This window comes from Cavia porcellus, unplaced genomic scaffold, assembly GCF_034190915.1.
Source record: "Cavia porcellus strain 051 isolate PalLab524CR breed Dunkin Hartley unplaced genomic scaffold, mCavPor4.1 scaffold_9, whole genome shotgun sequence".
NCBI classification, from domain to species: domain Eukaryota; kingdom Metazoa; phylum Chordata; class Mammalia; order Rodentia; family Caviidae; genus Cavia; species Cavia porcellus.
This window is the reverse complement of record NW_026947492.1, coordinates 18,891,357-19,013,252: the sequence shown is the minus strand read 5'-3', so window position 1 is coordinate 19,013,252 and position 121,896 is coordinate 18,891,357. Positions and strand designations below refer to the sequence as shown.

Genomic DNA, 121,896 nt, shown 5'->3' with positions numbered 1-121,896 from the left:
TTTGCAAGAGTATGTAATTTTATCATGAACAAAGAAGTATTTTTCTCCTTCTATAGTGTATGATAAAAAAATTAATAGAGGGGTATCATTGACTCTCCATATTAACTAGATATTCATTAGGGCATGCAAGAAATGTGCTGCCCAGGTCTCCTTATAAGGAAGGGCTTGTCCTGCCTTTTGGGAACACTATAGTCCCTTCATCTGTCAACTCCTGAAGGAATGCTCTTGATGTCACAGCTGCCTCCCAACCCTCTGAGGCAGTAGCCACATCCAGTGGCTGGTGTAAAAGTTGGTGTAAAAACTGGTCCAGCTGACTCCACTTGAAACAGGTCACTCTTTCAGTCTCAGAGCTCTATGGGGACAAGATTGCCAGAATCTAACTCTACCCTCTGCCCACTCCTGCTTTCTTCCCCTTTCCTTAGCTCTCAGTTCCAAAAAAACAGCCTCTTATAAACATCCTGAACATGAAATTCTGCCTCAGAGTTTGTTGCCTGAAGAAAGCAGCTACGACACCATCTGAGGGTTTGGAGAAGCTCAGTGACCGATGAGCTGGCAGCGTTTAAGCCATGTCATCCCCAGGGTTCAGACCTACAGACTCCCTTATTATCATTTTTTTCTTTCCCACCAAAGGGAGTTGCAACACTTTGAGGAGCTGGTCTAACCCCTTTTAAGTCCCTCTTCATATTCCCCATTGAACCCGTGGAGCCTCAGGATTAAACTAGCTCTCAAGGTTACCTCACCTCTTGACTTTTGGAATGTATGGGTCAATAATATTCTGTATTACAATTCCAGTTTCTACTCATTTTTCTATTATTTGTAGCACAGAGAGCCCCAAGATGAGCAAATTGGAGGAGTTAATTGGTAAACAGAGGAAAATAGAGAAGACAACAGAAAAAAATACCTACAAAAAATTGGCTCCAGAAGCTGCTTCAATGTTTGGGTTCTCCACCTCCAAATGCGAGTCTCACTGTCTATGCAATGTGCCTCTCCTCTGCTGAAAATGTTACTGAGGTACCTGTTATTTGAAGTGTGACATCACTGAACCAAACTCTTCCCATGAGCCATACCCAAAGTTCTTGAATCACACGGTCAGATATAGTCACAGCAATGACCCAGCTTCTCAGGAACCAAATACTGTCTTGGTTACTTTTCTCTCATGGATGGGATGAAATGCTCAACACTCAAATGAAGGAAGGAAAGCTTTATTTAGCTCATTGTTTGTGGAGGTTTCAGCCCATAATCAGCTGGCCCAAGACAGGGTAGCATGGCACCAGGGTGACACTTCAAGGCAGCAGCCAGAGCAAAGGCAGCCACAGCCTCTTTTCCTCCCTTCCGACAGGCCACCCTCCACCCTCTACCTTGGGTCAGGTGTAATAATCACAAAATCTCCTTGCACAGAATACCTATGTTTACAAAGTAAGAACTGTGGCTCCCTACTGAGTGTCTTAGTTAAACTCGTTGATACAATGTATCAACCATAACATTAAGGTACCATAAATTACCATAAAGCTAATTTTAATAGAAGTAGTCTTATGTAGACTTGTAAGTAATATTATTCGTTATAATTTGGCCTTTTAAAAAAATGTAATAAAAATAAAATAAAATAATTTTAAAATGTACTTAAAATGTTAAAACTGCAATCATTAAAAGATACTTAGCTGGGGTGGGGGGAGCAAACCTATGATCCCAGCTGAGAGGATAGCAAGGTGTCCAAGGCCAACCCGAGCTAGATAGCAAGCCCCTGTCTCAAATAAATAAACAAATAAGTATAAAGAAGATACTACAGGCTCTAAAAGCAATATCAGAAGAGGAATTCAAAAAAAATTTATAGAATAAGTAACAAGTGCCTCAAGATAACGATTTTGAGAAATAGGAGCCATTCATATATGTGAATCCTGCTAGATTGTTAAAGCTATTCACTATTGGGCACATTTTCTGTACTTCAGATCTCTATGGACAGCATACTAAAGTAGAGAAAACAGACTTTGAAGACAAGCTTGGATCTACACTCTTGGCTTTCTCTCTGTGGCCAAGGCACATTGTCTGAGTCCACTTATAGATCTGTACCATGTGGTTAACACTGGATATTGAAGAGGTTATTTGAGGGGGAGGGAGTAAGAAGGTACACATGTGTGTTGGTCAGCTTTGCGTTGCTGGAACAAAATACTTGATGAGGGAGAGGTTAACTTTGGTTCATAGTGTCAAGAGGTTTAAATCCTAACTGGGTGACTTTAAGGCATGAACATCATGGCAGAGCAAAGCTGGTCACTTCAAGGTGGCTTGTAAGCAAGACAGCCAGAGGGAAAGATATACTGTACCTTCCTAAACCGTACCCCCAGTCACCCACCTCCATCACCCAGACCCTCACAGCACATGCAGATATGAACCCTCATCAACGAATGAATCCATAGAGTATAGTACTCCACATTCCAATCTCTTTCCTAAAGCCCAATCTCTGAGCATGTGAGACTTTGGGGGTTCACTTTAGATCTAAAGCATAACAATATGTAAAATGATATCCTTAGGAACCGAGACAGAAGTCAAGATGTGAATTTTTTGGCTGGGGATGTAGGCTCAGTAGTAAAGAACTTGCCTAGTATATGTGATGCCCTGAATCAATCCCTAGTGCTTTCAAAGAAAGGAAGGAAGGAAAGGAGAAAGAAAGGAAGGAAGGAAAGGAGAAAGCAAGAAAGAAAGAAAGAAAGAAAGAGAGAGAGAAAGAGAAAAAAGAAAGAAAGAGAAAAAAGAAAGAAAGAAACAAAGAAAGAAAGAAAGATGGGGAAAGTTAGTAGGCAGGTAGGAGAAATTAAAGGGCTTCAGTGAGGTTTCTGGCAAATAAAGAGTAAAAGCCCTGCTGGAGAGAGAAGCTAAGAAAAACCCAGAGAGTTGTTAAGAAGGCGCAGCTCACATTGTGGCTTCCCAGTTCCTCCAATTAAACCCAGAAAGGAAGTGGAAGGGGAGGCGCCTATACTATTGTAAAAAGTCGGCATATACAATGCACACCAACAGGCACCTATATGAAAGTGCATGCCTATCTTGTTATTTTCTCACTGTGTTAATAATACACTGAAATGCACAGCACCCTTTATACTCACACAGAGTGTGATTCCAGCAGAGAGGGTAGCAGGCTCTGTCAAATCTCAAGGTCAGCACCTGGACAGCACAGAGGGACCACAGAAGCACTTTCCAAGGACGTACACATAGCCAAAGAAAGGAGCAGTGGCCAAATCAGGGGTCTCAGAGCCCAAAATAGCAATCAAATGGTAATGACTCTCAAGGGGGCATCTCTTTCTTGCCACATAATAAAAGGGCTGAAAACAAAGACTCCCTGAGTTCCAGCTCTGACCGCCCTCTACCCCAACACCTAGCTCCCTTTTTCCAATAAAGTGATTTTGATTCCCCCATGCTCCATCCATTCTCAATAAAGTGATTTTGTTTCTCCTTCTACATGTATATCTCTAATTCATTTCCTGGTGTAGGTTTTTTGTTATTATTGTGTTTTGTTTTGCTTCACAAACCCTAGATAAAAATCTACCCAGAAGAAAGGAGAAGGGAAGGGAAAGAGGGAGGGGAGGAAACAAATTCCCATCCCTGTGAGAGCCTGCTTTTCTTTGAGCCATCACCTCAATAAACTTTGCTTGTTTTGTAAAAAAGAGTTGGCAGCAGCCGGTGGTGGAGTCAGAGGAAAGAGGGAGGAGGAGGAGGAAGTCGAAGAGGAGGAGCAGGAAGAGGAGGAGGAGGAGCAGGAGGAGGAGGAGAACCATCCCTTCTCCTATTTCTCCTAGTAATGCCCACATCGCATGATTATGAAGCTGTTGGCCCAGCCTGACCCACTGTTTCTCCTGCCCACCGTGATAGATCCGGAGCTTTGCACGACTGAAGGCCTTTACTGAAAGGGTTTTGGCCCACATTGGACACTGTAGCCAGAAAAAGCCTCAGCCGGAACCAGAGAGCTCCTGTCTCCCCCGCCCCTAGAGATTTACCTGTAACTCTATCTCTGCCCACCCTTAGGGATCTACCCCTGGGGCCAAACGTCTGTGCATCTCTAATGGCCCTAGGGCACCACCCTAAGCTTAGGCTACTTATAGACCCCGCCATGCCACGTGGAGATCGCCAAACTGGGGGTGGGGGTGTTGGTCATCTCTCTCCATGTTCTCAGAATAAAGGCCTCTTTTGTTTTATACTTTACATCTTTTGGAAATAATCCTATCATTTGGAATCCTATCACTTACCAAGTTACTTTTTAAACCCAGCTCCATCAAGGATTTTTCTCAAACTGTACTGCCCCATCTCTTAAGTGTTAGCAATGTTTGGCTATTTAAATTTAAATTATATAAAATTAAGTGAAATGTACCATTCATGTCCTCAGCCCCACTAGTCACAGGGAGCTAACAGTTACCACATGTGACAGCACAGATGTGGACTGTTTCCGTGGTCCCGGGAATTACATCAGACAGCACTGATACTGAGGACTATCTATCTACTAACCTCAGCCACATTACAGAAGTATAAAAAGTTTGAAAAATGAGGCTGACACAGGAGCAATAAATGAGTATAACCAGTGTTGTACCCCAAAAACGAGTCCCCAAAATGGTGTCCAAAAAACAGGGCAAAACATATTTTTTAAAGTAAAAGGAGTGCGATTTATTTATCCTGACACCAGGGACACAGTGCAGTTGGAGTTTGCAAGGCTGGGTAACTCGCTTAAAATTTTGACATACTTTTATAGAAAGTACAATTAAGAAGACCTTTGTTTCCCTTTGCTTAAGGACAGAGAGGTTTCACAGGAATTGACAATCTTTTGTCAGCTAATTTTAGCACTTAATTTTAGATAATATCTGTCCTTTGTGGAGGGGACCAATGGTTAACATATCAATCAGGTCAGATTCCCAGAAATTTACAATCTTTTGCAGAGGAGAGCAATGATTAATACATCAACTAGGTCACCCAGGAAGATGGCACATACAGAACAGTATGAGGCACTACAGCTATTTTTTTTTTTTTTTTTTTTTTTTTTTTTTTTTTTTTTTTTTACTCTCATCAGTACTGAACTACAGCTATTTTATAACAATGTGGTCGGTGCCCCGGGTGTCCGGTTGCAGAAAATAGTTGCGTTTGCGAAGGGAATTAACAAGTAATTTGGTCATATAACTTGGGCATTGGCAAACATAACAAAGGGTGACGAAGCTCTTTTTGCTAGTGTACAGCAACCAGGAGGGCCCTTTAGTGTCTAATTTCCAAGGATTCTTCTTCCTCCAAACGTCCATGTTTTTTTAATCATCTTTATTTTTATTTGTATTAGTATATCTTTGCAGTATATAATGATTACACTCATGGGGGAAGTTGGGGGCAGGTACACAGCACATCTTAGTTCCTTTTTTACCCTCTTTCCTCCCTTTCCTCCAAACTTCTTCCTTCTCCAAATTTTTGTTACACAGTGCAAAAAATTCTCCCCTTTTGCTTCATACAGTGCAGTTGAACTTCTCTCACCAATGAAGGATTTTGCCAGATCACATTCCTTAACTGATAGAATTTTCTGCACGGCTAAAAAGATAGAAATATGAGATAAAAGTGGCCTTTATCTTAAGAAGGCGGAGAGAGACTCCATGACCTCGGGGGTCTGGCTTTCTCTCTGCTGGACACGTAGTGTGGAGGCATACATGTAGCTTAGATTTGGGGTGGAGCCAAAGGGGCATTACTGTTGCACAGGTAGCCCATTGGAATTCATTTGTGCCACAGGTAAATTGCTTAGGGGTGGGGAAGCTGACCTTTCCCCTCCCAGCGCCTCCCACTACAGCGGCTCATTTAGGGCAAAATGCTTTCATTAACTTCTTGGGCAGCAAACCAGACCCAGAATCTTAAAAGCATGTCTGTAGCCCGGATCTGTAAACTAAACAAAGTCAAAGCCTGTAAATACTGCAGCAAGCACTGAAATTTCAGGCTGGGTGTGGCGGTTCATGCATATCTGTAGTCCCAGAATGCCAAAGGCTGAGGCAGGAGGATCACTGCAAGTCTGAGGCCAGCCTGGGCAAGATAGTGAGTCCTGGGCCTCTGTGATATACATAGCAAAACCCTGGCTCAAAACACTTGAAACAGAAAAGGAAAGGAAACATAAGAAAAGGAAATTTGGGCCTGTTTTCAAGATTATCTCCCCTACCAACTTAGCTGGGGCATTCTTTTTAAAAAATCTTGTTTTTAACATACATTGTATCACAAATTCAGCCTCTGAGTCTTCCGGCCTCCACACAGGGAATATTCCATCATTCTTTTGCTGATTAGGCTTTGTTTCCTGAGCTCCTACTGGCTGCCTTGTTCCCTTTATCCTTCACATTGTGCTACTTTTTCCTCATCTACTATCTTATTTCTGGGCCTGGCTAAGGCAACTTCTTTTAGCAACACAATATGAGCACTAGATCAGGCAGTGCAGGTGGGGTCTGGATTGGGCCAATTTACAAAATGTGTGACTTTAAGCAGGTTCCTTACGCTTGAGCTTTATGTTCCTTCTCAAAACGAAGGGGGAAAAACCCTACCACAGAGTCAGTAGATTAAAATAATAACGTAAAAAGTAATTTATAAAAGGCAATACTTGCTTGGATTCCGAGGCAGCTTCCCTGACTATCCTGAAGCTCACAATGCTGATGGTTACTTGCTCAGGTTTTGCAGGCTGGGGATGCACCTAGCACCTCACCCAAGCCAAGCACACCTCAACCACTAAGCTGTAGCCCCCCCTCCCCCCCAGCAACTGCTTTTGAGCAATGTCCCGCCTTCTCCCACCCCCACACCCCTCATTCTTAAACTCTGGAACACAGTGTGCTCTTCACACAGTAGTCACTGGATGCCCGCCAGCTAATTTCCATCTCTGTAACTCCCTCTTCAGAAGGAGGATGAGAAGGGAGACCAGCGCGAATCTTCCCCAGGGACACGGTGGATGGGTGGACACTGTCTGAAGACCAAAGAGAAGGGAAGCAACGGAGCCATTCAGACGTCATCGGTCGCTTCACTGAATTAGTGCAGCATGTCATTGGCAGGCGATCGGAATGTCCTCGAGGCGTCTTAAATAGGTCAGCACAAGCTGCATCTTTCCAGCCCTTTAAGGCCAATTAATCTGTTCTCTGTTCCTCTGGAGAAATGCTGAGTAGGGCACGCTTAGCCACCCTGGACTTCTGCCTGAGTTCCTCTCAGTTTCAGAGGGGAGTGGGAACTCTGTTCAGAAATCAAATATTTACTCCTGGCATACCATGCTTTGCTAGTTCTTTTTCCAGTATGGAAATGGGGGCACTTTCTCTCTGCCTCCTAAAAATTCATCCAGAACCCCACAAACACCTGGGATCATAGGTGTCTCCCAACAAGCCCCACATGGTTTAAAGACGAATGTCTCCACCAAGTCTTTCCCTCCGAGTGACTCTGCGTGTTTATTGAAATCTCCAGGCAACACTCATGTTCAGGGTAAAGGCCTGGGAAGGGTAGGAGGCACATTTTGACCCTACTTCACTTTTTATTTGGAGTTTCTCAGAAGCAGTTCAGAGCAGGCTGCCTAGGAGAACTTTAGAAAGAAAAACAAAAGGAATAAATGAGGGGTGGGGGAATGGGGGTGGGAGTGTTCCTTACAGACCAGTCTACAAAAAGCCTGTTTTGTTGCAAAGTGAGCTGCTAATCTGCCTGTCATTTAGAGGCTGCGGGAGGAGCCGGCGGGCCTCCCTGGAGCACAAAGCCTCACACACATTCCTTGTTTCCCAGGCGATGTTCCACACAGCAGTAAATTCTCGGCCTGGCGTTGGCCTCCTGAGCGCTCTTGCTGTTAGGTCAAATTGAACTTAGGGTCAGGAAGCTTGCAGCACTGTTTGAATGTAAGCTTAAGGAACAAAAACAAAAATATCTTCCACAATAGTAGGGTTACCAGAAGTGGGCACAGTGAGTCCGCCTTACATCCTGAGCTTAATCAGAGAGCGCGTGCTAGGGAGAAACTGCACGGGGCGGAGGCTGGAGTGTCTGGGCAGAGGACTTCTACACGGGATGACTTAGTGTGAGGTGGGCAAAGACCCAGACTGTGAACCTGGGCGAACCTGGATTCCTTCGGTTAATCTGCTATAGTAGCCACGCAATGTGGCGACAGTGACAGTAAAACTTTCAGAGGCTGTGTATCCAAAGGGCAAACCCAAACCCATGTATTTATTTATCTATCACAAAGTGCCAACACTCCAATGAAACCTGAATGAAAGAGTTTTGACTCAGACAGGACACTGTAGCTGGCAAAGCCTCAGGCAGAACCAAGGAGCTCCATCTCCCCCACCCCTAGGAATTTACCTATGGCACCAAAAGAATACCAATGGGCTACCTGTGCATCACTAATGCCCCTTAGGTTCCACCCCAAATCTAGGCTACTTATATGCCTCCACTCCACGTGTTCCACGGAGAGATTGCCAACCCCTCGGGGAGATGGTGCGCCCCAGGGGATTGGGGGTGTCTCTCCCCAAATTCTCAAAATAAAGGTCATTTATATTTTATACTTCTTATCTTTTCAGCCGCCACCAGTCCCCCACAGTTCTATCATATGGTTCCCTGACTGGGAATAGCCGAGAGACTCCTGGGCCCTCCCAGTTTGAGTCCCCTGCTGTTCAGGACCAAGACCGGACTGCATCTTGCATTAATTCCTCACTTCTACACTCAGGAGCTGTAAACTTGTCACTGCCAGTTCGCAAACAACACCGACCCAATTTACCACAGGTGAGCAACCCCCCGCTGAGATTGCCACTGGGCCAGACCCCAGGCGGGTTTTCTCCCCTTTTCTGTGGGTTTGCATGACACTATCAAGTCCTTAGATAGCCCAAGGCAGAGTCCTTCTGGGCCAACCTGTGTCCACTCTGGGAGACTCTCACGTCCTTTGGGTTCGGATAGCCCAAGGCAGAGTTTTCCTGGGCCAGCCTGTGTCTACACTGCGAGACTCTCACGTCCTTCAGAGCTTTTTAAGTTCTCATGGGCAGAGCTGTTACTAAACCCACGTGAAATCCACTCATATGTATTGGTGATGGCCAATTATTACAAGCTTTAGAACCATACAATACCGATCAGCCTAGAGTAAAAAGTGACGACTTATACTTACGGTCCGTTGCCTCATCTGACTATAACTCTGTGGGCCAGACCCCACACCAGATTTTACCTTGGAGATCACTTCCTGTCCCCCCAAAAAACTACCTATTTATAGCTTATCACACTGACAACAAGTTTACAAAACTCTCTATCTTTAAGCCTTTGTTTTGAGAATGTATGTCCTTTCCCACTAGCATCCCTTTGCTTCCTCACTGCTTTCCTTCCCCCTGTCGTGCGCCGACCCATTCCCCGCTGAGATGGGAAGTGTGCCCAAACAGTGTTTAGAGATACTGCAGCTTTAAGCTTTCACCCCATGTCCCAACTCCGCATGGTATCTCGGCTGTCATGAGTGCTCTAGGTCCGTGCTCTAATGCCGTGCCCTAATCCGCATGCCCCGAGAGCAGTTCCAGCTCCATGTGGCGGCTCAGCTCCGTGTCAGTCCGTCAGTCTGTCTGTCCGCCAGCATGTAGGGTCCCAGCTTCAAGCTGCCTCCCAACTCTGCCTCCCAGCCCTACCCCCCATGCGCACACCTGCCACTTCTGCCACCACCGTGGCTGCTGCCGCCCTGTGTTCGTTTCCAGGGGCAGTCCCAGCCTGCCCATGCGCTATGTCCCGGCACTCGCCCCGCCTTCACTCTGGGTGCCCTGCCCCCATGCTGGGCATGCTCTGCTGGACCACAAACACAGATGAACAGCAGCTTGGTGGCTCAGCTCAGAGATGCTATTTTTTTTTTTACATTCTCAAACCATTTAATCAAGGTTAAATAACCCAGCAATAGACAAGACTTTGACTGATAAACAGGATAGTGGCCACCTGGTAATTTTACCAGCCTTGTTTATCAATTAAAGCCTTCAATAATCTCCTAAACGTTTAACAACTAAAATTAAGAGGTATTTATGAATTCCTTTTGCTATAAACCACCATGGTGTTCTGTGTTAAGCTTACTGCCTATATTATACTGTATTGTCACTGATCTCCTGTTTAGCAACTGAAATTAAGAGGTACTTATGAATTCCTTTCTCCACAGAGCCATAATTAACTATATTCAACTGATATTAAATAACACCGTAGCTGATTTCTGTCCTAAATAAAAAGGTAAAAGTTAAACAGGCCATCTAAAAATCAGATGCAGATGGCATTAGACATTTTAATAACATAAAGAGATACTCATATATATGACATAAATAACATGTCAGTTCCTAAAATTCTCTGGACCTGTCCTCCTTATGAGAAGCCATTACTAAAATTATAAATACCCTGTTGATTATATTTGAGTCCTGCATACTTACTTAATTCTACAGATACATTATACTGTAGTCCAAATCCCAAACAAAAAGGCAAAACTTGACCTTCAAACTCCACAGAGACCTTCTTAATATGGCTTTTCATGTTTTCAACAACAAAAATAATAATAACACTTGTGACACTTGGAGTTCTGAGACAGGTAAACCGACACAAGATGGAGCTGCCTGAGCCCCCCCCCCCCCCATGGACAATGCCTCAAATGCAACAGAAGACATTGGGCAAGAGAGTGCCCCATCCTGGCATTCTTTGAGACCTTACCCCAGGGCTACTGGACTGTCCTAGTCACCAGAGAGTCGGTAAGCCATCCTAACTTCCAGCCCTCACAGGAAATGCCAACACTGCCAGATTCATCACCGACAGATCTGCTTAGACTTGCTGTTAAAGACTGATGGGGCTCAGGGCCAACAATAGCCCCCTTTATGGGTGTCCGACTCAGAGTCCAAGTCCCACTAAAAGTCTCAGTGGACATAGAGGCCATATATACAGAGTTCTTCCTGAGTTTTCAGGCCGCTATAATAAGTCCTCGACCTCTAGGAGGTATTGAGGGTCAACCTATGCCATTTATAAACAGGCATTATTTCGTGAAGGTTCCAGACTGCTTCTTCCCAATCCACCCAGTGGTGCCAAATCTTTCCTCCACCACTCACTCTTCATTCCTAAATATTAAAAATATTTTTCATTCCCTTGTGTTTATACAGGCTGACTTAGACACACTGAGGCCTCAACAGCTTACACCTGTTATCGCTAGTAAACCTCTCCTCAGTGATATAAAACCACCCCCTTCCTTTCTTATTGACCAATTTCTCAGGTGACCCTGGTCAAGACTGACAGATACATTTTGTTTTCTCACTTTGTTTATACTTTTTCAGGATACATAAAAGCCTTTCACACAACCAGGGAGACTGCTGATATACTTGCTAAAGTTCTGTTACAGCAAATCATTCCAAGGACTACACCAGGTTACAGCGACCCATACCTGATATTCTTGGTAACCTAAACAGTGATCAAAGTTGCTAGACTGCCATCCTGGTTTCATATCACTTAGGCCCTAGATCTAACCATCCTTTTGCCTACTCATCTCTGCCTTACCAAGACCTCAAAGCCACAACTCTCAGGCTGTCATGTTTTGTTATCTAGTCTGGTTTCTATTTCTTATTCTTTTTACAGCAGGATTCTTAACAATATTTTCTAAAGACTCCTACGTCATGCATACCAGAGACAAGCCTTACCTACCTACCGTCTTACCCTTTACCCTTTCAGATGGGGGAGTAATCACCTCTCATAACTTCACTCCTCCTAACCCCACATTTATTTTTCAGAATTCTACCTTACTGTGGAAATGATTCTACCTCAACATGGTCCTGATATAATGACATATCTAAATCAAAGGCACCTTTCTTTCCACCTCACCTGGGTCCTTAAATATGACAGTGCCATGCCTCCTCATTACATCTTGTCTTTGTTTTTCCTGTCTAATATACGCGCATTCACCAGTGAAGTTGTCCTGGCTAAAACGCCTGGCACCAGCTTTTACCTGGGCATCAACCTTCATCCCGTCAACTACCCTAGACCCCAGTACAGCGCCCCTTTATAGCAAGAAGCAGTAAAGAGAGGAATCTTCGCCCCTTTTCATAATAATAATCATAAGGTGGGATATGAAAGAGTTTTGGCCAAGACAGGACACTGTAGCTGGTAAAGCCTCAGGTGGAACCAAGGAGCTCCATCTCTCCCATCCCTAGGAATTTACCTATGGCCCCAAAAGAATACCAATGAGCTACCTGTGCATCACTAATGCCCCTTAGGTTCCACCCCAAACCTAGGCTACTTACATGCCTCCACTCCATGTGTTCCACGGAGAGATTGCCAACCCCACAGGGAGATGCTGTGCTCCAGGGGATCGGGGGTGTCTCTCCCCACAATTTCAAAATAAAGGTCATTTATATTTTATACTTCTTATCTTTTCAGCTGCCACTGGTCCCCCACAATTCTATCACTGAATCCCAAGGTTTTAATTCAGAAAAACCAACTTACATACTTGGCTCCTGGTGGACAGAGAGGCTTCTGCATGCCTGCTGGGGCATCCGTGCTGAGGGGCTGGCCCCCGCTGCCCGAGGAGATTGCTAACATTTTGAAAGTTTAGATTTCCTTGTTTATAAAACATTATAAGAACTTCTTCCTGGAATGGGTACTTGGAGAATCAAATAGATAAATAACATAACGTGCCTGACAGAGTCAACTGAGGAGTAGCTTTTACATACATACATGCATAGACACGTGGATACTCACACACACATACACACACAGAGCCATTAGAGGCTGCATGTGAGGGGTTGGTTGAAAGTCTGGGATACTAACCTTTCTTAACCCTTAGAAGCAGCTCTGCGCCCACAGCTGGAACAGTGGGAAACTTAGGGTAGTCACCCAGCCTCCCTGCCTTGCAGAAGGAGTAACTCTGCAGCGGTGTTTTTCACTGCTTCTGCAAGAGCTCAGAAAGGTGAGGGTCTGACTTCCACAGTGGAAATTTGCTTGATACTTTTATGGCTTCCTTCCCTTTCATGTCTCATTCCCCCATATTCCACAGATTGAGCTCCTGCAACCCAAAAACCCAAGCTCTGAAATTTTTTAAGTACCAACATGACACCACAAGAGGAAAATTCTGCATCTGACCTCACAGGATGGGTTGTAGTCAAATTCAGACACATTAAAAATATTGTGTAGGGTCAGGGATGTAGCTCAGTGGCACAGAGCCTTCCTGGGAAGCATGGTCCCAAGTTCAATTCTCGATACCCCCTCCCAAATTGTATAAAACTACCTTTGGGCTAGATGGGTAAGGTATATGTGAAACATAAATGAATTTTGTGTTTGGACTTAGGTCCCAGGCCCAAGACATCTCATTATGATATGCAAGTATTCCCAAAATTCAAAAGATTAAAATTTTTAAAATCTGAAACGCTTCTGGTCCTAAGCATTTCAAATAAGCAGCACCCACCTGAGTCTGATTCTATGAGAATTGCCTTTCAAATAAACTGCTTTCCTATCTCAGAATCTGCCTCTGAAGGAACCTCCACCAAAGATATCAAGATTTTTTCCAAAGTTTGGGGAACCCGGGTTGTCAGGATCATCTACGTTGCCACACTCCTGCCTCAGCTGAGTACATTGGTTCAAAGATCATTTACTATTCTACAGATACATCCCTTTTCCATCCCACACTGAGCAAGACCTGCACTCAACCTTTCTCTCCATAAACATGCACGCACACTCATGCACACTAATCTACACTGGTTTTCTCTACTGCATAACAAATTGCCGCAAATTTAGCAGTTTAAAAACCATACGTTTATTATCTACAGTTTCAAGGAGTCAGGAGACCAGGGACCACTCAGATCTGGCCCCTGCTCAGTATCTCACCAGACCTCTCTTAAGCTGTAAGCTGGTCCATGTTCCTGTCCAAGTCAGGGTCCTCTTCTAACCTTATATGATTGTTCAGAGAATTCAATTTGTCGGTATAGGATTTGTTGGGAGCCGCGGCCGAGCCCGGTCGCCTTACTTGGCGGACGTGAGGCCTGTAAGAAAGAACAAAGCCTGAGCTAGATTACCCCTCCCATCGAGTGAGCCAAGTTGGCGCCTGCTTCCTGCCCCCTGATTGCCCTGGCGACTTAAACAACCCGCTCTGTAAGATAGTCTGCCTAGCAACAACTGATGTTAGCCAATCAGCCCGCATCACGCGCTTTGAACTGATTGGCCACTGTTACCCTATAAAAGTGAATGCCTCTCCTGCCACGAGAGAGAAGCACAGAGAGAGATAGAGAAAGTCCACCGGCGAGAAAGGGCTGGTGGCAGAGCGGAGGCCTCGCGGGGCCCACGCGGAGACAAATAAAGACAAGGTTGCACACCGTCAGAATCTGTCGTGTGTTTATCCTGCCGGCCGGGAGCGACACCGACAAGGATTGACATCCTAGTGTCTTGCTGGCTGTCAGCTCCAAAGGGCAGCCAGCGGTTCCTTATGGTGCAGTAGTGCGTTTCTTCAATCAATAGGACAAGCTCTCTCTGCGGCTTGTGTCTTCTACAATATAATCGAGGGGGTGGCTGTCCCGTCACTGTGACCGGGTTTCATTGGTCAGAATCATGTACACATATCACTTGACTGTAGCAAAGTTTACTGAAAGTTTTGGGAAAGACAAGGTGAAACAACACAAGTTATTCTCAGATTTCTCTCAGGTCCTTACCCTGTTACATTCTCATTCCCTTTTCCTATCATTTCTTTCCCCTCTGCTCTTCCTCCATCCCCAAATTCATGCTTACTTATAAAGCAAAACAATTTGTCTTTTTATTATTTGACTTTTTAAATTTTTAAAAAAATTTCTAACTTTTTCTGCTGAAGCCCTTACCTTCTACCCCAAGTGGTATATGTAGATATTTTTCTTTCCTTCAGAGCAGGCTTAAATTCATTAAGATTTTTCAGTCTGTTACCAAGGGTAATTTACAAGGTAATGACGGAGATAGATATGACACAAATAATAGCAGGAAATGAAGGGGAGGAAGAAAGAATGCTGACTATAAAAATACCACTGCTGTGATGGTATTATTTAGGATATTTCCAATCCTCTCTAGTAATATTCCAAATCTTTCCAGAGCCAGAAAAGAAAGGAATGGGGCAAATGCTTGAGGGTACCCTTACATAATGGTAGAATTTTTTTTTTTTTGTCTTTTTCTTTTTCATCGGTACCAGGGATGGAAGCATGATCACACACTTGCAAGACAGGCGCTTATGCCGCTGAGCTAAATCCACAGCCCCTAGTGGTAGAATTTTTAAAATGGAGGTGTGTGTGTGTGTGTGTGTGTGTGTGTATGTGTGTGTGTGTATGTTATCTTTTCCTGTCTCCATTGCCCTCCTTTTTCTTTCTTTTGTAATTTCTACTTGTTTGTCTTTAAATAACTTAGGGACCTGGGTTCATAAAAGATAGCTCTGGGCATTTTAACTCTGGGCAGACTACTTATTCTTCTCTGGGAACTAAAGAAATGGGACAAGGTTATTTCTTACTACAGAATAACTGTCTAGTTTGTATAAGACATTGACAGTACTGGCTTTTACAATTCCCACCTAGCTTTTTTTAGTTTGTTTTTTTTCCCGTTCCCACAGTGTTCTGCTTAGGATGTAACTCGGCTCAGACCGCTGGTTTCTGCCTTTCTCCTGTTTCAGGGATGGACACTGAGGGTGTGGAGTGGTCCAAGCTGCTGGCCCTCTGGGACTCTGCACAGAGCTTGGTGTACAGCAGATCCGGCAGGCCTGGGCTACTCTGTGTGCAGGGATGAGGAGCTGGGAGCCCAGAGGTGGTGCCAGAGGAGGAGGAGCCTAGAGCAACTGTGTGCCATGCAGGGGCCAAGAGAACTAGGTTACATGGCTCAGAAGAGCACAATGCTGCAGGAAGCGGATCTGCTGGAGTGCTCTGAGGAAGCAGGGGTCTTAGAGCCATGGATCAGACAGGAAGTCTGCCCCATTGTTGGAGCAGCCACATTATGCAGAGCTCAAAATTGGATCCTAGAACCAGTGAGGAGATTGAGAGGAATGAAGAGTTACAATCCCTGCCCAGATGACTCTTCTAGGCTAGGGAGATGGCCACAGTAACTACAGCACATGGTTCAAGAATGGAGTCCTTCAGCACCGCAAACCTAACCTGGTCAGACTTCGTCCAGTGTATAAAAAGATTAGATAGAGGAAGGCATTTACAAAACTAAGACCAGGGTTAGAGGTGACCAGAAGAAGAGTGGTAAACTTTGTCTCATCAACAAATAGTGATTCCTGTATGCATAAAAAAAGAAAGAAAAGGCAATTTAAAAGAGAGACAGACAGACAGACAGAGAGACCAAGAGAGAGAGCATTTAAGCCTTTTTTGTCATCTTAAACTAAGGAAGGAAGATTGCAAATTTCAGCCCACCCTGGGCAGTTTAGTGACTTAGTAAGATCCTGTCTCAAATAAAAGGGAGGTGAAAGCAGCTCAGTGCAAAGGCCCTGGGTTCAATCCCCAGTACCAGGAACAAAGGTTTAAATGGCACTCTGTAATAAGGAATATGCTAGACATTCTCTTGCACCAAATCATCGTCAGTCTTTCCAACAGTTCCTCCAACGAGGTTATTATTTTCCCCAATTTAGATGTGAAACCAGAGGTTCCAAGAGGTTGTGAGCCTCTTTAAGATCATACAGTCACCGAGCACCTGTCCCAGGGGGATGGGGGATCAGAATAGAGCTAAGTGTGTAGCATGGCACAGCTGGGCTGTTTCACTGGTGACAGAACCCCAGGATGCTAGTTTCTGGGGCATCTTTGCTCTGACACATTCTATAGCACTGGCAGGAGGTGGTGGAGTGTGGAAAGAGCTCCCAGTACTTATGTAGGAGAGGATCGCAAGCTGGGTGGGAAAAAGGCAGAAAGAAACAAATTCAAGCCATTTCCCAATCTTCTTCTTTGGGATAAAGCTGAAGTTTTCCATTTCTTCAGCAATTCTCCAAGTCACTCGCTTCCCAGCTTGTTAAAAGTGCCTCTCCCTCCTTTTTCAGAGCTTATTAGAGGTCTGTCCTGGTTCAGGCCCTCCCTCCTAGGACCAAGGAGTGTGAGGTGTAGACAGGGTAGGTTGGGACACAAGGGCCGGAGGAGTGTATGTCCTAGCCGGTAGCTTCTCTGAGCCCAGATTCTCATTTGCCTCAGGAGTGGGACTGAGCACAGACAAGCACAGAACCGCTGGGCCCCCCGTGCCCCCCAGGAAGGACAATGGAGGTTATCTCCTTAGCAGGAACCCTGTCCAAACTGGGAATGTAGGGCTTGGAAACGAGAAAATGCAAGGTCTGAGAGAGAGGAAAGAACAAGTCCAGCAGTACACAAAGCTCTGTGTATTCAGAGGGAAGTTGGCAGGGTTGTGTTCGGGCAGAGAAACTCCGAGTGGTACAAAGAGACGTGCTCAGAGTGGAGAAATCATGCTAATTGTCTGCACCGGAGCTGGAGAACGCCACCCAAAATGAAGAGAGAAAGGGAAGCCCTGTCCAGAGGCTCCAGAGCCCTGAGTCTCGCTCCCTTGGTCTACCTGCTTCTGATCCAGCCAGGTAGGACACCCTGAAGGGTTAGAAAGGGTCTGGAGAAAGGACCCGGGGCTTTCAAAGGAGAGGGAGGGGAAAGCCCAGGGCCTGAATGCTTTGGGACGGGAGGAGGGGAGAGCGGGCAGCTGTCGTGGGAAGCATCTCAGTGAATCCAGGCATTAGTGTTGAATGTATTTCTTCATTCTGGGAGCCTCTGGCCCCCTCCCCCAAAAGGCTGCATGACTTTGCAGCTCCCACGGCATTCAGAGCGGTAGATGGAGGGCACCATGCCACTTCGTATGGGATGACTTGCTGGCGTGGGCCAGTGCAGCATTCTTTCCAAGGGATTGTGGTGGGGCTTGGAGGGAGGGGCAAAGGAAATCTTGCTTTTTTGCTTCCCCAGACCCTCATTCTGGCTTCTCGAGTATATCATGAGCAATGAAAGAAACTTTGGAAATAACGAGCCTCCTGATTTGGGATGGTAACTCCAGCCTATCCCTGATTCACTCCACGTTAGAGGCACCTCCCTCCTGTTAGCGCCCCCTATCAACTCGTTGGAGAATTCATCTCATTTTAACACTAGATGTATTTATGTGTACACACACGCACAATTATAGAAAGTCTAAGAACCCGCAATTCAATGGGGCAAACAGATGCCGAGTCATTTGTACACTGCATATTGTATGAGTCAGATATGCAGATTAAAACATAGGAATCAGAGAAAGGTCACTTACCCCTACCCAAGAAGCTGTTGCTACCAGTATGACATGAAAGTGGGAGAATACCAAAGGAAATTTCCTGGTAGAGGGAATGTCTGCACTGAATTTTAAAGGGTGAGGGACACAGATAATGGGAGTAGGTATTGTTGTTGGGTGAATGCGTGAAGGTCAACAGCTTGAAATAGCATCATGTGTTAAGGTAGAATCCAGTTATTCATTGCTGCTGGAGAAGGAAGCAGGAATTGAGTTAGACAAGAGCCTTGTAAATGATCTCAAAAGCCTGGAATATAAATATGGAAGGAGAGGGCAACTGAATGGTTTTTAATTTGGGGACAGGCAAGGTTGTATGGGCACAAGTCTGCAGTGAAGCGCTGGAGGGGAAGCTGGAGGCAAATGAGATAGGAAAGGAAGCTTGTATTTTTTTTTAGGCTGTCTGCAGTGCCACAGCTGGGTAGCTGAAACAACAGAAATTCATTGCTTCACAGTTCTGGAAGCCAGACGTTGGAGATCAAGGTGTTGGCAGGGCCATCCATGCTCCCTTTGAAGGCATAAGGAAGGAATTTCCCAGGTCTCTCTTCTAGGTTTGCTTAGTTCTTTGGCTTGCAGAACTTAATCCTTCAGTGGCTTTGCATGTGTATATGCAGATTTCCCAATTTGTAAGGATACTTGCTGAAGTAGGTCCACTTAAGTGATCTCACCTTAACGTTAGATCTGCAATGATCAAATTGCCAAGTTCATATTCTGAGATACTGGGAGTAGGACTTCATCGTATGCATAGCAAATGTACCCACAGCAATATATTACAATATCTCAGAGAAGAAATAACGTGGGTCTGAACTTCAATAAAGATAAGAGGGAATGAGACATACTGAGTTAATATTTCAGAGGTAAAGTCAAGATCTAGTGACTGGCAGGAATTTGGAGGATCCAGAGAGGTAGATAAGGTTTCCAGGGGAAACTCTGAACAAAAAGTGAGATAGGACTGGGGATACAGTGACCAGTATTGCACATCGTTAGGTTGGATGTGTGCTAGCTTTCTGTCTCTAGGACAAAAGACCAGAGGAAAGTGACTCAAAGGAGGAAAGCTATTTTGGCTTACAATTTCAGGGGTAAGCCAGGTGTGGTGGCAAACACCTGTCATCCCAGCTGGGGCAGGAGGATCACTGTCAGTTCGAGACCAGCCTGGTGTCTTACAATGTGACCTCAAGGCCAGCCTGAACTGCATAATGAGACGCAGTGTTAAAAAAGACCACAAAAAAAAATTTTTTTTTCAGAGATTTCAGTAGTGGCTTGTTAGTGCCATTACTGTAGCCAGATATGACATAATAGAAGCTTATGACAGAGTAAAGCTGCTCACCTATGGCACCCAGAAAGTAGAGGAAGTGAGAAGACAGGGCCAGAGTGAAGCTACACTTTGAAAGTGGCATGCCAGTGACATATTGCCTAGAACTGAGCCCCGCCTCATAATAGCCTATTGAACTATAAACTCATCCATGGCTCAAGCCGATTAACTGACGAACTTAGTGGTCTTATCATCCAATCACTTCTCTAGGCTTCATCTATGAGTACTATTACATTGGGGATCAAGCTTTTAAAGCATGAGCTTTTGGGAGGACATAACCAACCAAGCTTGTTGGCATATACGGTAATCCCAGGACACTAGGGAGGCTGAAACAGGAGGACTATCACAAGTTTTAAACCAGCCTGGGGGAACTGGTACATATATAGTTCATATCACTTGTATCTGTTTTTTTTTAAGATAATAAAACAAACAAAAAAAATGGAGGAACATAGAAGGGAGATTTTGCTAAACTATATCTATGGTGCATATCACTTCTAGTTCTATTGGCTAGAACTCAGTCACATGGTCATACTTTACTGCAAAGGAAGCTGGGAAATGTAGTTTTAAGGTTGGCACTAACAGAAGGATTGGACCACATGGACTTGGATTTAAAGATTTATTTTATATCTTGAGTTATGATAGTAATCACCATGCTAGCCTCAAGAAAGTAAGTCTTTATTTTTTATTTTAATTTTTATTTCATTTATGTATTTATTTATTTATTTTGGTACCAGGGATTGAATTCACAACCTTGTGCTTGCCAAGCAGGCACTTAAACCACTGAGCTAAATCCCTGGCCCTAATTTTTATGTTTATTAATGCAAACATGTAATATATAATGGTTACATCCTATTGGAGTGTTGGTACATGTACACAACACATCTTAAATTTTTTAGTCCCTTATCCCTCCAAATGCCAGTTTTTTCATTGTTGTTATTAGTATTCATATTTACAACATCTAAGTAATAGTCTTCAATGTTCTTGTCCTGGTATGGACAAATAATGTTTTCTTAACCTCATCACAATCTATTCATGGAGCATTCAAACAAATGTCGATAAAAAGCTTCCAGCCCTTCCTTTTGGATCCCCAGGGTCTTCTTTACAGTTTTGGTTTCCTAATTTTCTGCTCCACTCTTGAATGCCTGGCCCTTCAAACAATTTCACACTTCTGAGGGGCTGGGGATTTAGCTCAGCAGCATAAGTGCCTGTCTTGCAAGCAAGCAGTCGTGAGTTCGATCCCTGGTACCGATAAAAAAAAAAAAAAGAAAAAGACAAAAAAAAAAAAAAAAGAAAAAACATAAATTTCACACTTCTGTAGTCCTTCATAGGCTTCAACAGGATAACATAAAAACACAACCCAGTAACCCCAGCATTTATACAATAAGCAGTGCACCTGAACAGTGACGGCAAGGAGTATTTCCTTGAATTGTCAATAATTAGAAGAATATTGAAAACCAAAAGCAGAAAACAGCATGCTCTTCCTCTTAGAAGACCAAACCATGTGCTGCCCTCAGACTATTGTGAATAGTTCTGGTCACCACACCCAAAAGGAAATGCTGTATTAGTACAGTCAGAGAAAGATCCAAGTTCTGATGGTTAAAGGGATGGAGGATTTTTCTTATGAAGACACACACAAACAAAATCCTGCAAGTGAAAAAAGGAATAACTGCAGTTCTTGTTGTTAGAGAACAGAAAAAGTGTCGGAAGACCAAATCCTAGAAGACAAATCTGGTATCACCCCTCTGAATCCTACCCACACTCCCGATTGAACCCAGGGCCTTCACGCTGAGCTACAGCCCCAGCCCTTTTAAATTATTTTTTATGTCGGGACAGTCTCACTAAGCTGCCCAGGTGGGTCTTGAACTTGTGGCTTTCCTGCTACAGCCTCTTTCAGTGCTGAGACTACAAGTGTGCACTATTGTACCATCTCTCATGGATGCTGGTGTTTTGTTTTGTTTTTTAGTACCAAGGATGGAACTCCTGACCTCAAACTTGTCAGGCAGGCACTTACACTGCTGAGCTAAATCTCCAGTCCTTCTCATCGATGCTTTTACTTTATTTTATTTTTTGGTACCTGGTATTGAACTTGTGATCTTGCACTTGCCAGGCAGGCACTTATGCCACTGAGCTAAATCCCCAGCTCACTGATGCTTTTAAAAGATAAATATAAAGAAAATTTTTGCCTAGCCAAGGGAGCCCACAAATAAAAGTAGATGATGATTTCTTTCAGGGAAGAAGCTATGAAGGGCACCCAAGGCTTTGTGCGTGTATGTTCTTATACTTTGAATTTGACCCTTCTTAGTTAGTGTCAAGACCCTACTTGTGAGGGGCAAGCGAGCAGCTCAGCGTACATTGTTCAGGTGGTCAGGAACATCTTGTGGAAAAGTTCATTTCCTTTTATTCAGCATCTGGTGAGAACAGAAACTTTGTGCATAATCATGCCTCCCAGACAATGATTAAGTTAATTTCTTCTCCAGGTTGAACAGTCCCAGGCCCATTTATTTATTTTTGTACTGGAATTGTTAGCCATTTCCTCATTTCTGTGTCCAGTTTTGGCTCCTGTCCCAGTTCTGTGTGTCTGTTGTGAAGCTCTGAACTTAACATAGATTCTGATTCCAGTGAGAGCATTTGGGAAACAGTGCCTGCTCAGCAAAATGCTCTTTGTCAGCTGCAGTGAAAGGCTGCTCCATTCCCACACAGATGCGGGCACACCCATGTTCACAGGCGTGAGAAGGACACCCACCTAGTCCAGGGTAAGGCCTGATGCACTCCATAGGCTGCAGCTTCTCCACTGTTTTTGTTCAGAATAAATAAAGTTTAAATGGGCAGAGAGAGCAGAATTAAAAGGGGAAAGACATCACACAATGACCGCTAAGAGCTTGGAATGGAATAGAAGGTCATAGCCAGAAAAGCTCAAGGGAGGCTAGAGACTATTAAAGGAAAAAAGGTATCCCTTCCATTTGCCCTGGGAGCTGGGACTGTCACTGTTTAGCTCCCTGGAAAAAGGAACTGAGAAAACTTTGGATCTCAGTTTTCCATTGCTATAATGAAACACGTTGGGCTGGAAATTTTATCAAGAAGAGAGGTCTATGCAGCTCAGAGATTTGGAGGCAGAAAGTACAAGCAGCAGGGCCCTGGCTCTGAAAAGGATTTTCCACCTATGTCACGTATAATAGAGGAGATGAGCAAGTACATGCCTAAGAGAAGATCAAATGGTGAAACAGGAAGCTAGAAAGTAGGGGTGGGCTGTCTCCTTTAATAGCAATAATTCTTTCTCAAGAATTAACTCAGAGAAACCGGGTGTGGTGGCACACACCTGTAATCTCAGCACTCAGGAGTCTAGGTAGGAGGATGACTGTGAGCTCAAGGTGAGTCTGGCCTACAAAGTGAGCTCAAGGTCAGCCTGAACTGCACAGCAAGAGTTTGGCTCAAAAAAAAAATTATTAACTCAGAGTCCCAGGATAACTGCCTTACTCCCATCCAAGGGCAGCGCCCCCATAATCTAATCAACTCCACCCCTTAAAGGTTTCACCCCCTCTTAATGCTGCTTTGGAGACTAAGCTTCCAGCACAGAAACTCTTGAGGGACAAACTATAAACCACAGCAAGAGCCCTGCGTAGATGTGCTAACCTGCAGGAGGGCCCTGTACCCACAAGCCTCATGTGTGTACCTCACTGTTTTAGACTGGATTTTGAGAGGAAAGTAAACATTCCCCAGTTATCACTCTGCGGTGTTTAGGGAAGCTTCATGATTTCTCCCGGGTCTACCTCACATTGTACATATGGAAGCCTATTTGTCTACTCAGGAAAACCTGAAACTTGGGTTTTAAATTAAGCCAAGCCTGGAGCCTAGCAGTTGCTAGGCAAGGAATCCTATTTAAAGAACTACAGAAATTAAAAATTGGGGGGGGAAACGTATGAATCACGTGGGCAAATGGATTTCACTCTGATATACAGAACCATAGGGATTCCTAGTGGCCTCCAGTTACTGAGGAGAATGGGAATCAATTCCTCACCATCCCTTCTAGCAAAGCAGATAAGTTGGAAACATATTTAGTTTATTTTCATTTTTATGTAAAATTTGTGGGAACAAAAATAGCTTCACTAGACAATGTTAAAAAGATCATTTTGTTTCATTCTACGTCCCCCAGAATAAGGCTTCCCATTAACAGGCATAAGCATTCAGATATTAGCTGAGTGTAGTAGCACATACCTGTCATCCCAGCAGGCTGGGAGGCTGAGGCTGGAGGATCTCAAATTGAAGCTCAGCCTGGGCAACTTAGCAACTCGGCAAGACCCTGTCTCAAAATTTAAAAACTTTAAAAATGGCTGAGAATAAAGCTTAGTGTGTGAAGGCACAGATTAAATTCTCACTACAAAAAACCCATTCATACTTATGGCAGCTTTAATCATTAGCATCATCTTTCTCAATTTTTTATTTGTTTGCTTGTTTTTTGGTCTTTCTAAGATAGGGTCTCGCTGTGCAGTTCAGGCTGGCCTCGAGCTCACTGTGTAGCCTAGGCTGGTCTCAAATTTGCAGTGATCTTCCTGCCTCAGCCTCCAAATGCTGGAATTACAGACATGCTCCACTGCGCCCCATTTATCTTTTCCACTCTTAGGACTTTATGATTCTAGCACATCTGGCTAGTTACGAATAGCAGTGTCAGAGTTAGGAAACACTTGAAACCATTCGGTTCCACTATTTCATTATACAGAGGAAGAGACCGAGGCCAAGAGAGGTGAAATAGCGGTCAACAGGTTCAAGACAAGGCGCTCACTACGTTACAGTGCCGCCATTCCAAAGGTGGACCAGACACATTTGGTGATTGCAGTGGCCTTGCTTGCCACAAGCCATCTTTTGGTTCAGTCATTTCCCGATTTGGCCTGGGCTCTTTAGGCCCAAGGAGGGGGAAAAGGAATGGAAAATACTGCTCAGCTTCCCCAACTCTAACCAGCAGTCCCAGCAGAGTGAGAAGTAAGGAGAGAAAAAGCACCCTAGAGGTAACAACAAAGGACACAGCCGGGCATCTGGAGGGACCCCCTATTTGGTACATGTGCACCTGTTCACCTAAACTTACTCCGTTACCGACTGGCATCTTCCCTAGAGAACCCTCTGTGCGGTGGTTGCCAAGCTCTACCTGGCCGGGTGACACCAATGAACAGCATCTGCTCAGGGCCCTAAACTCCTCTGAGGTCTGGGAATATGAGATGTGTCTCTATCCACTAGGCAAGGTGGTGAAATCCTAGAGTCACAGAGCTGGAAGGAACTGTGCGACCGTGCAGCCTGCTGCTCATATTCCCCATGAGCCGTATAAACCCTGCACCTCCTAAGTCATACAGCCCAGCAAGAGGGCACGTACCTCTGGAGTCCAATCTTGTGTACTTTCTCACTATCCGACAATGAATTGGGTATTGTACTGGTACAATCCTGTGGACATGATAAGCAGTTATAGTTATTATTATTATTGTTAGTTTATAAATGAGAAGAAGGAGGCTTAGAAACATGGCCAAATCTATGCAGCCAGTAAGTCGTAGGGCCCAGGACTGCGAGGCCGCGTGATTTTAAACTCTTTGTTCTACCCAATCAGGTCCCTCCTCTATCAGAAACACAAACTGCACTGGCGTTAAGAGTGAATTCCCAAAATTGCCTACCCAGATGTAGGCCTGTCCTGGGATAAGAACAGGGAAGGCTTTTGGTGGAAGAGGTCACGTCTTCAGGTCCTTAAACTTTCCCTGTATTAGCATTGTCTCATGGCATGTTTTCTTCAGAAACATATGTTCCCACATTTTCTGCATCTCCTGCCACCCCATCCCCTAATCAAGAAGAAAACTGACTAATTCGCCTCGATGTCTAATGGCCTACAAGCTTCAGGAGACGGGGATTTCTGTCTGCTTTGCTCCTGATTTATTTTAAGGCCACAGGAAAATACGTGGGTGTAAAAGGTGCTCCATCAGTATTTCTGTGAATGGAGTAACAGAGTGGCGCCTAGGTGGAATCTTCTTCCTGCAGAAGGCAATGGAATAAGAGCCACAGAGTAGGCAGGAAGGTGGAGGGCTGTGGGATAAATGTGAGGCAAAACTGAAGACTATGGGGGTCACAGATCTACTGGGGGACACAATGGCACCAGAGGGGAGGAAGCAACATGTGGCCAGGAGCAAAAGGCCTGTGGGGCTGAGGCTTTGGGAGATTCAAGGTGCCAAGGGCCTGACCCAGCCCTCTTCCCTATGGGTCTCTGTTCGCAGACCCCCTAGAGGGGGTGAACATCACCAGCCCGGTGCGTCTGATCCATGGCACAGTGGGGAAGTCGGCCCTACTTTCCGTGCAGTACAGCAGCACCAGCAGTGACAAGCCCGTAGTGAAGTGGCAGCTGAAGAGGGACAAGCCGGTGACCGTGGTGCAGTCCCTCGGCACAGAGGTCATTGGCAACCTGCGCCCTGACTACCGAGACCGCATCCGGCTCTTTGAAAATGGTTCCCTGCTTCTCAGCGATCTGCAGCTGACCGATGAAGGCACCTACGAGGTGGAGATCTCTATTACCGACGCCACGTTCACCGGGGAGAAGACCATCAACCTCACCGTGGACGGTAAAGCTCTCTGCAGCAAGGAGGCGGGACAGGCACCTGGGGCGGGGGCAGGAGCTGCCTGACCCAGGGAAAACCAGCCCGAAAGGCATGGGTGCACACCTGTGACCTCAACTGCCCTCAGGGCAGGAGGATCCCAAATTCGAGGCCAGCCTGAGAAACTTAGTGAGACCTTGTTTCAAAATAAAATAATTAAAAAGGTTGGGGATATAGCTAAGCACTTTGATTCCCATTACCAAGGAGAATAGAATGATACTGGGTTAACCTGAGTTAACCAGAGACTGTTAGAAGTTAGCACACAGCACAGCTAACGTGGACAGAGCGCTTATCACATGCCAGGAACTATTCTAATACTTTGTGCACCTTGAGTCATTTAATGCTTGCAATAATTCAGGGAGAGTAACGTCATTCTCCCCATGTTTTAAATGAGGAGAATAAAGTGCAGAAAGGCTCAGGAACTTACCCAATCAACTGCCAAAGCCAAGATCTGAGCACAAACAGTTAGACCTAGGTTCCTCCTAAGTAAAATGTCTTCCACTGGGTCAGTTGAAAACCTTAAAGCCCAGTGGTTGTGGTATTTGGGTATTTGGGAAGAAAGCAAGGAAGTGGCACGCCACGGCTGTCTTACTCCGTATTGTTCCCCCAATGACCAGTAGGGAACTTGCAACTAGGGAATGAGTGTTTGATGGGAAAAGTCTGGACTGAGGACCCCCAAAGGGTCCCTCAGCCCACAGACTGAGCTATGATGCACCAGAAGGTAGGGGATGAAGGTAGGCGGTGAGAAAGGCTCACAGGATCCCCCACCCTTGGGACTCAGTGCCCATTTCAAGGCCACAGGTGTTAGTGGCTTCGACCACAGTGCTGGAGCTCAGCGAGGACTTCACCCTGAACTGCTCCCATGAGAACGGCACCAAGCCCAGCTACACCTGGTTGAAGGATGGCAAGCCCCTGCTCAATGACTCTCGGATGCTCCTGTCCCCCGACCAAAAGGTGCTCACCATCACCCGCGTGCTCATGGAGGACGATGACCTGTACAGCTGTGTCGTGGAGAATCCCATCAGCCAGGTCCGCAGCCTGCCCATCAAGATCACCGTGTACAGTGAGTCTCCCAACCCACTCCAACAGGCAGGTGGCCATGGAGACTGAGGGCATCCTAGAGAATGGTCCTGGCGGGAAAGAGAGGTGGCAGGGATGGGCCAACTGTCCATGGAGGACAGAAACAGGTGGAAAGTGCGCTGTGTACCGGTAATACCATTGGCCGGTCATGCTGCCCAGGGCTCCTTTCCTCTTCCTTCTTCAGTCAGGAGCTTTGCTTGCAAGGCTGCTGCTCCACTACAAAGCCTCTCCCACCTCTCTTCTCCTTGTCTCTCTCCTCTCTAGGAAGAAGCTCCCTCTACATCATCTTGTCTACGGGTGGCATCTTCCTGCTTGTGACATTGGTGACAGTCTGTGCCTGCTGGAAACCCTCCAAAAAGTCTAGGTAACTCAAGTTCCATCCCTTGTGCTCCTTAGTCCTAGGCTCTGTTCTGTGTTTAAGTCTCGTAAAATATCTTTCCTCCCTCAGCTGAGTACCTGGCCCCAGGACACTTGTCTTTCTGTGCCATACAGAGCTGTGTTCTGGGCTCACTGCCTCTGACCACCCACTCACTATTACTAATGGTTCCGCTTGCAGACATCTTTGAGCTCTGTGCTGGGGTTAGCATGGGTGCTACCTTTTAAGACCCACTACTTGCAGTTTACTGAGATTCAGATTGGATAAGGGACTGGTCGACAGTCACAGTGCTGGGGTCAGGCAGCCTCCTGATGCAAACCTAGATCTGACTCCGAAGCTTGTCAACTATCCCCTGTTCCCATCACACACAGCCCTAGTCCTGTCACCCGGTCTCTTTTATGGCCCCCAGAACCACTCCTGTGTCTTCCATCCCAGATCTTCTCCCGCTCATATTCACCAGCTCTGTTCTTGGTGGGGGGCTGGATCGGTTTGCAGGAAGAAGAGGAAGATGGAGAAGCAAAGCTCCCTAGAGTACATGGATCAGGCTGATGACCGTCTGAAAACAGAAGGTAAGCGTCTAGCACCTGCAAAAGCAGCCCATAGGCAGTTGGGAAAAGGCAGGAGAGGGTGCGGAGGAAGTCAGCTCCGCAGGGCCCCTTCCTCCACCGGCTGCTCAAAGACTGCAAAGCGAGGAGAAACGCAGCCATGGTAGGACCCAAGTATTCAGATATGTTAGTAGAGGCTGTGATGGAGACTTTGATGGCCACTTGGAGAGCAGAGCACAGGTGTTGGCTGTTGGCTCCGGCCTGTACTTGAGCCAGCCACCCCATTCCTTTTTCTGTGCAGCAGACACCCTCCCACGAAGCGGGGAGCAGGACCGGAAGAACCCCATGGCCCTCTATGTCCTGAAGGACAAGGTGAGTAGTTGTAGTGGGGTGCCCCCGCCCCAAACCCACAGTGAGCTCTGACGCACCCCTAGGAGTCTGAGATATTCGCGCCCTTCCCATTTTAGAGATTACAAAATAAGCCTGAGAGGAAACGATTTGTACAGCATTAGATACGTAAATGGCAGATCTGGGTTTGAAACGTAGACTCCAGCTCCCGGGTTTTCCTCGCTGTTCCGAGGCCATGCCCGAGGCTGTCCAGTGCAGGTGGAAAGAGGAGGGACGAAGAACCTTTGCTCGTCAGCCTTTACTGAACACTCGTTCCGTGCCAGGGGCCGTGCCGAGTGAGGCTTAACCAGAGCAATGCCACACCGGTGTCGCCACCTTCCGGGAGGCTGCGGTGCGGAACCGGGACTGCGCCCTCTAAGGGGAGTCGCGCCCCCTCGCGGGCCGGCAGGCCGCTGACCCCTGGGGCGTGTGTCTTTGCAGGACTCCCCGGAGTCCGAGGAGAACCCCGCTCCGGAGCCTCGGAGCGCGTCGGAGCCCGGCCCTCCGGGCTACTCTGTGTCGCCGCCCGTGCCCGGCCGCTCTCCGGGGCTGCCCATCCGCTCCGCCCGCCGCTACCCGCGCTCGCCCGTGCGCTCCCCGGCCACCGCCCGGACGCACTCGTCGCCGCCGCGGGCTCCCAGCTCGCCCGGCCGCTCGCGCAGCGCCTCGCGCACACTGCGGACTGCGGGTGTGCACATAATCCGCGAGCAAGACGAGGCCGGCTCGGTAGAGATCAGCGCCTGACACCCCTCCCCGGACACCCCCCTCCGGCACCCGCGTCTGGAGCCGGCCCCCCCGGGGGGGGGGGGTCAGGAAGTCCGGGTGCTGCCGGCGAGGGGCGAGAGGGGTCAGGGCTGGGACGCCGGTGACTGTTGTGCAGACGTGCGTGAGCGCCGGCCGATGGGGCGGGGGCTGGGGGCGTCGCCTCCGCAAAGTAGCAATCGGGTGTGATAGGGGAACCGGGTTACCTTCGCTCTGGGGTTGCGGGCTGTGTTCTCAGCGGGTGTGGGTGCCCTCTTAGGACCGTAGAGATTATTAAATTTCCGGCTCAGTCTCTAAAAGGGTCTTACGGAAACTAACATCAGTAACTAACTCCCCACGCCTATCCTGTGCTCTTCTTGGGGGGCTCTCATGCATCCCGCCCATTTTCCTTTCACCCCAACCAGCGCCCGGTTCCGGCGGCAACCTCACCCCCATCCCATACACCATGTCACCGAGGCCACTCGTGCAAAACCTGCAGCTGCACTTCACTAAGGAAAGGCCAGTTAGGCGCGGGTTACTGGGGTACAGAGGCTCTGCTGAGCACCCAGGAAGCCTTGCGAAGGCAGCTCAGAGCACCCGCTCCGGACGCTGGGTCCCAGGTCTCCCAAGGTGGTGAGGGAGAAGCCTGAGCATATTCCTTTGCGCCCAGAACCTGGGCCCTGGCAATGCAAAACCTTTTCCCCAAGCCTGCTCTGGTAGCGTTGGCGGTGGGTGGCAGTGGCTGCAGCGTGCTATGCCAAGCATTCTTTGTTTGGTGGTTCTTTTTAGAGAGGTGGTGCCCACTGTCTCCCCTCACCCAGAGAGCCTCATGCTTATGCCAGCTGCCCATCCCGGGGACAGCTGCAGAGTGCCCTCCTACCATAAGAGAGTGAGCTTCTGATCTCCAGAAAAGTGGTGTGGGGAGGAGGCTTAGTGTTCCCCAGTGTGTCAGAGCAGCAACCTCCACCCCTGGTTCCCACACCCCGAGATCCCAGGCCATGGGGCAGACGCCTATCATTAGTACCCTAACGACACTAACATCCAATACCCAGAGGCTGGGCCATGCTCAGGCTACTGCCTCTGAACAGTGTGGAGGAGGAAAGGACAGCTAAAAAGCTCAAAGAGTAGGAGGCGCTGGGTGCTCCAGTGCGTCCTCCGGACGTCCCCGGAGGATCCTGCCTGCCCAGTCCTTCCCTAAGTACTGATCTTCAATTTTGACTTTCCCAGGAGCAACCCCCAAGACCCCGGTATCCACCATCTCCACACAGGGGCGCACTGTTTTCCAAGGACACAAAGAGTTCTCATTGGTCCCCCTGCCCTCGTCTCCACAGCACCCCATTACTCTGTCCGTGTGCACTTCAGCAGGCCCAACTGAATAGTGTCTCTGCAGCTCCCCTAGGTGGCCTGAGTCGCCCCCTTAGCCCTCCTGGGTGCCTCGGCCATCCTAGATTAGGCATGTCGGGGAAAGCTGCTCAGGCCACTGGGAGAAATGCAAGGCTCGGAGAAGGAGCTCCTGCCAGTCAGCCTGAGACACAGAAGTGAAAATGGGGAGGGGGTGGGGGCGTGCCGCGCCCTGGTGCTGAATCCATGAGCAGCCGTCTGTCCCCCCAGACTCAAGCCAAATCTGCCTTAAACTGGGGAGGGGGGAAGGACGTGGAATTTTGTTTTTGTTTTGATCTTCATCTTTGTATTACTAGCGTCTAGCAAAGTGCCTAGCACACACTGGATGCTCAATAAAGTTTTGATAAAACGACCACTTTATTCCCCTCAAGCAAGGAGAACAAAATGAAAAACTTAGACACAATAGTTATTTCCTTTCCCTTTATTCTTCTCCTCTTCTTTCATCATCCTATGCCTTCTTTCCTAACCTCAAATTGTCCACTCCAAAACCATCACCCAAACTCAGGGGGTTTTGTTACTATTACTATTCACAAACATTTATTTATCTACCATTAACCAGGTCTTCTACTAGGTGCTGTTATAACTGTGCCGTGAGCTCTACCTAGAAGACAGACTCCTGGAGAAAGACAGATAAGTGGATTATTCCAATATGTGTAAGATGGACCATGCGGGGTAGTCTTCTGACCCACATTAGGGGCTGTCAGTAAAGATGTCTTGGAGAAAAGGCCTGTTCTTCATCTCAGAAAGATTAAGCAGGTTTATTAAAAGAGGAGAGGATAGATTCTTAGCAGAGGAAGAAACATATATAAAAGCTTGGGAGTGTGAAACAAACACATGGAGAATTCAAGGTACCGTGCCATGGGTGTGGACAAGATTATTTTAGGAGCAAGAGCCACAGTGGTGCACGCCTTCAATACCAGACCCTCAGCGGCTGACAGGAGGATCACAAGTCCAGCTCGGCCTGGACAATTTAGTGAGAACTTATCTCAAAACAAAAAGGCTGGGAGTGTAGCTTAGCAGCAGAGAGGCCTTGGGTTTAATGCCTAGCTCTGAAAATTAACAAGGCTTTTAAGAGAGGGAGAAGTCGGGAATAGGGGGGTCACACAGGAAAGTAATGAAGAATATGCATTAGGGCTGGGGTGTGGGTCAGTGATGGAGCCATGTGGGTAACATGTATGAAGCCCTGGGTTCCATCCCCATAGAACAAAAACAAGAAAAAAGGAAGTCTAATTTGGCAACGGGGGATGGTTGATCAACTTGACTAGAAGAGCTTCAGGTGCTCAGTGAGGGATGCAGCCAGATTGCAACAGGTGGGAAGAGATTGAGTGTGGAACTTCCGGCAAGTGGGTGAAATTGGACTCTTTTTTTTTTCTTTTTTATTTTTATCGGTACCAGGTATTGAACTCACGACTGCCTGCCTATAATGAAGGCACTTATCCCTCTGAGCTAAATCCCCAGCCCTGTGAAATTGGATTCTTAAAATAAGGTTCTTGGCAGGTCTTCCTGTTTCAAAACAGCTGAGTCCTGCTTGAACTATGGGAAAATACCAAGGGGCCAAGGAGAATTTAAAAGTACAAGTCTAGGGGATTTAGCATTTGTAACATGTGGGATTACCCTAGGGCATGTATTTATATCGGCATTGTAATGGAAGACCAGATCGGGGTCCATGGCAAGATGAGGTGAGCTAAACTGGGCTCTTGGATTAAGCTGGCACCTTAGAAGGGTCCCCAGTTAGAAGCAGCATCCCAGGCTTCTAATGAATAAAAATACAAATCTTCTATGGAGAGAAACACCTAAAATTTTTGGAGATTAATTTAAAACCAATTAAAGATGAGTTAACAAAAAATCATTGATCACACAGAGATAACACATCCACACATATCAAAGGACTATAATTAGTCTCAAAATAGATGAAGTAAAAGTTGATGGCATTATAAAGAGGAATCTATAAACCTACATTTTTGGGAGGATGTGGTGGGAATCAAACCCAGAACCTCAGGCTCTTCAGGCAGGCACTGTGCCACTGAGCTAAATCCCTGGCCCTAAATCTACTATTGCAGTGGGAAATCCCAGTATACCTCTTTCGATGACCAATTCTTCAGAGTTTAATGATGGTACTTAGAAGATTTTAATGGTTTAATGTACAAGCTTGGTATTTGGAAATATGTACAAATCTACACCAATTAAATAATATGTATTCTTCCACAGAATACAGAAAAAATTTTTTCCAAAACTGATCATTTGCTAGAACATAAAGTAAAATCAATAAATTTTGAAGAAATGAGATCAGACTATATTATCTGAAGACAAATTAAATTAGAAATCAATAACTAGAAAGTTATAAAATTCCACTAATTTGTATATTGAAAAACTTATTTCTTAATTTATATGCCAAGAAAATCACAATAGAAAATTTTCACCTTAAATGATAATAAAATTATGCATCAAAACTCATAGAAAAAAAACCCTGTAAGATGCAACAAAATTGCCACCAACAATAAGTTTTTTTGTTTTGTTTTTATGAGGAGACCGAAAGGCAATGTGATTTTCTTTTATTTTTTATTTTTTACCGAGAGGAAATTTTATGGCCTCCAATGATTACACAAAAAAACAGACTGCAAATTAAAAAGCAAAGTATCCACTTGAAGGTATAAAAGGATAAAAGAACCAAACAAAGCCAAAAGAAATAGAATTAAAGAAAACAACAGACAGAAGCAGAAATTTGTGAAATAGAAAAGGAAAGATACAGTAGAGAAGATCAAAAAACCAAATGTTCTTCGAAAAGATTTTTTTTTAAAGTTAAGCTATGAGAAAGAAGAGTTAAGCTATAGGAAAACCGAGGACAATTACAACATCATGAGTAAAAAAGGAAACTTCTGGCCCAGTGTGCGGGGCCAGAGATAGAGAGGACAATGCAAACAAAATGAAGTTGAAAATTCAGGCAAGCGTGTGGAGACAGGGCTGTCATCCCAGCACTCGGACAGAAGGCTGGCAAGTTTGAGCCAAGTTGAATAATTTGATCCAGACTTTGTCTCAAAATGAAAAATAGCGAGCTGTGGTAGCGCACATATAGAATTCCATCACTCTGGATCTTGAGGCAGGAGGATCACCTTAATTTTGAAGTAATAAATAAATTTTGAAGGACTAAATAAATAAAAACAAAATAAACAAGAACTGGGATGTAGTTTAGTACAAAGGCTCTGGGTTCAATCCTCAGTACTAAGCGAGAGAGACAGATATATAGACACAAAGACAGAAAGGGAGACAGAGAAAGAGAGACAAAGAGAGGTAGGCTTGAGTGGAGTAGAAAACTTTGTGTGAAAATTTAGGAAAAATCCTAAGAAAAGGTATTTCACCAAAACGAACTTAGAAAAAACTTAGGACGCTTGACTAGTCTTTGATTATGAAAGAAATTAAATCAGAAAAAGAAAGAAAACTATTCCTGGTTAAACTAATCATTTTAAATTATTTTGTAAGTAAGTCCTACCAAACATTGTAGGAATGGATTATTTCCATTTTATACAAACGTCTCCAGGAAACATGAAAAGGGTAAATGAATACTCTTGAACACAGCCTATGAGGCCAGCACAACTCTGACAAAAATGAGATAGGGAGAGTATAAGGAACAAAATTATAGGTCTATCTCACGAAGATAGATGAAAATGTTCTCAGCGAAATACAAGGAAATTAATCTAAAATATGTGAAATGGGTTTCTATCACAACCAAACTCTATGCTAGGAATGTGAAAACAATGCACCATTATGAAATTCTTAAATATCATTTGTCACATTAGCAGATTAAAGGAGAGAAAGTATCTCAGTAGGTGTCCATAAAGCATTTGCGTAACTTAATTTTTTTTTTTTTTTTGGTACTGGGAATCGAACTCACGACCTAGCGCTTGCCAGGCAGGTGCTGTGCCGCTGAGCTATATCCCTGGTGTAAAATTTAATTCTTAATCAGAATTAAAAGCTCATAACAAATTAGAATAAAAAGAAACAAAAGGGCAAATTTTTGAGCCTTGTAGCTAGTACTGACAAAAAACAATAGCCAACATCGTTCTTAGTGATCAGACATTAGAAACATGACTTTTTAAGTGAAGAAATGAATAAAGATACAATCATTCCTGTAAAAATAATACCATAAAGACTGGAAACAAAGAACCTGGTGTGGGAGCATGTGCCTATAATCCCAGAACTCTGGAGGCTTTAGTGGAAGGATCACTACAAGTTCAAGGTCAGCCTGAGCTACCCTGTCTCAAAAAATAAGAAAAGAAAAGAAAAAAAAAAAAAAAAACACCAAAACTATCACTATGTTTAAGTTATGATTTTCTACAAAGAAAACTTAAGTGAGAAATTATTAGGATGATTAGTAATATCAGAATCGCTCAGTTCTCCATCTGTAACAAACCACTCCAAAATGGAGTTTTAAACCACTACCAGTTTTATTTGTTGTAGTTCTTAGTATCCGTGACTGGGGCTGGGTCACATAGGCACTGCATTTGCTGGTGACGTGGGACTGACTCATTTAACAGCTGAGACAGCAGTTGGAAGTCTACCTGGCCCTACGCACGTGTCTGTTGACCCGGCTCACTGTGGCAGGTGTTGTTGGGAGTCCCAACCTGTCACGGTTTATCTCTGCTCTCCGCGGCTAACAAGCTTCACACCGAAGTCTCCACACAGTGTGCTTAGCAGAGCAGAGGCTGCCATTAAAGAGCAGAGCAGAGGCTGCCACGCCTCTTGAGACTTGGTCTTGGAAGTTGCACCTCTCCTACCCTACAGTCTATCAAAGTGGTTCACAGCTTCAAAGGGTAGATGAATTGGTTTTCTTCTGGTTGACAAGAGACACAGCATTACAAAGGGACTAGCAGAAAGGATGACGGGATTGTTACAGTTACTCTTGTGAGTAATCTGCCACACAAGGTTGACAAGTTAACTAAGAATATATTTGATGAAGCTGATTAAATAAAATATGTGTGACATCCATAGAGAACAAACAAAACTCTGTGTTTGTGCTGGAAATTGAGCCTGGACCGCACTGCACTGCATCCTCAGTCCTTTCTGTTTTTTAGCTTGAGACACTGTCTCTCTAAGTCATTAAGTTACCTGGCCTTGACTCAAACTCATGGTCTTTCTGCCCAGCCTTCTCGAGGGCTGCAATTACACATGTGTGCCATCATACCCAGCACAAAGTTTTATTCAGAGATATTAAAGAAGAGCTAAAGAAAGAGGTACAGGTACCATAAATGAGAAGACAATGCTATAAATGTTAGTTGTTTCTAATAAAAATTCTGGGGATTGGGGATTTAGCTCAGCGGCATAAACCCTGCCTTGCAGGCAGTCGTGAGTTTGATCCCTGGTACTGATAAAAAGGAAAAAGACAAAAAAAAAAAAAATCCACAAGGTTACTAGGACAAGCATAAGACAGAAATAGCCAAGATACTCCTGAAAAAGAAAGCAAGAAATTATCTATAAATGATGATTCTGAATGCTCTTATCTCAAACAAATCATAAATGAGAAGATGATGGAGAGCCTCAATAGCCTGAGTTGATCACTGCACAATGTGTAAATGTGTAAGGCATCATACTACCCTCAATAAGGATGTACAGTTAGCTGAGTATTGTATTAGCTGGTTACATTCCTGTACCTTCCCCTGGAGGGAGGCAGAGGCAGGAGGGTCACCTCAGTTTGAACCCACAGGATATAAATTTAACACATAAAAATCAATAGCATTTTTGCATGACAATAACAAACCTACCAGAAAAGGAATTAGGAAAACAATAGCATTCACAGTAGCTTTAAGAAAAATTAAATAGGGGAGAACATGGCGGACAGATAGCAGCAGCTATGGAGGCTCTCCGAGAGACCCAGCTTAGAATCCAGGAATGGTGGGGAGTGAGGAATCCTAAGCAAGAGGAGATACACCCTGCTGACCCAAGAACAAATTGGGCTGAGAGAAACCAACTGGGAATGCAATCCTGGTGCTGTAACAGGAACAGATAAAGCCTCAGCGTGGAAGCTGGAGCCCGCGCCATTGGAAGCCGCGATTTGGGTTTCCTGCCGCCACTGCTGCATCTGAATTGGCTCGGCAGGGAGAGAGACGCGTGAAAGCTCTGAGAACAGGAATCAGTGAACGGAGCTGAGAGCAGGACGGGCGGGGAGCCATGCATCGAACTGCAGTGAGTGAGGGAAACTGGGACTCTTTCACGGTCTAGGAGGCTCCAACAGAGGACATTCTGGGACCGGGCAGACTTGCCGGAACAGGGTGCTGTAGTGACTTCAATCACATATTCCCCTCTCAAGCGGGATTGATGAGCAGTGCCTAGTCTACGTGACGCTGCTGGCTGAGACCCAGTAGGCTGGCACAACCCAGGTCCCAGCGCCTGGAGGTGCACCCTAGTGGTTTGGTAGGCTGACTTGGAGGGGCGGCCCCACATAGGCTGCTCGGTCTGTAACTCCCTGGTGCGGTGCGGTGGGCGGGAACACCTAGCTGGCGCAATTCAGTCAGACTGTGGCCGACAGGGAAGGAAGCTGGGCCTCCTATATACACTTGCATATATAAGGAACAAAGAATATGGGAAGAGGGAGCAACAAGAAAGGCTCCGCGGCCCCCAATCCTGAGAAACAGGCAATAGCAGACATGACACCAATAGACATAAAGTGCTATCACCAGAGCCTCATAGACAAGTTCAGGAATGAAGTTATTAATGACCTGAAGCAAGACATAAGCAGAATAGTTAGAGAAATGCTAAGCACCACCCAAGAAAGCACAGATGGTGGAATGGAAGAACAGAAAAAGAGGGGAGAATTGTTTGAAAGAGAAAACATAGAATACGTGAAGCAGGCTCAAAGAGATTACCAAGAAACTAAAAACTCTATTGAAAACTGGCATAACAGCTTGAAAGAAACTAAGGATAGGTTATCTGAACTGGAGGACAGATTTGTAATGTGGGAGCATGAAATGAAAAAATTCTTAAAAATAACAAAGAAACAAACAGCAACAATACAAAAACTAGAAGATGATAAGAGGATCTATAACTTAAGAATTAAGAAGGGGCTGGGGATTTAGCTCAGTGGCATAAGCGCCTGCCTTGCAAGCAGACAGTTGTGAGTTTGATCCCCAGTACTGATAAAAAGGAAACAGACAAAAAAAAAAAAAAAAAGAATTAAGAACACAAAAGAAGAGGTAGGGACACAAACAAATGAACTACAAAAGCTACTCACAGAAATAATCCAGGAGAATTTTCCTAATTTAGCAAAAGGTAAAGATACTCAGATGTATGAAGCATACAGGACCCCAGCCACCTACAACCCAAACAGAGCTACACCCAGGCATATAATAATCAAGATTCCAGAAATCCAATATAACAACAGAATATTAAAAGCTGTCAGAGACAAGAAATAGATCACTTACAAGGGAACACCCATCAGAATTATAGCAGACTTCTTGGCACAAACCATCAAATCACAAAGAGTGTGGGGGGAAATAATTCAAGCTTTGAAAGATAATAACCTCCAGTCAAGATTGATATATCCTGCACAACTGTCCCTAGAAATTGATGGAAAAACAAGATGCTTCCAGGATAAAGAGGAAGTAGGGGAATATGCAACCACCAATTCAACTCTACAGAGAATACTGCAGGATATTCTAAAAAAGAAAAATACGAAGAATCCAGAAATAGTGGCAGAGAGGCCACAACAAATGGAGCAGAAAACAAAATGAAGAAGACAAACTGACAACTAATGACAGAAAAAGAGCTCAACAGAAATGAGACAGAGAGGATTGGATGATAGGAACAGCTATTTTGGAGAAAACAACGTCATAATAGGTAATGCTGATTTAATATCATCTTGTTTTGAAGTCCCATCAAGCTTTTGTTCTTCTGTCTCCATAGGTCTTAACATGTTGTATCTTATTGGATTTTATTATATGTGATAGTATAAACAAAAACTTTTATAGACAAGGAGATTATACAGAAGCCATTGTTCATTTTCTGTCAGTTGATTCTAAATACCCTGTAATACTGTCATTCTCTTGAATGGTTTTACATTGTTTTGATATATTTGATGCTACAGTATACGAAGTTATACTCAAAGATTTCAAGGAAAGAGACAATATGGTAACTACTTTTATATCAGGATTATCTTGTGGTGAAACAGTATTTTGCTTAAATGGTTATGTTTTGATCTGTGCTGTTTTGTTGTTATGCCCTCTTTTATCTCAATCTCCATTTTATTATTTACTTTTTTATTTTTATCCTTTTAATTAAGGGAAAAATAAATAAAAAAAATAGCAGGATATATTATAGTAACCCACTTTGATTTTCTATTAACTTGATTTGAAGCCCTGTATTGCTCTCACCATCTTGTTTTGACTGATGTCCCTCTATTCTGTTTTGCTTGATAGTACCAGGTTCGAAAGTTTAGGCAACAGCTGTGAAGACAGTGGGATTCATTATGACGCCCATTCTGGTTGACTATTATCTACTTTTGAAGACCTGTAATGTCTCCAATGTTTTGGTTTTGTTGGTTTCGTTCTTTACTGTTTTGTTCAATTTTATTATAACTGATGATATAGGCAATTCTATTTGAGATAGCAGGAGGCATTATGGTAACCATTGTTGATCACCTTATATTATGTTTTTACATTATGTATTATGTCCATCCTTTTGATTTGACCGACTCTGTTCTGTTATGTCACATTTGGTTTTACACTCTTCCAAAAAAGTAATAAGAACTGTGGGAGTAATAAAACCCAAAATGTGTAATAGTTATTGTACAAAAGAGAGGAAAAGAAAGTGCTCTAAACGATATAACTGCATGTATATTTAAGTGTGTAAGATAGACAATGATATTACTGAGTTTTGTTGGATCATTGAACAGAACTGTTTGCAGTCTCACAGTTTGAATGTCCACTTTATATGTTTTAATTTTGTAACTTAAACAAATATTTCTAAGATGACAATATGTAATCCATTAACTAGTGATCCTACTGTTTATTTTTTTTTCTGAAATTCTGTATAACTTGTACCCTTTTTCTGCCTTTTTTTCTCCTTAAATAAAATTTTAAAAAAAGAAAAATTAAATAATGTACTTAAGAATTATCCTGTCAAAGGAAGTGAGAGACGTCTCTAATGAAAAGTATAATAAAGAAGACATCATAAAATGGAAAGATATTCCCTATTCCTGGGTATACCAACATTGTCAAAAAGCCCATATTTCTAAAGATGATGTATAGATTAAAGCAATCTCAAACAAAATGCTGATAGCATTCCTCAAAGTACCAGAGAAAATAGCCCTAAAATTTATATGGAACCGAAGCGACCCAGAATAGCAAAAGCAATCTTAGAGCAACAAGAGCAAAGCAGGAGGCATCACAGTCTAAGAGTCTGAGTTAGATTACAAAGCTACAGTAATAAAAAGAAAGCAAGCAAGAAAGAAGGAAAGCCACACAGTTACAGTGGATCAATAGAACAGAAACAAATCATTGTATCTTCCTCCAGGTACAAGGAAACTACACACCATGCAAGTTCCCTGTGTGAGCAACCTAAGTCTAACTCTCTTTTGCTCCTGCACTTTTTTTTTCCCAGTATTTTATTCCGCTCTCTCATTGTTTTTGGAGGAAAGAAATAGCTATTGGTAGCTTAATCTGCTGCTTCCACAGCCACTAGTCCCAGGCTGTCCCTTTTTGTGCTCACCATGATCAAGGTTTCATCTGTGCTTTTCTCCTAGATGGCCTTGCATCCCTAGCTGTCCTCCGTGAGCTGCTTGTTTCAGGGCTTCATTTCCTGAAACCTCAGGGAGCTGTCTCATTTCACTTTGCCCCCTAACTGGCCTTGTGGACATAAGGAAATCTCACATCTACAGGTTGTAGCTACGGTCTCTATTTTCTAGGAAAATATGGGCCTCCTTCCCTCTTCCTGTCTAAGTCTGGTTAGATCCCCTCCCTGTTTCTTCTAACAGAAATTTAGGTAACGTAGAAATGTGTCGGATGACTTGAGTGGAACAAAAGGAACAGACCATGAAAGTCAAACAGCTGCCTGTGAGTAGAGTACATGGAAATAGAGCTGGGATATTTTAATAAGTATATTACAGACCCTATCTTTGTACTAGGAACTTTCCAATGCTTCTTTCTTAAATGTTGCTGAATGGGCTTCCTCAAAAAAAAAAAAAAAAAAGTAATAATTCCAAAGTCTTTTATGAGAACACTTGGGAGGGATATTGTTTCTCAAGTAGTTAGGTGATGCCAGCAGGGGCTTCGCCTTAGTCTTTAAGGAGTTGATGTGTCACACAAGAAAGAAAGAAAAGAAAGCCACTAGTGCTGCTTGCTTCACCAGACACATCTGGTGCTGCAGTTTGAGTCTCATGGGGCGCCTCAGAGTTCAGCAGGTCCCTATTCTTCTGCAGGGAACCCTGCTCAGAAAGACCCCAGATCCAGTCTTCTCTCTCTCCATGGGCACCACGAAGTGCTATAGGAAACATCCTGAAGATCCTAGCCACCTGGCTGTTAGGCTGTATCTTTAAAAATGGAAACAATTTGACCCTGATAATCTGAGGGAAAAAAGCAACAACTTATCTTCTTCTGCAATACCTTTTGGGTCTAGTGTGAACTAGGAGAGATGCATACAGAATGGCCATGTAAAGTGCAATGCTCTTCGTTGCTTAGATCTTTTCTACAAAATGCATGGAAAGTGGTCTGAAAGCCCTGATGCTCAAGCCTTTATAGCTCTTTATCCAAACCCATCCCTCTGCAAAGATCCAAGAACTATGGTCCTTAAAGAAGCCCCACCACCATCACCAAAAGACATTGACTTATTGATGATCCCCTCCTCAGACTCCCACCTGTCTCTCAGGGGGATATGGGTCTCCCAGCTTTTTTAATGAAGGAAAGCATACTGGGAGGTCTCTTCCTTACAGCCCTTGGGCCAGTAAATCAGTCCCACCCTCTCCAAATTATCATAAGCCTCTTAGCCAGTTCCTCAGAGAAGCTCAGTATTCCCCAGCTCTCTTCCTGCTCACATCTCTCAAATGGATTTTAGCTTTACAGGACATAGAGCAGAGTTTCTTCCCCTCCTGGATCATCCTGCCCCTAAGAAAGATCCCAGGATGCTGGGGACCATAAATTCACAATGGTTACTTTTGCATACTTCCCTGAAGGATGAAATGCAAGTTTGGGATTATTGGAACCACTCATCTAAGAGTTCCCATTGACTCTTCTAAGCATAAGATCACCTACCCTGTCTTAAGTCACCCCAAGATTATCTTCCAGGGCAAGATCCCTCTTAGCACTTCACATCTACGCCATCTTGAGTCTGAGTTTTTGGGCAAATTGGAATCTTTCACTAGCCCTGCCCTCCATTGTATACACCATACACCCAATGAACAGTGGGGGGTGTAGTGTGTTGGAGGAAGACCCATCGGGAGACATTCATGTATGACTAAACTTGTCTCTGTTTTTTACTTTTCTCACCATACCCTTAAGACAGACAATTGGGCCTCTCGGCTGGGTTCTTGATACCAGGAGAAGAGGGGACTCTTTGAGTCCAGGTTCTTCTGTGAGTCAGAGAAATTCCAACAATGCAAAGAATGTGTAAACTGATTTTCAGACCATCTTAGTAGCTTGCAAGTAGGTTTCACACTATGACCCTTGCTTTTGCCTCTCATTTGTTTTGGCCACTTCCTGTAACCCAGAAGAAAAACAGAGAATTCTGGAAGGCTAGGAAATAGCAGATGAGCAATGCTTCAGGAACAGAGAGGTTACCATGCCTCCAACAGACCCACACTGGGCTGTAACACTGGGAGTGGACTAAACACAAGGTCTAAAACGACGGCTATTCTCATCTTGGGAATAAAAAGATGGAAATATTCATCTTGGGAATAAAAAGAAATCTGCTGATTATGAAAAGGTGAGAGAGGTCACACCGGGCAAAGAGGAAACTCACCTGTTTTTCACAGATGATTACTAGAAGTTTCTATAAATATACTAACCTGGATCCACCTTCCCAGGGTGAATAGACACTAACAGGACAGAATTTCATTAGTCATTAACTCCAGATTTGATAATTTGACCCAAATTTTTTTTAAAAACTTCAGATGGGCCCCCAAATCCCTGTGATCCTATGGCAGGACACAGCCTTTTCTGTGTTCACACGTTGGGATCTGGAGAGAATGAAAAGGAGAGGAACTGAGGAAAAGTCTGGCCAGAGTTATGATGGTTGCCATTAGCAATGCTTTAAGTTCACCCAGTGCAAGGGAAAACCTAGGGCTGACTAAGTAAAGAGTCCCTGTTGTAACTGCAAGAAAACTGGTTCACGGCCACCACATGAATCCTGCTCTCTGTATCTGGTGGCTGATGTGTCTGGTTCATGACCCTGCAGGGTTGACTGGCCCTGCTCTCGGAGCGGGACTAGGCCAGCTAAAATCCTCATCTCCCACCCTGATGGGCCTGAAGGGGCCCAGGTCAAACTGCAGTGTCCCGTCCATGGACTTCTCCATCTCCTCTGAGGACCCCTGCAGGACTCCAGACATCATGGTGAGCAAATTCAATTCCCTTTGGACACAGGGGCAGCTTACTCTGTTTTAACTTCTTTCCCTGGAAAACCCTCCTCTGGATCTACAACCACAGTTGGGGCTGAGGGAAGCCATCATCAGAGCTTCTTTACTGCAGCTTTGACATGTGGATTTGAAGGTTAAAATGTTCAACCATGAGTTTCTCATTGTCTCACGATGTCATTCTCCCTTACTAAGAAGACATTCACTAGGAACTTTGGGGACAGTTATCCAATGTTAGCAAAGGCCAAGGTGGATTTTACCTGGTGAAACCAGGCCTCCCTGACCGAATTAGCAGATGGATCTGCTGCATGCTACAGTCGAATACCTGGGTAGGGACCAGGAGACAAACACAGCAATGCCTGTAGCTAATAAAACTAAAAGATAGCAGTCAATTTCCCAGTTGAAAACAGTGTCTAGCCAGCCCTCCCAGCATAGCTTTCTGTGGCCTTGCGGTCCCCTGATAAGACTCCCTCCCTCCCCACGTAAACCATCAGGAAAACGGCAGAGGATGCTAAACCTCGGTCTCATCCCAATCCGCCCTCTAGCGGCAGCTTTCTATACAATCCTCTCCTGGTTCCAGCAGACACAAATTTGTTCTGTCTCGGACTTCAGAGATACTTTGTTTTCTATTCCTTTCCGTCCAGACTCCCACTTCCTGTTTGCCTTTGAATGGGAAAATCCCACTTCAAAGGACAAACAACAATACCCTTGGACAGTTCTCCCAGAGGGCTTTAGAAATAGTCCCCACCTTGCGGTTTGGACATGGAGCCAAGATTTAAGGAACTCAGAGTTTAAACAGGGGCCTGTCCTACCATACACATAGATGGTATTCTAATCTGCAGGCCAAGTTGGAAGCTATTGCACTATTCAAACTCTCAATTTTCTAAGTAAAAAGGGATTTAAAAAATCCCAAAGGAAAAAGCTCAAATATTCCTTCAGAGAGATGGATACGTGGGATACATTCTTACACTCAGGGGGTCACAACTGTCCATGGACCGGATCCAGGCTATCTATGACTTGGGACTGCTACCACCAGACAACAGCTTTGTTCCTTCCTGGAAATGGTCAGCTTCTGCTGAACCTGGACACTTAATTTTGGACTAATGGCAAAACCTTTGTATGAGACTGTAGAGATCCTGAGTCTGAGCTTTTAGAATGGGCAAAAGTGATTGAGTAAACTTTGTGCTGTTCAAGCTTTAGCCCTGGGAATAAGTGCTTAAGAAAGCTCTTCTTGCTGGGGATTTAGCTCAGTGGCGTAAGCACTTACCTGGCAAGTATGAAGTCATAAGTTTGATCCCTGGTACTCCCCCCAAAAAAGAAAGCCCTTCTTCCTCTAAGCACCAAAAAACAGAGGACTTGCTTTAGGCTTTGGGGTTAAACCTGGGCAGCAACCTCATTCAGTGCCATACTTTTTCTCTCTTTTGGGGGATACTAAGGATCAAACTCATGACCTGGTGCTTGACAGGCCGGCCCTTGTGCCACTGAGCTAAACCCCCAGCCCCAAGTGGCATACTTTTCTAAATCAGTTAGAGGGAGTGGTTGCTGGATGGCCACCTTGCCTGGCTGAGGGCAACAAATACAACTAGGCTAACGAAAGAAGCCATGCAGCTACCTTTGGGATAAAGACTACAAGTCCGGATCCCATCAGGTCAGCGCTATTCTGGAGCTAAAAGTTGACAGGGAGTGGCTTACCAAATACCAGCCTGTGCTTCCAGATGCCAGTCAGGTTGAACTATGTCTATTCCTGCCTCAGCAACGCCTGCAGCCTCTCTTGTGAACACATGCTTTCCCAGACCTGTACAGTCAGGCAGGATACAGTGCCTTCCCCTCTAAGATCCGGGAGGCATCGGCTCGCTGATGGAAGTAGCTTTTGCCAAGACAGACATTATCAAGGGGCAGGTTATGCAGCTGTGAGTTCACAGCAGGTCACTGAAGCCAAACCCCTGCCCCAGGGACCTCTGTTCACAGCCTTTACTCAAGCATTGATATAAGGAGAAGGTGAGAAACCTAGCATTATACAGATTCCAAACACATTGGTAACCTTGGTTTGCTTGCAAGCAATTTGGTTTGCAAACAGACACATTCAGCCAATTTTTTGTTTGTTTGTTTGCAAACTCCACACAGAGTGACAAACATGACCACAGCCATCTTTCCTGCACAAGCACAAACATGGCCATCTGTTCCAAAATCATAAAACAAATTATATTTGTGAACCCAGGCACCACTGTATGCTTTTCTGGTGCTATGGGGCCATGAAGCAATCTGAAAAAAAAAGAGGCTTGTTAACTAATAAACCATCTATGAAGTACAAGCTAGAAAGTCTGTAACTCCTGGAAGCAGACCTTCCTAGACAGGTTACTGGCATTCATCACACTGTCATTCATGCAAAGGGACATGTTTGAAGTCTCCTGGGAAAACTGAAAGGCTTAGAGAGAGGCAGAAAGGGGAACCTTATATCCCTTTGAGACTCTGGCCTTATTACCAGTTCCACAGGAGATGTTAAAACTGGTCTAGGATCAGGGATGTAGTTCAGCAGCACAGCGCCTGCCTGGCAAGTGCAAGGCCCTGAGTGTGATTCCTGGTACAAAAAAAAAAAAAAAAAAAAAGAAAGAAAGAAAGAAAGAAAGAAAAAGCCCCTTAAAACTAGTCTTTACCCACCAGGAAGATAAATGGACCTTAGGACAAGGAGGACTTAACAAGGGGTTTTGGTGATGTTGGAAGGAGGAGTGTCCTTCTTCAAGAGACACAATGGGAAGGTACAAAAACCCTTCATTATTCTTTCCATATAGAAAGGGGTGGGAAAGGTACTGAGCATGATGGCACATCCTTGTAATCCCAGCACTCAGGAGGCTGAGGCAGGAGGATTGCCACAAGTTTGAGGCCAGCTTAGGCTACATAGTGAGTTCAGGAGTGTCCTGGACTAAACAACAAGACCCTGTCTCAAAAAAACCAAATAGATAGAGGGAATGGTCACTTGAATTTTCACAGGACTAGAAGTAGCAACTCAACACGTCCACAAAGCTTACCCACTCTGTTCTTATAACAATTCTGGAAAACTCAGATCATTTCTTTTGTAGGAGCATGTACCATGGAGAAGGATATAATCCTGGAGAGGGCTAGCAATTAGACCTTGCTTATCTGCCACTGTTTGGGGACTTTAAACAAATATTGGTCCAAATTGACACCTTTGTAGGTTGGATCGAGGTCCTTTCTATCCATCCAGAAAAGACCATGAAAGTAGTCAAGGTGCTTCTCAAAAAAATCATTCCCTGGTGTGGGCTACCCTGGTCCCTTCAGAGTAACAAGAGACCTTTTTTTTTTTTTTTTTTTTTTTTACTTCTCAGGTAACTCAAGAGATGGCAAAGACTTTAGGAATAAAGAACGTTTTCCATTTTGCATAGAGATCTTAGTCATGTGGAGAGGCTGAAAGAGTCAACCAGACCACAAAGAAAGTGCTGGCAAAGCTTTGCCAACAGACTTCTGAGTCTTGGCTCTGATGATTGCCAATAGCCTTCTTAAACATTCAAACTAACCCTAACACTAGGAGAAACATGAGCCTATTTGAGATGCTATTTTAGAGATTTTTCTACCTTTTAATAGGGTGATGGGCCCAGATCCCACAAGACTGTTATGTATCTTATTAACCTGGGCCAAGTACAAGCTATCTAACTGTATGGACAGGAGGTCCTGCTGGCTCCTGACCGTATAGGTCTCCACCCTGGAGACCAAGTACTCATTAAAACTTGGGAAGCAGAGCCTCCCTATGGACCAATGAAAACCAAAATGGAGGGACCCTCCTTCAGTGATCTCTGTCACCCACTGCTGTAAAGGTGACAGAGATGGATAGCTGGTTTCACTTTTCTTGGATAAACAGCTCCACCTGAACTACTTGAGGGAAAGAACCAACCAAAAGAAGAAAGATATTCCTATGAACCTTTGAGAGAGCCAAGACTCTTCAAAAAACAAGACTTCAATATCGCTCTGAGGGCAGATAAATTGTCACTAATGACCTCCAATCCACCACACCTTACGTGGGCACCTGTAGCAGGACCCTTGCTTTTAATTAGACTCAGAATGTGGGTTATCTCACTGGGGCCATGACTCTCAGACTCCTACTAGTTTATCTAATAACCCTGTTCACTATGCTTCCCTCTCCACATGAAGCATGAAAATAAAACTCCTTAGTAAATGTCTCCTGAATAACAGCAAATTGCAGGCTGTCTCCTTCAGTCCACCCTTTAAGACAGACCAGGAAATATTTTGATCTGCTACTTTTCCTATTTGGCCTCTGCCTCCTCAATCTAATAGTAAAATTTGTCCATTCAAGGCTTCGAAAGATCCACCGTCAGAGGACCATCCGGGCTACAGCCCACGATCCTCCTGACAAATGCACTGAGATTTCTCTGTTCAACAGGCAGCCTGGCAGTTCCTGACACATAGGTACTCTTTCCTCATGGTCTTCTGATAGGTTCTGTGCAGCCCAGATGGTGAGCTCCAGCTTCCAAAATAATCCAAGAGCACATAACGCCCTGTAGGCAGGGCCTAGGGCCTCTTTTAACAGAAGGCAGCTGCATGGAAAAAGAGACCTCTACCCCCTTGGCATCCCATAAAAGAGTATGCAAATTATGTCTCTCAGGGAGAGATGGGGTAGGAAATTAAGACTGGCAAGATTGGTCAAAGTACCGGTGTGGGGCAGGGCTCAGCGGCAAAGTGCCTGCCTGGCAAGTGCAAGGTCTTGAGTTTGACTCCTGGTACCAAACAAACAAACAAACAAACAAACAAAAAGAACTGAGTGTAATCTGTCCAAATCCTGGAGACCCAAGGCACATGCATAGAACACAGAACCCAGGATGACTTCCGTTCCTGAGCAGTGTATGCTGGGCCAATCAGAAAAGGGCTATTTTCAATTCATTTACATCTGGCATGAAACCAAGCAAGTCTTTGATAGGACAGTTTCAATCTGGCTCCAAAGTCCTGTGAGGTTTTTGATGGATCAACCATCTGAATGCCTTATTTGCCTGAGAAGTCAATCTAGGAATTGCAGATATGAAAGACACTTTTCTTGGCCTCATGTCACCAGTATGTTCAGCCCGCTCTCATGCTCCCTTGATAAATCTGGACATATCGCACTACCTTTTCTGCGTGTCTTGTTCAAGTCTTTGTTCAGGGCACCAGGAACCCAGAAAGAATTTCCCTGAGATCCAACAACCAGTAACAGGAGCAGTGTCTCCAGCCAGCAAATATAGATCATTATTCTGTCCTCACTTGACTCAGTTTCCTATCAGCTATTGGCCTCTTGGAACAAAGAAGAGACTTTGTAGAGACTGGGACCAACTTGACTCAAACAAAGAAGAAAGAAAAGAAACATGCAGATGTGACTGAATGAGGTGTCAGGGCTCCAGGGAGTGTCTAGGTGTGGTCGTGCTGGTCAGGGAGAGATTGGTGGAGCCAGGTCTCAGTGGAAGTGTAACTGGCTTCTAATCCCACCAGAGTTCGTCCCATTTTTACTCTGCCAGTTTAGCAGCAGGAGATCCAGCTGCATCTTCAGAAAACACCACAGGCAGCCTGAGAAGCCAGGATTATGGTGAAGAGAAATTTCCTTCACGGGGGTCATTTGGAAGAGTTCCTGGTCCTTTTCTTCTTCTGCAAACAACTGAGACAGAGATGCTTGCAACAAATGCAAAGCACTAGAACTGGGGTCCAAAGAAAGGTACCATGTGGTTTGGTGACTGGGTCTGTGTGTCACCAGGGCCCCAGACCAGTCTCCCTAAAATAACAGGAGGTGGCTCCCGACCTTCCACATCATCCTGGTGACTCAGGCTGCCGGCTCTTCCTCAGTTTGTGGAAATGAGACAATCGGACTGCTGGTGGACCTGCTTGCTGGAAATGACACGTGACCCCTGGGAGCCATCCAGACACACCTCCCTTTGGGAAGTCCCATTGGCCACCAGTCCATGTACCTCCAAGTCCCCTGGGTGCTTGGACTGAGTGAGGGGAAAGTGGCAAATGCCCTCTTGGAACTGCTCAGAGGGACTCGCCCCTCCAGTTCCCTTCAGGGCTTTGCTAATGGCTCTTCAGAGTCTGAGAGTTGGGAGATGCTGTGATCCTCAGGCGTGGGGCACTTGGCTGTCACAGCCCCTGGGGCTCCATCCCTATGGTGTGGCACTGACACCTCTCTTCAGGCTCAGGACAGTGCTACTGATGGATCCGAATTCTTTTGAGACTGGCTTTCTCCCCATACCCCACGCCCAGAGAAACTACACCATCCTTCTGGATTGTAGATATTTCAATAAAATCAAATTGGCATTAAAACACTAAGAGAGAATTTAGTCTCCCTAAATGCAATGCAGGATCAAGAAGGAGGACTGTTCGTAGCAACATTCTTGGGGGTCAGAGGTTACCTCAGCCACTGTTGGGGGTTGTGTAACTGGGAAATCTCAAATTAGCCATGAGTACAAGTAAATCCAGTTTCCCCATCACCTCCTTTCCTGTCTCTTCCTTGGCTAACAGCCACTTACCTGTCTGGACCCACAGATCCTTGGCCCCATGAGCCCTGGCTTGTACCATTGACTTGGTCACTATCCTTAGAGCTTCTACCTCTGACAATTCATGGTCTATTCTGTGAGCCCAACTACTATCCCTCCGACTCTGTCACCCCATCACATTTACTCAGGCTATTCTTTGCCTCAGGGAAGCCCTTAGATGGTAGAGACCATCGGGTTCTCTTGTCTCAACTGTTTCTTAACCTTAGATCCTATCTCAGTTTGGGAGGCCAAGAGGAGGAGGAGAGGGAGCCTTCCCTTGGTAGGCTGCTTGGGCTGGGCTGGCCCTGTGACCTGACTGGAGGTGGAGGAAGGTGGAGGAGTAAGCTGGGTTAGGGGCCCTGCTGAGTAGCTGACCACAACAATTGAGAACAAAGGCTGGACACTCTTCCCCTGAGCTCCATAGCCTGGCCTTGGCCTTCCGGGAACAACTCCAGGAAATGGCTGAGATTCCAGATCTGGAAGGAAGAGACCTGTAAACAGGAGCTGGGCTCTGAGAGGGAGTGAAGCCTCTCCAGCCTGTGGGCGGGGCCGGGCTGTCGGGGCAGAGCCTGTCTGCTGCAGACACTAGAAAGATCTTCTACTCCATCCTCCTCTCCAGGCCCTAAAAAAGGGCCCAAGAGAGGGTGCTGAAATGGTGATGGGATGCATGAACCATTAGGGTGGCCTAATCCTTCACTTACAATGTGTCGGCCCTGCAGGGTCTACTACTATATTTTTGTTTTGTTTTGTTTTTGTACTGGGAATTGAACTTAGGATCTTGCATTTCCCAGGCAGGCACGTATGCTGCTGAGCTACATCCCCTGCTGGTATTCCTATTTCTAGGTCAAGACACTAAAAAAGTGACTTGCACGGTTAAAGTATCTGGTCAATTCAAGGTCTCACAGAAGCCTGGTTCGTTACCTCTGAGCTGAAGGTAAGAGAATCTGTCAGATTCTGACAGACCTTAGATTCTGTCAGAAGCTCCCAGCTTGTCCCAGAGGTTCTCCATCCTTTCTCCCCACTTCCTCCCACCAGCCCCCTCTGTCCCTGGGGAAATGGAGCATGACCATTCATCCCAGCTCCCTCCACTTAGCCTCCTTGACCTGCAGTCCCACCACTGCCATGTGTCCTCTGCTCACTGCACCCTCCGAGGACCCCCTGTGGGTCTCCAGCCCACTCTAACAGGTGGCCACTGGGACACAAAGACATAAGCACTGAGATTGGGGATAAGGCTTAAATACAGCCTGGGGGTTGAAGGGTTAAGGGTGTGGATGAACCTACAGTAAGTGATTTCCTTTTCAAAAACCCCAAACTAAACAGGAGGTAAACTTCAGGACTGAAGTTGGGTCAGGGGTTCTGGCTAAAGGGTAGAGGTCAGAAAGTTTCTCGCCTCTGGTCTCCTCCCAGTTCTCCAAGGCACTGAGGGCCAGGCAGGAAGCATCAGTTTCCTCAAAGCTGCTTCCCTACTGGGACAGAGTCACAAACAACTACCAACACCCTGTCCCGCCCCTCTTCGCTCACCGCTGTGAAGTCAGAGCCACAGGACAAAGTGGCTGGGATAAGGAGCCAGGACTGAAGCGGCCATGGGCTCTGGAGGAGTGGGCCTCCTTGGGGGCAGGGGGCCCCTGCTTCTCCTGCTTCTGTGTGCCGGGGGTAAGCGTGGCTGTCCCTTTCCTGGTCCACAATCCCTGACCAGGGCGGAAAAGACTCCCTGGCTCTTTGATTCTCTTTTGTTGTAGGAGTGCCAGAGATCAGAGATGATGATGATGGTGGTAGTACACGTGTGCTCGTGTGTGTGTGTGTGTGTGTGTGTGTGTGTGTGTGTGTGTGTACGCGCGTGCATGTGTGTGTAAGACCCAGAGAAAGAGAAGGAGGAGAGAGAGAGAAAGAGAGAGAGAACTATGCAAGTTCTGGCCTGGACACACGGTATATGCCGGTCCTGTCCTTTCCAGGGACAGGCCTTGTTCCAGGCCTGGTTATTTGGGAATCCACTTTCAGTGGCACGGGGCATTGTGGGAGGCAGGGCCCCTGAGGGTAGTCAGTCCCAGCTCTGTTCTCTTCTCCCTCCCAGGAGGCAAGACTCAGGAGTCCCCACCCCAGATCTTAGTTCACCCCCAGGACCAGCTGCTCCAGGACTCAGGCTCTGCCAAGATGAGCTGCAGAGCATCAGGCCAGCCGCCCCCCACCATCCGCTGGCTGCTCAATGGGCAGCCCCTGAACATCGATGTGGACCTGTACCACCTCTTCTCGGACGGCACCCTCCTCCTGCTGCGGCCCCCCGCGCAGGGACGAGCCCACGATGACCAGGCCCTGGCCATGATCCTGGGCATCTACACATGTGAGGCCAGCAATCAGCTGGGCACGGCAGTCAGCAGAGGCGCTCGGCTGTCTGTGGCTGGTAAGGCCGGGGAGGGGAGATGCAGGCGATGCAGGCGGGGCGAGCTTGGGCTGAGGGATATGGCGGGGGAGTCTATGGGGACACATGGGCTGAGGACTTGCGGGGAGACCTGGCTTGGGCCTACCCTCGGGGGAGGCCTGGAGGAGGCACACAGAAGGCAGTGAGAGTGGCGGGCAGGGGCAAGGCACATCTCTGGGGGAGGAAGCCAGGGCCCTGCTGCCTGCTGACCCACCATCTGTCCCACAGTCCTCCGGGAGGATTTCCAGATCCAGCCCCAAGACACAGTGGCCATGGTGGGTGAGCAGTTGGTTCTGGAGTGTGGACCTCCTTGGGGCTACCCAGAACCCACAGTCTCATGGTGGAAAGACGGGAAACCCCTGGCCCTCCAGCCAGGGCGGCACACGGTGAGTGGCGCCCCTTCCCACACTCCATCCTGCTCTGAGCACAAGTCAGCACAGCATGGAGGAGAAGCCCGCTTGCCAGCCCAGTGTTCCCTGGTGGGCTTTGAGGCAGGGAAGGCGTGGAGGCCTTTGGCTGTCCTCCAACGCCAGAGCCTCTGCTCCTGTGAAGACATCACAATGTATCCGGCCCTCTCAGGTATCCAGGGGTTCCCTGCTGGTGTCAAGAGCAGAGAAGAGTGACACTGGGATCTATATGTGTGCGGCCACCAACAATGCAGGCCAACGGGAGAGCCGAGCAGCCAGGGTGTCTATCCAGGGTAAGAGCAGGCGGCCAGCTAGAGTCCAGGGCAAGGCGGGAGGCTTCGAGAAGGATAGCATAATCGGGTTTGGGCTGGCATTAGGGTGTGTGGGCCTCAGTCTGGGATCAGGGTCAGAGTGATGGGGACCCCACCTATGTCCTAGCAGTGCTCTCGGCCTGGGAACTCTGGGAGGTTAGGGTCAATATGGCTAGGGGATGTGGGCCCCTCCACCCCTGGCCGCCACCTCTGGCCCCAGCCCATTCCTGTGCTCCCCAGAGTCACAAGATCACAGCGAGCCTGTGGAACTGCTGGCTGTCCGTATTCAGCTAGAAAATGTGACCTTGTTGAACCCAGACCCCAAGAAGGGCTCCAAGCCTGGGCCAGCTGTGTGGCTCAGCTGGAAGGTAAGGCCTCGGGGTGACAGCCAGTCCAGAGCTTGAGAGAGGGCTGTCATGGGCCTCTGACCCTCACTCTCCCTCTGGTTCCTTTCCAGGTGAGTGGCCCTGCTGCACCTGCTCAGTCCTACACAGCCTTGTTCAGGGCTCGGACAGCCCAGGGAGGCCAGAGAGCTCCGTGGGCAGAGGCGCTGCTGGACGGCTGGCAGAGCGCAGAACTCGGGGGACTCCGCTGGGGCCAAGCCTACGAGTTCAAAGTGAGACCGTCCTCTGGCCGGGCTCGAGGCCCTGACAGCAATGTGCTGCTCCTGAGTCTGCCGGAACAAGGTCAGGAAAGGATTTGCCCAGGGTCCAACAGTACTCCACCTGCCTGGGGACACTTATTTTTTGTGCTTGTGTGGGAAACTGAACTCAGGACCTTGCACTTGCAGACACTTGCACCATTGAGCTATATCCCCGGCCTTGGAGGCCCTTCTGGACTGGGGAGCCCTGGCCTGCCTCACTAGTCTGGGGGGATGACAGGGCTTCCTTCTACCTTGGATAAGCACGCAGAGCTGAAGAAGGTGCTATGCTTCTAAGTGGGGCTCTGACTCTGTGTCCCCTTCCAGCTCTTTTCCCTAAAAGAGTCCTGAGAGATCAGCACCCCTTATTGTCACTCTTCCTTCCCCCCAGTTCCCAGTGCCCCACCCCAGGAAGTGACCCTAAAACACAACAACAGCAGCATCCTTGTGAGCTGGGTCCCACCACCTGCTGAAAACCACAATGGCGTCATCCGTGGCTACCAGGTATTCCCACAAGTGGACACAGCCTTTCCTGGTGCCACCAGCACACACTGCAGCCCCTGTAGTTCTCTGTACCTCCGTTTGGGTCACTGTGTCACTGGTTCAAGAAACAGAGCAGCAATCAGCCAGGCAGGGTCAGCTGCTAAGCCTTTAAGGTGATGATGCTTAAAGCAGGGCTCCTGCATGGCCAACATCTGCAGCATCCAGGATCCTATTAGGAGTGCAGGTTCTCGCCTTGCCCAAGCCCCGTATCAGAAACTTGTGGATGAGCTTGGCCACTTGTGGTTTAGAAAGGCTCCAGGTGACTCTCAACATGTGGAGATTGAGAATCACCGGTCTGGGGTGTATTTTAACAGATTGCTTTCACCCTTTTCTGGGAAGAGGCCCCTCTTACTTGATACAAAGCAGGGAATAGGAACTGAGGAGCACTGGGGGGAGGGTCCCCTGAATGGCAGGGCACAGGACCAGGTACCAAAACCTGATGTACAGACACAGGGCTCCACTGCTCCCCTTTGTTTGTGTCCCAGGTCTGGAGCCTGGGCAATACCTCACTGCCTCCCATCAACTGCACCGTCGTGGGTGCGCAGACCCAGCTGGAGATGGATGCGCAAATGTCAGGCTCCTACTGTGTGCAAGTGGCTGCCTTCACTGGGGCTGGGGCTGGGGCACCCAGTAGCCCTGTGTGCCTCCTTTTAGGTGAGAGCAGTGCCCATAGGCTTAGCCCTTCAGCACGAAGGCCTCACACTTTAGTCTCCCGCCTTTTCTGCCAGACCCTTTGGCTTACCTGCCTTTCCCCTAAACCCCACCTTCTATACAGAAAAGCCCATGGAACAATCAGCCCAAGAACCCAGCGAGCAAGGTCCGTGGGCCCTAGAGTGGCTGAGGGCCACAGTGAGGAGGCCAGAGGTCATCGCCAGTGGAGGTGTCCTGCTCTGGCTGCTGCTGCTGGGCATCGCTGTGTGCATCTACCGCAGGCACCAAGCCAGGGTGCACATGGGTCCAGGTGAGAGGGGGGTCCCCAGTGTTCAGGTTTCCTCTGGGGCCTGCTAGCGTGCTGCAGTGGGTTAGATCCCTGTTCAGGCGGTGGTGCCTCTGGACTGAGCCTTCTCTCCACCTCTTCCCAGGTCTGTACAGGTATACCAGTGAGGATGCCATCCTAAAACACAGGTGAGAGGTGAAAGGGGCGGGCTCTGTGAGGTGGGGTTCAAGAGGCAGTGCGGTGGCACCAGAAATTTAATGAAGTGCTGGTCTGTCCTACCAAGTTACTGTTAATTTCTCTTTCACTATTGTTCTGCTATATGGCTTGAGCAAACTGAGAGTCACAAAACTTAAATGACTTTGACAAAGGCTTCACAGCTAGTACCTGATCTCCCCAACCCCTCTGGTCCGGTGTTCTTGTCACCCACCTCTCAGCAACGTGCCATTGGGTCTGACTTGAGCATGAGGTATGAATGAGGTGGGTCATAGCAAAGGGGGCACTAGAAGATAGATTATAGAAGGCCGTCAGCCATGCTGGCATCTGAGCTCTGCATCAATAAATAGGCAGTTACTGAAGGTTCAAGGCAGAGAAGCACATCTGGCAGCTCTCTGTTCTGGAAGGATCCCTCAGGCAGCTGGAAGCCAGCAGCCACACAGCAAGCACCTACTCCACCAGCCAAGGGACCACCTACTTCCTTTTTTTTAAATCCACAGCATCAGCTGTACCTGGAAGGTCTTGTGGTTGCCATTTTATAGATGAAGGAACAGGGGCTGAGAAAGGCAAATGGATTTACACACTTGGGGTCGTTCAGTGCCAGCCAAGGCAGACACAGATTTTCAAACCAGGTCTGCCTGCAGTTATTTCTCTTTACTGTATCCTAGTTCTGGGCAACTTGGACTTTCCCTGATCCCGACATAGAAAGGGCTGCTGAGTTTGGGGCACCAGGTGGGAGACCTCCCAGAGTCTGTGAAGGACTAAAAAGCAGTAGTGAGGACCAAGCTAATTCTGCTGTCCAACTCCTCTGCCTCCTTCTGGGCGGAGGTCTCCCCCAGTTAGGCTGCCAGCTCAGGCTGTTCTTCTCCCCCACCCCTGCGCCCGCCCCCTGCCTCAGGATGGACCACAGCGACTCACCCTGGCTGGCAGACACCTGGCGATCCACCTCTGGCTCTCGGGACTTGAGCAGTAGCAGCAGCCTTAACAGCCGGCTGGGGGTGGATCCCCGGGACCCACTAGACTGCCGGCGCTCCTGTGAGCACGCCTTGTGGGGCCAGGAGCCCAGGGCTGGAGAGCTGGGAGGTGCGACTTGCTCCTCATAACTCTTCTTGTTTTGTTTTGTTTGTTTGTTTGTTTGTTTGTTTGTTTTGTTTTGTGGCAGTGATCTCCTGGGATCCCCGAAGTCCCGGCGTGCCCCTGCTTCCAGACACTAGCACCTTTTATGGCTCCCTCATCGCTGAGCTGCCCTCCAGCCCCCCATCCCGGCTGAGTCCCCAGACCCCAGCTGCCAGGCGCCGCCCTCCTCAGCTGATCCGGACCTCCAGCCCCTGGCCCAGCTCAGACAGCCTCTGCAACCACAGGGGCCCCGATTCGCCATGCTCCTTGTCTCTGGCTCCTGCAGAGGCCTGGAAGACCAAGAAGAAGCAAGGTAAGGCGGGGCTGCTGGTGGGAGGGACCAAGGCTGTGCCCCATGGTGCTCACAGCACCCCTTCTCGCCTCTCAGAAGGCACAGGGCCTTGTTTCCCAGCCTGGAGTACTCGGCAGAAGGGAGCCCACCTCGGCTTGTCTTTACAGCAATAGGCTCTGTTTCAGTCCTTTTTTCTTTTTTCTTTTTGTCTTTTCAAGACAGTTCAGGCTGGCCTCAGACTCACTTTGTACCCCAAGCTGGCCTCAAACTCTGAAGTGATCCTTTTGCCTCAGCCTCCCCAAGTGCTGGGCTTACAGGCAGGCACCACCACTCCAGCCAGCCCTGCTTTTGTAGCCAGTTCAGCTCCTCAAACACTGAATAAACACCCCTTCACAGCAGGCATGGGGGTGTAGGAGACACTCAAGCACAGCCTTTGCCCCCTGCGGGCTCCTTGACTGCTGAAAGCATTGCCCAGCACCAAGTAATGTTAAAGCCTGGCACGGCATGGTCAGGGCTGCTGGGAAGGCTGGCGTTCTCATCTCTGCATGCCCACTGGGCACCCACACCTGGCTTCCTCTTCAGAGAGCAATGGACTCAGTCTGCCTTCCATGTCCACGCATGCTCAATCATCTGTGAATTGAAAATATTTAGAAAAATTGCATCTGTACCAAACATGTACAGACTTTTTGTTTGCAGTGATCATTGTCTAAACAATACAGAATCCTAACTATTTACGTTGCTTCAAGTATTTAAAGTATACAGAAGGATGTGCAAAAGTTATTGTGCAAACATGACGCCACTTTATGCAAGAAAGTTGAACTTCATGGGGGCTGGGGATTTAGCTCAGCGGCATAAGTGCCTGCCTTGCAAGCAGGCAGTCGTGGGTTTGATCCCCGGTACCCATAAAAAGGAAAAAGACAAAAAAAAAAAAAAAAAGAAAAGAAAAGAAAGAAAGTTAAACTTTCTTGGGTCTTCCTGTCTACGGGGGACCTGGAATCAATCTCCCATGAATCCACACCCCCACTGCTCCAGGGTGGATCAACCGCTGTGCCTGCTCTTGACTGGGGAACACTTATCTTTCACCCCTGGCTCTGGAACCTCAGCAGCACAGCAAAAGCATACTGTGACCTTGTCCAGAGTTCTGGGGCTGACTTCACTGCTGTCACCTCATCCAAAATGTGGCGTTTCTTTCCACTTCTAAGACTGGTATTTTTTCTTAACTCCTCTGCTCCCTTTGATGTGCTTTTTAAAAAATTATTACTGGACCTTAATTGGGAGTCTTTCCTTCACTATTGATATTCTTAAAACTGCTGTCTTCCATGTCTTGTCCATTATAGCAGGTTCTTGGTCAGGCTCTTTTTGCCAGATGTGTGCACTCAATAGTCTCATTCACGCATTATTTCATTCCAAATATATTTAGAGCAGCCCCGCTATGTCCAATGAGATTCAGCTTTTGACCGGGATAATGTTTTTATGGTCTAGTTCCTTCAAGCAGCATTGGAGTTAAAATGCAAGCATCTCCAGGCAAGGTGGGAGGCCTTTTGCTGCCCGGTCCCTTGCAGGAAATGACATGGGCTGGGATGAGGAGTCCTTCCCAGGCCTGGATTTTCCCCTTTCTTTTCCACTCAAGTCAACCAGTCAACATGTGCCCACAGGGGAGCACTGGACACTGCTAACCTGAAGATAGCAGTGTTAGGTCACCAGCCTTGAAGCTGGTCTCCAGGACTCCCTAAAGTCATATGAGAACTAAAGAATACAAACAAAAACAGCCTAAGAAGAACAGGAAACTTTAATGGATGAAGCCCAGCCTTTCTGTGGGTTTCATTAAGGGGATCAGAGGTTCAGGCTTCTGGTACACGGACTCCCTGGCTGAACCCACGCGTTCACTCATTTATTCAACAAACATTCCTGAATGACTACACAGCTCCCTCCGTGAGGTCAATACATTTTCCTTTTCTGAAGTTCCTCATCCTGTCAGCGACTCCCTCTGCTTTCAACTTGCATGGTCTGAGCCTTCGTACTTTTGCTTTATTCATCCAACTTGACAGTCCAACCTGTTTCCCCAAGTGAAAGACATGCAGGCATTTCAGGGCAGGGCTATCCAGACCTCTGCAATGCGAGAAGTGGAAATTACTGACAGATTCTCCCCATGAAAAGGAGTATGTGCCTGCAGACAGCCAAAATTCAAGAGGAAGGGAGCGCGGTGAAGGAACAGAGATCAGGAAGCCTGGGATGGAACACAGAACAGTGAAGAAAAAGCAAATGGACTTTAAAATAACTACTATTCCCAAAGCACTTGGTGATGTTTTTATCTAATCCTCAAAACCATTGTTTGACTAACGTGGTTGTTTACAAACAAACCTGAAGCTCGGCAAGGTTAATGGATCTCTCTGAGGTTACACAGCAGACGAGCTTTTGACTCCAAGCCTGGTGCTCCTTCCATCTTGTCACAGCTGCTCCGATGAAGATGGGGAGGTGGAGAGGTCACCGGGGAGGTGCTTCTTCTTCTGTTCTGGGTTCAAGGTTCTTCAGGGTGAAATGAATAACAAGCCCCAAGATGGAGTCTGCAGTCGGGGTCTGAAAGGCTCGCTCTGGCTGCCTCCAACCGCCAGCTCTTTGCTTTGCAGAACTGCACCAGGCCAACAGCTCCCCCCTGCTCAGGGGCAGCCACTCCTTGGAGCTCTGGGCCTGGGAGCTGGGACACAGAAGCTCCAAGAATCTTTCCCAGAGCCCAGGTGAGAGGAGACCCAAAGGGGAAGGGAGGGTGGGGAGGCATGTTTCAGGGACGGGAAGCCCAAGCCTCCACCCCGCTTCTCCTGGGTTCTACAGAGGCTGCATGAGCTGGTGGCGGACAGTGGCTGAGGGGCGGGGTAGGTGACTGAAAGAGCTTCTGCATGCTGAGGCCCGGCTCTTGCTTCCCAGCAGCTGTGCCCGGGGCTCTGGTGGCCTGGCGGGCCCTGGGACCACAGCTCCTCCGCAGCTCCAATGAGCTAGCGACTCGCCCTCTCCCTCCAGCACCTCTCTCTCCTGGTGGAGCCCCCACTCAGAATCCACAGACCCAGTAAGGGGGTATGGGGCCGGGAGGGTGTGCTTGGGTTTGGCAGGGGCCATGAAGGGGTGGACGAGACCTAAAGAACAGTACTAACCAATTTGCCGCCCCTCCTTCACCCCAACCAGGCACACAGTGGAACCCCAAGCTTCTGCCCCCCTCTCTGTCCTGAGCCCCTCTAGGCCCCCCAGCCCCCAGCCCTCCTCCCTCTCTGGCCCCAGCCCAGCCTCCAGTCGCCTGTCCAGCTCCTCACTGTCATCCCTGGGGGAAGATCAGGACAGTGTGCTGACCCCTGAGGAGGTGGCACTGTGCTTGGAGCTCAGTGAGGGGGAGGAGACCCCCAGGTGAGTGCCTGCGAGCAGGTGAGGAGCTTCAGGAGGACAAGTGTGGGGATCATCGCGCCCACCTCTGCTGGCCTCCGTGTTCCTGCTGCCATGCTCTAACCAATGCACCATCTCCCTCCTCCCAGGAACAGCACCTCTCCCATGCCCAGGGCACCCTCACCCCCTACAACCTATGGGTACATCAGCATCCCGACGGCCTCGGAGCTAGCAGACGTGGGCGGGGCTGGGGGCAGGGTGGCATCTGAAAGGGGAGGCCTGCTGTGCCCACCTCGGCCCTGCCCCACCCCCACCCCCAGCGAGGGCTCCCTGGCCAATGGGTGGGGCTCGGCCTCTGAGGACAACGGCCCTAGTGCCAGAGCCAGCCTGGTCAGCTCTTCCGACGGCTCTTTCTTCGCTGATGCCCACTTTGCCCGTGCCCTGGGCATGGCTGTGGATAGCTTCGGTTTCGGTCTGGAGCCACGGGAGGCCGACTGTGTTTTCACTGGTACGTGAGACCTCTGCCCTATCCTCCCCGTGCCCCTTAGGGTAGACACAGCCCCTGGAAGACTTCTTTCCTCCCTAGGCCTCCTGATGGCCACCCTCATCCCTGTCATTAAAAGAGCTGGCCTTTGTTGGGTGGTCACTATGTCTGAAGAAGTAGGATAATTGATTTTGGGTTTTTTGAGACACTTTCACTGTGTAGTTTAGGCTGGCCTTGAACTCACTGTGGAGCCCAGGCTGGCCTTAATCTCATAGTGATCCTCCTGCCTCAGCCTCCCAAACCTTGGAATTACAGGCGTGGCCTATCACACTGCCTTATAGGCATCAGGTGAACAACTGAATTAGGAATATTCTTTCTTTTAAACCATTTTCAATTTTTTAAAAATTTTAGCTTGTGTGGAGTCGGCTCCTGGACTTAACACATCCCAGTTCCTTTCCCCAGCCCCTTTCTCTCTCTTCCTGCCCTCTCCACTCATTCCTTGGTCCCTTTTCTTCTTTCTTTAACATGTGTGCACTACGTGATATTTGTGGAGTCCAACCCTTATCCCTTCGCTTCGTCCCCCTCTAGCTCTTGACCCCTTCCCTTCTGAGAATGATCTGTCTCCCCACTTCCTGTTACCTAGGATTTTGCTCTTTGCTTTTACTTTGGGTTTCTCACATCAGAGAAACCATGCAATAGTTAAGCTTGTGTCTCTTGATTTATTTCATTTAACATTACGGTCTCCAGATGAATCCATTTTGTACAAACGATTCAACTTCATCCTTCTTTGTGGCAAAGTAATGTTTCATTGTACATAAATATCACATTTCCTTTATCCATTCATCTGCTGATGAACATATCATCTGCTTCCAATATTAAGTCACTGTGAGTTGTGCTGCTATCAGCACAAGTGTGCATGTATCTCTGTACTGTGATGTCTTCAACTCTCTCAGGAAGATATCCAGAAGGGGAAACCTGGGTCAAATGGAATGTCTAGTTGTAGAGACATCTCTGTGCTGATTTCAGCACTCCCACCAACACTCCCACCAACAGTTTCAAAGGGTTCCTTTTCCTCTATATCTCTCCAGTACTTGTTATTACTTCATTTCTCGATGTTTGTCCTTTTTTCTGGGGTAAGACAGAATCTCAGTGTTGTTTTAATTTCCATTTATCTAATGACCAGGAATGTCAAGAATTTCTTCATGTATTCATTAATCATGTATACATCTTCTGTGAAGTGTCCATTCATTTTGTCCATTTTTTGATTGAGTCTTTTATTTTGAAGAGTACAATTTGGAAGGGGTTCTTTATCTATCCTAAGTATGAGTCTTCAGTCTGAAAAATAGCTGGCAAAATTTTTTCCCCACTCTGTACATTATCTTTTCACCCTGTTGGTTGCTTCCTTTATGTACAGAAGCTTTTCACGTAATATGGTCCCATTTGTTGATTCTTAGAACTCTTTCCTAATTGGGATTTTGTTTAGAAAGGCCTCATCTATACCAATGACTTCAAAAATTTTGCCTATGTTGTCTTTCAGCAAGTTAAGTTTTTCTGGTTTAATATTTAGATCCTTGATCCATTTTGATTTTAGTTAAGTGCATGGTGAAAGACACGGTTCTAGATTTAATCTTCAGCATGTGGAAGGCCAGTTTTCTCAGCACCATTTATTAAGAGGCTCTTTCCTCCAGCCATAAGGAATATTCTAGCACATAGGCACCTGCTCCTGCCATTCTCTTCATTCCCCTGTCTTCAGGGCTCCACCCTAACCAGACACGGTTTCCAGGGAAAGTCATGCCATCGCCTCCACCGCTTCCCCTTCCACTGCATGTTGCATGCCTGCTCCTTCCGCTGTGCCTTCCTCCTGCCCTGTCCATGGCAGGCCTGAGGAGAGGCTGGGCTGTTTCCATGTGTCTAGCAGAGCGGGCCTGTGGTCTGCAGGTTAGCAGAGGGCAGCTCAGGACTCACCAGTCCCCTTGGTGCTCTCTGCCCCTGAGCCCTGTCAGCTGCCCCACGCCCATCATACTAACTCTGCCCTTCACCCTCAAGAGCAACCAGGCTTCAGCTGAGAGCGCAAAAATGAGCCAGACACAAGTGCCCCAGATCTTGCTGTGGATGTAGTTTTATCTTCCGCTTCCTCCTCTTCCCCTTCCTCTTCCTCCTCCTCTCCCTCTTCCCCCTTCTTCCTTTCTTTTCATTCTTGAAATAATCTGTATTTTGGGGGGAAATAAATGCCCTTCATGGAGGCAGAAGGTGGATGTGGAGGGAATGAGAGTAAGGAGAGCATATGAATTAAAGCAAACAGCCCAAGCTATTCTCTCTAAAGGAACTGATGTCTGGGCAGCACACATGGGGAGCTCAGCACCCTGGAGGCTGGAGCAGGAAGATTGCAAGCTGGAGTCCGGCCAGGGCAGCTTAGTGAGACCGTGTCTCAAAATAAAAAATAAAAAGAGGTCTGGGGAGGTAGCACAGTGCAAAAGGCCTGGGTTCAATTCCTAACATCAGAAGAAAAGGAGAGAGAGACGGAAAGACACAGACATAAAGATAGGAGGAGAAGAAAAGAGGAAGTAGTGGTGGAGGAGGGAGAGGAAGAGGGCGGGGTGGGGCAGGGCAAAGTGAAAAGAAGAAGCCATGGACTGGGCCCTGGTCTGCCATCACCGGACTAAGGCTGAGTTGGGGCTAGGTCGTATTAGCACTGGGTGTATACTCTAAGCTGGACCTAAGCTTTGTGCCCTAAACTGGCCCCTAGGGACTGAAGGTCAGCCCCCTACAGACCCCTCCGCTCTCCCTGACAGATGCCTCATCTCCTCCCTCCCCACGGGATGACATCTCCCTGACGCCCACCTTTCCCTTGTCCCTATGGGAGTGGAGGCCAGACTGGCTGGAGGACATAGAGATCAACCACACCCAGCAGCTGGGGAAGGGGCTGCCCCCTTGGACCCCTGACTCTGGGATCTCGTCCCAGCGCAGTCGGCTCAGCTGTCATGTGCCCAAGGCTGGTGGTAAGTGCGGGGGTCTGGCTATGGTGGCGAGCTTCCCACGGGGCCTCTGGGGAGGAGCCAAGTGCAAGCCTGGGTCCAGCAGGAGGCACAGGGTCAAGGGAGGTGACTCCACTCTTCCTCACTCCTACTACAGACTCCTCCTGACCCGTGTCCCTGGGATAGGACATCAGGGCCACCCTTCCCGTCTGCTTACAAGACTGGCCTGTGCCCGTGCCTCCAGGAGAGTTCTCCCACCAAGACTGCTCCAGAAAAAAGAGAGATGAAAACGAGAGCAAAGCCGTCCTGGAACATTCTGGAAACAAAACATCACCTCCACCTGACCCCAGGAGTCTCCTCCTCATGGCCACCCCACAGCCTGGGCCTTTGGCCTAAGGAGCTGCTCTCCCCACTCTTAGGGATCACAGGAAATGGGGAGCCTGAGAGGTCTCCACAGAAGGTCCTACAGCTGGGGGGGGGCTATGGAAGAAGGGCGCCTCCTCTCTCAGCCCTGCCTCACCCCCACTCTTGAGGCCAGTGCAACCCTCCCCATAAGAGGCAGCACTGAGGTCCCACCCAGGACCAAAGCCAGGGGCTCCCATGGGTCTAGGGAGGAAGCTGGAGAAAGAGAGGTGGGGGAGCCTGCCTCCTCGTCCCTCTGTCACTTTGAGCTTCTGGAACTTGATGCTATAAAACCATAAAGACTTGAGCTTTGTGAGATCATTTCCTGGGGCATCACTTGGGGAAGGCACCTGGATGGCACATGTGTTAAGAAGGGCTCCAGCTTTCCCTGGCCCTGGGAGAACCCCTGTCATTTGCATTCTGCAATTGCGTACAGGGCCTGAGGTGCAGCACTAAGTGTAAGCAGAACCTACTAAAGGGGGTGGTGGGAGAGTCTGGGGTCTGCTGGCTCTGGCAGCCTGAGAGAAGACAGAACTTGCTTCTGCAGCTCCAGCCTCTCTGCTCAAAAACGAGTCCCAGATGGTTCCTTAAAAACAGGCAAAGATGCTAAATCCCACAAAAGGTAGACCTGTGATGGCCAGCTAGTGGGTGAATACTCTTGCAATAAAACTTGAGAGCAGAGAGATGAACATGGTGGGAGCCGCTGAAAGCTAAGTAGTGGGGGAGCTGGGCTCACAGGTGGCAGGAAAGGTCAAGGGTTGAGTCCACAAGGGTGGGGCTGGTGACCAAGGGCATAGGAAGGTGCCTCTGGGGAGGGGTGATCCAGAAGTGGGCCCTGTGAGGGGGAACTAGTCCTCCAAGTCAAGCAGGTGCACTCTGAGTTCAGAAGCCAAGTGGGTGGCACAGGGACTGGGCATGTGCTCATCAGGCCGTTCTGAGCTGGGTTTCCACAATCCCAGAAGAATTGGTGTTTCAGGTACAAATCCATACTAACTCTTTACTTTCGGGTTTTCTGCTAAAATTCCTTTTGTAAACATTCCAACTCTGTGTGCCAGCCTGCAGGAGAGAGAGGGATTTGTACACTTGGGTCAGCCTGGAGGGTACTGTTGGGGCCACAGCCTAGAGGGCAGAGGCCATGCACCAGGGTCCAGGGCAGTCACCGAGCCAAGGGTGGAGCAAAGGAAAAGGACACAGTTCCTCAGGCTATCACCAAGTGGGCTGCAAGTGATGGACACTGTGACATTCATGGCCACATCAGTCACCTCTGGGCCCAAACTGGTGAACTGGTCAAGAGGTGTCCCTTTGCAGACATCTTCCTCGAGGGAGCTTCAAGCATGCAGAAATGCATACTTTCTTCTTGCCTGGCAATTGCCTCTCCTTGCTTTGGGTTTTAAAAAAACTTTTGTTGTGGTGACCACATTCCCTTACAAAAGGGCAGACAAACCGGAGAGGTAAGCGCCAAGGAAGGGCCTGCCTCTGTCCTCTGAAGGCAGGGCAGGTGTCTGCTCCCAGGTTATCTGGAAAGTCCCTCTGATTGCCCCGGGACAGGGGGCTTCAGCTCCTTTAGGGGCCGGAATAGGTCAGTGTATCCTGGTGTTTGTCTTCACCTAGTACTTTTGATGGGCGTTCAAGAGGACACAGAGACAACTTATGAGCACTGACCTACCAAATGGCACAGCCCCCTTGGTGCCAGCTCACCACACGAGACAGACAGACATCCAAGGTTTAGGTCAGTCCGTCTTTATTGTCTCTTATACAAACAGGTCTCAGTCAGAGCGAGATGCAAGGGAAAGCACTAGCTTGATGACTTCCAAACCAACTGAAGCTACCAAGGCCAAGGGGCTTCACTGCATCACTGCAGGGGGACAGGACTCTTCCAGCTCCTCCAGGTTCATGCTGTCATTCACCAGGGGAGGGCCCCCGCCCCCTCCCAGGGAGGCTCTCTACGGTCTCATTACTTCATCAAGGGTCATCTTGGTTCCTGGAGACAGAGACAAAAACAAGCTGGCTGATTTGTAGAGCTCTGGCCAGGGCAAATGTGTCAGAGGAAGGAATCAAGTCTCTCTCCCAGTCCAACACTCCAATGACTACCCAGTCCACTCTCTAGGTTGAGGCATCTTGTCTTCTTCCTTTTCTTATGTATTTATTTATTTGTTGTTTTTTGTTGTACTGATGATTGGGCTCAGAGCCTCTCCCAGGCTGGCCAAACCTTTTTTAAACTTTTATTTTGTGGCAGTGTCTAAGGTGCTCAGGCTGGACTCAGACACGTAGTCCTCCTGCTTCAGTCTTCCATGTGCCTAGGATAACAGGCATGCATGCATTCCTACACTTTTCAGAGTTCTACAGGACTCTCTCTTTCTCTCTCTCTCTCTCTCTCTCTCTCTCTCTCTCTCTCTCACACACACACACACACACACGCATACACACGCATACACACACACGCACACTGAGTCTCCTTTTGACCCCTTCCCCTGTCTCTTTTGTACCTCTCTGTTTTCAGTCACCCATTGGCCTGCCCTCCCTGGCCTTCCACTCGCATTTCTCTGTGGTCTCTGGTCCCCACCTCCTGGCGTTTCTGTCCTGGCCTTTGGCTGTGGCTCCGGCTCCGGCTCCGGCTCCGTCCAGGGCCTCGAGAACCCCGAGAGCTGCCAGAGCCCCTAGAAGAGTTGCTCCCAGCTGTGGAACAGGTGCTGGTGCCTTGGCCTCGGGACAGGAAGCTTGGTCTGCTGCACGGGAGCCAGGCCCCTTCTGCAGTACAACAGAGGAGTGTGGCTGGGCCCGGGCAAGGGGCACCATGTCCCTGCTCACCACTGGCCATGCTAACTGCCATCCTAGTGCTGGGAGGTGACTGAGGGGCAGGCACTGGCCTTGGTCATGCTGAGTGCTGAGGAGAAGTAGAGTGCCCAGGATATGGCCTTGACATAAGGGGGCTCAGAAGTATGTGGGGAGCTCCCGAATGGAGAGAGCCCTGGGGAAGAGCTCCCACACCCCATTCTCCTCTTGTCCTAGGTTTCAGCCCCGAGATAGGACATATCCTGGATTTGGTCAAAGACAGCTGGAGAACAAGAGTCTTTGACATTGACCAGACACAAGAACCCAACTAAAGGTGAAGGGTGATTTGGATACCACCAGGACCAGCCTTCAGTCTCCCCCCATCACACGCCCTCCTTACCCTCCTGATGGGGGCCGCTCTGGGTCCCGGGGGGCACGGCCTGCAACACTCTTCTTTCCCCACTTCCTTTCCTCTCCAAGGAAGACAGGCTGCCTGCCGCTCTCAGCCCCAAGGTCCACCCCACCTCCTCCTCTGGTGGTGGCAGGGGCGGGGGAGGCAAGTCTGGGGAGAGACGGGTTCTCAGCAGGGTCTCACCTTCTGCCCACCTTCCTTCCCTGACACCAGGAGGCTGCAGCTCAATGGCCCACAATCTGGGTCCGCCTGCTCAGCCCCCAGAGCTCATCCTTGATCTCTTCCCTCCCTCTCTGACCCCATCTCCCAGACTCAGGGTCCCCTCACCCCCGGGACTGCGCTCCCTCCTATAGGGAAGAGCCTTGGGCTTTTTTCGGATTCGGGCACGGGGTCCTTGAGGCGGAGGAGTCATCTCCCCAGGGACCTGAAGGGCTCTCCCTGTAGCATCCGAGGATGGAGAGAGGTCAGACAAGAGAGGTCAGGTGAGGGGTAACAAGCTTGAGGGGTCCGGAGAGAATGGGCCAAGTGAGGGTCCAGACTCACCTGGGGTGCTGCTGGTAGTGCTAGGGATGGGGCTGGGGCTGAGGTGATGGGAGGCTGTGGGGCCAGCACCCAGGCCAGTGGGCCTCCCTTCGTGGCTACTCAGAGTGGGCTGGGAGACACTGAGAGGGGAACTTGGCCCAAGGGGTGCCCTCCTGCAATGACATGAGGCCTCTGCATTTGTTCGGTTCACAAAAACTAAGAACTTTCCAGGCACTGTAGCAGACATCAGCCTAATACTCAGAAAGACAAGACAGCCCACTGTCCCACAAGGCCTCCCCAGCCAGGGGAGCTGGACAAGGCCGTGTTTGAAATGCCTTGGAATGCTTGCACTCAGTCCAAGAGCGAGCCTGAAGAGAATGCGAGACTTTCTCAGCCTCTGCTTCCTTCCCCATGTCACTCCGCCCTGACACATCCTGAGACCTCTGCATCCGGATTCAGCTATCCACCCACCCAGGCACTGAACAGGGATGGGCAGAGGGCTTGTGATGTGTGAGGTCTGCACACCTCCCTACCTGGGCATCTGATGGAGATGGGGGATGTCACTGGGGGGCAGGGGAGGGTCAGGTGGTGAGGGGGTAAGAGTGGCTGTGGACTGCTGTCCATAGGAGGGTGTAGGAGAGGGGCTTTCCCCTGGGGATGGAGCCATCCGGCACCCTCCACTGGAGCTGAGCTCAGTCAGGTGGCTTCTCTCAGGCATTGGTGGGCACCACTCTTCTGACTCTGAGCTGGGGGCAAAGAGCAGGAAAGGAAAGGAAGGGCCAAGTGGTTCCCATACCTACCCCTTGGCCTTTCCACTGCCCCCTTCCCTTCCTCTACCGGCGCCTGTAACCCAGAAGGCCTCGGTGGGTCCCCACATGGGGCACTGCAGCAGGCAACGTCCTTACCTGCCCTCCATCTCCTCCTCGGGCCCCTCTGGGCAGCCCAGTTCACAGGAGGGAGGAGGTGGTGGCAGGCCTTCTGCCCAGTTCAGAGAGGGCATCTGCACAGCTTTTCCTAGAAGCTTCACTTTGCCTCCCCGCGCCCCTGAGGAGAGTAAATTAAAGATAACGGGCAAGAGCCAAAGATGAGATAAGTCGGAAGGAAGTGCTCAGCGAGGTGTCGGGTACTCTGGACAGGGCTAAAACTGGGGTGTAAGCAACGGGGTCATACCACCATCCCCCTGACTCCATTCAGGAGGAGCATACTGGCTCCAGGTGCCTGGGTCCCCAGAGGAGTGCTGGGGGAACCCCCCGTGGAAGGTCTGCAGCTCCTCCCCTGCTAAGTCAATGGTGCTGTAGACGGATGCCTCGGCAGCCGCAGCAGTGCCCCGGGCGGTCTGGGCCAGGTACAGGGAGATTCCTGCTTCTGAGGAGGAGAAAGAGGGAGCCCGAGGGAGGAGGCAGGGGGCGGAGACAGAAACGCACCGCACTACCGGAGAATGGAGCGCAAAGGGGGACCTCAGAGGATCGGCTTCCTCCAGCACCCCAAACCTTCCGTGACCCAAAGCAAAGGTCAGGTCTGTCCCCTGATGCATAGTCATCCAAGACCAACCTCAGGAAGACTGGGGCTCTTTCGTTTCCCCCAGTAGGCGGGGTAGGGGTGCGGGCTGAAGGAATTAGAATTTCTCACCATTGTAGTATCTGTCCTCCGGGTCGGGGTTGCTGGGGCAGCAGCTTCCCCTGGGTTCCTGGGCTGCGGGGCTTCCGGAGGAGGGGTGGGGCCACGAATCTGCCAGCCAGGAGTAGGGGGCGGAGCCGAGGCCTATGGGTGGCCTGGGGTCGGGGGAGCAGGTGAGCGTTGGGAGTGAACCCCTCAGTAAGGTAAGGGAGGCGCGTCACAGCACAGGGGTGCCGGGTGGAAGGCAGGGGGCCTGCAGAGGAAGGCATGGACTCGATGGAAGCGGTCACCCCGGAAGGCAGCTGGGAGAATTACCTGGAACTGGCTCCAGAGAGGCCCTCCGAGTGTGGGAAGGACACTGGGGAAGAGGAGGGGGAGAACCAGTGAGAGAAGGCCCCGTACTGGGGGCCTGAACCCCACGCAGGCAGAGAAGGCTTACCTGCAGGCGTGTAGGCAAAGGAGGCTTCCGAAAAGGAGCCCGTAGGAGAGAGGAGAAGAGAATGAGACCCGTGTGCCTGTCCACCCCGTTCCAGTCCCACGTCTACTGTACCAACCACGTCGGAACGCAGGTCCCCGAACCAAAGCTCCCCAAATAATTCCTGTGTGTAGCCAGGCCCGGAAACCACTAGCCCCGAGCCCTCGGCGTCTCTCCAGAGATGCCTCTCACTAGGGAGCAGCAGGCATCAGGTCGCCGCCTGGCAGCCGGCCCTTCGTGCCGTCCGGACCCCAGTCCACAGTTCACTTCCTGGGACCCCGACCATCTCCTCGGGCCAGGTCCCGCGCCCTCCCCTGCCGGAAGGGGCCTGCTACTGGGACTCTGAGCTGGGATCCCCACTCCCCTCCCCGGGCTTCTTAGCCGCGCTTTTGCCCTTGGCCTCAAATCCAGGTGGTGCCCAATCTTCATCTGCCCTTAAACCCCAGCCACGCCTGGCAGCCCGGGCGCCAGCCCTCCCCCACCTCTCCCTCTCTCCCACGCCTCCCTCACCTCTCCCCTCCCCCTCCCCCCCGTGGCTGAGCGCGCCCCCTCCCGCCGCGGGCCCCGCCTCCCCGCCCTGCGGGCGCCCCCCCAACCCCAGCTCGCCCTCACCGGCGTAGTGACTGAGCTCTTTGCGCTGCTTCTGGCGCCGGTAGAGGGCGGCGCAGAGCCCGAGCAGCAGCGCCCCGCAGGCGGCGCCGCTGCCCGCCAGGAAAGCCGGCTCCCGCAGCACCCGCGCCAGCCGCTCCGCCGGCCCCCGGCCCACCTCGAGGCCCGGCTCCAGTCCCGGCGGGGATGCTGTGGGGGGGCAGAGAGGGCAGGGGAGGGCCCGAAGCCCGGGTGCTGAGCTGGCGCCGCTGCCCCGGCCCCGCAGGCGCCCGCAGCCTCCCTGCCCCGCTCGCCCGCGCCCACCGCCCGACTCACGCAGCTGCACCGACACCGGGGCGCTGGCCACGCCCACGCCAGCGCTGGTGGCCGCCGCCACCAGAGTCCGGTAGAGCAGACCCGGCCGCAGTCCCCGGAGCGTGGCCGAGCGAGCCCAGCCTGCCGCCGACCGGTTGAGGTGGAAGCGGCTGTCACTGCCCAGGCACCAGATCTGGGGAGGTGAGGACCGCGATCAGAGGCAGGGATGCGATCTGACCCCGCGGGAAACTGAGGCCTTGAAGAGCAGCGAGAGCTCAGCCAGGCGTTCCTCAGCCTGCAGACCACACCCGGAAACCCGGTCCTGGTCCGGGGCCAGCGCTGGGCTCCCTCCACACAAACCCTGGCCGAGTTTGTCCCCCCATCCCCACGCACACACCCAGTCCCTCCTCCAGCCCTGCGCGGTACCTGGTACTCCGTGATGGCCCCGTTTTGCTGGGAGGGGAGTGGAGGCTCCCAGGACACAGTGATACTGCTGTTGCCGTCACCCCCCAAGGCCACCGTCACTCCCTGGGGGGGACCACTGGGTGCTGGGCCAGGGTGAAACATGACCAGGACACCGACAGTCAAAGTAGGCTGCTCCACTCTCCCCCTCTCTGCTCTTAGACCCCAGAAATCCAAGAGGCAGCCCTCTCTCCCTGCCCTCCCCGCAAATGCCCATTGCAAATGCCCATCCTCTCCTCTCCCAGTATTAGTTCTGTGGCCACCTTACCCTCTTCAGGAACGCTCCAGGTCACAAAGGGGCTTTCAGGCCCTAGCCCCTCGTGGCCATGTGCTTGCACCTTGATCTGGACTTGGGTCCCTGGAAGAAGTCCTCTTAGCACAGTACTCTGCTGGCTTGGGGTCTGCAGATCTAGCACTGTCCAGCTCCCCCCATCAGGGCCTGCTACCCTCCAGGACACCCGGAAGCCTTGTACCAGTTGGACTGGGCCATCCACCTATACAGGACAGGAGGCAACCAGAGGGCAGGCTGGGGCCACCTGCTCCTGCAGGCCCAGCACTTCCCCTCACACCTCCCCTAGCCACTCACCTCCCTTCCCCATACTCGTGTCCCCTTCTGTCGCCCCTTAATCTCATCCCTGTGCCACACTCACAGTCCAAGACACCTGCAGCGTCCGGGCTGCAAGGACTCTGGGCTCCTGCATTCTCACAGCCACTTCAGCCAGGCCCTGCTGGCCTCTCCATGGGTCCTCCACTGGCCTGGATGGGTTGCTGTCTGTTGATCAAAGAACACGCTCAGCAGGGCCACCAAGGACAAGGAGACAAGCCTGAGAATGAATTTGTGCCCTACCTGTACCCTGCCTCACTGACCGTATTACTCAAGAGTCTGACTGAGGTGGCCAGAGGAATCGTTTGCAGAGGTGGGCCTAGGCTTCAGCTATCAAGAATGTTCTCTCCACATAACTACACTGGCCTCCTTTGAAGGCCTTGGGTCCTCATTTTCAGAGTGAAGATGACCCCCAGATCCCTTTAGTTTTTTTTTTTTTTTTCTTCTCCCTTCTAGTCTTAACAGCCATTATCAATGGATATAAGGCACAGAAGTGAACAGCTACCAAAATGAACGTCTACCCCCTCTTCCTCTCATCCCCACCATGAGGGTGATACATGACCTCCTATTCCAGGGTAGGCCTAGCAAAGGAGGAAAGGAACCTATGATCTTCCAGTGTCATGGTTTGGGGAGGGGAGTCTGTGCATATTATATGTCATCCCCACAGCCCCGGGACTCTGACTTTACCCTTGGTGCGGACAGGCTTAGACACAGGACTGGGTTCACTGAGGCCCCAGGCTCCCACAGCTCGTACAAGGAATAGGTAGATAGTATTGGGTTGTAGACCGCTGACCGTGTGTGTCTCCAGCTGCACACCATCTGCCACTGTCCGCCATGTGTTCCCAGCTGCTTGGCTACAACAGCAATGAGGTGACAGGGTTGTCTAAGCCAAGAACCCCCCACTAATCTACTCCCCCTCACCCACTGTCTGGGGTACTTACTGCTTCTGCACCTTGGGAGAGGGAACTGGAGAATCCCTCCCCACAGCAGCAAAGACCCAAAGGGCACATGGTGCCCTCCTTTTAACTGTCCAGGTCTGCATTCAGAACTTCCTCCATACCTGAAGGCCTCTATCACATAGGAGGTGACTGTGGCCCCAGCCTGTGGATTGGGCTTCCAGGTCAAGGTAATGCTGCTCTTGGTGATCTCAGTGACCACTGGCTGAGAGGGAGGCCCCGGAGGGGTACCGTGTTCTGTAGGGGGATCTAGAGATGCTCCCCAATCTTCTGCAGTGGTAGATAATCAGTAAGTAGAAGGATGGGGAAAAGATGGCCCAGTGTACCCCGTCTCCTTCCCAGAGGAGCTGTGGAACTGTGGCAGTGGTGAAGGTCATAGGGCAACAGAGTATACACTACCAACACCTACACATATCTGCCTCCCACGCGCACCACTCCTCCTCATCCCCAAAACTGTGGCCATGGCATTTGGAAGATAAAATTAGCCTGGGGCTTGGAAAGTTACTGATTGCGTTTGAAAGATTTGGAGAAAGGTGCCAGCAAAACAAGGGCATGAAGAAGAAACTCACCCTGCTTCCTGAGCCAGCCACCCCAGGTGGCCTCCCCTATGGAACTCCTGGCCACACAGCTGTAGAAGCCCATGTCCGTCTCCTGTAGAAGAGGATAGAGTGCTGGACACTGGGAGTGCAGCAACGTGGGGTGAGGGGATGGAGGCAGCTAACAGAAGGATGAAGAAGATGCTGGATACTTTAGAAAGTCCAAGAGAGCAGAGGGGTAGAAACAGGCTTAGAGGTCCAGGGGGTACTTACTGGAGTGGGGGATGTGGAGCAGATTGCCATTCTCAGTCACAAGGGCCCCAGGAAAGACACTCACCTGCACTCTGGCAATGTACAGAGTGCCGTTGGCCATTAGGCTGAACTGAAGGTCATCCCCCTGCAGCCACTGCCCATCCTTCTTCCATTGGACTCTGGGCTGAGGGCTCCCAGACACTCTGCATGGCAGCCACACAGAGGAGCCGAGAGCCAGGGTCTGATTGGCTGGTCCCTGGAGGATGACGGGAGGCAGCCCATCCAAAGAGGCTGAGAGAGGAAGAACTTGGGCATCTCAGGGGAGGAGTCTAGGGTCAGGCAACCAGCCCCTTATCCTCACTGTCAGCTTTCTTCTGTCTCCCCACTGCCTGGTGATCCAAGGGAGCCTGCAACCATTCTGTTCCTGGTTTCCGAACTTTAAGGACTTGCCCCAAGAGCACCCTCCACCCCGCCACGCTTCCAAGAGAAACTGAGCTTTTAAGACCACATCCTTTCAGATGATGGGTGCAGCCCTGTCTTTGAGCAGATACCTCCTTTTATCTCCAGCAGTGCCTTGGCCAGGATGCTGCCAGCCACACTGACAGCCTGGCACACATAGTAACCAGCATCCCCACTCTGCACTTCAGTGATGTTGAGTTGGCCTCTGGGAGAGACTGAGATTCGTCCCGTGGGCTGAAGTGACTGATTAGGGAAAAGCAGGACCTGAGACAGAGCAAGGAACCAAGAAAGGCGATGAGCAGCTAGCTGGGCAGGGAGCATCCCCCAAGCCTGTCTGTCCTGGGATCCACACAATTCCAATGGTTTTGGCTTGCACTGCCCCCAGCCGCTGAAGAGATGGTGGCCTATTTACAAAAATAAATTGTGTTAGACTATTTTGGGGACAGCTTCCTTCTGTGACTTTCTAATTGAGAAACTGAACAAACCTGAACTTTAGTTTCTGTAAATTGGACTCTTACAGGGTAGTTAAAAGGATTAAATGCCTTTCTTGTTGCTGTCTTTCTTTAGACAGACACACAGAAGATAGAGAAGCAGGTTTGGGTCTCTGAGTGACACCTTTTCCCACCTCTGTGATCATCATTGTCTTCATTCACGTGATAATCTATAAAATACACCAGTTGCTGGTGCTAGAGAAGACACTGGAAACTTATGGCTGTGGATTTGGGAGAAATTTGTGGGTTGCCTGGTTTTCCAGTGAGGGAAGAAAATCAGATTTATTTTATTATGCCGACCCTGTTTCCTAGTAGCAAAATTCTTATCTTTCTCTAGAGAGAATTACTGATGTATCCTCAATGAGTGTTCCCCAGTGAGTACACAGAGCTCAGAGGAAGGGGACAACTGTGAGCTTCCTCTGGTACAGGGAGGTACACATAGGAAGAACAAGTAATGTTCCAGTTAAAAACTTGGTTTCCAGCTGGGGATTTAGCTCAGTGGCCTAAGTGCCTGCCTGGCAAGTGCTAGGTTGTGAATTTGATCCTTCATATCAAGAAGAAAAAGAAAAAAAAATACTTGATTTCCAGAGGATTAGGTAATGCCCAAAAACCAAGGCCCAAAAGGCCTAGGGGAGGGGATCTAATTGGACTTGTTGCATCCCTGGAACATTTTTGTCCCAAATAGGAAGATTCTCCACAGATTTACCACTCATGTGTGCCCCTTACTACCTAAACATATTACTGTATTATTTGTGATTTTTAGAGGGTATCCAATGCTCTAGGTCTTTTATATCCATTTTCCTGGATTAATCCTCCCAAATAACCTGCAAAGATTTCTAGTGGGTAGGACACCAAAGGTGACACAGAAGCCCTGGGAGAAGTTTCCAGAATGTAGAGAGGGGAAGGTTAAGACACAAAGGAGAAGCTGGTGGCAGGACAGTGGACTGGTCACCTACTTGACTCCCCTCCTTTTGCCAGAAGATGGCAGGCGGGGGATTTCCTTTGGTCTCACACTGGAAGACCACGTCATCACCAGGAGCTGCCATCTGGTCCTGCGGCTGGGTTACCAACTGGGGTGGGACTGGGAAGAGGAGGAAGAGAAAGGAACAAGGACTCAGGAGAATCAAGAGCGGAGAGTGAGGGTGCAGGAGAGAGAAGCCCATGCCTAGATTTTGCATAAGCCTGTGTAAGTGTCTCTCCTTCCCTAAGTCACAAGTGTCCCACCCACATTTGGGCCGTCCTTTCTGCCTCATTCTCCTCCACTCCGGCCCATCTTCCACCTCCGTCACATCACCCTTGCTGCCCAAGTCCTAGGTGGAGGCCTCACCGTGAACGCTGAGGGAGCCGGAGGCTTCCACTCGGCCCACGCTGTTCTCTGCCACGCAGGTGTAAGTCCCTTCGTCTTCGGCACGCACGCGCCCAATCCACAGGCTGTGGTCACTCCGGATCTCATACCTGCTCCACTCCCCGCCCCCAAGCCAGGTTGGCCACAGCCACAGAGCCCTTCTCTGTCCCTCAGGACAGATGCCAAGGTCAGAGGATGGAGAGGCAAAGCGGGACTCAGTACAGAAAGGCAAGGCAGGACGCCGACATAGTGGGGACTGCATAGGACAAGGAGCTCAGGCCCTGGGGAATGGGCGCCGAGGTCCTGTGCTCTCAGGTGGGAGGGGATCTGTTTTCCAGCTTTCTAGGGCAGGGTCCCCCCTTGAACTACAGGGGTCTAAGGTAGAAGGAAGGAGCTTCTCACCTGCCTGTGGGCAGCTCCCCATCCTCCTTGCGCCAGCGTAAGTGAGGCGGGGGATCTCCCTGTACCTCACACAGGAAATTCACTGGGGCATCAGCCAGGACCACCTGGTTTGCTGGTTTGCGCAGGAATGAGGGGCGCTCTACAGAGTGGGAGCCAGCCAGCAGTCAGGGGGCCTGCACAGCTACCTCCTCCTGGGGCTCACCACCCCCATAAGTCCAAATTCCTGGTGCATACCCAGGACCACAAGTTGAGCTGCCCCGCTCTCCCGCTCTCCTGCCATGTTGGAGGCCACACACACATACATGCCGGCGTCACTCTTGAGTGTGTGTGACATCATCAGCTTCCCTCCACGTATCTGCAGGGTAAACATGGTAACTTTGGTCCTTTGTAGCCACCAAAATATGTGTGTGTGTGCACGTGTGTGTGCATGTACAACATTTATTTGTTTCTCATAATGAGCCCATGAAAATAACCAATGAAGTTGAGCCAAGTATCAGATGTGCCATCCCTGGGATCTCTCCCTCTTCTCCTTTAATTCTTTTTTTTTTTTTTTTTTTTAACTTTTTGGCTTTTTGAGACAGGGTATCACTATGTAGCCCCAGCTGGCCTTGAACTCGAAGTGATCCTCCTTCCTCAGCCTGGCACGACAGATATGTACCTCTTTCCTTACCTTTCTTCCATCAAGTCTACCCTACCCTTCTTGTCTCTCATTCGACAGCTGGCTCTCAGCTTCTGACCATCTGGTGCCCTGCACTCAAGTCTCCCACAATGGAGGCACCAGGACATTATTCTCAGGACCCAGGTCCTTTACAGGCCTCTTTTGAGACCATGTCCAGACCACAGCCCATGGTCCCACTCTCACCGTGATCCTTCCCTCCTCTTCCTTAAGCCTTGCACTGTCTTTCTTCCAAGTCACAGAAGGCTCAGGGTGGCCCCTGGGGGGCACACATTCCATTACTGCTGGCTCCCCCACTGCCACCACCGCGTTCCCAGGAGATTGCCGGAAATCTTCACGGAGGACTGAAGAGAGAGAAGAGCGTCATGCGGGGAGAAAGCAGAACAAACAGAGTGTGATGTGCAGCAACTTGGTGATGACACACAGTAAGCATTGTCTCCGGAAGGCGATCTTGCCCAGGTTTCAAAAGCCCAGGTCCGAGTCAGACCTGGCCGGGGTATGAATGGACCTTGGAGACCAAAAGTGGCGGTTCCGAGAATGGGAATAGGTTGAGACCCCAGAGGCTGGCTCTTGGGGGTCTACTCCAGGCTCTGGAGGCGATCTCTCACCTGCCACCTCCAGAGAGGCGTTTCTGCTGGCAGCGGCCCCGAGGTAGTTGCGTGCCACACACGTATAGATGCCCTCGTCCGGCCGCGCGCGGCGCCCGTGCACGATGCGTGGAAAGAAGAGAGCACCACTGGGCAGCAGTAGGCGGTGCGCGCGTGGGTCCTCGCGCGCAGTGGCTACACGCGCCCCGTTCTTGTACCACTCTATGTTGGGTCGAGGACGCCCCTCAGCGCGACACGGCAACGTGGCCGGCTCCCCGCGGGAGACCAGCAGATCTGGTGGCTGTTCCACAATGCGCGGCATGGCATCCTCCGGCTCAACCCTGGACACTGTTGCAGAGAAAGGAGAGAGCTCAGGCCCAAACTCCAGAGGGAAACACCTCATCTTCCAAGCTTTGTCTGGAGCTCAGGGTCTGCCTGCCCACCCTCTTCCTCTGCAGGCTCTGATATCTCCCTATCTACACTTTCTTGGGTTGGAAAGAAGAAGCCTAAAACAAGATCTGTAGAGAAATCAAGACTCCGACTCCTAAATGGGCTTTCTGGATCACTGAAGACAGCCTCTCCAGCCAAGTGTAAATGAGGAGAGCAGCCAGGTACGGTGATTACCCCGCCTGTTCTCACCTACCCTGTTCGCTGAACAATCGAGCACAGCACTCCAGAGACACCACGTTCTTTTTACCCCTCTCCACATGGACCAAAGAAACAAACAACATGGTTGGCCTTGTATCTCTTATAAAAAAGTAAACCATGAGTGATCAGCCTGGGGCCCGAGACTGGAAGGAAGGGCGCTTCACCTGGCCTGTGCTACACCCCAGTTAATGACAGCACTTCAGAGGTCCTGTGAGGTCCTGGGGACTGAACACAAATGGGAGTAGACATGTGGGTAATGCTCCTTTTTCTGAGAGGAGCAGTGATTTTTTTTTTTTTTTTGTCTTTTTCATTTTTATCGGTACCAGGGATCGAACTCACGACTGCCTGCTTGCAAGGCAGGCACTTATGCCACTGAGCTAAATCCCTAGCCCCTAGGAGCAGTGATTTCAACAGCTTATTGGACTGGTTGATGTAGCCAACAAACACATCCGGGAAAAAATTTCCTCTAGGTCTGTGCTTCACGGAGGGGTTGGTCTGCATAGTCTGTCCTGCCTCTCCCTAGGCCTATGGACAGCCTTTTTCATTCCTGTGGCACTGTTTGGGATTCCAGAGCTGGTTAAATATTGTGCTCACTCTGTTATCTCTTAGGTTTTGTGAGCAAGTACACAGCTGGTGTGAAAATGTTGATGTTTATTCTAAACATGCAATACAAATTGAGAACTTAATGCTTTATTTTGATATTTCATGTTCCTGTTAACTACACATTGTGTCATATAATAAGAACCTCTGACAAAGTAGTAAGACCAGCCAGATGTCAAGTGTGTCCCATGAAAAGGCCAGAAATCAAAACACGTGTGCCGTCAGTGCAGGCGATACATGTATATGGAGTGTGCTGTGGTCGAGAAGGTCACTGTAGGCGTGATACTTGAAGATTATTTTTTTAGCTGGGCATGGTGGTGCCCTCCTGTAATCCCAGCAGGAAGCTGAGGCAGGAGGATTGTTGCAAGTTCGAGACCAGCCTGTGCTTCAAAGTGAGCCCAAGGCCAGCCTAACTGCATAGTGAGACCCTGTCTCAAAAAGACCAAAAAAAAAAAAAAAATTATTTTTGTAGCATGCCATTGGTTGGTATTTTCATTGCAGCATACATAGGAATTTATTTCTGTTATTCTTTTTTTAGACTTCGTACACCAAAAACTAGTCGATGTTGAAAATTGTGATGGTTTCATTTAAACACTCAAATATTTATGCTGAGTTTTTGTGTTTTTTTTTTCTGAGTTTTTTAATAGTATAGTACCTTTCCTACCTAGGGTTTTTTTTTTTTTTTTGGTATCGAGAATTGAACTCAAGACCTCACACTTTTTAGGCAGGCGTCGTGCGGACTGAGCCATACCCCCAACCCAATAAATGTTTTAAGAACAAAAAAAAGTACTGTACTCAACTTTTTCAGCCCCCTCCAGGAGAATTTATAACCCTTATGCACCAGTAGGTGCCGCTGCAGCTTCGGTAATCTGATGTCCTTAACCTCAGACAACCGGGCGCGTGTGTCCCCCCCCCCACCCCCCCCCGCCGCCCGCTCCTCCCACCTTGTTCCCAAACCCTCAGCGAACTCTAGCTTCCAAACTCCGAGTGGGATCAGATTGGTTTCCTGCCTCTCCTCTTACAAGTTCAGCGCAGACAAAGCTGGACAGACTGCCGCGAGCCGGCGCCGCCCTGGATTTTATTTAACCTGCTGGGGAAGAAGGCGCTTCCTGCATCTTCTCCCTCCTAAGTGCAGCGCTCTGCCGCTTGCTCGCGTCTTCTAGGCCTTCCCGGCGAACCCCAATTCGGCCACACTCCAAGGGGAGCCCCCCCTCCCCCGCAGTGGTTGCAAACACCCAAGGCTGGAACTTCCTGAACTTTTTAGACTTCCTGGCTGTCTAAGAACCGGGCAAATTATTTTAACTTCTCCGAGTGGCAGTGTCTTTATCTCCACTGTAACGTGAGGGTCCAAAGCCCAACACGGATGGAACGCCCTTGGGGACGAGGTCTTTACATACTACTGCGCCCAAAGGCTCCTCCTCTCCAGCTCGCCCGGCCTCGCCCCGGCCCCGCGCTCCTGCGTGACTGCGGGAAGGGACGGAAGCAGGGTGTGCGCCGTGACCGCGGAGACTTTGCTTCCTGCTGGTTCGCACCATCGTGGTCCCACTCGCCTTCCATCCATTTGCCTCAGGGGCAAAACGTGGCTATCCCATCTCCCCTGTGCCATACCCACTCAAATGACACGCGTAAACGAGCCGCCCGACGACGCGCAGCGAAAACCCCGTGGAAAGGGCAGGCGAGGGGGCGCGTGGCTCCGGGACGGCGGCAAAAAGGGGTCTGCGCGCACCCTCGTGGGAATCCTCGCGGGTGGATCCTCGCAGAACCCCGTCTCATGCCCGTCCTCTTCCTCCCGCCTCTTCTTACAGCGCCACGCCCTCCCGCTCAGCCCTGGCCCCCGATTCCGGCGGACACAGCTGCCGACTCACTTTCCCTGGAATTTCTTCCTTGTCACTCCTGTCTCTGGAGAGGCTTCAACGGCGGCCTAATGAATAGCTAATGGCCATGCTAATGGGGCTCCCGGGCTCCTCCCCAGCAACCTGGAGCGCCCCGCACACCGACGCGCGTAGCGCGGAGCCTCCTTTCTCGATACCTCCGAGTCCCCGGTGCAGGGCTCGCTCCTGCGCGCGAGCTGAGATACCGGGGGCTGCGGCGGGGAGCGCCTGAAGGAAAACCCCGGGAGAGGCGCCCCGGACGCGGGGGTTCCGGCGCGGCCGGCAGGCTGCGCGGTCGGCGCGCACCCCCTACCGGCGCTGCACAGTGCCGGGCCTCCCCGCCGCGCTGGGGGAGCGCGCTCCGTCTCAGCCGTTTATTAATCACGGTAACGAGCGGTGACGATCTCGCCGCCGGCACTGCGCGCTCGCCGAAGCCCCGCCGGGGTGCCCGGCTGTGAGTTCCACCGCACACACAAACTTGGAGCTAAGTTCCCTTGAACCTGTCGCTGCCCCGGGCCCCTCGGTGACAATACACTTACCACGCTGACTTCCCCACCCCGGGGCAGGGAGCGTCCTTGGAAACCACCTACCTGGGTGGATCTGCGAGCGGCCGGCTCACCCCAGCCCCGCCGGCCCTCGCGCCCCGCGATGGCCCAGCCAGTGTCGGCTTCTCCCGGCCCGGTGCGGGCGAGGAGCCTCTGCCTCCCGCGGCCGCCGCACCCCACCCTGGGGCTGCTCTTGGGACCCCTTCCCGGGCAGGCGCCGCCTCCCTCCTCGGCCCCAGCCCGGGGCCCGCCGTGCCCTCCCGGGGGTCTCACCGTTGACAGCGGGGTCCCCGGGAGGCAGCAGGCTGTGGTTGAGCGCCGCCAGCGAGGAGTTGAAGCCGCCGAAGAGCAGTTCGCTGGAGTTGGAGACGTTCCCGGCCAGGGAGTCCGCGAACAAGTTCATCTGCAGCAGCGTCTTGAGCAGGTAGCGCAGCATGGCGCGGCCCGGCCCGGCCCGGGGCGGGGGGCTCGGAGCCCAGGCCCTGGGTCCGGGACCCGCGGGCCGGGAGCCGGGCGCCCCTCCACAGCCTGGGCGCGCCGCCGCAGCCACGGTGCCGCTGTGCTCCGCGCGCCTGGGTACGGCCGGCGTCCCGCGCGCTCCGCCGCGCCGGTCCTTCTCTCCACCCCCCAGCGCCGTGTCCCGGGGGAGCGGGGCGGGCGGAAGGCAGGTGCCTGGCCGCCGATCACGGCGTAATTAAGGGCTTAATCCGCCTCCCTTCAAGCTCCCACCCCCGCCGACGGCCACTAGCAGGGCAGGAAACCAGAGTCGCCCAGCGCGTGCGTTGGAGTCCCCGCCCAGCACCCCTTGGCCCCACGTCCTGTTCTGGATGCAGCGAGAGAGTTTCTCTCCTTTCTCAAAGCACCCAAGACGAGTCTGAGACGGTCAGACTGTCCTGAGCTACTTTAGAACACGAATTTCTCCTCTTTTTTCCTGGCCCTAAGGGAAACTGAGGCAAAATGCAAGCAGGTGCTCTTTTAGCAAAGGCGTGGCCTTCACTCCCTTCCAAGCCCGGGTGCTTGGGTGACCGGAGAGCCGGAGGCCAGGGTGGTTTGGATTGGGAGCTGGGAGTGGGAAAGGAATTCCACAGCAGGTCCGAGGAGCCTCTTTCCCCTAACCACCTCGTCACACGCACGTTGGCCCAGGAGTCCTGCTCCAGAAGTCCCAATCTCAGAGTTTCTGCGGGGTCATCCGAGCACAGAAGACACTGGAGAGGGGGACTCAGAGAAACCCAGGCAACACACACTCGCGTCGTACTTTGCATTACTTTGTGCTGACCTGCTTTATTAAGCTCGGTTATATTTTTCAGAGCACTGAAGGGGAAACAAGGATTTTGAGAGACAGGATGGAAGCAAGATTCCTACAAACCTTTTCCGTCCTGATAGCGGCCACTGGAGTGGGGCGGTGCATGTCTCCCCTCCCAGCCTCACCCTGACTTTTGTAGGGTTCTTTCTACCTGAATCTCTTCCAGTCTCCCGCTCTCACACACGATCAAGTCTAGACTGGAAGTGGCATTGGGGTGTGTGGGGGAAAGGGAGGCCTGGGCTTTTCCGCGTGGTAAATGAGAAGCTGAGTTTTTGCTGTCAGGCTCTGAGGTGAAGCAGTCCTTGTGAAGTGGCTGTTTCCGACCGAGGACGGGATGAATGAGCAGGACCAGATCAGAAGAGGTGCACTAAGCAATCGGAGATCCCGGTATAGTCAAAAAGCAGAGCGTTGCAGACAGAGGGGCGGTGCAGTGAGCCTTAGGTATTATTAAGGGATGAGGGTCTGGTGCCAAGGGCCCTCCCCCAGGGCACACGCCCCCGGTGCACCCGCCGGCCTCTTCACCTCCACTTTAGGGCGTGGGTTACAAGCTAAGAAGCACAAAGCAGTTAGGGGCGCCGCGGAGTGGCCCTGTGGGCGGCGCCACCCTGGGAGCTTTCTTTCAGCACCTCCCCTGCCAGATCTGAACTAGGGCCTGGCGTCCCATGCCAGGTTCACATCGGAGGGAGCAGGCCTGGAGGCTGAGACAAGCTGGGGTGGAAGGGAGAGGGGCTAGCGACACGCTCTTTCCAATAGTAACATATTAATATTAATTTTTAAGAAGTAGAGTGTGCAGAATATTAAGAGATAGGATTTTGCATCTGGCCTTTAGTACTCTGCAGCCTTTCCTAAGGGCAAGGTGGCATTCAGGCAGGAGAGATGTTTTTCCTCACCAGAAATACATCCTTTTAGGAATGGGCAACCCAGGAGTGAGCTCTAATCTTATATTTGTCAGTTCCAAGATGTCATCCTTCTAGCCGTCCACGTTGACCTCAGTTTCCCCACCTGTTAAGGAGAAATTAAACCCTTGATCTGTTCTAAGTTGTCCCATTCACGATTCCAGGACCCTTTGCTTTGTCGCCTGCTGACCATGGTCACGTGGGTTCCATCACATCAGATGTGCAACCAGGACAGAACTCTGGCATCCTGGCACCAGGCCCTGCTTCGGAGCCGGGAAGGCTGGAAAGCCTCCCAGCAGGCAGGCCCTGCCCCATCCTAATCCTCCCATTTGCTCCCAGCCCAGCCAGCCTCTCAGCAAACACAGGGCCCCGCCAGTGCCTAGGGGCTTGTCACCCTGTTATCGGATTTGTTTCCGGAGATGGTGAAGTTAATTGGCCCTTTATGTGGGGATCAGGATGTATTTGCTCAGGGTTCCCTGAGCACTGGCAGCCAGTGCAGTCCATGGGCAGGCAAGGTCACTTTGTAATCCCTGTCATCTGTGTTTGGAGGCTGCACAAATAGTGGTACTACTCTCCTCCTTTTTTAGGGCTCTCCTGTCCCTCTTCTATATCTCACCTCTTTTTGGTAACTTTTTCTTCTCTCTATGTCTCTCTATGTCTGTCTGTTTGTCTGTCTGTCTGTCTGTCTGTCTCTCTCTCCCTCCCTCCCTCTCTCTCTGGCTATTCTTTGTCTTTTTCAGCATCTCTAGAAGATGCATTATGTATTGGTACTAAGATCCTGCAATGAATGGATGAATTATGTATTGAAAGCATATGAGAAAAAGAAAGCATATGATGATAAAATTCATCCATGCTGAAGGATACTCATGAGATAAAAGAATAGAATATTCTAAACCAACTCAGACCTAGACCCAAAAGAGGGTTGAGTACTCAAGACAGACGGCCCAAAGAAAAAGCACCTACCAACCACAGCCCAGTCCTGCTTTTCTGTCCTCCACTGCAGCCCCTAACCCGCAGTGTCCCTAGATTCCCCAAGCCTGGCAGAGGGCAGAGGACCATGTGAAAGCCACACCATCCAGTTCTTCTACAGCTCTTGCTTTCTGGTCCCTCTTTACTTACATGCTCCCTGAGCATCCTGGACGTGGCCTGGTGCCATTGCAAGTCTGCCTTCCTTGCAGGCTGCTCCCAAAGGCAGTTTTGGAGAGAGTTCGCCTCCTGCTTGCCTGCTTACTACACATTCTCGCACCCGAATCACTACCTCTTTGGACTTTGCTGTCTACGTAGAACAGAGAGGTGACTCTGCATGTCTCTCCACTTTCTTACCTGTGCACTAGAGGTGCTTGTGCAGCTGAGTAGCTGCATGGAGACCAGAGGGATATCAGCTGTTGTCAATGCACTTCATTTATAATCTTCCACATCGGTGAAGAAAGTCAGAGTTCAGTTCAGGCCTTCTCCCTTCTCCTTCTTTCCCAAGGCTTTTTTTTCTCTCTCTCTTTCCAATAATACATACAGTTCAAACTCTAGAAAGAGCACGAAAAAGAAAAAAGCAAGGTGGGTGTGAAGTGTTGAATTTACAGTTAGGGAGTATTTTTCTGATAAGGCTGGGACATTTGGGGGGAAGAGGTTTGTGTGTGTGTGTGTGTGTGTGTTCACTTGTGGAGCCTAGAAAAGAGTGAGGCAGATAAAGAATAAAAGTATTTCTTTCCCGAGATGGTATTCTGGGTAGTAAGGTTTACAGAGAGAATAGACAATATGAAAGAGAAGTAGTGTTTGGGGAATTACGTGCCTCTAAATGATCTCCCCTCTGCTCCACACTGAAGAGTGTGTGTGGGAAGGGGGTGTGGGTGTGGGTGTGGGTGTGCGTGTTGGGGGAAAGAATAGGTGTCCTGGACCAACTCCCTTGGCCCATGCCAGCACAAGGCCAGAGAATGTGGCATGGGCTTTCAGTGCCCAAGCTGGGGCTGTGTGTGCAGGCTTCTTGGGAGCCCCACGCCTGCATGCCAGTTGGTAGTACATGGAGCTGCTGGCATGTGATTGCCTATGAGGACAGTCTGACAGTCCCTCCCCTCAGCTACACACTGATTATTATGTCTGCCTGCCCCAATAGGCACACACACAGGCACACACACACACACACACACACACACACACACACACACACCACTGCCTAGTCCACTTCTATCTCCCCAGAGACTGTAGCCTCCCATCCCTGCCTCTGCCTGGACATCTTCCCAGAGACCTAACACACATTGAACATATGTGTCTGTGAAGGTTTTTTTTCGGGGAGGGAAGAACCTAATATCCGCCCCCTGCCTCCACTAGGATATGCCTATGAATGGCCCAGCAGGGCTGCTGGCTTCAGAGTAACCATGCCAGGGGGCAGTGACCCAGCCTGCAGAGGCCCAGGCCCCAAATAGGAGGGCGGATCAGAGCGCAAAGAGCAGGCACCCAGCTGGAAGGCAAACAGCAGGAGCTGACCCCAGCAGGAGCCAGAGTGTGCTGGCTCAACCCCTGTGGCTGCTGAGATAATAAGCCAGGGCCTCCTGCCCAAGACTGCCCCTCTCCCCACAGTGGGGACCCTCTGCCACACACCCCACCAAGTCTGGAAATGTGTGGGCAACTGGGCAAAAAGGCCCACAGCCCAGTGCAGACTTGATACAGTCTAAGGAGAACTTGGTTCTTTTCAACAGAGCTAGACACAGAAGGAACGCTCCATGAATATTTATTTAGTGAATATACTGTACCATACTAAATAGTCTCACAGCTGCCCCCTCTGAGCCCACCTAAGCGTCTCCATCTCTCTCTCTCTCTCTCTCTCTCTCTCTCTCTCTCTCTCTCTCTCTCTGTGTGTGTGTGTGTGTCTTAGAACTGCATGTAACAAAGTGCCTCAAACTGGGTACCTTAAAACCACGGGAGGGAGTTCAATCTCCTAGTTCTGGAGCCTGGAGGTCTGAAACCAAGGTGTCTGCTGGGCCATGCTCCTCTGACAGGTCTGGGAGGATCTTTCCTTGCTGCTGACAGCTTCTGCTGGTTGCTAAAGACCCTTGATATTCCTTGGTTTATATATGCACTAATCCAGTTCTGCACTGGCTCCCTGCATGGGTGTAAGAAAGTCTAGGGGGAGCCCAGGGTCTGAGTCTGTCAGGCAAGAGCTCCACTGCCAAGCTGCACCCCAGCCTCCTTACTCCAGGTGCCTGCAGCCCTGCGTGGCCCTCTTCCCTGTGCGTCTCTGCCTTCTCTTCTTGGGGGGTCCCCCAGTCTCTGGACTGGGATATACCACATCAATCACATGCAAACCCCACCTTAATTAGTTGCAGCTGCCAAAACCCTATTCCAGATAAGCTCACTGTGCTGGATCAAACCCAGGACCTGGTGCATGCTGAGCACACCCTCTGCCATTGCTACTGCAGCCCTGAGGTCACATCCTTAAGTTTGGGATGGGAAGGAAGGAGGGGGGTCTTCAGCTCAACGTACCTGCTTCTTCTGTCTTTTCCCTCCCTTTTTTTCCTCCATTATCCTTGATGCTCTCTTAGGAGCTCTCTCTTTCTAGTTTTAAAATATATTTTTGTCGGGGGCTGGGGATTTAGCTCAGTGGCATAAGCGCCTGCCTTGCAAGCAGGCAGTCCTGAGTTCGATCCCTGGTACTGATAAAAACCAAAAAGACTATATATATATATATATATATATATATATATATATATATATATAGTTTTAGTCAGAACATGCTCATGCAGAAATACCAAGAGTAAGGGAAGATAAGGTGAAAAGCTCAAGTCTGTACCCTAGCATGTAGCCTTCGTCCTGCAGACCCACTTGTGTGGAGAAATTACTGATGATTTCTTTGTATATAATTCTAGATTTTTAAAAAAATGTTCTCTGAAAATACAAGTATGATCCTACTATTTAGACTACTTGCCTTTTAGTTACTTTTTTAAAAGTTGAAGTTTTAAATTTTTTCCCCCATTTTTACAGTGCAGGGCTTTTGTACATGCTAGGCAAACATTTTGTCACTTAGCTAACATACCAGGGCACCAACTTGCTTTTAAAAATTTATCACTATATCTAGGGAATCCCTTCATAGGAAGATGAAGATGAAGATCTCTTTGTCTCTTTTAGTGATTGCTTTACTTTGAGTTGCATAAGTTTGTCATACATTTGTAATTAGTTTCATATTTATGGAGATTTTTGTTTCTGGAGTTTTGTTTTGCACACAATGCTATAGATAAACATCTTACACACCTTTGCATACATGAGTATCTGTACAACTCTTTCTTTCTTTTCTTTCTTCCTTTCTTCCTTTCTTTTTTGAGACAGGGTTTCACTATGTAAATAGAGTGACCTTGAGCTGGTCACGAAATTGCAGTGATCCTCCTATTTCAGCCTACGGAATCCTACCTACTCCCATGCCTGGTTTAAAATATATTCTTTTGTTTTGGGAAATTGTTTTGTTTTACCTTTTTTTTTTCTTTCTTTCTTTTTAAAACACAGTCTCACTATGCAGTTCAGGCTGGCTTTGAGCTCACTTTGTAGCCCAGGCTGGTCTCAAAATTGCTCTAAGTCTGCTGCCTCAGCATCCAAAGTGCTGGCATTACAGGCATGCACCACCACACCCTGCTGCTTTTGGTTTTTTGGGTAAGGTCTTCCTGCTATGTTGCCCAGGCTGATCTTGAACTTCTTGGTTCAAGCAGTCTTCTTACCTCAACCTTCCAAGTGGCTGGGATTGCAGGCCTCTTCGACTTGCTGGCATTACAGATATGTACCCATATCTGGCTTCAGACACAGTTTTTGATGAGCAAGTTACCAATAGCTGAAAAGATAGAAAAGGAACCAGACCTGAGCACTTTGCAGGCATAATGTCGTGTAATTCTCATAAGAACCCTACAGCACAGCCACCCCATTTCTTGCATAAGAAAACTGCACCTTCGACTGGATAACAAGTTACATAAATTAAGAAAGAAAGAAAGTTACAAAGAAGTGTATTTTTCTCCTGTTGAATTTAGGATATTTTATAGGAGAAACTCGTGCCTTTTGATTTTCATAGATATTCCAGATTGCACTTTACATTTTTACAAGAACCTGGGGACTTAGCTCAGTGGCACAAACGCCTGTCTGGCAAGTATGAGGTCATGAGTTCAATCGGTACAAAAAGAAAACCAAAATGTTGCCACCATTGACAATTCTGCAACAGTGTAGGGAAGCTCTTTCTTTTTCCACTGTGTCTGAATATTACAAAAAGTTTTGTATGTTACAATTCAACAAACAAAATATGAATTCAATTTTTGTAATATGCATGCATTTGGAACTTGAGCATGTTTTTATGTGCTTATTGGCTGCCTATGTCATTTTCTATGATTTGTTCTCTCATGGCACTGGGGAAATTTTATTGCTTTTTCTCTTATATGTCTGTTGTAAATTGCTTCCAGTTCCTCACTAAACTTTTAACTTTTAAATATTTTTACCAGGTTAAATAAAGCAAAATGTATCAAAATGTTGTTATATCTTTGGGCTCTATGTTACGCTTAGGAAGGACTGAGCCCTTGGGTACCCTAACATTAGAAGTTAGGGAATTAAGGAGGAAGAATAAAGAAGACTAAAAAGGCACCAGAGAAATAAGAGGAACCCGAAAACATGCAGTGGAAACTAAGAGGAGAGTAACCAAGTGAAGGGGAAGGAGGAGCAATGTATGCAGAAAGGCAAACCCTCAAGATAGCAGCAGCTACGGAGGCTCTCTGAGATACCCTGGTTAGAATCCAGGAATGGTGCAGTGCGAGGAGTCCTAAGCAAGGGGAGATACACCCTGCTGAGCCAGAAATGAACTAAGCTAAGAGAAACCAACTGGAAACGCAATCCTGGTGCTACAACAGGAACAGATAAAATCTCAGCACAGAAGCTGGATCCCGCGCCATTGGAAGCTGTGATTTGAATTTCCTGCTATTGCTGCTGCGTCCAAATCAGCACAGCAGGGAGAGAGATGCGCGAAAACTCTGAGAGTGGAAATCGTCGAATGGAGTGGAGAACAGGACTGGCAGGGAGCCCTGCATCGACCTGCGGTGAGTGAGTGGAACGGGGACCCTCCCATAGAGTAGGAGGCTTCAGCAAAGGACATACTGGGACCAGGCAGACTTGCCAGAACAGGATGCTGCAGTAACTTTAGTGGCATATTCCCCTCTCAAGCAGGATTGGTGGGGAGTGCCTAGCCTGGGTGACGTCACTGACTAAGACCCAGTAGGCTACCCAAACCAGGTCCCAGCGCCTGGAGGTGCACCCTAGCAGTGAAGCCTTCAGTAGGTTGACCTGAGGGGCAGGCCAGCAGAGGCTGCCCAGGTCTGTGTCTCCCTAGTACACTGCAGTGGGCAGGAACACCTAGCTGGTGCAATTCAAACAAACTGTAACAGACAAAGAGAAAAAAGAAACTGGGCCTCCTATATTTGCTTGTATGGAAGGAACAAAAAGTATGGGAAGAGGAAGTAACAAGAAAGGGTCCTCAGTCCCCAATTCTGAGAACACTGATCCAGGAAAGGTGAATGCAAAGGAGAATGAGGACAGAAAACATGCAATATCAGACACGGCACCAATAGACATAAAGCGATATCTCCAGAGCCTCATAGATGAGTTCAAAAGTGAAGTATTTAATGAAATAAAGCAAGATATAAGTAGAATAGTTAGAGAAATGCTAAGCACCACCCAAGAAAAAACAGATGGTGGAATGGAAGAACAGAAAAAAAGGGGAGAATTGTTTGATGGAGAAAATAGAGAAAACATAGAATACGTGAAGCAGGTTCAAAGAGATTACCAGGAAACTAAAAACTCTATTGAAAGCTGGCATAACAGCTTGAAAGAAACTAAGGATAGATTATCTGAATTGGAGGGAAGATTTGTAATTTGGGAGCATGAAATGAAAAACTTCTTTCTTTCTTTTTTTTTTTTTTTTTTTTTGTCTTTTTCGTTTTTATCAGTACCAGGGATCAAACTCACAACTGCCTGCTTGCAAGGCAGGCACTTATGCCGCTGAGCTAAATCCCCAGCCCCGAAATAAAAAACTTCTTAAAAATAACAAGAAAACAAACAGCAATTAAACAAAGGCTAGAAGATGATAAGAGGATCTATAGCTTAAGAATTAAGAACATAAAAGAAGAAGTAGAGACACAAACAAATGGACTACAAAGGTATTCACAGAAACAATCCAAGAGAATTTCCCTAATTTAGCAAAAGGTAAAGATACGCAAATGTATGAGGCATACAGGACCCCATCCACCTACAACCCAAACAGAGCTACACCCAGGCATAAAATAATCAAAATTCCAGAAATCCAATATAAGAGCAGAATATTAAAAGCCATCAGAGACAAGAAACAGATCACTTACAAGGGAACACCCATCAGAATTACAGTACACTTCTTGACACAAACCATCAAATCACAAAGAGCGTGGGGGGAAATAATTCAAGCTTTGAAAGATAACTACCTCCAACCAAGATTAATATATCCTGCACAACTGTCCCTAGAAATTGATGGAAAAACAAGGTGCTTCCAGGATAAAGAGGAACTAGGGGAATTTGAAACCACCAATTCAACTCTACAGAGAATACTGCAGAATATTCTAAAAAAGGAAAATACCAAGATTCCAGAAACAGTGGCAGAGAGGCCACAATGAATGGAGCAGAAAGCGAAATGAAGAGGACAAACTGACAACAAACAACAGAAAAAGATCTCAACAGAAATGAGGCGAAGAAGATTAGATTGTAGGAACAGCTATTTTGGAGAAAACAAGACATTAAACAGCTAGTGCTGATTTAGTATCATCTTGTTTTGAAGTCCCATCAAGCTTTTATTCTTCTGTCTCCATCAGTCTTAACAGGTTGTATCTTATTGGATTTTATTATATGTGATAATATAAGCATAAACTTTTATAAGCAAGGAGATTAAACAGAAACCATTGTTCATTTTCTGATAGGCGGTTCTAAAATTCCTGTAATACTGTTATTCTCTTGAATGGTTTTACATTGTTTTGATATATTTGATGCTACAGTATACGAAGTTATACTTAAATATTTCAAGGAAAGAGACACTATGGTAGCTACTTTTATGTCAGGATATCTTGTGAAACACTATTTTGCTTAAATGGTTATGTTTTGACCTGTGCTTTTTTTGTTGTTATGCCCTCTTTTATCTCAATCTCCTTTTTTTTATTATTTACTTTTTCATTTTTATTCTTTTAATTAAGGGAAAAATAAATAAAAATAGCAGGATATATTATAGTAACCCCCTTTGATTTCCTATTAATTTGATTTGAAACCCTATATTGCCCTCACCATCTTGTTTTGACTGATTTTGCCCTATTCTGCTTTGCTTGATAGTACCAAGTTCGAAAGTATAGGCAACAACTGTGAAGACGTAAGATTCATTATGACGCCCATTCTGGTTGACTATTATCTTCTTTTAAAGTCCTGTAATGTCTCCAATGCTTTGGTTTTATTCTTTACTGTTTTGTTCAATTTTATTATAACTGATGATATAGGTAATTCTTTTTAAGATAGCAAGAGGGAGTATGGTAACCACTGTTGATCACCTTGTATTTTGTTTTTACATTATCTATTATGTCCATCCTTTTGATTTGACTGACTCTGTTCTGTTATGTCACATTTGGTTTTACTCTCTTCAAAAAAAAAGTAATAAGAACTGTGGGAGTAATAAAACCCAAAATGTGTAATTGTCATTGCACAAAAGAAAGGAAAAGAAAGTACTCTAAAGGATATAAATGCATATATATTTAAGTGTATAAGACAGATAACCATATTACTGAGTTTTGTTGGATCATTGAACAAAACTGTTTGCAGTCTCACTGTTTGAAAGTCCACTTTATATGTTTAATTTTGTAACTTGAATAACTATTTCTAAGATAACAATATGTAATCTATTAACTAGTGATTTCCTACTGTTTATTCTTTCTGAAATTCTATATAACTTGTACCTTTTTTCTGTTTTTTTTTTCTTTTTCTCCTTAAATAAAATTTTTAAAAAAATGCAAACCCTCAAGAGGATGTGCATTTGAGGCCATTGGAAGGTGACTGGGTCATGATGATGGAGACCAGGCAAATGGCATTGGTGCCCTTATAAAATAGGCCCCAGAGGCCAACCACAGTGGCACAAGCCTGTCATCCCATCCCTCTGCTGCTGCAGTGCTTGAGTTCAGACCAGGTAACTTAGCTGCATGATGAGATCCAGTCTGAAAACAAAAAATCTGGCTGGGGATGTAGCTCAGTACCAAGGCCCTGGGTTCAACCCTCAGTACGAGGGAATCAATGAATACAAATAAGTCCCAGGGAGCTCCCAAAGAAAGATGCAAACCTTCACCACTGGATCTGCCCACCACTTTCTCTTGGACTGCCTGGCCTCCAGAACTGTGAGGAACAAGTCTTTGTTCCTCAGGCTGGCCAATCGATGAGATTTTTGCAATAGCCCAAATGGACTAAGACAAGTAGTTTGAAGACCAAGACTGGCCCTGAATTTAGGAATGCATAGGTCACTGTTGGCTTTGTTCAAAGTAGATTTAATAGACCAGTGGGAGCAAAGCCTGACTGGAGTGGATTCAGTAATAAATAGAAGAAAAGCATTCAACCTGGTGAAACAGGAAGGAGATTTATGGAAAGATAATTGAAAAGAAGTGAAATTAAGGAATTTTTAATAAAATGAGAGAAATAACCTCATGTTTATGTGCTAAAAACTATACCACTGAAAGGATATTTATGATACAGAGACAGGAAAGGAAGTGTTGCGAGGGCATTGTCCCTAAGCAGGACAGACGATAGGGTCAGCATAAGTAAGTGAGTTCCTTCAGCCAGGACACAGAGCTCACTTACAGACATAGGACGAAGGGTGGAGTGCACGGACACAGATGCAAGGAGAGGATGGAAAGATGTGGGGGCAGCCCATGAGCTGACTGTTCACCATGGAACAGGGAGCAAAGTTGTCAGCTCTCAGGAACTGAGATGCTAAGGAACAGATCACTGGCAGTTTGAGCAGAGAGAAGAGTATCTGCCATATTCAGGCAGGAAGGCAGGAAGTTAAGAACTACAGAAATTCAGTGTGATCTCTAGGTAACGTTACAGGCTTACCTGAGGTCAGGAGTCATGAACTAAAAGTGAGACTGTTTTGCAGGGTATGGCAATCTGGGCAGGAGAAACTGTTTCTAAGAAATTAATGGAGAAACAAGATGCTTCCAAGACAAAGAGGAACTGGGGAAATTTGTGACCACCAATCCAACTCTACAGAGAATACTGCAGGGTATTCTAGAAAGAGAGAGAAAAGTACCAGGATTCCAGCGACAGTGGCAGAGAGGCCTCAATGAATGGAGCAGAAAGTGAAATGAAGAATACAAGCAGACAACTAATGGCAAACAAAGTGCATGACAGAAATGAGGCAGAGAAGGTCGGTTATAAACTCTAATATAGACAGTCTTGATACACTAAATTAAAAAAAGATAGAATCACAGGCAGAGTAGATCAGGAGGTAGGGTCCACAGAGATGTTCTTTATAGGAAATATTATTAACCTGAAAAAGGGTATATGGACTGAAAATTAAATATGAGAAAACAATGCTCTATGTGACAGGGAGCCAGAGAGTAATAGGAGAAACTAGACCAGTATTTGTGGATAGGTTGGAAATACAGGCTTTAATAGATAAAGGAATACAAATAGAGATCAAGTCCAGGAGGGAGAAGGTTTGGAACCACTTAGGTAACTGCAGACCCCCCTCAATTTAAAACTGAGGGTCTAGGTGAGACCCAAAAATGTACAGTGCACTCTGAAGAAGTGAAAGGGGAGGAATGGTCTTTAAAAAGACGGCAGAAGATATTGTTAATAGTGTATCAAGAATTAAAACCCATATTACTCGCACTACTCTGCTTAGATAGATTTTATTCTGTCCCAGTTTGTCTACTTGCACTAGCTCTGAAGGCACAGACAGCTATCCCCAAAATATCAGGATATAGCACAGTAATCATCTTTCCTTTCCTATTAACTTAATCTGCAGCCTTGTATGACTTATACTGTTTTATCATGACTGATCTTAGTTAAATCTGGTTTATTTGATTGCTGTTAGGTATTGACAGATTTTATTCAAAACTGATATGATTGATAGTATCAAGTCTGAGAGTATAGGCAGCTACACTGAAGAGGATGAGACTCACTATGATACCCATTCTGGCTTGATTACTGCCTGTTTTTGAAGTGTTACACTATATACAAAATTGTGTTTTTATTAATACTTTTATGTACTGATATATTCAATTATACTACGTCTGATGATATAGCCAATTCTATTGAAGATAACAAGACACAACACAGTAACCATGGTAGAATCCCTTGTACAGCAGTCTTGTATGTCTTTTTCATTTCATGTGTTTATAGGAATATGTTTTGTTTTGTCTTGCTTTGTTTTGTTCCTCCTTCTAAAATAGAAAGGATAGAAATACATGTTAAGACTCATGCATGCATAGAACCTATAAACAGTTTATAAGAACTGATTTTATGACACATGATGAAATGTACAAATATTCTGAAGAAAAAGAGATACTACAGTACCTGGTGCTGACCCAGGAGTGTCATAATGTGAAACCCAGCAATAGTATTATTCTTTGCTCAGAGTGATTTTAGCCTGCTTGGGTTTGTTCAGTCTCAACATAAAGGAAGATGTGGATAACTGCATGTATAAATGTATAGCATTGATAACCATATTACTAAGTTTTTGTTGAACAGAACTGGTTCCATTCTCACTGTTTGAATCCCCACTTGATATGCTCCACTTTTGTATCTTGAATAACTATTTGTAAGAGGATAATATGTAAATATCAACTGATAATTTCTTACTGTTTATTCTTTCTTTGAAAGTATGTGTTATTTCTACCCATATGCTGTTTTGTTTAGTCTTTCTTTAAATAAAATTTTAAAAAAGTAAAAGTGAGACCATAGTAAATGATCTTCTCTTTCCCTCGAGGTATTTTAGCTCTGCATTTTTAAGTGCGGTGCAGAGAAAGTGGATTGTTGAATTTGCCTGAGGTTGTTAATAAGTCAAACTCATATAGTAAGAGTCAGAGAAGGAAGTTGGAATCTATATAACAAAACTCACTCTGGTTATTATCAAGAAATCAACCAACAAATGCTGGAGAGGCTGTGGGGGAAAAGGAACCCTTCTCCACTGTTGGTGAGAGTGTAGACCGGTGCAACCACTGTGGAAATCGGTGTGGAGATTCCTCAAAAAACTAGGATTGGAGGTCCCATTTTACCCAGCTATTCCACTCCTGGGTATCTTCCCAGAAGAATTAAAAACATCACATCACAGTGATATATGTGCACCCATGTTCATAGCAGCATAATTTGTAATAGCTAGATCTTGAGAACAATCTAAATGCCCATTAACTGAGGAATGGATAAAAAAGATGTGGTATTTTTATACAACAGAGTACTACTCAGCCATAAAGAAGGATAAACTGGAGACTTTTATAGGTAAATGGATGCAGCTTGAGACCATACTCATAAGTGAAATAAATCAGACACACATGTGTAAATATTGTGTTGTCTCACTCGTGTGAGAAGCTGAAAGAAACAATATATGTATATCTACAGATATATAAAAAGATAGTTAAGACAGTTATATTACTGATTTCTGTGAATTCAGTGAAGAGAAAGATTTGTGCTGGTGTTGTTTGGACAATGGGATGCAGATGTCTCGTGCTCTGGGTGAATGATCTGGGGATGACAATCTGCCGTGTATGTACCATTGTTGCCCTTTGATTGATATGTTTTGAAATTTTGGGTTTTTTTTTTCTCTTTTTGAAATAAAATGCATTTGAAGAAAAAGAAAGAAAGCAAACTCATCCAGATGAGTGACCTTGCAATTTAAGCTGAGCAGGGAGGGAACGGAAGCTGTGAAAGTTAGTCAACAGTGGAAAGGATTGGAGGCCTGTGGGAGATAACTCAGACGCCTGGAGCAGCCCGCTTTGGTATAAGTTTTTGCTGGAACTGGAACTACCAAGAAAAGAGAAGAGGAGAAGTAGGAGCCAGTGACTGGAAATGAGAATGCTTGAAACGGATCAGGGAGAAGCTCGTTACTGGGTAGAACAAAAGCCTTAGGGTAGGACCGCAGGGCGGCTTGGCCAGGTGACCATGGGGGGCAGGAGGCCTGCAACTGCGCGGCAAGGCTGGCGGATGGGTTCTCTTCGTGCCTTTAAGCCAGTAAGAATGAGAGGAAGAACTGAGGAGTGCAGTGATCCGGAGCTAAAATCTGGAAGAAAGGAGCTGTAAGGAGCCGGGAGCTGCTACAGGTGGTGCTAGGCTGGGGGCAGTGGAATCTTAGGGATTAAACTCAAAGACTCTAGGGAGGAGGGAAATGGTTTACATTTAACACTGAGAGCAGAGATGTGCGTGTCCCCTTAGATGTGTCTCAGCCCAGGGAAACAGGAGGTGGAAGACACAAGATTTGCCGGGTCGTAATGACCCTCAGTAAGTTTAAAGTTTCCATCATTGATAGCCAGACCATTTTTGTTATGGTTATTTCTCTCTCTCCCCCTCTCTGTCTGTCTCTCTGTCTGTCGCTGTCTCTCTCTGTCTCTCTCTCTGTGTATTACTTAGGACTGAACCAGGGCCTTTGTACTGAGTTACAACTCTACACCTTTTTCTTTTTTTACTTTGAGACAGAGGTTTGCTAAGTCAGGCTGCCCATGCTGGGCTGGTTTATAGGCATGCATCACTACACCCAGCCTATTCCAATGTTTATTATTGGTTTCATACAATTTTGGGTTTTTTGTTTTTGTTTTTGTTTTTGTTTTTTTTTTTTTTTTTTGGTCTTTTTGAGACAGGGTCTCACATGCAGGTCAGGCTGGCCTTGAGCTCACTTTGTAACCCAGGCTGGTCTCGAACTTGCAGCCATCCTTCTGCCTCAGCCTCTGGAGTACTGGGATTACAGGAAGTGTGCCACCAAGCATGGCTATAGAATGCTTTTTCTTTTTTCTTCTTTTTTTTGGTACCAGGGATGGAACTCATGACCTCACACTTGCCAGGCAGGCGCTTATGCCACTGAGCTAAATCCTTGGTGGTTTCATACAATTATAAATAGGATTTTTCCCTCTGAACTCTTCTTGTTTGTTTGTTTGAGGCAGAATCTCACTCTGCAGTCCAGGCTGATCTTGAGCCCACTATGTAGCCCAGGCTGGCCTTGAACTTGTGGCAACCCTCTTGCCTCAGCCTCCTGAGTGCTAGATTACAGGCATGCACCATCACGCCTGGCCTCGGCCTGAGTGTCTGACATCCTTAAACTCTAGTGAGTTTCTGAGAGGACTTCACCATCTTTGTGTCTCTTACATACATCTCCATCATCACTGCCTCAATTTAGGTTCTCACAGTCATTTACCCTGACTATTGCAAAGCTCCCCAGCTCCCACCTCGGGTTCCCACTGAGAATCCCTCCTCCACACTCACACTGCAGGGAGGTGATGCGCATTTCTCCTGCTGTAGAAAAGAAAAAGGTGTAGAGTTGTAACTCAGTACAAAGGCCCTGGTTCAGTCCTAAGCCTGCTGTAACCTCCTACTAAGTGCAAGTGCTGACCTCTGTCCTTCTCTCAGCTTTTCTGATTTGATCATGCCACTGACTTATGCCGCCCACTTCCTGAAGGACAGGCTCCACAGGGTGTGGTCCACCTTCTCAAAATCCTTTCTACCAAGCCCTGCCTTCACCTCAACCTTGCTGGCCATTTATATACCAACTCGAAGTATAGTGCCTTCTATTCCTTGATTGCGTGATGCCTTCTGTGGCTCTCTACCTTGGTTCGTGCTGTACCCCTTCCTGAGCCCCCTCTTTCTGTCATTCTCCACCTGAATCCCTGTCTTTCCAGCCAGCCAGCTCCATTCACCTAGTTAGTGTAACCTTCCTGATGAGGGTCTTCCCAGATAGCTTAGTTTGTTTCCCTTCTATATAATTTAATAGATGCTGTTTTAATTATTTGCTTTACTTATCTATCCTTGCCATAGGTTTGGGTTCCCTAAAGAGCAGGGGAACTTATTCATCTTTGTATATCTGATGCCCACTGTAATATGTAGCACATTGTAACTGCTCATTTAATGTCAACGAAGACATGAATTATAATATGTATATCTCATTGTAAACATTGCTATGGCAGTTCTAAGAGCTTTACAGGTATTTACTAATTTAATTCTCCTAATAACTTTAAGAGCAGATACAAATTATTATCCACATTTTGTAGGTATCCACATTTTGGGCACAGAGTGATTATGTCACTTGCCCTGAGTGACTTGACTAGCAAGTGGAGAACCCAGGACTTAAACCCGGGTTGGTCAGCATCTGTATGCCCGTCCTATAAGGTCTACTACATCTCTGTGACTAGGAGAGCTGCCTCTGGGAACAGGAGAATGAAGTCACCTTTCCCTCCTCTGCCTCTGCCATTTACACATTCTACACTCATGTAGTTTAATAGCAGAGTGACATCTTCAACCACATGGCTGAGCGAAAATCTCTAAGCCTTTGGATCTTTTTCTGCCACTCTAGTTTTAGGTCTGAAATCCCCTTGCCCCTCAGAGCTACTGCATTAAATCCACTGCTCTCTGTATTTGCTCATAGCTGTAATTCCTAGTCTGGGGAAAGTCCAACCTGGACTCGTTTCTGTCTGTCTCAAGTTCTTTCCTCTCTCTCCACCCTTGGCTTTACTTCCTCTTGGCCCCTCTCTGGGTGGGAATGAAATTCACAAAGGAAAAGCTCAATTAAGATCTCCAAATCCCCTTCGTTCTACCCGGGATGTTCCACTTTTCAATTAAACAGGAATCTTCCCTTGCTTCAAATGATTTCCATTCAGAGAGAAACACTTTTTTGTTAAATAAAAATGAGAAAGGGTTTTCCACTTTCCATCACTGATCACTGTCTCTGTTTCTTTGGAGTATATGTGTGTGTACATGTGTGCACATGTGTGTTCATAGGTTTGTGTGCACGTTTGTGTTCCTAGATTATTGTCCTTGAATATTGGCTCTATCTCAAGTATCTACAAGGATCTTCTGCCCCTGCATCCCTCCTCCATGCCTCGCAATGACCTTTGGTTTCTACACCAAGCTTAATTCCTTGGGATGAAGATGACTCCAAGATATCTCTGGGCTTCTAGAGAGAAGGAGGGTGGCCTGGGAAAGCCGGCCTCCTTGTGACCTCCTTCCTCATTGTCTTAGTTATTTTTCTTGTCACTGACACCCAAAGTTAAAAGCAGAATGGTTTATTCAGCTCAGGGTGTAGAGGGTTCAGTCCATAATTAGCTGACTCCAAAGCAGGGTGGCATGACCCAGGAGAAGCAAACAGTTCATGGCGAGAGGTAGCAGAGTAACCAGGGACCTTACCTTCCTGCCCCTTTTATCTTACCCAAAGTACTCAGGGCGGGCAGCACTCACATCCTGGTCCCAGTGCCCCTGCACTGCATCATGCATCAAATGCAACATCACATGTGGATCCAGCCACCTCTGAAAAAGCCCCACCCATGATGTCATGAGGCTTTGGGGAGACGATGTTAAATACAAGCCACAACACTCATTTACACAAGTAAAGAAATCACTGTTCTCACAAGTCCTAGAGATTTATTTCCTTCCTTCCTTCCTTCCTTTTGTGCATCCTTCTCCTCTTTCCCTGGTTCTTTTTCATGTCTCTTCCTTCCCATTTTCCCAAACCCACCCTGCTGCCTGTTTATTCTTTAGGCTTTACCTCCTAGGTTCTGACTGTATAGCTTACAAATATTCAGCATCACCTAGGAGCAACCTCTGAATGGTATTTTACCACCCAGTGCAGTTCACCTACGATCAGAAATGGGGTTAGATCGCTTCTCGGCCTTTTGGCTAAGATCAAGTGTAGAAATGGGGTTAGACTTTTTCCTCAGTCACTTGCCTCTCTATCCTCTGCCCGGCACTTACCACTGCGGGCTGACTTTCCTCTCCATGGTCTTAATCATAAATGACTTGAACTTATAGACCCCAACTTTGATGGTCTCAAATCTCTCCATATCTCTATTCCAAGATGAGAAGGCTTACATAGTTTAGGACAATAATCTTGTCATTAGAAGCAGAGAGGGAATCTAGAGTTGTGATCCGGGTAGAAAAAATTATAGGTACTAGACCTGGCATGTAGTAAACACTGAGTAAATGTTTCATATGTTGAATGATTTCTTATAGCATATAAAAATAGAATGATAGAAGGGATCTGCAGCTATTTTGAGGACAACAAGAGGCATTATGGTAACCACTGTTGATTTCCTATTGTTTTGAAGTCCTGTGTCACTTACACTGGTTTATTTTGAATGGCCTTATTCTGTTTTATGTTGCTTGGTTTTATTCTCTCTCTTTTGTAATGAAATCATCATTTATAAAGCATTAAGTAGAGGAAGGAAGGCTGGCAGAGTCTTGGTTTGGGGTTCTCGGCAGGACATGGACCTTCTGCCTCAGGGACACCAGACAGCAGACAGAATATCGTTTCTCCCAGAGGCTTGGCGTGGGGATCAGCGGGTCCACATTGTTCTTTGTATCATAGAGGAGAGAACAGAGAGATGAGATGAGGATGTTAACTATAGGGAATCACAGAATTATGTCTCTTTGCAAAAAACTTCCCCAAAATGCTTTTCTGTGAGATTTTATACAAATGTCATCCAGGTCTGGCTTGAATCCTTCCAGACCGAGGACTCTAACCTGAGGGGTTCACAAAGTGACAGGCGAGGCAACTCCAACAATGACCAGCTCTTGTTGCTGGGTACCACTTTATGACCTAAAGAATAGGTTCTGAATGAGAGGGAAGAGAGGTATGGTCATGAGACAGAGATGGAGGTCCAAGTACTGAGGAAAAGAGAATCTCTCAGGAAGACGCAAACCCAAGGCCATGTTCACCTTTTGACCTGCCTGGGACTACTTGTGCCCAAGGCACACAAGGGAACTTAGATTGTCAGACCTGAGCGAGGGATGCATAGCAAAGTCTTGGGCCAGTGTCCGAGGAAGCAGCTCCACAGACCCCTTTAAATCCTACCAGCACTCCTCCTGCTGGAGACGGGAGTGGGGAATATTCCATAGGGTTCCTTTAAAAAGGAACTAGCCAAGGATGCTGTCAGTGGAAGCTGTAAAGGTGCCCATGTGGGTGTGTGTGTGTATGTGCCGAGACAGGGCCCATGTGTTTGGGGCTCTATTAACTAACTCCCTCCCATCCATCACAGCCTCCCCCCCCCCCCCAGGCCTCCACAACCCTGGCAGCTGGGTCACCCCGGGGAGGCTGGGCAGAGGGTCCCTAAAGGGAGCCAGGCTTCAGGCAGAGCAGCAGAGACACATGTGTGCCTGGCTGAGTTGGGGCCGGCGCCTCATTGAGAAGGGGACTCTCCAAGCTGGGCTTCATTAGGGCAGTGGCACTAATAGGGCGGGTGCAGGGGGCTGGGCTGACAGCCAATTACTTGCTCTTCTGCATTATGGATTAACCCATCTGGGCCTGGGAGATTGGCTCTGAAAGGGGCACAAAAGGGGGGGCGTGACCACAATCACACACTGAATTATCCTGTCTGAGCACCATTGTCCACCTACACACGGGGGCCTCAGGATGGGTGACCCCCTTGGGTTCTCTCCACCCCCCGGCTTGCCCCACTGGAACTGTGAGAGGTAAACTGCTGCCTGGTTAAAGGGCAGGGTCTGGGACAAGGAAAAAAGGGTACCGGTCCTTCCAGAAGGAGCCGAGGCAAAGTTCTCTTCACACCTTTTCACTTAGGCCCTTGACTTGATTGGCAAAGCGGGCCATGAAAACTTACCTTCCTGAAATACTGGGCAGAATCAGCCAGTAGAGGCTTGGCTTAGGGAAGCGACTTGGAAGGACCAGAATCAGGCATCTCACATCTTATGTGTCACCCCTTCTGAGGCTAATTGGTTCCAGGCGTGAATAAGGGGTCCTCACATGGATCTTGTAGGACCCCTGCCCTGCTCTGGCATCTCTGGCACCCTCCCAGGGGAGCTCGTGAGCCCCTCCCCCACATCCCTGAGCAAGTCCACTTGGGGTGAGAGAGTGGGAAGAACAGGACCGGCAGGCAGGGGGGCCTCTCCTCTGGCTAATCCCCTCATTACCATCTCATAATCAGAATCACGCTTTCAATGTAAATGGGGATGTTAAATATTGGTTTCTCTAGACGTGAGCTCCTTTGGAGAAAATTATTGACGCTTCCCTTTTTGCCAGGGCTTCTGGTCCCCAGCAGGGAGGGGGGCAGCTTGGAGCCCTGGTGAGGGCTGAGGGGGCTTCAGAGTGGAGTCGGTGAGGAGGGGGGAGATGTTCCACGAGAGTGGACAGTCTGACTTGGGTGTAGTTGCCCGGGCAGCCTCAGTTTCCCTGATCCAGCAGGAGAAATTTATCCAGAGGAAACTGAATTATTTCCAACTCATCAATACTTTGTTAGAGCTGATTGACTTCCGGTCTCAAATCAGCCTTGACTGGAGATCCATATGGAGCTGTAAACCCCAAAATCAGACTTGAGGGGAAGGATAGGGGTGCTCATGGGGGAGCCCAGTCTCCTAACCTTGCCCCACCTTTCAGGGAACCCTGGTGTGAAACCAGGGAGCAGAACAGACTCTGCTACCAGCCATTTCTAGACACGGAGCACAGCATAAAGTGACTGCCACCGTCCATGGCCAAGACTTTGTGTTTGTCCTTCCGTAGCTGCCCCAGGACAGGAGAATGGCAGTTACCAATCTCCTCTGGCAGATGAGGCTGCAGTCATCAAGCGCCTCGCCCAGGTTCACACAGCTGGCCTCTGGGCCCACCCTGGAGCCGGGTCTCCTGAGTCACACTGGCCAGGCTCGCTGCTTGAAAACCGATGCTCCCATGCTCTGCCACTGTGGGCAGACAGGAAGGGGAGGGCATCTGTGGTCTGCCCACAGGCCTGTGCCTGGAGGGGTGGCCATGGAGGTCAGGCAGAGGTCATTTTCTGGGATTTTTTTTTTCCCCAAAGCAAATGATTTTTATTGGTACATTTTAGGTGTAGGGAAGGATCACATGTATCAGGAATTTGTGGGGCTAGGAGCTATTTTCTTTTTGTTTCCCCCACCCCTTACTTTCCCCTCCTCTTCTCTTCCCCTCTTTATTGACAAAAGCTTTGTTTCCATTTTTTCTTTTCTCATTTTTATAACACATTTTCCTTCCTCTCTCCCTCCCGGTCTCAGGCTCCCCCAGCCATTTGAACACGGCCTTTCTAGTTCAGTGTCAGCCCTGGGTTTTGGCTGAAGGTCACTATACTGACACATACAAAGTTCTCAATAAATGGTGTGCCCTGATTCTCTCCTCCCCAAGGTCTTTATCTGTCAAATCAGGATGGAACGGAGCCTACCTCCTGGAGTTACTGGAAAGAATACGTGAGCTGATGCATGCCAGGTGCCTCATAGCTGACACATAGTAAGTCCTCAATAAATGGGAGTCGTGTTTTAGGGAAAATAAGGAACACAGGCCTTTGCTGTGTTGTGGGTGGCAGAGGCGGGTGATTTCCTGGTTAGCCCGGCCAGGCGTATGCACAGGAAGGCCAGAGTAAGCTACTAGGGCTAGGGCTTCTCAGCTGGCCTGGGACGGCGAAGCCAGCCAGGGTACCATGTGGTTTCGCTAAGCCTCTGCTCAGAAGAGGGCGGGAGATGCCTTCGGAGGGCTCTCTCCCGGGCCTCGGAGAGGGCTTCCGCTGCTCTGTTCTCTCCGTTTAGCTTTCTCCTCATTAACTCCGGGGCCTCATTAATCACACCCGCTGAAATGCGCCCCGGGGAACACTGCTCGCTCGCCTGCGGTTTGCCGCTTTAATTACCCTCCCAGCGGGAGCAGGCGGGGGCTGGCCCCCCTGGCGCCGGGGTGTGCGGTGGGTGTGGGTGTGGGTACATGTGGATGCGAGCGCACGTACCCACACACACTCACACAACAGTGCCCAGACAGCAGGGCCCAAGTTAGATCCTGGGCCAGCCCTAGCCAGAGCACGGCTCAGCTGGGGCTGCTGGGCGTTTCTATCCCCGGGTGAGACCATTGCAAAATTGCTTGTGTTATTTTCTCAGTGCAAGGAAAAGGGGCTCCTCTTCTCCAAAAATACCTACCAGCTTTCATCTCTTCGGGCTGGTTTCACTCACTCACCAAGTCCTTGCTGACCTGGCTACTGTGGGCTCCAGTCAGACCCAGGAAGCTCCCAGAGGGGACAGCAGGGGGGCAAGAGAAAACAACCAAACTCCAGGTCAAAAGGAAAAGCCCATCAGTAGCAAGGTGCTATTCTTAGTGAAAGCACAGTATGACCCGCACATGAAGATTCGGAAACCATACATAACTCTACATTCCAAGGTGTGCAACTGTACATAGCTAAGGCATGGAGAAAAAGGCTTTCCTGCCCCTGAAGCTTGAAGCAGGACTTCAGAAGTGGGAGTGAGCTGGTGAAGCAGTGGGCGTTTTAAAAAGCAAACACAAAGCACAAAATAACTGACCACAGCTGGAGGACAGGGTCATGCCAGGACAGTGTAAACAGCAGGTAGCCAAGTTAAGGCCGGTACCACCAAGGGCCCTGTGTGCCATGCTAAAGAAGTTTGATTCAGATGTAACCTAAAGGCAGTGGGGCGCTATCAGTGGATTTTAAAGCCAGAGAATGACATGATTAGACTTCTGCTTAGGAAAACCTCTCTTCCAGGGAGGATGGTGAGGTGGAAGAGGGACCTGACTGCAGGTAGAGGGGACAATTGGTAGGGAGGTGGCGGACTGGCTGTGAGAGCAAGAGAGAGAGGGGAGTTTGGAATTTGCCCAGTTTTCCTCTGCGAATCTTCTTGGGGTGTCTGGTAAAAGGTTATCCTTGAGGTGTTTCCAAGTCTGACTTAGCTGCAATTGAAGGGGAGGCTGCTGTTGCTTCCTGACTGGCTTCTTCCTGTTTGCTTTCTGCTCCTTTTATGGGCAGCCAGGAGTCCTGTCTTCCAGTCCAAGGCAGGTGAGTTACTTTATCAGCTCTCATATTTCTCAGATGAGACGTTTGGATTGGATCTGGCTTTATAAACTTATACTGTATTGCAGGGAGGCGAGAGAAGAGTTCTGAGCAGGAGACAGACAGTGCTCCTCAGACAGCGCTCCTCAGCTGAAGCTTGCTCTAGTCCCACTGCAAAAGGACTCAGGTCTACAGCAGAAGCCCAGGACTTAGTATTTTTACTATGAAATCTCCTAACGAAATATCCCTGCAGCCAAAATAGACTTGATATGAAACATTAAATATATTTAAATCTAAGTTCATAATAATGTTTTTATTTTTTTTAAATCTTTGGTGGTCCTAGGGATCAAACCCAGGACCACCCCATATGCTAGGCAAGTGCCCTACCTTTGGGCTTCCCAGCCCTCTATGATGGTGTTCTAAAAGAAAATCATGGGGCACCTTTAGAAGATGGGAGAGAATCCACTTGATTTTTTGAAAAATAATAAGTAAAGGGAAATAAACACTTACCTTCACTTTCCTATTAGAATACATTACTTGAGGTAACAGTTTATGATAGACTCCCTTGTGAGAGGGAGTAATATGCCAGCTCTTAAATGAAGAGAAAATCACAGCACGTGCCACTTTCACACTCCCCAGTGGAATAAAAGATCTAGGCAAAGATCATTACTAGATGCTAATATAACAACCACAAAACAGACAAGCAGACATTATTCCTGACAGAATTAAGCAATATTGCCTGAAAGTATTCTTTGGGAAAAAAAAATGCATCAACGGATCAAGACTCTACATCTAACAACTAATTTACAGAAAATAATAGGAGCAGAAGAACATGCTAAATGACACCACAGGGATACATTCAACAAAATCCAGACTGTGGAAAATTCTACAGAATTTTCACCTGATTTATTCAACAAAGGAATTATGAGGAGAAAAAATAAAAGACTAAAGGGGGAAATATCGGATTAAAAAAGACAATGCTCTCAATATACTTATTTAAATCTTAGCCTGGTCAACAATGAAGAAAATAAGACAGTTGGGGAAGTCTGGGTGTTACTACGTATTTGATAAGGAATTATTATTTAAGGTGTCATAATGGTATCACTATTGTTATTTAAAAGATTCCCTTCCTTTTTGGACTACACTGAGCTACTTACAATAAAATGATAGGTTTGCTGAGATTGCTCCAGAATCACAAGGAAAGGGTGGTGGATAAGATGAAAGTTGCTTCTGGATGTGTAAGTGCTGAAGTTGGACGGGTACTTGGGCCCACGTTATTCTAGTTTTATGCAATTTTATTTTCCACAACATAGTATTACCTGTGATAGACTGCTTACAAAATATTTTATGAGCCAAAAAATCTACGCCCTGCATTTGGTCCATGGGCTAGGAGATTATGGACTCTTACGACAGACACATCAGACTCCATCCAGCCCTACACTGCCCATGAATCAAATCCTTGACTGCCCAACCTTTTTTCTGGTCCCTTTCTATGTCCTTTTTGCAGAGTTACCCTTCTCCAGGGAACGTGACAGGACAGCAGAGAGGAGCCTTAAAGTTGCAAAGGCCAGCTCGAGTTCCCTGGACACCAGCTCGAGTTACAGAGGACACCACAGGACTAGGTGTCAGGAACTGTCACAACTACCCTGTCCCTTAAATTTCCTACAGGCGTCCCTTGCCCCTTCTCCAACCAATTCTGACCCTAAGGATAGAGGCAAACATTTGGTCAGGCTTTTTACCTCAGCCTTTACCTCAGCCTTCCAGAGTTCAGACAAAGACATCGACTGCCCAGGAGCGCGCGCGCGCGCGCACACACACACACACACACACACAACGCCCCGCTTTTGGAGAGGTTCAGGCTAGAAAAGAGGATGGCCAACCGCAGAAAGGCGGGCAGGGCAATTAAGACGGAATCGGGAGGAGCGGAAGTGCCCTTATCCAAAGGCATGTGACAGTACAGTGCTGGAGACTGGCACCGTGCAGCGCCTCTCCCTGCACCGGCCTCTCGCTCCGCAGTGAAAAACCCTTGCCCTAGCGCGCGTCTGCAGCGCCGGCTGCTCACTTAGCGGCGGGCCCGCTTGGAGAGTGAATTACGCGGGCGCGGGTTGCGCGGGGAAAGAGCTGGGAGAAGAGGCGCGCAAGGCGGTTGCTGGGTGGACACAATAGGCAATCAGGAAGACCGGGCGCCGGCTGCCGGCGCGCTCCCAGGACGCGCGTCCCCCCACTCCCGCCCACCGTGCCCGCAGGCCCCGCATTGTTCCCTGGACTCCTCCTCCCCTGCGCATTCCCGGCCAAGGGAGCCCACGGTGGCGCCCGCGTCCGCGGTTCCGCAAGCGTCCACCTGGCCGCGCCCGGGTCCACCGTCCCCGCCTCCCCCTCTGCCCTGCCGAGCATCCGCCCAGGCGCTCCCACCTCCTCCCGCGGGCGCCCCCCGACAGGTCCGGGTGAGGGGCCGCCCTCGCCTGAGCCTGCGCCATTGTGTGCGCGCCAGGCGCGGCCGGGCTCCGGGTCGGTGGAGGGTGACCCCCGCTTCACACCTGCTCCCCGCCCCCGGCCCGGGACCGCGCGGGTGTGTCCCGTCCCTCCCCGCGGGAGGGGTCGCAGCTGGGGCTGCACTTGGTAAAGAGGCCGTGGAGAGGCCGGCGGCGGCCCGAGGAGGAACCATAAATTTGGAGCAGATGTGGCCTGACAGTCGCTCAGCTTGGGGACTTGGGGGAGGGCTCTCGCAGTCTGTAGCTGAGTTAGGAGGACGCCAGGTCGAGGTGACCTGGGATTTCGGACATACGGATCCTGTCTCCTACGCTACACCCCCTCGCCTGTCTGCCCCGTGTGAGGCGATGCCTGAATACGCTTGTTACTTTCCCCCTAGAAACAGTGATTTCTTCAGAGGAAACTGAGGAAGGGGCCACCTGGCCCTGAGCTGGCACTTTGTGACAGCAGCTGGAGAGATGTGGGATGCTTTGTTCACCTGGCACTCTTTATTCGGTGGCTGCTGTCTGCGGCGCAGGCAGGCGGGATTGGAGGAGGCTAGGAAAGGTCGGCCCAAAACGTGTCGGGGACGAATGCCTGCGGTGCCGTGGTATTATCTACCACTCGTGATGGTGCATGTTTAGCTTTTCCGTTTTAAGAAGTGGTGTGGGCCGCGGATGTGGCTCAGCCGCGCGGCGCCTGCCTGGCCAGCGCGAGGTCCGCGCGCACACACGCTCACACGCGCGCGCACACGTGCGCGTCTCAACCCGGGCACACCAACCACACTGGGAGTCGGGGGAGACAACTTCCCACTACTCCGCATCCCTGGCAGGCTGCCGAGCCTCCAGCAGACCCGAGCGAGGAGAGCGTGTCGGAGCTGAGCCCAGCGTCACCATCGCCCAGTTTATGGCACTTGCGATGGGTACTCGGAGCGTCCCTGTCCAGTGTGCGAAATGAAGACCGAGTCTGTGCCTCCCACTTGCAGGTCGTGGTGCCATAACCTGGGTGTCCAGGGTGATCTGGGGGTCAGCGCCTAAAGCTGGTGCCCAGTGTGTTAGCAGAAACCAACGTGACCATCCCGTCCTTTGGCACCTCTGCCTCCTCCAACACACCGTGGGAGCCCTAGACTGGCTGGTAGGCACCACTGCCCTCCCCTCCGATCAGTACGGTGGCCTGGCTTTACTAGAGGAGTAGCTATCAAACCCCAGCGGGCATCCGAATCACCTGGAGGCCTTAACACCTGCCGAGTTCCTGAGTCACTGGGTCTGGGATTGGATCGGACAATCTGCATTTCTTAAAAGTTTCCTAGAGGGACTGTACTGACGCTGAGGACCACGCGGTGGGGGCACAGCTTCGGCGGAAAGAACCACCCGAACTGGAAGTTAATTACTGGAAGCTGGAGCTCCCCAGGAGGCTGGGGTACTGCGTCTCTGGGAGACGTGTCTGGCGCAATCACTGAGGAGTTGCGGGCTTGCTCCAGGAGGAGAGAGGGAGCGCTGAATTCTCGGGACTCGTAGCGCTCCCCCTAATGGACTCGCAAGGTTTTGCTTTCTTCTGAGCCTTTCAAAGGAAGCAAGAGCTTACCCGAATTCACTTTCCCTGCCTCTTTTGGTCATCTGTCTCTTTGTCACTAAAAGAGCGGGGTATCTTCTCACACAATTCTGTTTGCAAATCGACTAGCAGAGGTTTTCGCACTCAGCAGTAGCTCAGTAACATCTATGTATGAGTGAATGAATAAATGAACGCGTTCTGTCCTCTCTAGAGAACTCTGACACCTACCAGTTCCCCCTCGCGTTTCCTTTTTTATATCCCTCCCAAGATAATTTAAAACGGTTGAAGCCAGGCGTGGTGGTGGATACTTGAAATCACAGGACTCTTGAAGGTTGAGTCAGGAAGTTCATAAAATGCATTCCAGCCTGAGCTCCTTAGACCATGTCTCAAAATAATAAAGAAATAAGAAAATGGGCTTGGAATGTAGTTTAGCAAGTTGTCCAATCAATACCAGGGAGAGAGAGAGAGATTGATTTTATTTCTTACCACCAGGTGGCAGACCTAGCAACGTTGAAAGAATGAGCCCTAACAAAAGCCTAGCCTAAAGGTTGATGTTTTTCAAATTAGAGGCAGGGCTCAAATGCTGTTTCTCTAGACAGCTGAGCTGGGAGGGCAGTTATCGAAAGCACCTTCATAACTGCTGCCAAGATACTTAAGTGACCCCCAGAGCGTCCTCATCAGCGGGAAATGCCCAGCTCAAATATCCTAGCTTTCTCTTCTGGAAAGATGTGTACCCTTGTAGATACACTAAAATGGAGTACTCTTAACTGAAAAAAAAAAAAAAAATTCAAGGAATCTAACTTCAAATCGTATTTATGGCACCCCATAAATACGCAGCAATTCGATATGATCATCAGCATATGGCTTGGTTTCCTTTGCTTCTGACCTCTGTCTGTCTGACAATTTTATTTCTTACTCTGAGAGTTCTTTGTTCTGTTGCTCATATTAAAATCTCCTCAAACTAAAAATGAAAGTTTTATTCTTCTTGTTGTTTTGTTTTTATTTTGGGTGGGCGGGGAATTGAACTCATGACCTCATGCTTGCCAGGCAGGTGCTGTGCCTCTGAGCTATAACACCAACCCAGAAAGTTTTATTCCACTAACTTCTGGTTTTGCAGACTGATGAACATGTGGGTTGATCTCCTGTAACATTCCCAAAGACCTTGGTCCTCAGATGATAGATATTCAATCATATAATAAAATACTCTTACAGCAAGAATATGGAGCTTTTACAGAAGGGTCACTGGATGTTTGGGGAGGACAGGTGAAAGTTTCTCATCCCAGGGGCATGTTACAACAAAATACTGCATGTACTACAATGTTAAGGTGAGGACATGGTATGCATAATATCTAGATATTCCCTCAAAGCCTCGTGTGCTCATAAGTAGGACTTTTGGGAGGTGACTGAATCACAGATATATGATACTAGATCATGGGTATATGAATTTGTTTGTACCCCATGTCTGAGTATATGGGCTTAAAAACTGAGAAGCTAATGTTACTGATATGCATAGTAATATTCATAAGAGTTTTAAAAGTTGATGAATCACCTTCTACAAATGCTCTTAAGTTTTTACCCAGAAGGTTGTGCCCTGGTTATTGTTGTAACCCCCCCCCCCAATAAAGCTCCATGATTAAAAATGGGGCAAGACTCCCGAGATGATAAATGGGGCAAGATGACATCTTTTTTTAAAAGAAGCGCTTTTATTTTAGCTGGCCCAGTGACACAGTACAGATGGAATTTGCAAAGCTGTGCAACTGAGTTAGAATTTTGACTGATTTTTATAGTTCATTTATGATTAGCTCATTGATCATTAAGTACATAATGATGAGAAACAGAAACAAGGTGGGCCTTTGTTCCCCTTTCCTTGAGGTCAAAGGCATTTCACAGTGGGTGGTTAGCCAATTCATAGTCCTTGGTCTGCCAATTCCAGGAACATTCGTCTCTTACAACGGGAACAAAATTTGACACAGCAAACAGATTACTAAGGTGGGGGCATACAGAACAGCATGACAATGTGGTCAGTTGATTTATAACAAATGTTTAACAATGTGGTCGGTGCTCCAGGTACATGGTTACTACGGCGATAAGCATAGAGCATAACAGTTATAGGCCATTAGTGAGCACCAGCGTACTTCTGGGTGTGGGTGATGGATTCTCTGTTGAGGGAAGACCCGCCCACGTGTGGCTTGTAGCTTGGATGGAATAAAAAGGGAAAGAGGGAAGGCTTACTCTTTCCTGCCTCCCTTACCGGACTGCTTCTCCTCTGCAGTCCCTTTGCCATGCTTCCTTATGAGCCAGCGACTATGGACTGAAACTTCTACAAACTGCAAGACAAAATAAACCTTTCCTCCTTTAACTTGTGGGTTTTCGGTATTTTGTCCCAGCAATGAGAAAGTAACTAAGGTAAAGAAAATGTATACATTCTATAGAAAATGAATTGTCAACACCAAGTCCTTTGGCACAGTGGAAACTTTGCCCTTTTAACCTCTGAGGTTATTTTTCTCGCTCTCCATCTGCTCAGCAGCTCTAGGTCTCATCAGCATTTTATGGTGGGCAGATCTCAGGTATGCAATTTGAACTGTTCCTTCTCACTGAAGTAGTTCCCTTATATACCTTGTTTATAGATATGTCAACAGCCAGCCTATGAGAAACAATATAACAAGGTTGAAATAGTACATATTTGAAGTTTTTCTCTGGGCTGTTAATGCAGTCAGCCTAATTATATCCATGGGAATGCCTGCTGGCTACATAGCGTGGCAATTCACCCTTCACTGAAAACCTATTAAAACTGTTAATAGGTCAAGCTTGGAAACTTTTTTCATAAAGGAATTTTCCTAGTTGCTGGGTTGACAGGGACTAATTTGAGATGCAAAACTAATGAACCTATTTGAGTCAGGAAGTCCTATATAAGCCACCACACATTGCAAATACGTGTGAATTTGTTTGTACCCCATGTCTGAGTATATGGACTTAAAAACTGAGAATCTAATGTTACTGATATGCACAGTAATATTCATAAGAAGAGTTTTAAAAGTTGATGAATCACCTTCTACAAATACTCTTAAGTTAATTTTTTACCCAGAAGGTTGTGCCCTGGTTATAGGCCATTAATGAGCATCAGTAAACAAAACCATGCTCATATCTGTAATGGTCATGCAGCTCTCATACCCAAAAACTAATCTTAAAAAGTCCACATCTTTTTTTTTTTTTTTGTCTTTTTGAAACAAGATTTCACTATTCAGTTCCATCCTCCTGCTTCAGCCTCCCGAGTGCAAGGATTACAGGTGTGTACAGGAGCACGCCTGGCTCCACATCTTTTTTGCTCTGTTTTTGGGTTACAGGAATTGAACTCAGGACCTTACAGGCAAGCACTGCACTGCTGAGCTATTCCTTAGTCCACATTTTTTTGATTAATACAAAAATACTCATTCAAGCAAATATTTGGTTTTTGAAATTTATTTCTAAACATAAGATTGTATGTTTATGGCTTTTTCCCACTGCTGACTTTAACAATCTTTATTAGCATATATATATATATATATATATATATATAAACACACACACACAATTTTTTTCCTCCTTCATGTGTTTTGGTTACTTTTCTTTGGTTGCTGAGACAAAATACCTGATACCTAAAATGAAGGGAGGAAAGGCTTAGTTCGCTCACAGTTGGTGGAGGTTTCAGTCAGTAATGAGCTGGCTCCAAGGCAGGGTGGTGTGGCTGAAGATAGCAAAAGCAACAAGAGCAAAAGAAGGGGAGAGCAAGCCTGTTCTCCCTTATTTTGTAAGCAGGCCACATTTCTCCTTCCCCACCCCCAGGGCAGGCGAAACAATCACAGAATCTCAGGGAGTCCTCTTGCAGAGGCTCAGGGTGTTTACAAAGTGAGGGACCCGGCCCTTGCTGAGTCAGTTACACTTCTAAACTTCTCAGATGGACACAGACTGTTGGCTATGACAACATTTAAGGTACTGGGAGAGAAAACTTTCCCCACTTCTTGCAAACCTTGCATGTTATAGGATTTGTTCCTATGACATGCTGTCTAGTGCCAAATCTTTACTGTAACCAAACCCCTCTACTGTATTTTGTATCTTTTCCTTTTGTCTTTTTGAGACAGAATTTCACTCTGCAGTTCAGGCTGGCCTCGAACTCACTTTGTAGTCCAGGCTGGCCTTGAACTTGCAGCAATCCTCTTGCCTCAGCCTCCTGAGTGCTGAGATTACAGGTGCACACAACACGCCCAGCTGTATTTCCTACTTTCATGGGGCAGGAAGAGAGAGAAAAAGCAGAGTTGGGCAGAAAGGCCTTATTCTGTTTTAAAAGAGGAATATTCACCAGTCACAGTAGCACACAATATCAGCTACTCAGGTGGCTGAGGCAGGAGGATCACTTGACCCTTCCCCCACCCACTACCTCCAAAAAGGTGTATACTTTCTATCAGTGATACAAATGTAAGGAGAAAATAGTATGAGTTTAAAGTAGGAGCTGGGGTCAGATGGTCCTGTGGTCAGAGCTCAGATCCACTACTTACTAGTGATAGGGTTTGTGAGCTCTGGCTAAGCTTACTTATGAAGTGAGTATAAGTAAAATCACCACTGTAAAATGCTTAGCATCTGGGCATATAAAGTATCTGACCAAAAGTTCTCAGCATCCATCAGGCACGCAGCTCTGAGAGAACAGAAGCCTCCTTCACCTCTGCTACTTCTGGTGCTTCCAGGTCAGAGCTTTGTCTGTGACACAGAGACTCGGCATGTGTGGTGGTGTGAAACTGTTTGCTCTTCAATCTTCTGACATACTGTTCCTAAAATTCCTAAAATCTCCAGTGATAAGTGTCCTTTGAATGGCAATGAGATGACTGCCAGGCTGGGGGCTCTGGTAGCCCCCCTTTTCAGGGGGGGGCTCGTCACAGAAAAGACCTAGGAGTGCTTGGAGGATTGGGACCTTTAGCCCCACTCCCCAACATCTGGAAAGAGGGTCACAGTTGAAGTTTGAGCTAATCATCAATGGTCCATGATGTGATCAATCAAACCTACTGTTTGTGTTTAGTTTTGTTCTGAGACAAGGTCTTGCTATGCAGTTCAGGCTGACCTACAGCTTGTGACAATCCTCCTGCCTCAGCCTCCCAAGTGCTGAGATTACAGGAGCGTGCCACCACACCTGGCCAATCAGATCTACTTAAAGAAGCTTCCAGAGTTCCAGGAGCTCCCAGATGGCAGAATGTATGAAATTTCCTGCAGGATGGCCCTCCAGAGATGGGATGAAAGCTTCATGGTCTACCACATACCTTGCCTTACACATCTCTTCCATTTGGTGGTTTGACTTCTTTGTAACCTTGATAACAAAAGGGTAGATGCAGAGCAGGTCTGGAATCCCTGAAAGCTGGGGGCAGGGCGGAGAGAGGCAGGAGAACCACAAGTTCTACTTGGACCTGGGCAATTTAGCAATTTAAAGAGACCTGGTATCAAAAAAAAAAAAAAAAAAAAAAAAGGTAGGGAGTGATAAGCAGTGTTTCCCAGAGTCCGTGAGCCACACTAGTAATTTAAGCCAAGGAGACAGTCATGGGAACTCCCAAGGTATGGCAGGTGACAATCTATTCCTAGAAAGTGGCTTCTGAATTAGGAGAAAATGTTGTGGGGCTGAGCCTTCGACTTCCAGGAATTATTGCCAGCTACTCAGGTTCATGTGCTCACCAGTCTCCTCAAACACTGAAGGGTGAAAAAGAAAAATGCTTTATTTAGGCCAGGCATGGTGGCACACACCTATAATCCCAGCATTCTGGGAGGCTGAGGCAGGAGGATCACAAATTAAGTACAGCCTGGGTCGTGAGTGATTTAATAAGACCCCATCTCAAAAAGAGAAGAAAGAATAAAAGCTGTATTCACAGTTGGCCCCAAGGTGAAGGAAGGGCCTCACGTTGCCATGGAACCTCCCAGTGTCCTGGTGTGCAGGTGTCTTTTACAGTAAAGGAAGGATGAGACGGGAGAGGGGCACAGTGAGACCACAGACAAGGCCACACTTGTTTTATCCCTTCTGGCCCCTTTTGCTTTCCTCCTTCCCTTGTAGAAACAAAATCCAGCCTCCTGCTGCTGGTATCCTCGAAACTTGTCGGTTCATCTGAGCAGAACAGCGGAAGAGGCGGTGGTTTATGCCCATAGACAGGAGGGAGTTTGGAGAAGCGATCTAACTGCAAAGGAAAAACAAATCTTCTGTTTGACTGCTTACAGGGTCTGACGCTACCTCTAGGTAGGCAGTGGAAGAACTGAAGCAAAGGACACTCAGCCTGGGTCTGTTGCAGAGTCGGTTGGTAGGTAGAAAGCCACCCCTACCCCAGTCTGGTATCAGAAATATTAAGTGCCTTTTAAGAGAATAAAGAATAGGGGAAAACATTCTAGGGTTTTTTTCCCTATTTCTTTAGCATGCATATGCAAGCACAGAAGAAAAATTGAAACAGCAGTAAACCAGGGCTCTGCATCATAAGGGATTCAGTCTGGAAAAAAAAGTCAAAGAAGAGCAAGACTTTTTCCCTGTTCCTAATTGTTGATTGGTCAGATCCTTCCAGAAGCTGACACTGAGACAAAGTCCTGAGTGCAAGGAGTTTATCTAGGGAATGGGGCCACCAGAAAGGAGACAGAGGTGTGTGGAAAAGGCAGAGAGACAGTAAGGATAAACAGCTTCCATTTAATCCCAACATGGCGGAGCTGGGGATTTCACTCAATGACTTAAGCGCCTGCCTTGCAAGCCTGCGGTCCTGAGTTCAATCCCCGGTACTAAACAAAACAATTCCTTTGTGGAACTTGGGACCCAAGGGGCAAAGCTGGGCTGTTCATTCTACCACAAGCTACACTCCTCATTAATTAGGGTCGGCTGCCCTTCCCCACCCTCTCCCCACACTGGGGCCTGGATCCAGGGCCTCTGTACTGAGCTGCACCCCCACAGCTTTTTTACCTTTACTTTGTACTGCTAACTTACCCAGGTTGGGCTGGAACTGCAGCTTCTGTTCTCAGCTACCCAGTTCTGGAGTCACAGGGGTGCACCTCCACTTCCATTTTTGTTGTTGTTTTGTTTTGGTCTTTTTCCTTTTAACCAGGCATCGAACTCACGACCGCACACTTGCAAGGCAGGCACTTATGCCACTGAGCTAAACCCCCAGCTCCTTGTTTTGAGACAAGTTCTCCTATATGGTTCAGGCTGGCCTTGAGCTCCGTAGTGCAGGCTGATCTCAAATTTGCAGTGATCCTCCAGCTTCCCCGAGTGCTGGGATTATGGGAATGCTCCATCACACCCAACTTCACGCCCAGTTTAAAATCTGCTTATTACTTACTAAGTATGGCCCTGCAACAGAACCCTAGAGGTCTATATTGCAAGTTTCCTAAAGGAGCATGCAAGAAATTTTACACAGGGGCCTGGGGCTTTAGCTCAGCAGCATGAGTTTTGCCCAGAAGGCACTGGGTCATGAGTTCAATCCCTGGTACCAGGGGGGTGGGGAGAAAAGAAATTTCACACAGCAGGCACCTCACAATAAGTATTTCTATGACCATAGAATTACTGTCATGTGGTCCTAGCAGCAAGGTCACTAAAACTGCAGCCAAAACCTACCATAGAGTCAGTTCTTGTTCTGGGCCTCTTGCAAACTGGTAGCCTTTCAGTCATCCAGTGCATGGACAGGAATAGAATTCTCAAATGTGGTGTGTGACATCTCCACAGTGCAGAGAGGCCTGGCAGTACCTCTGAGTGGAGGAAGGAGGCAGTTACAATAACGTGACCTTAAATTTGGAGGGAATGTCTTGACATGACCCAGCCAGGCATGGTGGCGCACACCTGTAATCCCAGCATTAGAGAGGCTGAGACAAGAGGATTGTCACAAATTCTAGACCAGCCTGGGTTACAAAGTGAGCTCAAGGCCAGCTTGAACTGTATAAGGAGACCCTGTCTGAAACAAAATAAAACAAACAAACTCCCACCATGTCTCAGACAAACTGGAACCTAAAAACTTCATAGATGTGGCAGGCTACTGAATTGTTTTACTGTTTATATCCCCACATCTGGCACACAAGTGATCCAGTTAGCATAATACACCAAAATAAGGGAATTTCGTGGAGTTCTAGGATAGAGATAGACAGATTAATTTGATGTCTTGGTTACTTTTTTCTCGTTGCTGGGAAAAAAATACTCGACACTGAAAATGAAGGAAGGAAAGGTTTATTTAGCTCACTGTTTGTGGAGGTTTCAGTCCCTAATCAGTTGGCTCCAAGGCAGAGTGATGCGGCACTGGGGCAGCACTTCAAGACAGCAGCCAGAGCAAAACCGGGAGAAAACAAGCCTCTTCTCTTGGCCTGTACTGTACACGGCCCGCCCACCCCATTCCCCTACAGGGCTAGCATAGCACTCACAAAACCTCTGTGTCCTCCTTTGCACAGGATGAGGATACTCACAAAGTAAGAACCCTGGCTCCCTGCTGAGTCTCCCAGTTAAACTTCTGAACTTCTCAAGTTGACACAATGTGTCAGCCATAACATTTGGTTTATTTGTGATTGTAAAATAGGCCAGCATTATACTCTATGAGAGAATGTTTCAATGCATCAAGCAGAGGACGATGGGCTAATATATAGAGAAAAATGCTAAACAAAGCAGAAACAAGAGCACTAAAAGTGAGCTGTTCACTTCGGAGTCATTGTCCTTGAAGGCATGAACAGAAAGAGGATGATAGAAAAAAACCTGATTGGCTAACAGTGGATTACTTCAGATAATGTTTTCTGAGGATTAAAACACAAGGAGGGAGCCTTGTGAACATGCCCACTGAAACTGTCCTATTGGGGAGATTTTGCTATTTTCTCTGCTGATTTCTTGGAAGATCAGATCACAACTATGTTTTGGTTTGGTGAGGAGGAATTTAGAATTCCATTTTTAGCCTAGCCCCCTGGGGCCCAGTGCAGAAATGTAGTCCAAAATGATGGCTTCTTGGCTAGGTGTGGCAGTGTACACCTGTAATTCCAGCATTTGGGAGGCTGTGGCAGGAGTATTACTGTGAGTTCCAGGCCAGCCTGGGCTACAAAGTGAGTTCAAACCCAGTCTGAATTATCTAGTGAAACCCTGTCTCAAAAAAGAAGAAGAAAATGGACGGCTTTTTGTAGTTTTTATTTAACATATATGAAAACGAGGAGTATTACCTTGAAGTTATGGTAAGAAAACACCCCTGGATTCTCCAAGCGCTGGCTTAGAGGGACCTTTGAGCATTGCCTTAAGCCATACAGAGAGTTCAGTTATACTCTTGCTTTGACTTTTTGGCCCCAGACTCCTTTAACATTGAAAAAAATGTACCAGCTAGATTCTGGGGATAAGGCACAGTTAGGTTTTCCAAACTGGCGAGACCTTGGGCTGTGATAAGTCCCCTGAATTCTGCCTGTAAGCTGAATAGCTCATTTTTCTCACCTCTTGCCCTGTGTGTTATTCTAGATGGTTAAGCTAAATGGTATGTTCAGTATTCCACCTGGAGATTTCCATTATCAAGTTTCGAGAACGTTTTAGGTCCGCTTCTATCTGTCAAGGTTTCACAGGCAATGTTTTACTGATCTTTTCATGACCGCGTAACAGGAGCTGCCCTTTCTCTGGTCTCCAGCGACTGTGCTCTTTCTGCTCTTCAAGCTCCAGCAGCTGTGGCTTCGTTATCCCTACGGGCTTTGCTCACTGCCTCTTTGGTGTCTTTCCAGCTCTAACCACCAAGGGCAAAATTCCAAGAGCAGGAGAGTGGACGCTCCGAGCCTGTTTAGCTCAGACTCCCGAACAACACCCCTCCTGTCACATCTTACAGGTCAAAGTAAGTCACGGGGCCATTCTACAGTCCAGCTGTGGGGAACTGACTCAGTCCTTAATGGAAAGATTTGCAAAACAGTATGACAGTGCCTTTCAATTTACAGCAGATGTCTCTTCACCGATATGCAGCTAGATCTGTAGGATAAGTTCTGGAAAGTGAATTTACAACTATAGATTTACAACTTTGTGAGCTGTTTACCACCACCCTCATTAGAGGCTGTCCTAGAATCTCATCTGGAACCCGAGAATCCGAGGGTACAGAATGAGCCCTCTGGGATCTCTCAACCTGATGTGTCATTCCTAAGTTTTCCTCTGCAGTCTCACGGGTAAAGTAGCTCTTCTAAGCTAGGTGTCGTGGCACAAACCTGTCATTCACCACTAAGGACGCCAAAGTGGAATTCTTAGGAATTTTATGGGAAGCTGGACTACACAGCAAGACCTTGTCTGGTAAAAATTGTACTTTTCATAATTCCAATTTATATTTTGCATATTGTAAGACTGGATAGATTTTATTTATTTGTTTGATACCAGGGATTGAACTAACATGGATAGATTTTATTTGAGAGCCTACTCATCCCTGGACAGGTCCTCAGGAATTCCCCAAAGTAGATATTGGGAACCCATGTTCACTTCACCTATGGGACAAGTTGAAAATTCACTGGCTCCCACTGTGGAAAATTACTTTTTAAAAACAGTCAGTAAGGGCCAGTGATGTAACTCAGTAGCACAGTGCAAGGTCATGGGATAGATTCCTGGTACAAAAATAAAAAAAATACTAAGAGGCACAGAAAATATTTTTTTAGAATTTTAAAAAGTATGTGTTAGAGAACATAGAACATAGGACCTTAAGAGAAGGGTACACTATTTTCTGGAGTTGGGCATCTCATTGTTCTTGGTGAGGACTGGAAATTTGTGAAATTTGTGAAACCAGGGCTGGGGATTTAGCTCAGTGGCATAAGCACTGCCTGGCAAGCACAAGGTTGGGAGTTTGATCCCTGCTACAAAAAAAAATTGTGATACTATACCAAGTTCCATCTTGGTTTACATGAGAAAGAGATAGCCCACCCACAGGCAGAAACTCATCTTATAGAAGAAAAAAATGATCCATTTTACAGGAAAAGGGCACTGACCTAGTCATTATGATATAGGGGAATGAAACTTCCAACCTACTATGTCCAGTGCAAGCTCATGTTCTCTAAAATCCAACAATGAATTTTAGGAACAATCGACATGAAGAGTAGAATATATTTATTGACAAAAAGGAAGCTTCTGTCTGAAGAGAGACAGAAGGGGATCCTGAGCAGGTTGCCCAATACTCTGTCTTTTCCAGGGACTTTTATAGAGTAAAACCACAGGTTCAGCCGGGGGGAAGACTGGGAACTCTAAAGCAGATGGGCGTAAGGTAGGACACAACTATAGTTAGCCAATAAAATCAGTGGTTTAGGTAAAATTGATTAAACTGAGGACAAATGGGAAAGCAGGTCATGTAGGAAGCAGGCATTCTTAAAGATCAGTGACTCCTCTTATTGGGGACTGGGATGGTGACTCTTGGCTTCTCAAGGTGATCCAGATCTAATCTCTAAGGAGTATACTTAGGTGTGGCTGCATTTGTTTTGTCCTCTGTTTTGAGATCTGACCCACAGCAAGAGGAGTATGTCCCCTCCAAGGTCATCAGACAGCTGGTCCCTTGTGCCTGCTTCCTCGAGGGTCCAGCCCTGTCTGACTGCCTATAATATATCTGGCTCAGCTGCCTATAACTGAAAGGGTTTTGGCCCAGATAGGACACTGTAGCCAGGAAAGCCACAACCGGAAGCAGGAAGCCCCATCTCCCCTGCCCCTAGGAAGTTACCTGTGACGCCATCTTCCCGCCCCTGGAAATTTACATATGGCGCCAAACCTAGGACCAATGGGCTACCTGTGTATCCCTAATGCCCGCCTTAGGTTCCACCCCAAACCGAGGCTATTTACAGGCCCCCACGCCAGGTGTCCACCGGAGAGATGCCGGAGGCCAGTGGTGGGGGTGCTGGTCATCTCTCTCTGTGTTCTCAGAATAAAGGCCGCTTTTTATTTTATATTTCTCATCTTTTGTTAATATTTTTCATCTTTTGGAAATAACCCTAGCAGTAACAACTATATTATTATTATTATTATTATTATTATTATTATTAAAGATGAGTTATCTGTTTTCCCCAAAAACATTTTTTGAAAGCTTTATTTTTTTCATTTTTTTTAATATATATATATTTTTAAGACTAGTCAAGTGCAGTAGTGAGAAGGGGGGAAAGAGTAGAACAAGGAGTTCAATCTGTACTGACTGTGAACAATCAATTGAGATAACTCACTACCTTCAGACCAGCCTCTTTTTTTTTTTTTTGTATCAGGAGTCAAACTTGGGACCTCCTAGTTGCCAGGCAGGTGCTGTGCCACTGAGCTAAATCTCTTACCCAAATGTCCTAAGTCTGTTTCTCTATCAGACTTCTGCTCCACATCTTATAAATTAAGCTAATTTATGAAATTAAAGTATTTTAAGGGATTTGGGGGATGAAGGGTCTTGAAGAAAGGAAGAACAAACAAGTATAAATGTGGGTAACCTTGCATAAATCTGATTGTGTCCTGAGATTGGAGTCTTCTTAAAAGTGCAATTTTAAAATTATTGTTTGTCTCAAACCATTTTAATTTTTTTCTTTTACCTCACGTCATTTTAATCAACCTTATTTCTCCTATCCTGTCTCATTCTCCACTCCCTGCTCTGTTCTGGATTTTGAGACCTTATTCTTAAGGAATGTAAAGGGGCCAAAGCTCCACCTTTAGATGCTTCAGGCTGGGCTGGGGCCATGGCCTTCCTAGCTAAGGACCAAAAGTGTCACTCCAACTGATCTAAAGAAGACAAGGGGAGGCCAGGATATAGC

The 121,896-nt window shown here is 47.9% G+C and overlaps 3 protein-coding genes across 8 annotated transcripts; 2 read left to right on the top strand and 1 right to left on the bottom strand.

Moving 5' to 3' along the window:
• Nucleotides 1–17,014: 17,014 nt before the first annotated feature.
• Hepacam (hepatic and glial cell adhesion molecule) lies at nucleotides 17,015–31,018 on the top strand. Of its 2 annotated transcripts, none has more exons than XM_023566181.2 (7): nucleotides 17,015–17,485; nucleotides 25,762–26,103; nucleotides 26,918–27,199; nucleotides 27,481–27,580; nucleotides 28,088–28,161; nucleotides 28,442–28,509; nucleotides 28,966–31,018. In XM_023566181.2, exons 1-7 carry the CDS (start codon nucleotides 17,401–17,403, stop codon nucleotides 29,266–29,268), a joined length of 1,254 nt encoding a protein of 417 aa, XP_023421949.1. In that variant the 5' UTR covers nucleotides 17,015–17,400; the 3' UTR covers nucleotides 29,269–31,018. The 2 variants fall into 2 exon arrangements, with proteins under 2 accessions (XP_023421949.1, XP_003472760.1); XM_003472712.5 differs by having other exon boundaries at nucleotides 17,018–17,485; nucleotides 28,439–28,509.
• A 19,417-nt stretch (nucleotides 31,019–50,435) lies between these two features.
• Robo4 (roundabout guidance receptor 4) lies at nucleotides 50,436–64,152 on the top strand. 2 transcript variants are annotated; one of them, XM_003472568.5, is made up of 19 exons: nucleotides 50,436–50,674; nucleotides 51,148–51,393; nucleotides 51,812–52,138; nucleotides 52,385–52,542; nucleotides 52,736–52,856; nucleotides 53,115–53,242; nucleotides 53,332–53,560; nucleotides 53,906–54,018; nucleotides 54,543–54,711; nucleotides 54,833–55,018; nucleotides 55,140–55,182; nucleotides 56,106–56,242; nucleotides 56,370–56,636; nucleotides 59,243–59,350; nucleotides 59,538–59,676; nucleotides 59,793–60,008; nucleotides 60,134–60,492; nucleotides 63,261–63,467; nucleotides 63,601–64,152. In XM_003472568.5, the coding sequence occupies exons 2-19, from the start codon at nucleotides 51,324–51,326 to the stop codon at nucleotides 63,609–63,611; spliced, it is 2,988 nt and encodes a 995-aa protein (XP_003472616.2). In that variant the 5' UTR covers nucleotides 50,436–50,674; nucleotides 51,148–51,323; the 3' UTR covers nucleotides 63,612–64,152. The 2 variants fall into 2 exon arrangements, with proteins under 2 accessions (XP_003472616.2, XP_005004986.1); XM_005004929.4 differs by having other exon boundaries at nucleotides 50,440–50,674; nucleotides 59,541–59,676.
• Nucleotides 64,153–65,569: 1,417 nt separating this feature from the next.
• On the bottom strand, nucleotides 65,570–81,616 carry Robo3 (roundabout guidance receptor 3). Of its 4 annotated transcripts, none has more exons than XM_023566183.2 (28): nucleotides 81,254–81,603; nucleotides 77,338–77,664; nucleotides 76,916–77,073; nucleotides 76,288–76,408; nucleotides 76,054–76,192; nucleotides 75,634–75,761; nucleotides 75,263–75,387; nucleotides 73,908–74,079; nucleotides 73,442–73,647; nucleotides 73,138–73,219; nucleotides 72,673–72,838; nucleotides 72,300–72,466; nucleotides 71,659–71,780; nucleotides 71,277–71,502; nucleotides 70,973–71,094; nucleotides 70,568–70,739; nucleotides 70,256–70,441; nucleotides 69,608–69,631; nucleotides 69,484–69,526; nucleotides 69,181–69,323; nucleotides 68,722–68,916; nucleotides 68,457–68,595; nucleotides 68,085–68,297; nucleotides 67,573–67,724; nucleotides 67,357–67,467; nucleotides 67,018–67,179; nucleotides 66,409–66,593; nucleotides 65,570–65,826 (listed from the first exon to the last, which is right to left on the bottom strand). In XM_023566183.2, exons 1-28 carry the CDS (start codon nucleotides 81,414–81,416, stop codon nucleotides 65,815–65,817), a joined length of 4,161 nt encoding a protein of 1,386 aa, XP_023421951.2. In that variant the 5' UTR covers nucleotides 81,417–81,603; the 3' UTR covers nucleotides 65,570–65,814. The 4 variants fall into 4 exon arrangements, with proteins under 4 accessions (XP_023421951.2, XP_063112065.1, XP_063112067.1 ...); XM_063255995.1 differs by lacking the exon at nucleotides 81,254–81,603 and adding an exon at nucleotides 80,430–80,652; XM_063255997.1 differs by lacking the exon at nucleotides 68,085–68,297 and having other exon boundaries at nucleotides 81,254–81,616.
• Nucleotides 81,617–121,896: the final 40,280 nt, after the last annotated feature.

Coding starts and splice junctions, on each gene's coding strand:
- Hepacam (XM_003472712.5), top strand. CDS start 17,401: ATGAAGAGAGAAAGGGAAGCCCTGTCCAGAGGCTCCAGAGCCCTGAGT. Junction 17,486..25,761: donor CCTGCTTCTGATCCAGCCAG/GTAGGACACCCT, acceptor CTCTGTTCGCAG/ACCCCCTAGAGGGGGTGAAC. Junction 27,581..28,087: donor AAACCCTCCAAAAAGTCTAG/GTAACTCAAGTT, acceptor ATCGGTTTGCAG/GAAGAAGAGGAAGATGGAGA.
- Robo4 (XM_003472568.5), top strand. CDS start 51,324: ATGGGCTCTGGAGGAGTGGGCCTCCTTGGGGGCAGGGGGCCCCTGCTT. Junction 53,243..53,331: donor CTGTGTGGCTCAGCTGGAAG/GTAAGGCCTCGG, acceptor GTTCCTTTCCAG/GTGAGTGGCCCTGCTGCACC. Junction 59,677..59,792: donor ACTCAGAATCCACAGACCCA/GTAAGGGGGTAT, acceptor CACCCCAACCAG/GCACACAGTGGAACCCCAAG.
- Robo3 (XM_023566183.2), bottom strand. CDS start 81,416: ATGCTGCGCTACCTGCTCAAGACGCTGCTGCAGATGAACTTGTTCGCG. Junction 74,080..75,262: donor GGCAAAAGGAGGGGAGTCAA/GTAGGTGACCAG, acceptor GCTCTGTCTCAG/GTCCTGCTTTTCCCTAATCA. Junction 72,467..72,672: donor TATGTGATAGAGGCCTTCAG/GTATGGAGGAAG, acceptor TTGCTGTTGTAG/CCAAGCAGCTGGGAACACAT.